This window comes from Neovison vison, chromosome X (assembly GCF_020171115.1).
Source record: "Neovison vison isolate M4711 chromosome X, ASM_NN_V1, whole genome shotgun sequence".
Classification (NCBI taxonomy): domain Eukaryota; kingdom Metazoa; phylum Chordata; class Mammalia; order Carnivora; family Mustelidae; genus Neogale; species Neogale vison.
This window is the reverse complement of record NC_058105.1, coordinates 101,593,701-101,737,879: the sequence shown is the minus strand read 5'-3', so window position 1 is coordinate 101,737,879 and position 144,179 is coordinate 101,593,701. Positions and strand designations below refer to the sequence as shown.

General features: G+C 36.7%; 4 pseudogenes; 3 read left to right on the top strand and 1 right to left on the bottom strand.

Annotated features, from left to right (window-relative positions):
• Positions 1-12,715: 12,715 nt before the first annotated feature.
• Positions 12,716-13,266, top strand: LOC122896410 (annotated as a pseudogene).
• An 18,067-nt stretch (positions 13,267-31,333) lies between these two features.
• On the bottom strand, positions 31,334-32,201 carry LOC122897150 (annotated as a pseudogene).
• Positions 32,202-53,251: 21,050 nt separating this feature from the next.
• Positions 53,252-54,145, top strand: LOC122896680 (annotated as a pseudogene).
• A 66-nt stretch (positions 54,146-54,211) lies between these two features.
• On the top strand, positions 54,212-143,839 carry LOC122896679 (annotated as a pseudogene).
• The last annotated feature ends 340 nt before the right edge of the window (positions 143,840-144,179 follow it).

Genomic DNA, 144,179 nt, shown 5'->3' with positions numbered 1-144,179 from the left:
TTCACTAATATAGATTATAATACATAAGTAATAAGCAGATGAAGTTCTATTTTATAAGGTGGTTCAAGACAAGTACCCATGCAATTCTCTGGTATATAGTTAGAAGACCTCACAAGTGACTAAAATCTTGGCCATTCTTTTGTGTTGTTAAAGTAATTAAACTGTCTGAGGACATGTAAGTGTTACTACATTATGTCTACTGATTTAATCAAAAGAAGGCTGACCGCACATTCCTATTGATGGAACTTTGATGGGAGCATTCAAAGAACTACCATAAAACTAAGCTTATTTTCTAATAGCTAGCAAAAAATTTTTCAGAATAACTTCATATTATGGATAAGAAAAATGCAGAATAATCAATAAACTCAGTTCTCTACTGGTTTAATCTTACTCCATAGCTTCAAAACATTTGTATTTTTTAAATAATCAAAAACTCATAGAAAACACACCCATATAATCAGCTAAAATACATATTCCTGGTAATTCTACTTTACCTGATGAATGTCCAGCTTGGGAAGGGTGGAAAAAAATTCCATATTATTACTATTTATAAATTATATCACTCTAACCCAAATTATGAAATATAGGCTATTAATTGTTAATAAAGAGATATGTTAATCATATCTCTTTAGAATAACAAATGCTCATACCAAATCCATATTAAGGCCCAAATTTTAGCTAATATTAACATTAGCTATTAAATCATAATATGTACATATGAATATATGCATTCAATATATACATGCACACCATGATTTTCTAAGATGTTGTTGAACCTATCACAAATTATGAAATGAATTGCTATTTAGTAAAAATAGTCCTTTTATTATATTATTACCTGTTTTCTCTTGTTCATTTGACCTAACAACACTCCTTTGCAAGAAGATGGTTTTAGAGATGCTCTACATCATTCAGCTATTAAACAGTTTTATAAAACCATATGTCCTACAGAGATTTACTCCAATGAACTGGCTTAATTTAGAATGTAATCTAACCAAATATATTTAACAGGATGGCTAGGAGAATCACCACCATGGTTTATAAAACTGTCTCTGGGAGAAAAGAAAGTGGACTTCTGGTTCTGCATAGAATCTTAGTATTTCTATCTCCATTTCCCCTCCTACATTTGTTAACAACTGAATAAACTGAATGTTTTTTTCATCTTGTACCTGTGATCTCTGATGACAAAACGTTAACTGAAATACTCTGATGTGATCAATGTGTTCACCAATCTGTAATAATGTAAGAATGATTTTCGTATTTTGAGGAATTCTGTACCTTGATTCATTTATAAATCTTTTTTCCCTAAAAATTAGGGACTGTAATGTGAAAAAGAAAAAGAATTAAGGGAGAGGGGCCACATGGGAAAACTGCATTTCTCTGCAGCATAATCGAAGAATACATTTGATTAAAAACCAAAGTAATGTTTTAGGAGGGAATAAAAGCACTGATAATTGACAGAGACATGGTAAAATAGGGAAGGAAGCATTGTAAATATATTATTTGGACATGGAACTGATATTTCCAGTTACCATTAATGGTTTTAGTCTTTTACAGTTTGCTAGGATCTAAGGAATGTATGAATAGCAGCAGGTAAAAGAAAATAATATTCCCTGCCACCAAAAGCTGCTCTCAGCCCAACTTTCCCCTTCTACTCCAGGCCAGGGACTTTACCACACACGCAGTCAAATGTTACCGCTCAGGAATTCTTCTCAATAGATTTCTCTCCCTCTCAATTGCAACAGCCTCTATCCTTTCAAGAGGGCAGACTTTGGCCTCACCTTCCTTCCCAAATCCACAAGTTCCTCCACAGCCCATCTTTTTTTTTTTTTTTAATTTATTTTTTATTTATTTTCAGCATAACAGTATTCATTATTTTTGCACCACACCCAGTGCTTCTCGGAGCAGAGTTGAAGGACGGGTGCGGCCGGGCCTATGCTTCCGACTTCAGGGAGGATCCGGCGCCCAAGGTTGGGGCTGACCTCAGTGGGGGCACGCAGGTTTCTCTCGCTCTGAGGTTGTCCGAAGTGCCAAAAGGCACCGTTTGCGCCAGTACCCCAACCTCCCACCCCCCGCCACTTCAAAACCCTCACACAGCCCATCTTTAATTCATGTCCTGAAAAGGAATGCTAGGTTTTTTCTTTGCACTCAATCTCTCTTCCAACACACACACACACACACACACACACACACACACACACAGTATAAATTCATGTCCCTGCCAATAATTTCGAAGAATCAGCATTTTTCTGGCAGGAGAAAATCAAGGGGTAACATTACTAATGGGCAACTGAGTATTAAGGCAAAAGTATTTGGCAGATTATTAATGAGCCTTTCCTCATGAGTTGTTTGTCATGTAAGAAATCATAACTTAAGAGCACCATCTACATAAGCAAAAGTGAAATGTTAAATAATCTTTCTTACTTAAAGAATATATCCTAATCCATTGACTCATAGTGAAATAAATGAGGTTTAGAATCATTTTGGCAGAAAGCTACTAAGAATCAGATATTTCCTAGAAATTTGAAATCCCCTAAATAGGCTGACACGACCTTAAATATTCAGAGATGTTTTCGGAATATGGCAACGTCTTCAGAAAATAAGTCAAAAGGACATGGTTTATTTTCCTGTATAAGCAAGAACTGAAGAATTAAAAGCTCAAAGGGAAGATAATAAATGTGAATCATACACAGGAAGCACTTTACAAAAAACTTCTGCTTTTCTAAGTTATGATTTTCACTGAGTTTTTATATTTGCTTGTTGAAGTAATGACATTTTTATAAAAGAGGAAAACATCAAATAAGCCATTCAGAATGTGGAAGAAAAATTTAGAAAATTTAAAAATGAGAGTAAATTAGTTATTCATGTCAAATTATGAAGAATAGTGATCACATTAAATATAGCATTATCCTATCATCACTCTGAGTTAATACTACCATAAGGTATGGAATCAGGAAAATTTAAAAGGATTATGTTTTTCCTTAACTAGTCTGGAAAAACATAGACCTGTGTTTAGTAAAGCAAAATATCTATAGCTTTAACTAAGACATTCTGGATCTTTAGGTTGGGAAAACTAAGGAAATCTCATCTAAAACGGAGTTGGAAAGCCCTGAAGGGGGGAGCTCTCATACAACACCACTCACTGTGGATTGCAGACTCCAACTGGAAGAATCTGAGCTCACATTCCTCAGCAGAAAAAAACAGTCTACTACCCCAGCAGGAGGAAGGAAAATGTTCTTCTTGCCCATCAACAGCAACAGCCAATGAGAAACTCCCACACTCAACCAATTAGAAGTCTGAATTCTCACGTTCCTCTAATGTACTTTTGTTCTACATCGCCCCTCCCAATTTCCTTCTTTTATCAATAAAAGCAAGCCCCCCTCTTTTGCTCTCCAGAATCGCCTATGGTTTGTCATAGTTTGTCTGTCTTGAATTTCAATTCCCCTGCTATTCCCATATAAATTCACTGTGCTGGTAAAATAACTGCCCATTTCATTTTAAGGTTGACAAAGTTAACTAACATAATTTCAGTGTATTTTCCCTAAACATAATTGCTATGTAGGAAAAGGTATGAGAACTTCTTTAACAATTTCTATATCTGTGAAAACAGAAGTAAAGATTTGAAACAAAATATTTTTGAATACATGTGAATATTTCAAACTAAATAAATACGTATTCTATTAATTATCAACTCACTAGCTACTAATTTTATATTGGCCATATTTGCATTTTATTGGTGAACAAAGTGAACTGAAACAGACTCTTATGAAATTAAAGTCAATGTCTGTTGTAATCATTCAGTACTTTTCACAAACCTGGACATTTATTAAATCCTAAATATTTACTGATTAGATACATGGTGTATTCATGCCATCTAACTCAGTGTTCTCTAGCTGTATTTGTGAATTCCATGGATCTGTTCTTGTGTTTACAACTAAATCAAAAATTAGTAGAACCATTTTCAGGACCATCTTGATTTCCTCATAGCTCAATATGGCCACACAAACTTGATGGTTCACATTTGCCTGTGTGCTCTGAATCATGTTGAATGTGACTGCTGTATGACTGGCATATCTTAGTGTAAAAATGACAACTGTCCCCTGTCCACCCTTATGGTCATGTTGACTTGTTCTACCAGCTGCAAGGGCTAAAACTTCCTTTAAAAGTGATGACCAGGAAATGCACAATAGTTTAATAGAATGGAACTTTAGCACTGTCAGTTGAAGTTGAGGCTTTTAATACTTTAAGAAATAAGCCACATCAGAATAAAGTATCACCTTATTTTATATGAGTTAATAAAAGAATAACGTGGATGGAAAATATTTAAATGATGACCTCTCCACGAACTGAAAGCAAATGTCAATCATTTCAGTAAAGAAGAGCGGCCAAGTCTACGGCCATACCACCCTAAACGCGCCCGATCTCGTCTAATCTCGGAAGCTAAGCAGGGTCGGGCCTGGTTAGTACTTGGATGGGAGAAGAGTGGCCAAGAACTGCAATGATGAATGTATGTCGGGGCATAGAGGCACGGCACACTCATAAGAAAACTTGCATCTTGGAAACTAAATTTAGTCTCAGTGAAAACTGATTGTACTTAAGACAAAAAGCATAATGTGATACATAATTGGAATTTCTTAATTTTAATTTTATTAGTTTATACTATAACAAATATAAGTAAACAGTATAAAAATATTAAATATACATATTCATTTGTATATATTTACAGTTATAAAAACATACCTTTAAGCATAGAAATTTTTATACCTAGTTTTGTGTTTATGCATACCTTTGCTGTGCAGAAGCTTTTGATCTTGATGAAGTCCCAAAAGTTCATCTTCGCTTTTGTTTCCTTTGCCTTTGGAGACATACCTTGAAAGAAATTGCTGTGGCTGATATCAAAGAGGTTACTGCCTATGTTCTCCTCTAGGATTCTGATGGATTCCTGTCTCACGTTGAAGTCTTTTATCCATTTCGAGTTTATCTTTGTGCATGGTGTGAGAGAATGATCCAGTTTCATTCTTCTACACATAGCTGTCCAATTTTCCCAGCACCATTTTTGAAGAGACTGTCTTTTTCCACTGGATATTTTTTCCTGCTTTGTCAAAGATTATTTGACCATAGACTTGAGGGTCCATATCTGGGCTCTCTACTCTGTTCCACTGCTGTATGTGTCTGTTTTGTGCCAGTACCATGCTGTCTTGGTGGCCACAGCTTTGTAGTAAAGCTTGAAATCAGGCAATGTGATGCCCTCCACCAGTTTTCTTTTTTTTTTTTTTTCAACATTTCCTTAGCAATTCGGGGTCTCTTCTGGTTCCATACAAATTTTAGGACTGTTTGTTCCAGCTCTTTGAAAAATGCTGGTGGAATTTTGATCAGGATGGCACTGAAAGTATAGATTGCTCTAGGTAGTATAGACATTTTAACAATGTTTATTCTTCTGATCCATGAGCATGGAATGGTCTTCCATCTTTCTGTGTCTTCTTCAATTTCTATCATGAGTGTTCTGTACTTCTTCAAGTGTAGATCATTTATCGCTTTGGTTAGGTTTTTTCCCAGGTACCTTACAGTTCTTGGTGCTATAGTAAATGCAATCAATTCTCTCATTTCCCTTTCAATTTTTTCATTGTTAGCTATAAGAAAGCAACTGATGGGGGGAGGAGTCAAGATGGCGGAGAAGTAGCAGGCTGAGACTACTTCAGGCAGCAGCAGATCAGCTAGATAGCTTATCTAAAGATTGCAAACACCCACAAATCCAACAGGAGATAGAAGAGAAGAAGAACAGCAATTCTAGAAACAGAAAATCAACCACTTTCTGAAAAGTAGGACTGGTGGAGAAGTGAATCCAAAACCACGGGAAGATAGACTACGGGGGGAGAAGCCGGCTCCCGGCAAGCAGTGGAGCAACGGAGCACAAAATCAGGACTTTTAAAAGTCTGTTCTGCTGGGGGACATCGCTCCAGAGGCTAAACCGGGGTGAAGCTCACGTGGGGTCAGCGTGGCCTCAGGTCCTGCAGGGTCACAGAAGGATGGAGGGTGTCTGAGTGTCTCAGAGCTTGCGGGTATTGGAAGGGGAAGCTGGCTACAGAGACAGAGCCGAGGAGTGAGCTCTCAGCTCAGGGTTACCTTGAACTGGTCGCAGGCTCGGTGAGCTCGGAGCATGGCAGGAGGCCAGGGAGACGGGAATAATTGGGCGCTATTCTCTAAGGGCACACTGAGGAGTGGGGCCCCGAGCTCTCGGCTCCTCTGGGCCAGAGACCAAGAGGCCGCCATTTTCATTCCCAGCCTCTGGAACTCTACAGAAAGGCTCAGGGAACAAATGCTCCCGAAAGCAAACCCGAGCTGATTACTCAGCCCGGCCCCTGGTAAGGGCGGTGCAATTCTACCTGGGGCAAAGACACTTGAGAATCACTACAACAGGCCCCTCCCCCAGAAGATCAACAAGAAATCCAGCCAGGACCAGGTTCACCTACAAGGAATACAGGTTCAATACCAAGGAGAGTGGCGGAGAAAGCAAAGCACAGAACTCATGGCTTTCTCCCCATGATTCTTTAGTCTTGCAGTTAATTTAATTTTTTTTCTTTTTCAATTTTTTTTTCTTCTTCTGCTAAATTTTTTTAACTTTTTCTTTTCTTTACCCTTTTACCCTTTTCTTTTTTAACGTTTTTAACTAGTTTATCTAATATATATATATTTTTTTTTCTTTTTTACACTATTTCTTTATTTGTTTTCTTTTTTTTCTCTTTTTTTTTCCTGAACCTCATTTTACCCCCTTTCTCCCCCCCACTATTTAGGATCTCTTCTGATTTGGTTAAAGCGTATTTTCCTGGGGTCTTTGCCACCCTTTTAGTATTTTACTTGCTCCTTCATATACTCTTATCTGGACAAAATGACAAGGTGGAAAAATTCACCACAAAAAAAGGAACAAGAGGCAGTACTGAAGGCTAGGGACCTAATCAACACAGACATTGGTAATATGTCAGATCTAGAGTTCAGAATGATGATTCTCAAGGTTCTACCCGGGCTCGAAAAAGGCATGGAAGATACTTGAGAAACCCTCTCGGGAGATATAAAAGCCCTTTCTGGAGAAATAAAAGAACTAAAATATAACCAAGTTGAAATCAAAAAAGCTATTACTGAGGTGCTATCAAAAATGGAGGCTCTCACTGCAAGGATAAATGAGGCAGAAGAAAGAATTAGCGATATAGAAGACCAAATGACAGAGAATAAAGAAGCTGAGCAAAAGAGGGACAAACAGCTACTGGACCACGAGGGCAGAATTCGAGAGATAAGTGACACCATAAGACGAAACAACATTAGAATAATTGGGATTCCAGAAGAAGAAGAAAGAGAGAGGGGAGCAGAAGGTATATTGGAGAGAATTATTGGAGAGAATTTCCCTAATATGGCAAAGGGAACAAGCATCAAAATCTAGGAGGCGCAGAGAACCCCCCTCAAAATCAGCAAGAATAGGTCCACACCCCATCACCTAATAGTAAAATTTACGAGTCTTAGTAACAAAGAGAAAATCCTGAAAGCAGCCCAGAAAAAGAAGTCTGTAACACACAATGGTAAAAATATTAGATTGGCAGCAGACTTATCCACAGAGACCTGGCAGGCCAGAAAGAGCTGGCACGATATATTCAGAGCACTAAATGAGAAAAACATGCAGCCAAGAATACTATATCCAGCTAGGCTATCATTGAAAATAGAAGGAGAGATTAAAAGCTTCCAGGACAAACAAAAACTGAAAGAATTTGCAAATACCAAACCAGCTCTACAGGAAATATTGAAAGGGGTCCTCTAAGCAAACAGAGAGCCTAAAAGTAGCAGATCAAAAAGGAACAGAGACAACATACAGTAACAGTCACCTTACAGGCAATACAATGGCACTAAATTTATATCTCTCAATAGTTACCCTGAATGTTAATGGGCTAAATGCCCCAATCAAAAGACACAGGGTATCAGAAAGGATAAAAAAACAAAACCCATCTATATGTTGCCTACAAGAAAATCATTTTAGACCCGAAGACATCTCCAGACTTAAAGTGAGGTGGTGGAAAACAATTTACCATGCTAATGGACATCAGAAGAAAGCAGGAGTGGCAATCCTTATAGCAGATCAATTAGATTTTAAGCCAAACACTATAAGACATGAGGAAGGACATTATATCATACTCAAAGGATCTGTCCAACAAGATCTAACAATTTTGGGGACGCCTGGGTGGCTCAGTTGGTTGGACGACTGCCTTCGGCTCAGGGCGTGATCCTGGAGTCCCGGGATCGAGTCCCGCATCGGGCTCCCAGCTCCATGGGGAGTCTGCTTCGCTCTCTGACCTTCTCCTCGCTCGTGCTCTCTCTCACTGTCTCTCTCTCTCAAATAAATAAATAAAATCTTTAAAAAAAAAAAAAAAAAGATCTAACAATTTTGAATATCTATGCCCCTAACTTGGGAGCAGCCAACTATATAAACCAATTAATAACAAAATCAAAGAAACACATCAACAATAATACAATAATAGTAGGGGACATTAACACTACCCTCACTGAAATGGACAGATCATCCAAGCAAAAGATCAACCAGGAAATAAACGCCTTAAATGACACACTAAACCAGGTGGACATCACAGATATATTCAGAACATTTCATCCCAAAGCAACAGAATACACATTCTTCTCTGGTGCACATGGAACATTAAGATTTTTTGTCCTTTGTGAGTGATTTTTTTTTTTAAAGATTTTATTTTATTTATTTGAGAGAGAGAGACAGTGAGAGAGAGAATGAGTGAGGAGAAGGTCAGAGAGCGAAGCAGACTCCCCATGGAGCTGGGAGCCTGATGTGGGACTCGATCCCGGGACTCCAGGATCACGCCCTGAGCCAGAGGCAGTCGTCCAACCAACTGCGCCACCCAGGCATCCCCTTTGTGAGTGATTTTAACCAGACTCCAAGTTAATGCTGGTCCCCAATCACAGGACACTTTCATATTGGGGTATTACTTTCCAATGGGTTGCTTCTGGTGGCTCCCTCCCCTTTCTGTTTATCCTCCAATATCAGTCCCATCATTCCCAGTACACGTACACTTAACCTGTCCACTGTTGCCTTCTGCCCCCGCAGAGATCCAGAATTATATAATCCTACATCTCAGGCTGGTTTTATGGGTGTTCAGAGGGTTCTGGTAGATAATTAGCTCACTTTAGGGGACCAGTTGAAACAGGGTCTCCTACTTCTCTACCATCTTGCCCTTCCTCCCCCTGCATGTATTAATTTCTAAAGAAGGGATTATGTGGAACATTGAATAGGACATCACTGCAAAAAATGCAAATATGAATTTATAGAACAAGTTTTATGTTAGTATCTATAAAAATACCCAGCATATAATAGGTACTCAATAGAAATGTACTGAAGGAATAAATAAGAGTTAATTACTGACACTGTGTCAGAACTTATTGTCTAACTATTAGTTCTGTAACATTTTAAAATGATGAATATTAGTGAAAAGTCAAAGAGTTTTCACATTTATGGCAGTCTAAGTTTAGTTTGTTGACTCTGCACTTATTACGAATAATGCTATGATGGTTAATTTTACATGTCAACTTGACTAGGCCAGGGGTACCTAGATATTTCGTCAATTATTATTCTGTGTATGCCTGTGAGGGTGTCTTTCCATGAAATTAATATTTTAAGTAGTGGAGTGAGTAAAGCAGACTGCCCTTCCTAATATAGGTAAGCCTCTTGCAATCGGTTGAAGGCCTGAAGAAAACAGAAGGCTGACTACCACTAAGTAAGAGAGAACCCTCCCTGCTTGACTGGCTTTGACCTGGGACACTGACTGTTTTCCTACCTTTGACTTGAACTTTCTGGGTTTCCAGCCTGCTGGTCTTTGAGCTATACCATCACCTCTCCTAGGTCTCAAATTTGCCAAATGCAGATTTGAGGACTTGTCAGCCTCCATAATCATGTGAACAAATGCCTTTTTATATACATATACACACATTTATATGTATACACACATTTTTGTATATATGTGTATATATGTATATATACCTACTGGTTCTGTTTCTCTGTAGAACACTAATACGATACAAACAATGACCACAAACATTTCAAGGAAGCCTTTATCTTATAGTCCTATACTGATGTTTTTAAGACCCATCATCTGCTTTGAAGTTTCCTCATTCTATCTTTATACTTAGTTTTATATTCCTCATTTTAGAAAACTGAATGTAATGCTTTTGTTTCTATTTATATATATTTCCCTTGTGGAAATTTGAAGTTCCAGTCCATGCTTCTTTATTGATTTCACTTAGAAAAGTTGGTTTTTAAGTCTTGGGTTTTTCTTATTTATTATATATATTTTACCATTACCATCTCCCCTAGGAACTAATGATGAGGAATGAAATATTTGAGAAACACCATTATCACCCTTTAGTAACCATTCAATAGTATTATTATTTTTAAGTATTTGAGGAATAATTATAGTGATAGATTATTAAATAATCTTGAGACATAATGAGAAAATGTTCTACAAAATCCAGATCTCTTTTGCTTAAATGGATTCTTATAAAGACTACAATGGAATGTCCCAAGGAAATTTTGAAAGTCTACAATTATCTTAAGACTGAACACTGGTGTTAAGCAAATAAGGAACAAAATTTTCTCATTGAGAAATTTATCATGTGGTACTTTTCCATCTGTAGTATGTGATTTTATCATTAAAATCAACTTCTCAAAATAGATGTCTATTTATTTACATAATCAACAATTAAGTGCCTCTAAAACTGCCTAGGTAAGTTTACATCATGACATTCGATATTTGATCCTTTGCTTTCATCATGAACAGTGATTATAAAATAGTGTAAAATTGCAAAGAGAAATAGAGACCAAAACAACAACAACAACAAAACCAAAGGTGCATTCATTAGAGCCATGGGATTAAATCTTTCAATAAAAACAGGTATTTTGGGACGCCTGGGTGGCTCAGTTGGTTAAGCAGCTGCCTTTGGCTCAGGTCATGATCCCAGCGTCCTGGGATCGAGTCCCACGTCGGGCTCCTTGCTCAGCGGGGAGCCTGCTTCTCCCTCTGCCTCTGCCTGCCATTCTGTCTGCCTGTGCTCTCTCTCTCTCTCGCTGACAAATAAATAAAATCTTTTAAAAAAAAAAAACAGGTATTTTATTCTAACTCTATCTGAGAACATAGACCACATTTGATTCTTCTGTGTATCTCCAGAATCAAACACAGTGTCTGACACATATTTGGAGTATCTAAATGGTTGTTGCATTAATGCACAAATAAATGAATTATAAATACCTAGGTTGGTTTTATGTCTTCTATTATAATATCCTTGAATTCTGAGGATATATTGATTTTTAAATTTCCATATACATATCTTGTATGTGTGCACTTAAAACAATAAGTATGGGGAGGATGGCAGTTTTATGTTCGTGTAGTTTGATCTGGTTCTCCATTAAAATGCAAACATCATGGAACAGAGATTTGTCTCTTTGTTAATAGTATATGCCCAAATTACAGACTATCTCCTTGGCCATATTAGGTAATCAATAAATATTTGTTGAATGAATGAATGAATAAATAAAAGGCAATTTGAGATCAGTGGTATTCCCTGTCACATGGTTCATTTCACAGAATATAATTTAAGGAGTTAAAAAATAAAAACACAGTCTTGCTGAGCAATAGTGAAAGTACAGATGAGGCTGGAGGAAGGAATACATGCACATGGTTAGCAGTGCTTTCTGTAGGAATGCACCTAAAAACTTTTGTTTTCTGAGAGAGAAAAGAGAAATCTGCACTTCCCCAAGAGAAAGGGAATCAGTGAGCCAGGTGAGAGGCGGTGAGCAAATCTAGGGTGTCAGTGAAGAGATCACTGATGCTGTCCATTTTGGGGTCCAGACAGGGCAGAAGGAATGTGTTCCTAGGACTGCGTTGAAATAGTAAGAGATGAGAGGGAAGAGAGGGAGTGAGGAAGAAATGAAAAAAGTGTGCAAGATTGAGAGGTGGAAACATTTGCTGAGACTTTGGAGGTGCTGCTCTGCTGTTGGAAAAGACTGAACCTGATCGTGAATAGGAGAGAAGTAGAGGTCTGTGAAACAATAAGGTCTGGGAACTGAGTGAGGAGGCTATCAGAAGTGTCATTAATATGAATGTTGAGTCACTGAGGACAGCTGCCATCCAAATAAAGCTTTGGGATACTAAATATTCCAAGATACCACAAAAGCATTGTATTTGGTGAACAATCCCATCATGACAGTATTCAAGGAGATTGCTCAAGAAACCATGCATGTGACTAACTCAAAACAGTTGCACTTATATTCATGACTAACAGTTAAAAATATTTAGGCTACATGCTCAGCAGTCACACTGTGTCACCCGGTTCCTCTGAACCCGGAACAGCGCTCTCATTCCGCTCCGCCTCCAACCACGCCCCCAGCCACACCCCCTAGTCCCTCCAGATCCTAGGACCCCCTTCGCTAACCCAATGACCTGCTAACCGATCCTCACCGCCCCCCAACTCCCGTGTAACGGACCCACCTTCTGGTTACAGCCCAGAACTCGTGAACCACCAGCTCAGCAGCCTGCCCACAGCCCGTCTCCCTGGTCACCCCCCCCCCCAAAAGCCACCGAGGACCTGCCACCACCGCCTTCGGCCCCGCAGCCCTCACTTCCGCACCACCTTCGCCTTGGTGCGGGTGATACCAACCATGGCCACCGCACAGCTCTCCCAAGTGCACCAGAACTACCACCCCGACTGCGAGGCCGCCATCAACAGCCAGATCATCCGGAGCTCTACACCTCCTACGTGTACCTGTCTATGGCCTTCTACTTCGACCGCGACAATGTGGACTTGAAGCACTTTGCCCGCTTCTTCCTGCACCAGTCCCGCAAGGAGGCCGAGCACGCCGAGAAGCTGATGGAGCTGCAGAACCAGCGCGGGGGCCACATTCGCCTCCGCGACATCAAGAAGCCGGACCGCGACGACTGGGAGGGCGGCCTGAAGGCCATGGAGTGTGCCCTGCACCTGGAGAAAAGCCTGAACCAGAGCCTGCTAGACCTGCACCAGCTGGCCGCCGACAAGAACGACGCCCAGCTGTGCGACTTCCTGGAGAGCCACTACCTGCACGAGCAAGTCGAAGCCATCAAAGAGCTGGGGGGCTACGTCACCAGCCTGCGCAAGATGCGGGCTCCAGAAGATGGCCTGGCAGAGTACCTGTTTGACAAGCTCATCCTGGGCCACAGCAACAAAAAGAACTGAGTTGGGACTATTTTCCCCATAGCTCCAGGGCACATGGTGACTTTGCCTATCACCATGCTGAGCATGCATATTGCAGTATTGCTTCTGCAAAAGGTTCCAGTTTTTTCCTTCCAGTCTTGCCTTTCATCCAATAAGGTTATTTGGTTCCTAAATAAATAAAGGTCTCTGGCTGATTCATGCGTGCAAATGTCCCACCTTTTAAGTTTTTTTTTTTTTTTTAAGATTTTATTTATTTATTTATTTGACAGAGATAGATCACAAGTAGGCAGAGAGGCAGGCAGAGAGAGAGAGGAGGAAGCAGGCTCCCCGCTGAGCAGAGAGCCGGATGCGGGACTCCATCCCAGGACCCTGAGATCATGACCTGAGCCGAAGGCAGAGGCTTAACCCACTGAGCCACCCAGGCACCCTCACCTTTTAAGTTTTAAAATAGGTAACCAGTAGTCCCTCTACCCACACATGCCCCATCCACATGCAGCTAAGACTCTCTGAAAAGGAAGAGAGAAGATATTCTATGGAACCCTGAAAAATACAATATCAATCTTCCCCTTATAAACAATGTGGGTATATGAGGATGGGGGTAGAGTGGGGTGAGGTGGGGCCCTGGTTAAGTGCATGTGAATAGTGAAAGTATAGAACATGGCCTGAAGATCAAGACTGCAGTTGTGTCTCTGGAAGAAGGAAAGGGAAAGGCATTGGGCAGGGATTAAATTAAATGGGATCCTGGCTTTATCTGAAATGCTTATGTTCATTAAATTCTTCAAATACTAATGGTTAAGTCTGCATAGCAAGATGAAGATCTTGGAAGTCAGAATGTTAGAGTATCTCTCACAACTTTATGCTGGGCAACAGTGATAATAGGAAACAAGTCTTAGGCCAGCTTCCACACACACACTGGCAGGAACTTACTGTGGTTACCAATGCCTGGCATACATGTTGCAGTTACAATTTAACCACTTATGTGTGTTTTCTTTAATATGTATCCTATGTATATCTGTATATGTATATGCTCCAACCAACAGCAAGAGTTCACTGTGAATCTCTAGACAAGATCCTGTATGTTTGCTTAGGAAAACACTCTTTGTTAAAAAGCTCTGCATTATTAGAAATGATATAGCTACTTTCTAGAACTTTCCTGAACCTGGTTATATTTCTGCCTTTGGGTTTCATGAATCCAACTGTGATTAGCTTTTGTTACTTGCTACCAAGAAAATCTAAGCTAATATGTCTTTTTATTATCGTTACACCTCTACCAGGCCCCACTGTAATTATTTGCAGTAAATAGCTCCTCTTGAGTGCTAAGTGGCATTTTTTCCTTATCCTAGGACAGAGTTCACTGAAAAGAATAAAATATTTTAAGTTACATGGATGGAAATACAGAGCAGCTCAAGACTGCTAACACAGGCATCCCTTTCAACTTAAAGTATTTCCTTTATAATTTATAGGTTTTAATTTCTTAGACCAGCATTTCCAAGACCATGTTCAGTATCAGTTGGTGCCACAAAATATTAGCAGGTATTCAGTGAAAAATGAATTCAAGGATATTTATAAACACATATATATATATATGCATGAATATACACAATATTTGTATTCATTGAATTAGCAGGATTTTTTATTTTTCAGTTTTTGTTTACTCTAGGAATTTTAAGTCTTTAATGTAAAAAATATATATACAGTGAATTTATAACTAGGGGATATAATATTGTTTCCCAAATATTCCCCCATAGGATCCTTTTTCTACCAAATCTCACAGAACAGTATTCCAAAGAAAATAGCTTTGGAAACAACGTTAAAAGATCTCATTGTCTGTTGTTTGAGAAGCATGTATCTGCCAGCTAAACCCCAATCACTTTCACTAAAATGCCATTATGAAAAACTGGAATATTTGCTGTCAAGTTTCCAGCATAATAAGTTTTAAGGCAGAAGTATAACACAGAGCCCTCACCAAGAGGGTGGATAGATATTACACATACACCTTCCATTTGTTTCCCTGTTGGATAACTCCCAACACTGCATTTTCCATCATATTCTAATTTCCGTTTCTAAAAGAATGGCTTTTGGAAATGATAACTGATATTTCTCCAATATTTAAATCTAAGTTGAGAGAAGGTCCAAAGCTGCTAAGTAAATTATATTCTTCACCTCTTTCTACCTATGTATTCCTCTCACCAGTAGCAGAATTCTTCATTCTGATTTTCCAGTATAGACTGCCAAATTTTGGTCAATAAGATACCTTTCAGTGAAAAGCAGCTGGTGCCTAAATTTTCTGGAAATAACTTGTCTGTTCCTCTACCAAAGCATGCTAAAATTCCTCAAAATTCAGACATGAGATCATGACCCGAGCCCAAGGCAGAGGCTTTAACCCACTGAGCCGCCCAGGTGCCCCCTAGTGTGCAGCATCTTACACCACCACCTTTTTCCTCCAATAGAGATCATCAACATCCCATTGCAGTGTTCCTCTCTAGGTTCAATGGGAGGACATATCAAGTTTCTCTCCAGCCCTAAAGTACATAATGTAATTCTATAAATTGAAACTCCATTATTCCCCAAACAAAAGTGGGCATGAGGCAAGATCTAAATGTGAACTCTTGCAGATTTTTTTCCCAATTTATTTATTTTCAGAAAAACAGTACTCATTATTTTTTCACCACACCCAGTGCTCCATGCAAGCTGTGCCCTCTGTAATACCCACCACCTGGTACCCCAACCTCCCACCCCCCCGCCACTTCAAACCCCTCAGACTGTTTTTCAGAGTCCATAGTCTCTCATGGTTCACCTCCCCAGATTTTTTTTTCTTTTTTTTTTTAAAGATTTTATTTTATTTATTTGAGAGAGAGAGACAGTGAGAGAGAGAATGAGCAAGGAGAAGGTCAGAGAGCGAAGCAGACTCCCCATGGAGCTGGGAGCCCGATGTGGGACTCGATCCCGGGACTCCAGGATCACGCCCTGAGCCGGAGGCAGTCGTCCAACCAACTGCGCCACCCAAGCGTCCCGTCACCTCCCCAGATTTTTTAAGTTAAATTTGTTCTCACTAGTTTTAGGTATCAAGTCTCATGACACTGCCAATGAATTTGATTAAGTACCTATTTTATTCTCAGGCAGATTCAACATAATACAAAACTATTATCTTCTATATATGGAAAATATCCTATCATTTTAATAAATGATTATATTATGCTAGAAAATAACAAGGTGATTAAAGTAAGCTTCTCAACAAGAACAGTATCTCAGTCTGGCCCATCTTATTAACCACGACTTTCATTTGTCTACTGTTTGGCTACATAATTTAACTCAACAAGCATTTATTCTTAATAAATGAGTTCATGCAAGGGAATCAAAGCTAAACAAGACATGAACGTGGCCTAGTTAAACAAGATGTATTAGCATTTTGCCAATTTTCTAAGAGTAAAATACAAGTCCAATAGGAGATTATTTTAATAATTAAATCAGGAGTATAGGCAAACAGTGTTTTCATTTATCACTCTCCACTTCACAAAGAGGTATGCTACACAATCATTCAACAAAATTTCACAAATAGCAATGTAGCATTTTTCAAAAAATGTATGAAGAAAAATATAAGCCAGCTATTCTTCTGCTCAGAACAGTGGACTAAACAAATCTTAAAACATCATCATAATGACAATCATCTAGGTAAATTATGCTGTCAAAATAACATGTTAAGAAATTTCCTCTTTCTGATAATGAGGGATGTTACCTGAGGGGGACAGAAACTTTGATGAAGAGAAGAAGAGCAATAATGTAACATGAATAACAGATTCAATTTTAGCAAATAAGGTTACTTGTTTGTTTACATATTTTAGCTATTGTTGCCTGGAGAGAGAGGAGGCACATGAAGGTATATTTTACTAGTGTGGATTAATCACAGAGAAGTCTTCTTCTTTTTTTTTTTTTTTAAAGATTTTATTTATTTATTTGACAGAGAGAAATCACAAGTAGATGGAGAGGCAGGCAGAGAGAGAGAGAGAGAGAGAGGGAAGCAGGCTCCCTGCTGACCAGAGAGCCTGATGCGGGGCTCCATCCCAGGACCCTGAGATCATGACCTGGGTCAAAGGCAGAGGCTTAACCCACTGAGCCACCCAGGCGCCCCCACAGAAAAGTCTTCTCATGGACTGCTTCAAAAACATCTTCAAAGTTAAAGAAAAAACTCATTTTCACTGTAGATTTGAATGTGTGAGAAATCTATAGGTAAAGATAACCTGAACAATTTAGGGCAGCCTTAATGTTAGGTCTTAACATAAGAAAAAACACACATACTTGTATTTTTTTTACAACATCATTACTTGCATCCATTAATAAACACTGCTTATACTTATTGAGTTTGCCATTTATTAGGCATCAAGTTATGATATTTACATGAATTACCTCATTTCTGCTTCATGACCACTCAAGACACAGTGCTATTGTTATCCCCATTATATAGATGATCACAGTGAATTCAGAGATACATTAATTCTCTGAGCTCTCACAATAAATGGCTGAACTTGAATTTGAACATATATAGCCTAACTTGAAGACCTAGGCACTTAACCATTAGTCTATTATGGTAATAACTAAATGAGAATCTTACAAGTCCTAAGAGTTATGATAATGTGACAAAGTTTGCTGTAAGAAATTAGTAGGGAAGAGATCCTACAAGCCTGATTATACAGAAGTCACAACCCAGCAGGACACACCTATAACAGATTAATCAGTTAAGTACCAATAATACAAACTGACACAGCCTCTGGTCTCAAAAGTCAAGGAGACTTCTGCAATTTTTCAAAGGATAGTAAATTTGTACACAGAGCCTTCCATTTTGTATTAATATAACTGCACAAATCCAAAAAAGTGAACCCTGGCTGTGACTGGGCAGAAGTCAGTTGCTGGGATTCTCTAAAGAAATTCTTGGAGATAGGACATAAAAATAGAAAAATTAAATGCAGAGGCACCTGGGTGGCTCAGTGGGTTAAAGCCTCTGCCTTTGGCTCAGGTCATGGTCCCAGAGTTGTGGGATCGAGCCCCACATCGGGCTCTTTGCTCAGCAGGGAGCCTGCTTCCCTCTCTCTCTCTCTGCCTATTTGTGATCTCTGTCAAGTGAATAAATAAAATCTTTAAAGAAAAAAAAAAAGAAAAATTAAATGCAAATAGGAAGAGATTATTTGAAATGGCTATTAGAGTGAGCATATTTAATCAATCAATATAATACTTAGTAAGAAATAAAAATTACATGAATGAGCATTGATTTTCCAATCCAACATTATTTAAAATTTATTTTTGAGAGAGAGTGAGCATATGCAAGGGGGTGGATGGGAAGGGTAGGGGGAGAGGGACAGAGACACAAGCAGACTCCAAGTGCCAAGCATGGAGCCTAACATGGAGTTTGATCTCACAACATTGAGATCACAACCTGAGCAAAACTAAGAGTTAGTTGCTTAACCGACTATGCCACCCAGGTGTCCCCCCAATCCAACATTCTCTGATAAACTAACAGAGTATAATTACTCTACTGCTACCAATCTGAATCTCACATTTTGAAAAAAGATTTTCAATCCCTTTGCTCTAGAGGCCTCTAACAGAGTACTAAAAATGGCACCTCTTTTTGCTATATTCCTCCAAAGTTTGCTCTTCTGGTTCTAAATATCATAGAGTGGAAAAGCAGGTCCCAAGAGTCATTATTAACCAAGAAGGAGAGAATGAATTTATGATAGGATACATTCACATACTTAAAGTAATTTCTCTAAGAATGCACCTAAAACTTTTCTTTTCTACCAGAGAAAACAAGTCTGTACTTTAAAGAAGGGAACTGGCAAGCCAGGCAAAGGGGGTGAAAAAATTTAGGATTTCACTAAAGAGATCACTGAAACTGTTTCAGGTTCAGACAAGGCAGAAAGAGTGTGTTTTTAGGACTGTGCTGAAAGATGTGAGACTATAGAGGATAAAGGGAGTGAAGAACAAGAAAGATGGAAAGGCTATGGACTCTGAAAAACAATCTGGGGGTTTGAAGTGGCGGGGGGGTGGGAGGTTGGGGTACCAGGTGGTGGGTATTATAGAGGGCACGGCTTGCATGGAGCACTGGGTGTGGTGAAAAAATAATGAATACTGTTTTTCTGAAAATAAATAAATTGAAGAGAAAAAAAAAAGAAAGATGGAAAGGTAAAAAAAGATTGACTGAAAATTTAGAGGAGGTACTCTGCTGTCAGAAAAGTGTGAACCTGATTGTGAATAGAAGGGAGAAAAGTGGAGGTTATTGGAGTTAATAAGGTCTAGGAACTGAGCAAAAAGGCTATCAAAAGTGTCACTAGCATCAACATGGGTTCTTTTCTGTACATCTAGGTGATCTGCTTTGTGTTCCGAATTTCATGTCTGCCAAGGATACCAAGACCTAAAATAATGAAAAAAAAAATTACCTACATTCCCATAGCACTTTATAATGTGATACCATGGTGGTCACTTTTTCTAATTTCACCTTACATGGAGCCCTTTGTTATTATAATTGCAAAATTAATTTAGATATTTTGCCATCTATGTCAAAACTACTTTTTTTTTTTGGCTGCTTCTCAGCTGTGTTCAGGAAGCCACTTTCTTCAGACCTAGGATTAGGGATAGTGTACGTGCCTGGTATTTTGCCATTCAGAGACTTCTTCAGAGGGTTAGGGTTAAGATTAAATTTAGATTTAGAGTTAGGGGTTGAGGCTAGGTTTAATTATTAGGTTATGTGCCTGGTATTTTGCAGTTCAGAGACCTCTTCAAAGGTAAAACCCTAGACTTCTGCTCATGTGAGGATAGACATGTATTACCAAAACATCTTAAGAATGTGAAAAGTGAGGAAGTCAAGGTGTTAGATAGTAAGGTGTTAAGATATTTTTAGAACTGGAAAATTTGACTGTGAGCATATATCTTAGGTTTGAGCAAAGCCAGTTTAAAGTGTGTTAAAAAAAAAAAATAAAACAAACAAAAAACATGACTCAGCTGATTTGGGACCTGAGAGAAAAAGAATAAAGGAAGTATATACAATGAATTATGAGTTATTTAAAGAAGGCAAGAGGTTCGGGAATCGGTCCTAACTTGCCTTCAAAAGATTCCATGAAGGGGCGCCTGGGTGGCTCAGTGGGTTAAGCCGCTGCCTTCGGCTCAGGTCATGATCTCAGGGTCCTGGGATCGAGTTCCGCATCGGGCTCTCTGCTCAGCAGGGAGCCTGCTTCCTCCTCTCTCTCTCTCTGCCTGCCTCTCTGCCTACTTGTGATCTCTTTCTGTCAAATAAATAAATAAAATCTTAAAAAAAAAAAAAGATTCCATGAAGTCATCTGGAAAACAAATGTATACTTTTGCCTTGGGTGGTTAAGTCCATCAAGGTATAGAACAGTAGGTGCCAGCATGGGAAATAATCAAGCTGCCAGGCCAAGCAGCAGCAATTCCATGGCTCTGAGTGGTGGAAAGAAAGTGATGTATATTTGTGCAAACATTATTCCAGCACCAAATTCTCAATGCTTGTTGTGTCAGCATTTCTTTCCCAGGTATACAAAATTCCCAAATGTTACTGATATACTTTTCTTTTTTAAAGGGAACTAAAATTCTGTATTGGTTGAAGTAAAAAAAAAAAAATCCACACATGCTTATCAAACTGAGTAAGTTGGTTTGTATATTAAAGTTACAAAATGTGCAAATTTATGTCATCGCTCTTACTTTGTGACAATTACGCTTATCTCATTTTTGTTGGAAGAGGCTAATATATTTAATATAAAATATAAATTAAAATCTGAAGTTCACAGTGGGAACTGAAATTATTATTACAGTTTGAAGAATGGGGTGATATTTGTGAAATTATAGCTATTTATCACTGGACTTCATGTTCAAAGATGTCTCTTCTGATGGTGATTATAATCTTTGCGTCTGGGTGTGATTGAGAAGCAAATATGTGATCAGAATTTTAAGGCCGTAATTTAACTTTTTAACTAACAACATTTTTAAAGTTTTGTTCAATTAGCAAGTGTGTATTATTACAAAAATTTCCTTAAATAGAGAACTACTTAATTAAATATTTCTAAGAGATCTCATTTCTTTTCTTTATTGTTCAGGAAGCAACTAAATGCTCAGAGAATTCTCATATCTAGACAGTGAATAAATCAGAAGTAAAAGTAAAATCTCCCTTCCCCCAGTCAAGTAAGTTTTTCACTACAAAGTTGACAAATGTTTTTCTTAAAGCAGCAAACTGTCAGGCTGATCAAATCACTAGTGTATTATGAATCTGGAGCATCATTTCTGAAAGGTGTTTCAATGTAACCTTTTGCACCTTCTTGTATCTCTTCTCTTTATAACTCCTCTAATTTAGTTTGTTGAGCTGTAGCTCTTTCTAGCCATGTTTTCCTTCTATCACATATTTGTTGCTAATAGTGAAAATGGCTCACCACTTCAGTCTAAACCAAAGTGAATGATGTGTCTATTGCCTTAAGTATCAGTTCTAAAGTGAAAACTTACTCTAATCGCTCTGGTTTATTATGATCAGAAGACTTGGAAAATGTCTCACGTGATCTTCTGCCTATCGTCACTAATGCCAACATACAGGACCTGTCTCAATTTTAAAAAAGATTTGAAGCCTTGCTGGAGAGAGGTCATGATACTCAGTTGATCTGGTTGCTGCTGTAGTTCTTTATGTTTCATTTCTAGTAACTTGATTCCTCCCAGGGCTCAAGTCCTCACCCAATGATTCTGTCTCCTGTTTGAACTCTGCAATTTGTCCTGACCTTGATAAGCAAGGCAGCACCGCAAGGGATTCTTCAGGATTGAGATTCTGATTTTCTCATCCCCCCATCCTTGCCACTTAAGACCTGATTCTGAACCTCAAACTCCATGCCTTAGGGTTAACCTGTTTCCTCACATCTGTTGACAAGTAACTGACCTGTCTCCTTACCACATCTTAATATATTCCTTACTTGTAGATTCCTGGCTTTTTGTCTTGTACACCAGCTATTACTCTAGCTTCTCAGACTGACTGGTTACTTGTCAGTTTCTCTCAAGATAACTGACTTTTCCTGTTTGTCTGGACTTTCTCAACTCACTAGCAACTTCTCTGGTGAGTACGTCTAGTTCCAGGTACAAACTCTCTAGGACTGGCCCCCTGTCTTGCAATCAAACCTTCTGGGGAAAGACAGTTATCACAACGTTTAATATTAGAGGCACCTGGATGGCGCAGAAATTAAACATCGGCCTTCAGCTCAGGTCCTGATCCCAGGGTTCTGGGATGGAGCCCTGTCATCAGGCTCCCGGCTCAGCAGGGAGCTTATCCCTTTCCCTCTGCCATTCTCCCTGCTTGTGCTCTCTGGCTCTTCTTTCTCTCTCAGATAAATAAATAAAATATTAAAAAAAAAACATTTAATATTATATACCAGATATTTGATCAGAACTTTCTGCAAATCTTTTCTTCTCTCCGAAAATTACAGAGTCACATCTCCAAAATCCAGTAGACATAAGAGCTACAAAAATTTAGATTAAATATGCACATTCTTTAAAACTCTCTTCATTTTACCACATGTAAAATATATCTATCAGAAAAAGTACAGTAACATTTCTGTTTAATCTATTAAAACATGTTACCTATTTAAATGAGTCATTATAAGCTTGTCATGTAAAAGGTAGCAATTTAAACACCACAAAAGAAAACTAGTACCTCCATTAACATGACATTCAAATTAGTACATGAACTACAGAAACCATCAGAATTAGAAAGGAAAAGTAGGACTTTGTACTTGCTTCTTTCAACATCAATAGATTTTAAAATTAAGGGTTAAGTTGAATTTGATTCACATTTTCAACTTGTGCTTAAACATATTACTGTCCAGAAAAATGAAGCTTTTTTCACACTAATTCCCTTAATCTATGTCATCTTCACTTACAGTCTAACCTGATGAAGACACATTACTTGCTTAAATACACCTCACATTATCCTCTCAAAATTTATCCATTAGCATCATTTGACATAAGATATGGGAGGTAAATGCATAGTAATATAGTTCAGAAGCACATCCCTCTTTCTGAAACAGTGAGTTTTAGGATGACACAAGGAAAACAGTAAGATAAAATATAAATCTGTAACAAAAGTCCCTCAATTTCTAAAAATACATTAAAAATCAATGATAAATCTTTTTGAGAGGCCATATATCATGGATTTTAAGAATCTGAGCAAGACACCAATGAATAAAAATCCTGACTCTATATTTGCTATATAACTTTTTTTTTAAAAGATTTTATTTATTTACTTGACAGAGAGAGATCACAAGTAGCAGAGAGGCAGGCAGAGAGAGAGAGATGAGGAAGCAGGCTCCCTGCTGAGCAGAGAGCCCGACGCGGGACTCGATCCCAGGACCCTGAGATCACGACCCGAGCCGAAGGCAGAGGCCCAACCCACTGAGCCACCCAGGCGCCCTGCTATATAACTTTTGACAAGTCTTTCCTCCATTTTACAATTTGTCTACATAACCATACTTCTAAAAAAAATTGAATGAGCTAATTTATATAAACTGCTTAGCAATGTGCCTAGCAGGTAGAAAATGTTTAATAAATAGTAGCTAGTATTATCATCTTATTATCATTAATCATTGCATTCTTTTAGTTCTTGGCCTTTGTTTTCACTTAACTTACATTATAATATTCTGAAATGCCTCTGATGACACTTACGACATTTTATCACAGACTCTGTGTGGGTATTTTTAATATTTAATCAGACTGTGGTATTTTGCTTTTGCAAAAGAGTATGTTGATATATGTAGAAAAGACAAATGAGTACATTAAAAAAGTGAATTTTAAGTAGTTTATTTCTTGACAATACATTCAGAGCACAGGAAAATCTATTCTTTTGTATGTGCTCTTTTGAAACCTCTTGCCCAGAGAGGCTGTAGGACCATTCATCATTTCCTACTGTTTCTACATCCATCACACCTTTTCCCTTTGGTCTCCATACAACCTTCTTAGATTTTCTGATTGCTGTAGCAAGCAGAACTAATCGTGAATAAATTCAGATTTTGGCCAAGGAGAAGCACAGTGGTCAGAAATGACCTGAGATCTCTACAGTCCATGGCCCTCACGGTATTATCTATCATGAGAAAGAGTTTATTAGATCTCAGCTGTGCTTAAGACTAGGCTAACATTATAGAAAGCAAGTTAAATAGGCATAATCTGCTAGCTCTGTCAGACATCTTTAGGTGTTGATTATTTAGCATTTGTCAAATGTCCCCTTGCTGTCTCTGTCAAAACAAATCAAGGGTTCTGCTTTGAAAAACCTTGTGTTTTAAAACGGCCAAAAGAAAATAGCTTGAGTAGCTATATACAGAAGATGCTGTACAAGAACTTATGCATTTTTTTGGTAAGTAAAGTAAAATAAATGAATATGGTCTTTATCTTTCTCTGTTGTGGCATTGTAGTATTGGTATTTTTTTTAAGATTTTATTTATTTATTTGATATAGAGAGATCACAAGTAGACGGAGAGGCAGGCAGAGAGAGAGAGAGGGAAGCAGGCTCCCTGCCGGGCAGAAAGCCCAATGCGGGACTCGATCCCAGGACCCTGAGATCATGACCTGAGCCGAAGGCAGTGGCTTAACCCACTGAGCCACCCAGGCGCCCGTAGTATTGGTATTTCTGAGTTAAAATGTTGACAGTAGAGAGAAATTCAAGATAATGTGGTGGTAGGAACTAATGCAAGCGCATCCCCATCCCTCCCTTTATTATAGACGTCCTCTTTTCAGTTCTCATTTTCTCTGTACGTCTGAAAATTTGCATTAAACATATTTAGTGTTCCCATAATTGTGCTCTCTTTGGGGTGGAGTTCCAAAATAGGGTTAAGTCCCAACTTGCAAAAGCCTAAGAATTCCTCACCTTTGGGGAGAGTTGACAGATATACTTGAAATAACTAGCAAACAATCCTAATAAAAATATTAATTTCAACACATTATCACATAGACAATAATGGCAGAATGGGACTAGAAAAGAAATCACAGAAAACAGAACAGCTTAAAAAATTATGGATTCAATTAAATTGTAAGTGAAGTTTTAGTGTCAAATTTAGAATATTGTATAGGGTTATTTTCTTTATATTTATCCTTAACTTTTTCTTTAAGCTGAATAGTCATGAGAGAATACTCAAGATTTGCAAATGCTATTTAAACACAAAGACATAAGATCAATTCCTTCATAAAGAAGAAGGAAAGAGAAAGAGAGAACTTTTGCATAGATTGATGCACTCTTGTTTTGGGTGACAAAATTATAAAGGTAGTGACTGACTGAAGATCTGTGGAAAACCCCAGCTTTTAAGTATTGGACAAAGGAAGAAAATCCAGAAAATAAGCCAGAGACAGAGTGGTCATAATGATTAGAGAAGAGCCAGGAGTAGGGAGTCCCAGGATATTAATTTTCTCTAGTTTTCAAAATACTTCTGTTTTGAAACACTTAATATAAGATCTGTCCTCTTAGCAAAATTTTACGCATACAAGTGCTGCATCACAAATTACCACAAGTTTAGCAGCTTAAGCCATTATCTATTTATCCTATCACAGTTATCTTGGTTTGGGCACAACTTCTCAACAGAAGAACTGATTATTCAGCTTAAAATCAAAGCATCAGCCAAGTTGGTCTATTATCTGGAGACTCCAGAGAAGAATCTATGATTAAACCCATTGAAGTTGTTGGAAGAATTCAACCACAGCTACAGGACTGTAGGACTGAGGTCCACATTTTCTTGCTGGCTGTTGGTCAGGGGCCTCTCTCAGCAAGTAAAGGCTGCCCACATTCGTTCGCACCACTACCCTACTCTCCACTCCATCTTTAAACCAGCATTGGTGAGTGAATTCCTTCTGGCACTTGGAATCTCTCTGATTTCCCTTTCTGTAACCAAGCTGGAGAAAACCCTGCTTTCAAAGGACTCACTTGATTGGGTCAGGCCAGGTGGATAATCTCCTTATTTTAAGGGCAACTGACTTGGAACTAGGATTATATCTGCAAGATCCCTTCACGATAGTTCCCAGATGAGTGTTTGAATAATCAAAGAGCAGGAATCTTGGGGTGGAGACATCTTTAGAGTTTTGCCTACCACATCCAAACGCCCAAGAAAAAAGACTCTAAGAAATGAATAAATCAAGTATAAAGAATTATGGCAGCCTAAGGGAGGTCAAGAACTAAGTAAAAGACACTGTATTATCAATCTGGTAGGGCGTGGTGACTAATTTGGCAGTGATGGAATTAAAAAGCGTATGGGAAGAGTGATGGAACTGCAAGGAAATGAAGAATGAATGGGTAACTGGAAAGCACAGATACTAAATACAGCAGAGTTTAAAAAAAAAAATCAATCCCTAGATATACGAAGAGTAATGCTGAAGAATCCCAAATATGAATAGAAAAACTTACAAAGCACTTAGAAAAACAAATAAAAACTCAATAGCAAGCATGGAAGCCAAAAGATGGTAGAATACTATTTTCTAATTGTTCAGAAAAATTATTGTTAACCTAATAGTGTGTGCCGAGCAAAGCTGTCTTTCAACAAGGAGAGAAAAATGGGAAAAAAAACTTTACGATATTTAAAAATGGAGAGATTTTACCACAAGTTAAGTCTACACTGAAGAGACTTCTAAACAATCTACTTACTGATGAAAATGCTTTGCAGTGAGGAAAAAAGAAAAAAGTAAGCATCTCTAACAAGTATTTTCTGTGTAAAATAAGAATAACAGCAATAGCAACAATAAGTTCAATCTATGGAGCTCAAAAGAGGGTAAATAAAACATACTTAATACGTGTAAAAATTGGGATGATAAAAGTTGAAGAGTTCTAGGATCTTCGTATTGGTCAGTAGGTGTTTGAATTATCCACTTTAAATTGTGTTAAATATTCAGAATGGGGGCACCTGGGTGGCTCAGTGGGTTAAGCCTCTGCCTTCGGCTCAGGTCATGATCTCAGGGTCCTGGGATCGAGTCCCGCATCGGGCTCTCTGCTCAGCGGGGAGCCTGCTTCCTCCTCTCTCTCTCTGCCTGCCTCTCTGCCTACTTGTGATCTCTTTCTGTCAAATAAATAAATAAAATCTTTTAAAAAATATTCAGAATGAAATATCAATTATAAATAAAGTGTTATATATATTCAAAACCATTAGACGGAAAAAGGATATGTGAAAGCAAACAAAAATAGCTCAAATAATCTCCAAATTAAAAAAAAAAGTAGCTCAGAGAATATAAAACAAACTTAAAAGGAAAAGGAAATGTATAGAAACTAATCAGGCATTCAGTATTTATTTTATGTGTTTTCATATATAAAGTTTATATGGCTAGAAGTCCAGACACCAGACATTTCTAGAGTAGTTTTTTTGGAGGAAAACCCATAAAAATAAAAACAATAACTGGTGTGTACATCCTACATTACCCTTTCAATTCTAGGGGAATGAAGAGAATTTCAAGGCAGGTTTCAGACTGGAAAAAAGTCCTCACATATGAGCTGTGGCGCTTTTAAGTATCATGAATCCATGGAAAGCATTAAGTCTCTCCATGGTTAGATCAGGAGCCAGACTAGCAATTTGACAAGGCAGAACCTTGGCTTTAACCCTGACCTGCAATCTCAGCATTTGTAGTATAGGTAGCATTACCTGCCCCTTCGGGTTCAAGCCATGTGACAGCAGCCATTTGATTTGTCAACATAGCAGCAAGATTTGACATGCTCTCTTCCTATAACCTGGGGCTGGGGCCCAAACCTTCATCTATACCAGGAGTAGTTTTCTTAGTCACCAGACCATAACTCATCTCCACAGAGCTTTATAGGAACTTATGAACTCAACTCTTTCTGGAAACCAACGTGCAGTCGACCAATCTGGGATAACTAACCCTTACTTCTCAGAAATATATGAAATAAACTTATTAATTAAGACATTATTTTCAGGTTATATAAAAATACCAATTTGGGGGGCACCTGGGTGGCTCAGTGGGTTAAGCCTCTGCCTTCGGCTCGAGTCATGATCTCAGGGTCCTGGGATCGAGCCCCACATCGGGCTCTCTGCTCGGCAGAGAGCCTGCTTCCCCCCCCACCCCCACCCCCGCCTACTTGTGATCTCTTTCTCTCTGTCAAATAAATAAATAAATAAATTTAAAAAAAAATACCAATTTTGGCTATATGGTCTTTATAATACATACACCCAAAACCCAAGGTCAAGTAAAAATTGAAATTAAAATAATTTATAAATATACACCAAGAAAATGCTAATGAAATTACAGTTAAGTCTATTATTCTAAGATCAGAAAAAAAATAGACCTAAGCAGGATGGATTTAGTATACATTAAATACACATAGTATATTTATATAGAGAAAAGTGTCAGTTCTCTAAGAATATATAAAAATGCTAATTCCTGTATGGGGTAAAATACTCTTATAACATATAAAAAACACTCTTATAATATGTGAAGCTAAACTGGCCAGAACTACAAGTTGAAATAGACAAATCCAACAACATAGAAGATTTCGACATAACTCAATTTCTTACAAGCCAAGCAGACAAAAGAGCTAAGATACAGAAAATTTGAACCAAATGTCTACACAATTTACTTAATTGTCATATGCAGAACTCTGGAGCAACATGTGGAGAGTACTTAAGTACATACTGAACATTTAGAAAATGACCACCTAATTCATAAAGCAAGTCTCAAAAACTGTCAAAGAAGTGGTATTATACAGACTACTTTTATTTTTTTTTTTAAGTAGGCTCCATACCCAGCAAGAGTTCAATGCAAAACTTAAACTAACAACCATGAGATAAAGAGTTGGATACTTAACTGACTGAGTCACCCTGGAGCCCCTAAACAGACTACTTTTAAACAACTCACTCATCTAAAAAAAAAATCATAAGAGAGATTTTTAAAAATATTTATAATTAACCAATAATAAAATGCTATCTATCAAAAGATGCATTACAGACCACAAAAACTTATTAAAATATATCAGGTATCTAAATACTAAAATAGAATCGTACTAGTGAATTATATAGGTGACTTCCTTTATTATTTAGGAAAGGTAAAAAATGCCTTGTTGTGATTCAAAATCTAAAATAAAAAAGGAAAATCCTGAACATTTAGATACTAAAAATGTGCATGGTATGAATAAAGAAGAGAAAGGAAGGGAGGGAGGGAGGGTAGGAGAGAGAAGGATAAATGATATAGTACTTGCATCCTAAATCACACACCCCATGGGCAAACAATGCTACTGAATTAAAAAAAATCTAAGAAATAAGCAGATAAAGTCCAAAAGCTTTAGGAAAAATAAATAGGTAAATGACATAGAACAGTTCACAGGGGCACCTGGGTGGCTCAGTCATTTAAACATCTACCTTCAGTTCAGGTCACGATCCCAGCATTCTGGGATGGAGCCCCACATAGGGCTCCCTGCTCCATGAAGCCGGATCCTCCCTATCCCACTCCACCTACTTGTATTCCCTCCCTCTCTATCTCACTCGCTCTGTGTCAAATAAATAAAAACAAAATTTAAAAAAAAAACAGTTCACAGAAGAAGAACCAGCAATGGCCCTTAAGCACATATATAATAAAAGAAATACACACTGAAACTACAGTGAGGCATCCTATCACACTTTGAAAAAATATTCTGTTGTTAAGGCTGTGAGAAAACAACCACTTCCCTTTTTTTTAAGGGTTTTTTTTTGGGGGGGGGGGTTGGGTTCTTTTTGAGAGAGAGAAAGTGAACAGGAGTGGTGTGGAGGGGCTGAGGGATATTAGACTCCCTGCTGAGTAAGGAGCCTGATTTGGGTGGGACTCCATGCCACTACCCTGGGATCATGACCTGAACCAAATGCAGAGACTTAACTAACTGAGCCACCCAGGAACCCAACAATCACTTTCATATACTGCTAGTAGAAATTCAAAACCATACCACCTCTAAGATTTTATATTAGCAAATTATTAATTAGCAAAAATAAACAGGCATGTATCCTTTGACCCAGAAATTTCACTTTTAGGAATCTGCTCTTAAGATATACACACAGAGGGGCGCGCCTGGGTGGCTCAGTGGGTTAAAGCCTCTGCCTTCGGCTCAGGTCGTGATCCCAGAGTCCTAGGATCGAGCCCCACATCGGGAGCCTGCTTCCTCCTCTCTCTCTGATGCCTCTCTGCCTACTTGTGATCTCTGTCAAATAAATAAATAAAATCTTAAAAAAAAAAAAAGATACTCACAGAAATATTAAGTGACTAATGCACAAGCTCCTTATTTTCCTACTATTTGTAAAAGCACAAGAGTTGTAGGAATGAATGAAAAAACGTTACACCTCTTTGGGTACTTTTTGGGTAACAAAGGTGTAAGAATTCATACACACGCTCATACACATATACACATATATGCTAATATTTTCAAAAAGAAATAGTGAGGGGATAAACCAAGTATTAATTAGAAGAAATAGTAAACTTTAGATAGGAAGAGGACAAAAGAGAGGTGCTGGAAAGAACAAGAATGAAAGCTAGATATTTTCTAATGTGCCTTGTTTATAGTTTTTTAACTTAGAACCTGTTAATGTTCTATGTATTTGGAAGGTAACATTAAATTTTAAAAAGAGAGACAATCCCTAAAATAAAAACCAAACTGAAACTCACTAATGTTATTTTATATAAAATTAGTAGCATAATGGCATGGATATTTATCTCAATTAATTTAAAAATAGAATTTTGACTGAATATACTCCTAAGTGGAACCAAAAATAAAGATCACTAGATCTTCAATTGCAGCTCCTGGGCTTGTTATAAGGTTTAATGTTAGTATAGTTTTAAAACTATTATGAGTGTATACACATACTCCACTACACACAAAATAGATTACAGCATATATGTTATTATACTAGTATCACTAGGAACTACAATTTTCAGTATAAAAGACAAGATCAAGATATAAATCAAATTAAATAAAATCGTATAACTTCAATTTAAATTTCCAGTTTTATGAATTTGTAGTTTATTTACTTACTTTTTTTGGAACTTATTTTCTGCCAATTTTATATTCCATCTTCTATTTAGGAGCCCATGAAAGAATAGCCTAAGACCACTCAGGGGATGTTCATTCCGTGGCACGAGCAGTGGAGGCTGCAGACCAGTCTTCAGTGGGGATGGTGGGCTGCATGCTCCAGTCCTCAGGAGGGAACCAGTGGCAGGCACAAAGGGCACCTGCGTGCCTTCAGAAACGGCTGCAACTTGAAGTTTAGGTACAGTAATTCAGGTGCTAGCGAGGTCTTTTCACCCTGAAATTCCTTCTGATTCACAGATTTTTAGGAGCGGCACTCTCTTCAATCTCCTCAGGATCTCTGCGGAAGTAGAGATCCAAGAGAGATCCAATAGGACCGAGGGCGTGTGCTCCCGGAAAATGGTGCCGCACATGCGCAGAATCTCCGCGCACAGAATTCGCCGCACCTGACCCACTGAGTAGGAGTTTATTGTTGTGTGAGGGCACCACATCCACATAGCACAGAGGAGAATCTGTGTTAACAGACTAATGGTTGGCAAGTTAACTTAAGACGCCACGGTAAGAAGCTTGTGCTCAGCTCTGGGATATAGTAACTTCTGGAAGTCGCAGCTTCCAGAAAGAGGCCTGGACCTGATTAGTGAAGTTTCCAGGAGTAATGTGGCCAACAATAGAAGTGGCCCCACCGGCAACTACAACTTAAAGCACAGCCCGCTGGCCAGTATTCTTGAAGGATATGATACCGAGCATCAGCTGGATTTTCAGTGGCAACAGCGGAAGAAACTGCCGAAAGAAGGTTCTCCCTGGTTCTCTTCAGATCTGTGAAGTAGATGCCATCACTTTTCCTTTTGTACATGGCCTGTTTCATTTGGATGTCAAGCTTGGTGACACCTAAGTGGGTTCCTGCTGCAAGGAATTTAAGGACATTCTCCTTCTTAATTTTCAGGATGTCACGGGGTCCGGACATAGCAACATTTACCTTTCTCACAGGCACCTAGGACAATGTTGTATGGACTCCTCTCTGAGCAACAGGAAAAGGTAGAATTTACTTTTTTTTTCCTAAGATAAATTAAATGCATATCTCTTAGGCCCCTACTAAAATGCTCAAAAACGGTGATAGCTCAGTAGAAAATGCAAACGTACCACCGAGATATAATTTCCAAATATTATTTTCCACTGAAAGGAAGTACCAGGGCTCCTTGAAGATATATCTGATTCTAAGCTGTGATCAAAAATATCTAAGTTGAGCCTAGTCATCTTGTCATTTCTGAAATCCTATACCTAAACTCTATCACAGACTACAAAAGGACACAGGAGGCAAGATGAAGAGACCACCATTAGCTGAAGATAGGACAATTTGAGGTTCAAAAAGAATAAATACTGAGATGTAGGGCCAATTTAATGTTAAAACCTGTTTAACTATTAGGGCCTGCCTAGCCAGAGCAACTCCATATTAAAAAATATGCCTAAGTAGCCGTATTGTTGTTTACATCCACGGACTTCATTCCAGGAATAGACGCCCCGTAGTTCCTGGTATGGTTCCAGGCATCGATTCTGGGAGTAAAGGCCTTAACAATAGAAGCCACGTACCTTGGGTCTGCGGTTATGCCGTATAAAACCAGCCTGTGAGATGGGGAAGGGGTCTCTCTCTTCGGAGGCCGCCCTGGCTGGTCGGTCTGACTTCTAATGCTTGGCATAGAATAAGGCTTTGCATAACTTTCACTTTGTCTCAGTCTCATTCCTTTGATAACGGACCCCAACATTCTGTTGTAACAAATCTATTAAAATTGATAATTACACTTAATAACAATTATACTTAATCCATCATTGTTCATCTCTGGAGATTTCACTTAGGCAAGAGCTCATTATTCCGGAAATTCAAACATAAGATAAAACAACCAATGAGACTTACATACACTACTTAAGAAATATTCTTGCCAAAATAAAATGAAATAAGATGAAATAAAATAAATTGAATCAATTGGACATCTAGATCTAACAGTTACATGAAATTTGACAAAAAAAATAAAATACATGAGCATTTTAAAAACACAAGACAGAATAGTATATGAAAGTACAATAAACCAAAGAATATAGAAATTAGGAAATAATAAATATCAGAAATTTATGAAGTTAAAAAAGAAATCTGAAATTCAAAGCAAATACACAATGGAGAAAATCAACAAGATAAAAGTTGATTATTTTTAAAACATAAATAAAAACACTGGTAAAATTAAGAACAGCATCACATATAAATAATATGAGGGATGCAAAAGGCAAAAAAAAATGTAAGTGCAGATAAAACAGATTACGGGAAGAAAAAGCAATAAAGAATTTTATGACAATGAGCTTGAAAATGTAGAAAAACTAGTCAATTTCCTGGAAAACAATGTTATAAAAATTGACTCAAAAACATTCTTATCACAAATAAATTGAATCAATTTTTTAAAAAAGATTTTATTTATTTGACTGAGAGAGACAGCCAGAGAAGGAACGTGAACAGGGGGAGTGGGAGAGAGAAAAGTAGGGTGAGTGGGAGAAGGAAAAACAGGATTCCCCGCTGATGGGGGAGCCCAGTGTGGGGCTTGATACCAGGACCCTGGGAGCATGACCTGAACCAACCTGCAACGAAGGCAAAGGCTTAATAACTGAGCCACCCAGATTCCCCTGAATCAGTATTTTTCAATGTAGAATAACAAATACAAGGCCTAAGTTGTTTTTGCCAGATTCTACCAAATTGCAAAGAAAAGATAAATCTAATCTTATAAACACATTTTCAAAGAATACAGAAAAAAAGGATTACTCCCTAATTCATTTTTTTAAAAGATTTTATTTATTTATTGGACAGATCACAAGTAGGCAGAGAGGCAGGCACAGAGAAGGGAAAAGCAGGATCCCTACTGAGCAGAGTCCAAGGCGGGGCTTGATCCTAGGACTCCTTAAATCATGACCCAAGCTAAAGGCAGAGGCTTAACTCACTGAGCCACCCAGGGACCCCTCTCTAATTCATTAATGATGAGACTAACGTCAAAAACAAAACCTGAGGGCCTGGTAGATTGAGAAAGAGAAAGGGAAACTGGAAACCAAAGCACTCATTAACAAAAATGCAAAGATCCTAAACACAGTATTAACAAATTAAACCAAGCACTGTAAAATATATATATATATTCTCACTCAAGAATTAATTAGTTGATATCCAGAACGTACAACTTTGACAGCTTTTCTTGACACTTGGATTGTTTCCAATCTAAATACCAGGACGACCATAGCTGTAAACATCCCAAATCTGCTTACTGAGGCAGAATTTCTGTTTTGTTAGAATACCTTTGTAAAAGTGAAAACACTCTATCCAAAGAGTATACAAATTTAAATATTTGAATGAAGGTTGCCAAAATTTCATTCAGAAATTGTATAGTAATATACACCATAAACAGTTGTGTATAAGAGTGATTTCCTACCATTTCCTCCCCAAATGCCTATCCTCTTCTTTACTAATAGAAAGCACATTTCATTCCAGATGTGTTCAACCCAAAACTACATTTCCCAGTGACATTGCACCCGAGAGTGATCAACGAGTTGAAGCATAAATGAGGTAAGTCTTCTGGATTTTCTACATTCTTCCTCCTCCTTTTCCTGCTTGGAATAAGGATGTAAAATAGGGCTATAGAAGGAATCTTAGAGCTAAAGGAGAACATGAGAATCAAAATTACTTGCTGAGGATGATGATAACCTTGGAAGTACCAGTTAAGGCCTGGATTGCTACACATGTATGTTATTTTAGATGAGAAAGAAATAAACCTCTATCTTATTAAAGCCCTTTATTATATATGTTCTCTTAGGTATCCTTTTTAAAAATTTTGTTTACAAAAATATTTATTCTTAGTTTAACTTTAACTTCTTTCAGTTCATCTTTACCAGGCTTGTATATTGGTGAGCTCTTTTCTCTGTCTTATCCAGTTCCAAAGTTTTTAATAAATCCCACATGTAATGACTCACAGACTTATATTTCTGTATAAGAACTCTTTTCAGAAATCCAGACCCAACTGCTTTCTTGAAATCTGAGATTTTCATTTAAACATCTCAAAGGATACTCACACTTAGAATTTCCTGACCCTGTGCACGTAACCTTCTCCCCAACACTAAGCCCTCCGCTTCTAACATGTTTTATCTTCATGAAGAGATATTAATGTGCCATTAATTGCACACATCAAAAACCTAGTTTTCTGTCTGGTATATCTTTAAGACGTATACTTTCTCTGTATTAATCACCACCACTGTAATTCATCATCTCTGAAGGTGCACAAATAAAATGGTGTCAGAGATGTTATCCCTATACCTAAATTGTCCCCTTTTAATCTATTCCTAAATACTTCAACCAGTGCAAACTTTTAAAAATGTAAATTTGAACATGTACCTATACACAAACAACACACACACACACTGTAAATCAGTCAGTGGTTTCCCATGGTTTTCAGATAAAGATCAAAATTGTTAATATGGCCTATAAGGCCGTGCGTGTTCTGGTCCCTACTACTTCCCATGCATCATGTGGCACTATGATCCTCTTTTCTCCTCTATAGCCATAGTGGCTTCTTTCAGTTCCATAGCCATGTAATGGTTAGTTTCTTCCCAGGATCTTTGAAAATACTTGCCCTTCATCCCAATGACTGATTACTACCACTCATTTTTTACTTCTCAACACAATGAAAACTTTGTCTGGGATCTTTTTTGATTCCATCTCTGGGTCGTAGCTCCTGGTTTTCTCTCTAGCAATGTGTAATTACAAGTATCACCTTCTAGTACTGTGTGAAATTTTTATCCTTAGTGTCTAATGTAGTATCTATTGTAACAATGGTACACACATAGCTGTCATTAAGTATTTGATGACTAAATTAATAACCTATATTTGTGCTGGCTAGAATATATCTTCACGTGTTTCTTATAAGAGAACATGAGTGGTTCACTTTCTCTGTTCTATGCACATAACATGACTGACAAACCACCTAGCATATTAAGTATTTTTTACTTTCTTTCTCAAAATACTGTGGATTTTACTCTATTGTCTTCTGCATTTATTATTGCAGAAGTTTCAAAAGTCATTTTTTTAATTCCTAGGAGTAAGACTGATTTTCTGCCTCCTTGATTTTAGTATATGTGCTGCCGAAGCGAGCACTGCCTCCTTGATTTTAGAATTACTAATTTTTCTTGAAAACTTTTATAAATTCACTAGGATAAGAATTTTAATACTTTTATACTTTTAACTTTTATAAATTCACTAGGAAAAGTATTTTTCTTGGTAAGCACTTTGTCTTTGAAGTCAAACTTTTCTTCAGTTGTGTATTGTTTTCTTAAATTATATCTCATATTGATTTTCTTTCATTACCCTTTGGTTTTGATTTCCTCCCTGGGAAGATAAATTTTCTCATTCTACCTTCCCCATGTCTTATCCTGTAGTTTGTCATCGTCTTCCTCTTTTTTGTTATTCTGTGTTCAGGGAAAGTGTCCTAGGTTTGTCCTCCGGAGGGTGGATCAGTTTTTCCAAAACGATCACTATACTTCATTGTTTTCAAGACTGAATTTTAGTCTGCAGTATTAAATCTTTGCCAGGTTGCCTAGTCTCACTGAACTCTTTTTAATTCCTTTCTTCCTGACTTTGAAATCAACTCAATTTCGATCATGTTTTCACATAGCTTTCAACAGTCTTACTGAGAACATAATACAGTATCAGTTTCTTAAAACTAATTTCCACTCATGTGGTACATCTTTCTCCTAAAGATTGAGTTTTTGGTTTGTTTTGTGATTATTGTTGTTTTTGTGACTTGTGACATCTATGAAATAGAAGATATAAAACTTTATCTGTTGTTATATCAGTTTCAGGTCTAAATCAGTAAATTCTCCTTTCTTATAATAGCTATGAGATTACTATTAAAATTATTTTCTTAATTTATAAAACAAAGAGATAGATAACTGATTAGCCCATCCAGCAGCTGGTGTAAAATAGTTTTTATTGTTGGCTATTTTTTAATTGTAAGTTTTGTTTTTGTAATGTAATGCTGTTTGTAATGTTTAAGTTTTCTGGTCTAAGGAAGGATATCTTGGTTTCACTGCCTGGTATGCCCATGAGGTAGATAACTGTTTCTGGATACTCTTAGAAATCCTTTTCTTCTTTGATTAGCAGGTACAGTAAATAACTATATTCTCCAAAGGGCACCTTCCTATACTTCTTTCAACTCAGAATGGGATTGATTGTAAAAGGAGAGGCACGAATAAGGCAGATTTGGAAGAACAGATGATGCCATTCTTTCTTTTTGAGGGAAAGAGTGAGTCAGTTTAACAGATAGATGAATGGAAGTTTTTTATGGTCCCTCCTTATCTCTGTTGTCTACTACCTTCTGCTTCATGACCTCACTTATGCTTTAGTAAATAAAAATACTTCTTTGAGCCTTGTGATTAAAGATTCTTAGTTTTCAATGCTGTTAAAAGTTTGAAACGTTTTGGAATATTTAATGTGTATTCCAGTGGTTGGAGAGCAAAGTAGTGGTCATTATCAGCCATTATAATTTGAAAATCCCCACTTAATATCTACAGCATTCTTATGGAGAACATGATTACAGATTCTAAAGACTACTGACAAAGACTCTGGTATGTAAAAAAATGTCATGTTTAGACCACCTATCAGTATTTGAATTTTTGTCATTTTTTGTACTTTCAACTAAATTTTAAACTCTAATAATATCTTTATGTTTATATTTACTGTTCAAAATAGCAATTAGAATGTTAGCATGTACTATAGGTGAAAAAATATATATTCATAGGCAATATCAGATCTTTTGTTTCATTTAATCAACTGTACACTGATTAGTTAACATTTGTGGGAAAGTGAGTATGTTTGATTCAGTGTAAATTAATGGTGAGGTAATACAGCCTAATAACTTATTTTTGTGCAGGTAATTTTTTATTTGAATTCACTATATTGAAGGCAAAACCTCCCAGAAATTAGAATGTGATTTTTATATATATTTAGTAATTTTTCTATACTAACAAACTACCTTTGATTATATTTTTCTCAATAGAAAATGTTGCAGTTCTCTTACCAATGTTGTTACAGCACATATCCTAAAACAAAACTCCCATTACTTTAATAATTAACTAATTACTATGTACCAGACACATTTGTTAACTGATATGTTATAGCAGGAAAATGGAATACAGACAAATATCTTTGACATCACAAAGTTTATAATTTAGTAAGGAAAAGAGAAAATTGGGGTGCCTGGGTGGCTCAGTGGGTTAAGCCTCTGCTTTCAGCTCAGGTCATGATCTCAGGGTCCTGGGATGGATCCTAGCATCAGGCTCTCTGCTCAGCAGGAAGCCGGCTTCCCTCTCTTTCTCTCTGTCTGCCTCTACCTACTTGTGATCTCTCTGTCTCTGTAAATAAAGTAAATAAAATCTTTAAATTTTTAAAAAAGAGAGAGAGAGAAAATTAACAAATAAAAAGTATGATACATGTTGTATGTTGGTAATTGTTGGTCAGTTTAAGGACTATAGGCTGGGGTGGGGGGAGTGTGAGTTTTCAAATTAAGATACCAGAGAATTTTATTCTCACCCAGATGAAGTGACAAAATACTTTCTCACCTCCAAATAATTTTGCCTGTAGACAACCATTCACTATATAGAAGGCAAAGCCTCCCAGAAATTAGAATGTAATTTATATATGTATTAGTTATATAACCATTAGTTCACCCTTACATTATTTCACGTACCTTAGCAAATGGTTGATGAAGATCCCAGAGTTCTACTTTATGGAATACAATATACATACTTTCCATAGTAAAGTTTTAAGTACATGTGTATTTAGCGATTCACCTTGGTCAGAGGAAAATTTCAGTATTGTTTCTGTGGAGGTAAAAAAAAAAATTCTGATTTTTGTGCAACACCATTTCTCAGTGGCCTGTAGGGTTTGAGTCAGCTACTAAATATACATTGAAATAACTAAACAAATTGTTGCATTGGCTTCATTAGTATTCACAATATGACCTTTGGAAAATATCTACCAAACACAATTTTGGTTTTGGCAGATTTACTATTATTCTGTCATTTCTGAAAGTAATTGGAAAATAGGATCAGTCATTTCTAGAAACAATTTCTGGTTCCTGACATTAAGACCATTTAATCTATATTCAGAATGCCTGTCATCCTCTTTGTTATTATAGGATACACATCTAATTAATTTAAAGTCTGCATCAGAAAATTTAAATATAACCCAAGGTAAAAGGAGACTAAATTTTGGCCTTATTTTCTTCTTTATGATATTGAAGCCTTATGAGAATACCCATATGAATTCTTATATTTATATTCAAATGCAAGTTTCTGTAATCATGAATACATTATATGGATCAAATTATGACTTTTAAAAAGTTAAAAATGACTTATAGAAATAAAAAATAAACATTTTATTCAACTCATTAACTAATGAAGAAAACCACTAAGATAGTAAAACTGGCTCCAAGAGCATTTCATGAGAAGTTTATATAGTCTAATAAGAAAACCATCTAAAATTTGTCAAAGTAAGGCTACTAAGTCATTATTGTCCTATGAGACAGTCAAACCATAAGCATTAGGATTATCTTTTCTATCAGAGAGAAACTTAACATTTTAGCGAGTAACTTTATAGTGTCTAGGCTCTAATCAAATAGTAAATAGTAAACTCAAACACAGATACATTCCTCTAGAAAACTGTATAATTCTAGGTTGAATTTATTGAACAGTGTTAGAATCACATTGAAAAGACATGCTACCCACCTTTACTGCTTTTTTTTCAAGTATTAATAATTTTCTTAACAATCTCCCTGTCTTAGTTTGAGCCAGTATAACAAATAAAAGACTGGATAGCTTAAACATTTATTTCTCACAGTTTTTTTTTTAAAGATTTTATTTTATTTATTTGAGAGAGAGAGACAGTGAGAGAGAGAATGAGCGAGGAGAAGGTCAGAGAGCGAAGCAGACTCCCCATGGAGCTGGGAGCCTGATGTGGGACTCGATCCCGGGACTCCAGGATCATGCCCTGAGCCGGAGGCAGTCGTCCAACCAACTGCGCCACCCAGGCGTCCCTATTTCTCACAGTTTTGAAGGTTTGGGGCGCCTGGGTGGCTCAGTTGGTTGGACGACTGCCTTCGGCTCGGGTCATGATCCTGGAGTCCCGGGATCGAGTCCCATATCAGGCTCCCAGCTCCATGAGGAGTCTGCCTCTCCCTCTGACTTTCTCCTCGCTCATGTTCTCATTGTCTCTCTCTTAAATAAATAAATAAAATCTTTAAAAAAAAAAGACCAACATCAAGGTATCAGCATGATTAGGTTCTCATGAGGATCCTTTTGTAGTTTGCAATTGGCCATCTTCTTGCTGTGTCTTCATGTGGCAGGAAGAGAGAGATTATCTCCCTCATGTTTCTTCTTATAAAGGCTCTAATTCCATTAATGAAAGCTCCACCTTCACCTTTTGCATTACAAAAGTCTCATCTCCAAACCCACTGGAATTAGGGTTTCAACATATGAATTTTGGGAGTACACATTCAGTCCAAAGCATTCCCTGTTTTGGCCATAAATAGTCTCCAAATATTGATCAGAAAAAAAAGTTGGTCTCATTATAGTTTAGACTGTTTATTTTCACAAATGCAATGAGATGTTAAATAACTCCATAAGATTTCTTGATCATGTAGTATTTAACAGATACTGAAGTAAAACTATTACCTTTTGTTTGTAAATTTTTTTTAAGAATCCAAGATTGAACCCTTTAAAGGTTTCTGTAAAATCTAGGCTAGGAAGTCAAGACCAAGAAAATCTCCCCTAGATTTTACTGTTGAATCTGTAAAGTAAGTAAATTCCTCTTTCCTCAAAGTCCCCGAAATATTCTCTGATTCTTGGCCTGCCAGGAAGTGACTATATCACTTGTAAGTTGAAGCTGTATAAGCTAGGTACCAGGCCAGTTTCCTATGAAGGTTTTGTAGGCATGAGTGCCTTGTTCTTTAATGGTGAGCTTGCTGTACCTGATTAAAAGTGATTCATTCCCAAATATAACACAGCAGTTGGTTTTTGGTTACACGATCAACTTTTCCAATCTGAGGTAAAATGGAGACAGATTCTTATGATGATAACTATTACCACAAAAATAAGAAAACTAAAAATATTTGTTTCTGAATTATGAGACTTCACTGAGAATAAGATTTCATTATTAAAATGCTTCATTTCAAGGGTTGGGAACAAGATGGCAGAGCAATAGGAGACCTATTTCAGCTAAATAGTTATCAAACTGTTCTGTACACCTACAAACTCAACAGAAGATCAAAGAAAAGAATAGTAGCAATTTTATGAACAGAAAGCTACTACTTCCTGGAAGGTAAGACACGTGGAGAAGTGAATCAGAGGTGATATCTGGGAAGATAAACCACACGGGAAGGGATCCACTGTCAGATGGCTACCGGCAAGTGATAGAGCAACGGAGCACAAAGTCAGAACACTTAGAAATCTACTCTACTGCAGGATGTCACTCCAGTGGTTAAGCAGGGTTGGAGGTTGGGGGGGTAGAACCCTTGCTGGGACAGTGTGGCCTCAGGACCCTCATGGTCACAGAAAGACTGGGGGTGCCTGAGTGTGCCACAGCTCCAAGTATCAGAGTGGGGAAGCTGGCTGCAAAGACAGAGATGAGGAGTGGAATCTCAGCTCAGGTCTGCCTTAAAACATGATCTGCAGCATAGCTCGGCCACTACTCTTCGAGCAGGAACCTAACAAGCAGCAGATCTGGGAGACTTCCCTTCTTTTCCCAGGAGGAGCAGCATGGGAGTGCAATGCAGGAATCTGCTGGATTTGGAGACTCCAAACAGGGTCTTGTGCCAGAGATAGAAATGCTTGGTCATAGGCCAGATGAGCACAGAGTGCAGCCGGGACCAGGAAGACAAAAGTGATTGACTGTTTTTCTCTGAGGGCTCACTGAGTGGGATCCTGAGTTCTTGGCTCCTCTGGGGCCAGAGATTGGTAGGCTGCCATTTTCATTCTTGTCCTTCAAAGCTGTACTGAAAATATTCAGGGAACAAAAGCTACTCAGAGCAAACCCAAGCAGATTACTTAGCCTGTCCCCTGGCAAGGTTGGTATAATTCTGCCTCAGGCAAAGGCATTTGAGAATCATTGCAACAGACCCTTCCCCCAGCAGATCAATAAGAACACCCAGCCAAGACCGAGTTTACCACTCAATGAGAACTGCAACACTCTAACAATAGAAGAATGCAGCACATAGAATTCTTGTTTTTTTCCCCCATGATTCTTTATTCTTTCAAAGTTAATTTTTAAAAAAATTTTAGAAGACTCATTTTATAACCAAAGATACCTCCAGATTGAAAGTAGGGGGCTGAAAAACTATTCACCGTGCTAATGGACATCAAAAGAATGTGGCAATCCTTACATCAGACAAATTAGATTTTAAGCCAAAGACTATAATAAGAGATGAGGAAGGATACTATATCATACTTAAAGGGTCTGTCCGACAAGAAAATCTAACAATTTTAAATATCTATGCCCCTAACATGGGAGCAACCAATTATATAAACCAGTTAATACCCTTTTATAAAAAGGGTATTGTAGCAACAACGATATAATAATAGTAGGGGACTTTATTACCCCCCCCAGAAATGGACAGATCATCTAAGCAAAATATCAACAAGGAAATAAAGACTTTAAATGACACACTGGACCAGATGGACATCACAGAGACCAGATGGACATCACAGATATATTCAGAACATTCCATCCCAAAGCAACAGAATACACATTCTTCTCTAGTGCACATGGAACATCCTCCAGAATAGATCACATCCTGCATCACAAATCAGGTCTCAACTGGTACTAAAAGACTGGGATCATTCCCTGCATATTCTCAGATCATAATGCTTTGAAACTAGAACTTAGCCACAAGAGGAAGTTAGAAAGAACTCAAATACATGGAGGCTAAAGATTATCCTACTAAAGAATGAACGGGCCAAAAGTTTAAAATAGAGCTACCCTATGACCCAGCAATCACACTACTGGGTATTTACCCTAAGGATACAAATATAGTGATCCAATGGGGTACCTGCACCCCAATGTTTATAACAGCAATGTCCACAATAGCCAAACTGGAAAGAGCCTAAAACTCCTTCAACAGATGAATGGATAAAGAAGATGTAGTGTGTGTATGTATGTGTATATATGTGTGTGTGTACACACACATATATACACAATGGAATATTACGTAGCCATCAAAAAATGAAATCTTGCCATTTGCAATGACATGGAACTAGAGGGTATTATGTTAAGCAAAATAAGTCAATCTGAGAAAGACAATTATATGTTCTCACTGATATGAGGAATTTTTGAAACAAGACAGAGGACCATAGGTGAAGGGAGGGAGAAATGAAACAAGAGGAAACCAGAGAGTGAGAAAAACCATAAGAGACTCTGAATCTCAGGAAACAAACTGGGCAAAAACCAAAATTGCTTCATTTATTTTTATAAAAAGGTAAAAAAATTGAGGGTAAGAGATCTTATATGTTAAAAAATGCTTCATCTCTTTTTATAAAAAGGTAAAAAAAATTCTAAATTGAGGATAAGAGATCTAGAAGGGAAAAAAAGTGATTCCTTGTATATTCATCAGTAAATAGAGAATTAAAACAACATCAACAATATTCCAGACAAATAACCACTAATCAGATTTTCCCATCAGTTTATTCAGTCCTGTGTAATTAATTCTTGTTCTCTTGGACCTTGGATCAGTAGTCTTCCTCCATGAAGTCATCTTCTTGTGAAATAGTCTTAAGCCTAATTCAGTCCTCTAGCAAAGCTATCCTCTTGGAAAGACTTCTAAGTGATATAAGCTTGACAATCTTTAATTAAGAGTCTTTTCTTTCCTATATCAATAGTTAAGGTATTTGGTAGAGTCCTTGGGTCACAGAGACTAACCTTCTTTGTAGAATACAAGAGTTCTAACCTGTGCGTCTTAAAATAAAATTCAGAGGAAAGTAAAGTTCACCTATAGATGAGAATAAATGGCTGTTGTTAATTTAATTTTACGGTAATCAAGAGTATCAAAATGGAAGTGAGCTATTAGAGTGTACAACCCAATACTACTTCATGAGATCCCAATCCATTGTCATTTGAAGATAGTAACTAAATATTTTTAAAAATGAGCACATTGACAAATACCCAGGGCCTTGCTGTAAAATGTAAAATCTCTTAAATTTTATATATAAATCATTTTTTAAAAGATTTTATTTATTTGACAGAAAGAGATCACAAGTGGACAGAGAGGCAGGCAGAGAGAGAGAGAGAGAGGGAAGCAGGCTCCCTGCTGAGCAGAGAGCCCGATGCGGGACTCGATCCCAGGACCCTGAGATCATGACCTGAGCCGAAGGCAGCGGCTTAACCCACTGAGCCACCCAGGCACCCTATGTAAATCATTTTATGTGGAGAAGTAACTTAGGTAAGGATGAGCTTCTTTATTTTTTTGATTATTCTTTTTATTCATCTTATAATAGTATTAATAAACGTGGAACAGACCAAATAGCCTTAATTTTTATAGTATTTTTTTCTTGTTGTTAATAAGCAGAAAGAAGAAATATTTGTGATTTTTTTTAGGGCCTACTGGGAAATCTCAAAGATATTTTTTGGTGTAAAGATATCTTAATTTTTTTAAATTAAGGGTCTGATCTTGGGAAGACAAAATCAAAACAGTTATCAAAGGGGATGTAGATGCTTGATTAAGATAGGATGATTGGTACCTGATTTACAATATTTGCTTATTTATTTGATCTAAATGGCAATATAATGTCTTAAAATAAACCAGAAAAAGTTGACAATGGTTGTAAGAATTTTAGCTCTTTAAAAATGAGCACTTTTTGTTCTTTTAGCTTTTAATTTAATCTATAAAACCATGGCATATAGGCCTAGTCATAAGTTCATGGGTACAGTTCATAAACTAAGAATAGTTTTTTGTATTTTCAAATGTTTGAAAAAATTTAAAATAGGGAAAACATTCTGTGAGATATGAAAATTCCATGCTTATAATATTATTGAATACAACTATACTTGATTCTTTATACCATCAGGGAGGAAAATTTTTTCTCTACCTTTTAAGATTCTCTTGGCTGTTGTAAGAATTAAGTTGACATAAAATAGATTGAAAGAATAAAATCTAATTTAATTCTGTACATATGAGAGCTACAGAAGAATATAAGGCCCATGGACTATTGGGCAATTGAGACTTATGCATCATCCAGAGCCAAGAAGAAGGGGATAGGGGTCTGGGGATTCAAAGTTAAGTAAGAGAATTCAAAGGAAAATGAAAAGGAGTAAATGTTTAGTAATTTAAAAAAAATGTTTGCTGGCTATGCCAAAACAATGGGACACAGAGAGGAATTTTATCAAGCATCCTTTGCTATGTTTCTCTGTCTACCACACCTAATTCATATTATAGCATCATTATCTATAGTGGTAGCTCTCTCCTGGAGGAAGTCTTCTATTCTTTTAGGCAGTTAGTGGAGAGGCAAAAAAGAAAAACTTATTGAGCCTTCTGTTTCTTCAAAATAACCTAAGGGGCACCTTGGAGACTCAGTTGGTTAAGCGTCTGATTCTTGATTTCAGTTTTGAGATTGAGCACATCAGGCTCTGTGCTGGGCATGGAGCCTGCTTAAGAGTCTCTCTCTACCTCTCTATAAATAAATAAATAAATAATCAATCAATCAATCTAAAATAATCAATATGCCAAAGAGATACATTTTAGGGTGGCACATTTCTCCCTTCCACATATTGTCAATGGCTGCTTTTCCACTACAGTGGCAGAGTAGTTGTGACAGATCTTATAGTCCTTATAGACCTCAAAGCCTCAAATATATAACAGATGGCCCTTTACAGAAAAAATAATTGCTGACTATTATTCTAGAACTTGATAGTCAACACAAAGCACTGAAAAAATTTTTTTTACAGATTTCATTTATTTATTTAACAGAGAGGGAGAAAGAGAGCACAAGCATGAGAACAGCAGGCAGAGCAGGCAGAGGGAGAAGCAGGCTCCCTGCCAAGCGAGGAGCCTGAAGTGGGACATGATCTCAGGACCCTAGGATCATGACCTGAGCTGAAGGCATATCTGCTTAACCAACTGAGCTACCCAGATGTACCAAGCACTGAATTCTGCTCTCTGAGCAGATTACAGAGTCAACTTTTTACTCCTCCTTGTTAAGGCTTAAAATTTTAAGATCAATTGTCATTTTAACAAAAAGAAAACCCACTAAAAGATTCACAGCTCCATTTTTATAAATTATCTTGTGAATCAGCTCATCAACATTGAGCAAAATTTGTCAAAATGTTAATACATTTCAACTCTTCTTTTCAGTCCCATTATTTGTAGTTATACAAACCAAGACTAAATTTCCTTACTGCAAAGATTCCACAGCTTCCTCTATGGATCCAGGATTTATCTTTTGAAACAGACACCTTATTTTACAAACTTCTTTTTTCTTTTCTTCTTTTTTTTTTGATAAAATACATTCCAAAAAAAAATACATTCCATTACCTTGCAGACACGCCTATGCTTTTCTGCTATTATTACTGTAATAGAGTCTCGGTTACCCACAGTAACTTTTAACCAAATTAACTTCTTTTTCACAAAGTAAACATCTATCATACAAAATAATTAACAGATGGACAAAACTCATGAATCCATATAAAAATCTTGGAAAACCATGTATAGTCATCCATACTACTTTGTACGTAATCACTACTGAATGAGAATTTTTTCAGAATTAGTGCACCTGGGTGGCTCAGTGGGATAAGCCTCTGCCTTCAGCTCAGGTCATGACCTCAGGGTCCTGGGATCAAGTGTCACATCAGGCTTTCTGCTCAGCAGGGAGCCTGCTTCCTCCTCTCTCTCTCTCTCTCTCTCTCTCTCTGCCTGCTTCTCTGCCTACTTGTGACCTCTCTCTGTCAAATAAATAAAAAAATCTTAAAAAAGAATTTTTTAAGAATTATCAATATAGGGGTGCCTGGGTGGCTCAGTGGATTAAGCCACTGCCTTCAGCTCGGGTCATGATCCCGAGGTCCTGGGATCAAGCCCCGCATCGGGCTCTCTGCTCTGTGGGAAGCCTGCTTCCTCCTCTCTCTCTGCCTGCCTCTCGCCAACTTATGATCTCTGTCTGTCAAATAAATAAATAAAATAAATCTTTAAAAAAAAAAAGAATTATCAATATAGTTTTAAATTTTTCACAATTATAATCAGTATATAGAAATAAATTTGCTACCTGATCAATAAGCCAATATAAAAAGTTTGTGAATTTCAGGATTATTAGTCTCTTCAAGAAAAAATAAACAATATAATAAAAAATAAAATACATTGCATTATATTTAACACATACAAATTTGAGAAAAGTCATAAAATTGTTTTGAAACCAGTCTAATTTGTACGAAGATTCATTTTGAAAACGTGAACATAAACATGTTCACAGTTTCTGTAAGAAAAATGTTTTTCTCTTAAGAGACTAGCATAAGTTTCAGCTTCTTTATTTCCTGTAAACATTTAGAAATGTTAGATATAGAAACACATTCATAAATCCCTATAAACCCATTAAAATAAAGCTCCATTAATTTTGGAGACTCTGTGACCTAATTCATTAATTCCCTCAGGAGATAGAAAAATATTTCAGATTACAAGAGGCTCTTCTCAGTTAGACACCCCACAGTAAGAGAGCTTATAGCTTCATTTCTCTACTTCAGCCAGAAGTCAAAAATAAATGTAGACACATAAAAATGTACCTTTTCAGGTATCAAAAGACTGTTTTTGGAGCTATGCTAAGTTGCAACAGGGTGACATTTTTGATGGTGTGACTAAGAATGCAATTGTCAAACTTTCTTTAAAACTTTCATAGCAGATGAAAAAGAGATACCCACCACTGGGTCCTGCAGGACAGGGGACTGAGAAGTCAAAACCTTGGTTGCATTCTAAGAAGAATAAGATATAATATACTTTGGGAAACCCCCTTATATTGGACTGAAAGAAAGCAAAATATACAACCCTAAAATATGTCTCTTTAGCATATTAATTGTTTTAAGCTAGTTATTTTTAAGAAACAGTAGACACAGGTGAAGCTCTGAAAACTGAGTAGACCTTAATCTTTTGTAAGAAATAGTTACATTTATAAGGGAAATCTCCACTTGTAAAGGTCACTCTTTGTCTGTATCAGGAAGAGAAGGTTGACTCTGAACCTCTAGAAACTGATTGATACGGAAGGCAGTGACTTAAATCTGCATAACAACCTTATTACTGTTTACTGTCCTTTTTCTGGTAGCCTCTCATAACTGACTCCTCACCTACAACATCTTTTGTCTTTAGCTGGAGATGAGATTTAAGATGTTGGCTTGGTTGGGGGTGCATGGGTGGCTCAGTTTGTTAAAGATCTACCTTCAGCTTAGGCCATGATTCCAGGGTCCTGGGACCAAGCCCCACATTGGGCTCCCTGCTCAACAGGGAAACTGCTTCTCCCTCTGCTTGTGTTCTCATTATCTCTCTCTCTCTCTCTCTCAAACAAATAAAGTCTTTTAAGAAAATGATGGTGGCTTGGGCCATGAGGAGGAAAAACTCAGTTTTTCTGGGTCTTCGCTATGTATACGTGAGGTATACATGTTATTTAACTTCTGTTTGTTTTTCTCCGTTATTTTATTTTTTTTTATAGGAGGGTTTCAGCCAAGAACCTAGAAGGGTAGAGTTAAAATTGTTTTTCCTTCCCCACAGGAAGTTGAAATTTCACTCAAAGGCAGTAGCTATAATCTTTCCCAGTGGTTTCCATTTTCATTCATTAGTGCTTCCCTGGTTGCTTCGAAATGTTACTTCTACCTTCCTTCTGGTATGCTAGTTCTTAAAAACAAAAGTCATAGTAAGTGTATCTGAGTTGGAGAATCACAGTGGACCTCTCTACAGGAAAATATTGCAGAGTGGAAAGAGAAGATAGTGCTCACACATACTTATTTAAATTCAATAATGAGGATTCTGAAAAGGAAATGACTCTTGATCACTCCCAGAGTGATTCAGAATCAAGACTTTAATACCATGTGCAGCCTTTATTGTGATATTAAAAAACAGGTGCTACTAGATTTTTTCTCAAGAATTACTGACTTCAAGAATGGCAGAGGGGCACCTGGGTGTCTCAATCAGTTAAGCCTTGGACTCTTGGTTTCAGCTCAGGTTGTGATCTCAAAGTTGTGAGTTTGAGCCCCACTCCAGGTTCCATGCTCATGGAGCCTGCTGTAGATTCTCTCTATCCCTCTCCTCCTCCCCAACACTGCTTGCGCACATGCTCTCTTTCAAAAAAAATGGGGACGCCTGGGTGGCTCAGTTGGTTAAGCAGCTGCCTTCGGCTCAGGTCATGATCCCAGCGTCCTGGGATCGAGTCCCACATTGGGCTCCTTGCTCCGCAGGGAGCCTGCTTCTCCCTCTGCCTTCCACTCTGTCTGCCTGTGCTCGCTCTCGCTTGCTGTCTCTCTGACAAATAAATAAATAAAATCTTTAAAAAAAAATGGAGGAACATGCAGTTTATTAAGTTTACCTTTAGATTTATTGTATGAGTCTCCTATAAAGCTATTGTTTAAAGGTAAGAAACTAAGGAATCTTTTGTTTAGGTTTCATACCTTGTTTGTCTTAGGAAATTACTTAGCTTCTAACCAGTTTCATAATATTTATTGTTAATAAATCATTTATTATAAATTTAAAGATTATGAGGCAATATTTCATGTGTACTCTGATCAAAATATTCATGGTTGGTCTGAAAATAGAATTGAACTTCAGTTTGACTACTATTAACTCTGCACAGAGCAATTGTTATATAAGTGAACCATTTTTTTTCTTAAGCAAAATATAGATAAGATATGTGCATATTCTACAGGTAGTATCCACAAGTTGACTGAATGTTATTTATCTCTTTTTTCAGTAGTAAATAACTAAATGTACCAAGACAATAATGAAATAGATGGTAAAGCATATCGAACAGAGCCACTGAAATGCTGTTTTCAGTAATACATAATATTTTATGTATTACTTTGGTTGATTCCTTCTGATTTAGATTATGTAGTTTTTTGTTTTTTTTTTAAGATTTTTATTTTTTTGTTTGACAGAGTGAGAAAGCATAAGCAGGGGGAGGAGCAGAGGGAGAGTGAAAAGTAGGGATCTCAATGCAGGGCTCCATCTTAGGACCCTGGCATCATGACCTGAGCCAAGATCAGATGCTTAACTGAGTAAGCCACCCAGGCCTCCCTAGCTTATGTAGTTTTATTACTATATTTTAACCATCATATCTGGCAATGTGTCAGAAACATCATAGATTACATTATTTTAAGCTCCCCTTGGCAGGGGCACATGAGTCACATGAAATATGTTTTGGCTAAGAAAATAAAATGTTGAATAAATGCTTTTGTTTTTCTTAAAAAAATTAAATAATGATATTTATGTTCCTACTTTTGGGGCAATTAGGCCAATGAAAATTAGGAATTAAATGTAAATGGAATAAGCTAATGAAGAACAACTTTTATGGCTATATAAGGTGGCCAAGAAAAAAATCAAACAAAATTTATGTGAAACGTGTATGAGGAATATTGTGAAAATTTATTGTAAGATCTAAACAAATAGAGGTAATGGATAGGCGGATTCAGTGTCAAATACTCAATTGTCCGAAATGCCATTCAAACAAATATCTCAGTTGCCTTTCATGGATCCTGAGATCTTGAGCTTATGGTAACTGAAAATAATCTGTATAGGAAATGGCAAAAGATATAGCCAAGCCATTCTTAAAAGAGAAAACAAAAGCTGGAGGAGGCACATACTTTGCTAGAAAATGAGATAATACCAATCAGTAGTCATTGTAAAGTGCTATACTAACATAGAAGCCAACAAGTGGAGATTGATGCAACCATTTAATAATGTTGGATTTTATAAATTTGGGAGGGTGGTGTCATAGATACTTATTTTATTATATGTTTTATAATAAAGTGTACATTACATATATTCTTTTTTATGGCATATTGTCTATCTGTGTGCACATTACTTCAAATCTTAGCTGGGCAGAAATTCCAGAGCAGCCTAGCAGGATGGATATGGCTTAGGGTCTTTCTTTCTTTTTTTTTTAAAGATTTTATTTATTTATTTGATGAACAGAGATCACAAGCAGTCAGAGAGGCAGACAAAGAGAGAGAGAGAGGAGGAATCAGGCTCCCCGCTGATCAGAGAGCCTGATGCAGGGCTCAATCCCAGGACCCTGAGATCATGACCTGAGCCGAAGGCAGAGGCTTAACCCGCTGAGCCACCCAGGCGCCCCTGGCTTAGGGTCTTTCATGATGTTCAGATGCTAGCTAGGGCTGCCAACATCTTAAGAATTGACTAAAGCTAGAGAATCTGCTTCTCTGGTGCCTCATTCACATGCCTATGCTGGCTTTTGGAAGGAGGACTCAGTTCTTCCCTACTTTGCCTATCCATTGGCGGCTTCAGTATTTTACCATGTGTCAGCTAGCTTCTCACAGAAGAAGTGATCCAAGAAAAAATAAGGTGGAGGGACACCTGGGTGGCTCAGTTGGTTAAGCAGCTGCCTTCGGCTCAGGTCATGATCCCAGCGTCCTGGGATCGAGTCCCACATCGGGCTCCTTGCTTGGCAGGGAGCCTGCTTCTCCCTCTGTCTTGGCCTGCCATTCTGTCTGCCTGTGCTCGCTCTTGCTCCCTCTCTCTCTCTGACAAATAAATAAAAAATAAAAAATAAAAAATAAGGTGGAAACTGTAACGCCTAATATGACCTAGCTTTGAAAGTCACACACCATCAGACACCTATTCAGTATGGGAGGAAACCACACAAGGGCATAAATATCTAAAATGTGGAGTATTGGGAGCCATCTTGGGTGTTGGTTATTACAGTATATTTCATATATTACATTTTAAAAATAAAGAAAGAAAAATATCTTTTCTGAGTAACATATGAAAGACCAACTAATCTCCCCAATTATGCTTTGAACACCCTGATAGAATGCAACTTGTATAATTATTTATAAAGCCATAACCTCACCTACAAGAAAAAATTTCACAGGGCTGTGTAATATTTAATACTCACTGACTGACTTTTATAAGATTAATTTACCTAAAAGTATTGGGTACCTTGATAAAATAGGAAAAGCCTGATGTCTTTACATGGCCATATGCCAGCATAATATGACAGACCATTTTCATTTCCAGTATTTTGTTTGAGGTATGAACATATTTTTTTCTCCATAAAAATCAATGATTTTTGAAGAGTATTTTGGTCATTCCATATACATCCATACATTATAGTCCATATGAGAAAATGATAGTATGACATTAAGTAAATTATCTTTATATCTAGACTCTAACAAATTTAACTTGAAAGAAATATCGCAATTAAAAATGTTTATTTATTGTGTATCAAGAGGATATGTTTAACTTCTTTCTATATTTCAAAAACAGTAAAATTGTTATTTTTCTTTTGAAATATGGATGTAAGTATTGAGTTAGCAAAGTTAATGGAAATTTGCATGCCCATATATATCCTGTTAATCAGATAAGCTATAGTAAAACTATGAAATTCATTATTGTACTTGGAGCCAAAGTGTTTTTGTTTTCTCCTATGTTATAATAGATGAAATTTCTATGTTATTATAGGAGAGTTTTCATCTTTTACTTAGAAAATTACAACACTAGTACATAAGTCAAGTCTTAACACACACTTAACATCTGCTTATTGAAAGCATTGTCATAAAGTCAAATAGACAGTCAATTAACTTACTGAATTAAAATTTGGTATGAGGTTCACCCTTGTTGTGTAGTAGCAGTAGAAGCTTCCCTCTTCCATTCTCAGAACCATCAGCTCTCTCTCATGCTGAGTTGCTACAAAGCCCCTGATGGTAAGCTCATAAGAGCTTGAAACTACAACCAACCCTCTGACTCTCATCAGGGAATGAAATTAGTTGAACCAGATCACCCAGGAAAGCTCTGCATTGGTGGCCTGAATACAAAAACAAATAAGGAAGCCCTTGAAGTCATATTTGGCAAATATGGACAAATAGTAGAAGTTCTATTGATGAAAGATCATGAAACTAACAAATCAAGAGGATTTGCTTTTGTCATGTTTGAAAGCCCAGCTGAAGCTAAAGGATACAGCCAAAGATGTGAACAGAAAGTCCTTAGATGGAAAAGCCATTAAGGTAGAACAAGCCACTGAGCCATCATTTGGAAGTGGTAGATATGGACCACCTTCACCTCTAAGAAGCAGAAGCCCTCCAAAAGGTCTTAGAGGTGGAAGAAGATGAAGTGGAGGAACAAGGGGACCTCCCTCATGCAAAGGGCCCATGGATCATGGTGTCTATTCTGTGATTTTTAATATAAATTCTTCCAAGGGACCACTTCCAATAAAAAGGGGACCACTACCCCAAAGTGGCTGTCCTCCTCCTAAAAGATATGCCCCTTCAGGACAAGTTCATAGCAGCAATGGAATGGAAGGTAAAGCTCCTGTACAACATGGAAGAGATAGTTAGGGAGGCAAAACTTGAAAGAAACCCCTGCCCCCTCATAGGGATGTTTATTTTTCCCCAAAAGATGATGGGTATTCTACTAAAGATAGTTATTCAAGGAGAGATTTCCCAAGTTCTTGTGATATCAGAGATTAAGTACAACCACCAAGAAGATTATACTTACTGTGATTATGGTCATTCCAGTTCACATGATGATTACCCATCAAGAGGCTGTAGTATTAGAGATGACTATGGTCCTGATCTTAACTATTTAGATCATACAAGCGGAAGTTCCTATGGAGATTGATATGAGAGTTATGGTAACTCACTTAGTGCTCTAACTACATGAGGACCCCTGCCATCTTGTAGGGGAAACAGTCACTGTGATGATTACAGCAGCTCATATGATGGGTATGGTGGAAGTCAAGACAGTTACTCAGGCAGTGGAAGTGATCTCTACTCAAGTGGTTGTGATCTGGCTGGCAGACAAGAAAGAGGCCTTCCCCCTTCTGTGGAAAAGAAGGTATCCTCCTCCATGTGATTCCTACACCACTTCAGGTCACAGAGCACCCAGAGGTGGAAGCTATGGAGGAAGCTGATCTGACAGAGGAGAGGCAGAAGCAGATATAAAAACAAACAAAACTTTGGACCAAAATCCCCATTCAAGGAAACAAACCAAAAAATTAAACATTTTCTGTCAGACCCAAGGACTACTACAAGGAAAAATTGTGTCACCTTTTAAAAATTTCCTGTTAAGTTTCCCCACCATAATTTTTATGTTCTTGAGAGGGGAAAAGAGTAAAACCTGTTTAACCCTACTTGACTTTATGACTTTGCTTTCGACAACCAAATGTTAAATGTGTTAAGACTTGACTTGTGTACTAGTGTTTTAATTTTCCAAATAAAAGTGTCCCAAAGGCCACTTTCTATATCTGATTTTTCCCAGTAAATGATGCAAACAATTTTGAGACCTTCCACAAACATCTAGCTATCTAAAATGGAGAGGCAAATCCTTCTGTCTATACCCACAAGCTAGCTATTAGAGGGTGGTAGGAGTAGGATTTCAGAGGGTCTTCAAACTGATATCTCAGTGTTCTTAGTATAAAAAACCTGAGAGTAGATGCTTACATAAGGAGAGTGCTATTTGGCCCAGTAAATTCAATAAAGCAAATGAATAATGATGGCCGTATTTTGCCTTTCTGACATTTCCTAGGAATCTACAGGAACCTTCCCTTTCCCTTCCCTCAATAAAACCATTTAAATGTGTGTTAAGAAACTCTAGAATACTAAATAAAAAGTTCGGTCAAAACCAAAATATTAAAAATTTGGTATTATTTCACTCTTCTTAAATTTATTAAGACTTGTTTGTGACTTACCATATGATCTATTCTTGAGAATATTCATGTGCACTTGAGATGTGTATTCTGTGCTGTTGTATGGAATGTTCTATATTATATCTGTTAGTTTTATTTAGTTAAAAGTATAGTTCAAGTCCAAAGTCTCCTTATTGATTTTCTGTCTGGATGATCTATCCATTGCTGAAAGTAGGGTATTGAAATCCCCTACTAGTATTACATGTTGTCTATTTCTTTCTTCATATCTGCTAATATTTGCTTAATACATTTTGGTGCTCCTGTGTTGGGAGCATTTAAATTTATAGTTGTTTTATCCTCTTGGTGAATTGACCTCTTTATCATTATATAATGACCTTTGTTTCTTGTTATTCTTTTTAGCTTAAAGTCTATTTTGACTGATGTAAGTATAATTTACCCTGCTCTCTTTGGTTTCTGTTTTCTTGTAATATCTTTTCCCATCCCTTTTCTTTAAACCTATGTGTGTCCTTAAAGTTAAAGTGAGTTTCTGGTAGTAGACAATTTTATTATAATGTGTCTTAAAGAGGATCTCCTCAGATTTTTTTGTTGACTATGAGCTTCATGAACTTAGATATCCAAATCTCTCCCCACATTTTGCAAGTTCTTAGCTGTTATTCATTTAAAAAATCTTTCTGCCTTCTTTCTTCTCTTCTCCTTCTGGAACTCTAATAATTTGCAAATTGGTACTTTTGATGATATCACACAGATCTTTTTTCTTTGTTCTCCTCTGAATGGATAATTTCAAAATTCCTTGTAACTCACAGATTCTTTCTTCTGCTTTATTCGTCCTGATCTTCATGGTCTGTGTTGCATTTTTCATTTATTTCATTGTATTCTTCAGCTCCAGAATCTCTGTGTGGTTCTTTTATATATGGTTTTTATCTCTTAGCTTAACTTCTCTTTTTGTGTATTGTTTTCCTGGTTTCCTGTATTGTCTTTCTGTGTTTTCTTGTAGCTCATTGAGTTTTCTCAAAACAGCTATTTTTGATACCAAATGTGTGTTTTCAGCTCCCCCTTCCCAGCTTCCCAGTTTCCTGTGGGCGGGTACAAAGGACCCTTTAAGTGTTTCTAGAGTTTGGAGAGAGGAATGTAGACATAAAGCCTGTCCTGTATGAATTCCAGGCTGGAGAGAGCAGGTTCAATGGACTCCTGGGCTCACCTCCAGTCAGCACTGGCCAAGCCTGGGGCCTGGGGACCTGGGGGCTGGTGATTGGGGGGATGGTGCTACATTCTTATCCACTGTTTGTTTTACTTCCCCCAAAATGGATCTTTTTTTTCCTAAGAGTCTTAGAGAATGGAGAATTGTTCCTGCAAATATGTATTTTTAAAGGTAAAAAAACAAAGACAGCTATTTTGGATTCCTTGTCAAGTAAATTACAGTTCTTCACGTCTTTGGGTTTAATTACTAGAATTTATTGTGATCTTAGGTGGTGTCATATTACCTTGATTTCTCATGAAGTTTGTGTTACTCTTTCCATTTGAAGTAGCCATCACTTCCTCAAGTCTTTACTATCTGCTTTTGGGAGAGAGAGAACTTCTGTCAGCCCTTCTAGAGATTCTGAGGCTATCTCAAACTTTTTTTTTTCTTTTTTAAGATTTTATTTATTTAATTGACAGAGAGAGATCACAAGTAGGCAGAGAGGCAGAGAGAGAGAGAGTGAGAGAGAAGCAGGCTCCCTGCTGAGCAGAGATCCTGATGCAGGGCTCAATTCCAGAACCCCGGAATTGTGATCTGAGCCCAAAGCAGAGGATTTAACCCACTGTGCCACCCAGGCACCAATATCTCAAACTTTCTATGGGCACACCTGTCCCATGCTTTTTGCTCCCTCTCATGGCAGAATTCTTAAGCTTGTATGCTTTCTCAGTATCCTGCTAGGCACCAGGACAAGTGCTGACAACCTCTCTAGTTTTCTCAAAGGTGGAGCTAAAGCTCACAACTATGTTCTCTCTCTGGCCTGCAGATTTGGGCCAGCTTTCAGTTTTTCCATCTGCCAAAGCTTGTTCTCAGCACCACCATCAGGAACTTGCACAGAGAGCCAGTCACAGGGTGGAGTGGTGTGTGCATGAGGTACACTGCACACTGGGCTTCCCTGTGGGCCAGCTGGGATGGGGGAGATCCATAAGTGAGGCATTCCTACCTGTCCATGGATGGGCTCCTTGATGAAATCTGTGAAGCACTTAGGAGGATCTGTGTATCTTGAATGCTTTCTGAGAGTCCTATTTGCAGCTCTCACAGCTTCTTTTCATCCTCTAGTCATGTGGCTCACAATTTAGTACTTTGGATGGGGTGAGAGAGAAATGAACTCCTTTGGCAGTTCCTGTACCAGGGGGAAAGCCAGGTGCTCATGTACACACTCTCCTTTTCCTCTGCAAGAGAAATGATGGGCTAGGAGACCTTTCTTGGCCATAGCTGTGTTGCCTTGGGGTAGGGATGATGCAAAGTGAAGCCATTTCTCTTACCCATTCTGTTATGTCCAAATATATGTTTTTGTTCCAGCAATGTGCTGGGACTTCTCTTCTGGAGACCTGAATTTCTGCAAATGTTCTCTTGTCCATAGGCAACTGTCTAAGAGTGTTTCCCAGGGGTGCCTATACTCTGACTGAGAGGGGCTGAAGGTTCCACAGCTGTGACTGAGATCTGTCTGCCTATTACCCAACACAGCTAGGCAAGCCTCCTCCCAGGTTCCTTGGTATATTGTCTGGAATCCCACAGCTCCCACAAAGGCACTTTGAATGGATGCTGAAGTTTTATTTTGGGGGAGGATGTCCTTATTTTACAAAGAATGTCAGAGACTCCAATTATACTGACACTTTCTCTTGTTTTCTCTGGAGACCTGCAAAACTGTCATTGCCCTGGTTTAACATAACCTGCTTTTTAGAACTCTGCTTGGCACATGGGAGACACTCAAATGTTGCTAAAGATGAATCTAAATTTCAGAAGGTAGCAGAAGTTTTCAATTTACAAAATCAAATGCCAATGTGCACATATATATTTTGCAATATATGAATGTGTAAGTTAATCTAAGTGTAGAAGTAAACCAAAATTGGCATAGAGTTGAAGAGATGTTTGTTTCTTCTTCTCTATTTTGTCCTTTTTTTCCTGAAATAATGTAAATTTCAAATATCTTTTCAATTTCAAAAATCATTGTTCTTTATAAATTAAGTATTTGGGCTTTGCTTGGTATATATTTCTTTAAATAATGAAAACGTTACTTCTTTTTATAGCCACTGCTTCAAATAAGATAAATTTCTTAGTACCATTATGTTTGAGTAAATGAAACTATAATCCTTTCATATATCTTATGTAAATAAAAGATTTTAAAATGATTTATACTGAAAATTTGAGAATGTGAATTGTATATTTTTAATCTGTGTATGCTCTTGACATAGTGCTGCTTATATAGAATATGCATAGTAAATTTCATAGAGAGAAAAAAATAGAAGAAAGGCAGGACACATTAAAATGATGGAAGAAAAAGGGACACCTTGGTGGCTCAGTTTGTTAATCCACTGCCTTCGGCTCAGGTCATGATCCCAGGGTCCTGGGCTATAGAGAGGCTAGCTGCATTGTCCTTAGTCAGAAGGGGCTGAAAGCATGAGAACTCCCAGGAGCTCTCAGAAAAGGTGTCTAAATATCAAGGTGATGTCATTCAATAGCACAGCAGGAAGTGCCTGGGTCAAAGAGTTCCAATGGATAGCAGCAACTTGGATCTTTTTTTTTTTTTTTAATTTTATTTATTTGAGAGAGAGAGACAGTGAGAGAGAACATGAGCGATGAGAAGGTCAGAGGGAGAAGCAGACTCCCCATGGAGCTGGGAGCCTGATGTAGGACTCGATCCCGAGACTCCAGGATCATGACCTGAGCCGAAGGCAGTCGTCCAACCAACTGAGCCACCCAGGCGCCCCCAACTTGGATCTTTTAACAAGGCTTCCCTTACCTATGGCTGGCATATGTTGGGTGTGGTTTTGTGAAATATGCAAACCAAGCATGCTCTAAAAAGTTGAAAATCTGCTTGTTTGAATTGTAATATGTAAAAGAAATGTTTAAAAATTAAAAAAAAAAAGAAAATATATATATATATTAGACTGGTGAATAGAACAGAGCCACCCACTTAATTTTGGGAGTATTTTGGTCTCTTAGAAGAAACTACCTCCCAAATTTTAAAGAAAGAAAAACATACACACACACACACATAAGTGTAAACATGATGAAGGGATGGAATATGACTATAAAGATGAAAACTTAAAAAAAAAAATTCTAAAAAAGGAGTTGATAAGTTGGTTGGGAAAAGGAAGAAAAAGAAGAAGAAAGTGGAGAGAATTTGCTCAGGCTGGAGACTAGAACAAAGCCCTGTGCTAGATTTAGGGTATATTTTGATATATTTTGATGAAGAAGTTGTATCCCAAATTTTTTAGAAGAAAAAACCCTATGTGTATACAAAAAAATAAAGTTAGATCCAGTGAAGGATAAAATATGACTATAATAATGAATGTTCAAAAAGATTTTTTTATGAAAGGTATTGTTAAGATAAACTAGTTAAAAAGCATTAAAAGAGGAAAGAATAAAAGTTTAAAAAAATTAGAATAAGGGGCGCCTGGGTGGCTCAGTGGGTCAAAGCCTCTGCTTTCAGCTCAGGTCATGATCCCAGGGTCCTGGGATCGAGCCCCGCATCAGTCTCTCTGCTCAGCGGGGAGCCTGCTTTCCTTCCTTTCTCTCTGCCTCTCTGCCTACTTGTGATCTCTGTCTGTCAAATAAATAAATAAAATCTTTAAAAAAAAAGCTTCTTAGTTTAAAAAAATAGAATAAGAAAAAAAATTTTTTTTAAATTAATTAACTTTGCAAGACTAATGAATCATGGGGAGAAAACCATGAATTCCATGCTTTGCTTTCTCCCCTGGAATCCCGCTGTTCTCCTTGATAAGTGAGCTTGATCTTGGCTGGATTTCTTGCTGATCTTCTGGGGGAGGGGCCTGTTGCCGTGATTCTCAAGTGTCTTTGCCTGAGGTGGAATTGCATCACCCTTGCCAGGGGCCGGGCTAAATAATCTGCTTGGGTTTGCTTTCGGGAACTTTTGTTCCCTGAACACTTTCTGTATAGTTCCAGAGGATGGGAATGAAAATGGTGGTCTCCCAATCTCTGGCCCAGAGGAGCCTAGAACTTGGGAGCCCCACTCCTCAATGTGCACTCAGAGAAGAGCGCTCAATCACTCCCATCTCCCAGGCCTCCAGCTGCACTCCGAGATCACCCAGCCGGTGACCAAGCGTCTCTGTCTCTGGCATGCAGCCCCGCCCGGTGTCTCCAAACCCAGCAGATCCCTACTGCTCTTCCGGGGGGGGGGGTCTCCCCAGGTCTGCCACTTGTGGGGTCCCTGCTCACAGAGCAGTGGCCTGATTATGCCATGGATCTCAGTTTAAGGTAATCCCGAGATGGGAGCTCACTCCTTGGCTCTGTCTCTGTAACCAGCTTCCCTGCTCTAATACCTGCGAGCTCTGGGACACTCAGACACCCCTGATCCTTCTGTGGCCCCCCGGGACCTGAGACCATGCTGTCCCTTTGTGTGGGCTTCACCCCAACTTAGCCTCTGGAGCCATGTGCCCCAGTGGAGCAGATTTTTAAAAGTCCTGATTTTGTGCTCCGTTGCTCCGCCGCTTGTGGGGAGCGGGCCCCTCCCCACGGGGTCTATCTTCCCGTCACTTCTCCGCCAGTCCTACCTTTCAGAAAGTGGTCGATTTTCTGTTTCTAGAATTGCTGCTCTTCTTCTCTTTGATCTCCTGTTGGATTTGTAGGTGTTCAGAATGGTTTGATAAACTAGCTGATCTCCTGCTACCTGATGTCATCTCAGCCTGTTACTCCTCTGCCAACTTGACTCCTTCCCCTGGATTGTAATATGTAAATGTATTAAATTAACATGTTGTATTCCTCAAACATAGACGGTGTTACATGTCAATTATATCCTAATGAAAAAAATAATAACTGGAATGTGGAAATATTTGAGGTGGGCTTCAGGGCTCTTTAAACTAATGGATCTAAACCTGCAGTGAAGAAATAAACAACATACAGAAGCCATTTTGGCTCATTTATATAACATGGGTGTTCTCCATTACATTAGAAAAGCCATGCCACGGGAGGTGCTAGCTACAAATGATCAGTTGGTAACCCATATCTGAAAGGCCTTTTTCATCTAGTAAAGTTATATTAAACTGACTTGAGTTTTTTCAAGTTCATCATGTTTTATAAACTAGTTCATTTACTCCATGAAGTGAGAAAAATTGCAATACACCCACAATGGTCAAATGATGAAACAGTATTTTTATTTTTTTAATCTTTTTATTTTTTTAAAATATTTTATTTATTTATTTGACAGACAGAGATCTCAAGTAGGCAGAGAGGCAGGGTGAAAGAGAGGAGGGGAACCAGGGTCCCTGCTGAGCAGAGAGCCTGATGTGGGACTCGATCCCAGGACCCTGGGATCATGACCTGAGCCAAAGGTGGAGGCTTTAACCCACTGAGCCACCCAGGTGCCCCGAAGCAGAAATTTTTAAATAAAAATTTCACTTGTGGGTTTTTTGGTTTGTTTTTTGTTTTTAACAGAGTGGGAGAAAGGAAGGAAAGAAGGAATATTATCCTTAGGAACTTAGAAATATTCCTACTATCAAGATTTGCTTACAAATAGAACCAGGAGATATACTTTTAAATGGAACTAAAAACTTGGCTACATTAGAAATAGGTATCACAAAAGACTTAATTCAGTCAGAATAAGGAAGTACTAAGCCAATTTATTTAAATTAGAAGCACAGATGTGTGTGGGTGGAGGATAAAGTCAAAAGATCTCAAGAGAGAGAAAAATGTCCCATCAAATATTTACTCTAAGCTGGAATGATATAGAACTTGTATTATACTAATAGGAACACAGTTTAATGGACTCATTTCTCAGTGGGTTGTATATACAGGCCAATTGGAACACTAACAGGAGTGGCTAGTGAAAAACCTTACAGAGTAGTATAACAAAAATCAATAAATGAGAAATACTATAAATAAATATGTCAAAATGTCTCTTCTTTATATAGAATTCAGTGACTGTACTAAGGCCTTAAATTAGAATTTAAAAATAAGCCAGTTTATGAAAGTGCAGGCAATGTGGGTTTTTAATAACTGTTCTTCAGTGCACTCAGATGTGCCCTTAGTGGGCAATAAATAGTTAATTCTAATTTCAAAAATGAGTCTGTCATTATCAGAGTATAATTTAAGTGCACAGAAACAATCTAGGTCTATAAATATAGTAGGTTTGAAGAGTTCTAACTTATTCAAAATAACTGTGTGAGGGGAAATTACTACCAAGACCTTTCAAGCTGGATTTTTAAAAGTGGATATTTTTGTAGTCTTCAGATGAGGATTACTTTATATTGGAGATAATATCTGGGAGAATTTCTGAGGAAGATGAAGTGATAAGATATATATCCACTCATTTTGTGTGGTTGCCTGCAGTCAAATATGAGTGAGCTCACTTCTAAAGTGATTGGATTTCTTGTAGGTAATATGTCTTCAAGCAGCATTTCCAGTGCTCACTCTCCTGCTCATAGACTAAACGTAGCATCAACCATTTGATTTCATTGAGATCCAATTTTGTTTTAATTGAAATATATTATATAAAAAGTTAATAATCCATTGAAGTTGCAATTTACAAAATGGTACTCTTGTGACTTGAAGAGCTTACATAGCTTCCTTAAGTATCTAATATACCACAAGGGAGTAGTTATGCCCCTGATGAAACAAATTGAAGATGTGGGTAAAATTCTATATATTGTTTGCTTGTGTAGTCTAATCAGTTTCATAAAAGTTTCTTTAATAAAGAAATGAATCAAAATCTAAGACTTTTTTAAGAGATATTTTTACTGATTTTTAAAATGGGAAGGAAATAGACATTAAATTTCTCTCTTTATATGTAAATATACATACATATTATATATTATAATAAGAAAAATATTTTATCTTTGTTCCTGTTTCCTGGCACAGAGCTCCTAAAACCACTGGAATTTCCTATGATAAAGGTGATAGGAATATCTTTTGTTCTAATGAGGCAAGTCATGATGGGCCAATAAATAGTTATAGGTTGGGGACTGATTCCAGAATGCATCAAGCCTTGATAAGAACCTTGGAAATTTCACCCTTACGCACAGCCTCAGGAGAGTGGAGAGGCGCTGGAGATTGAGTTAATTGCCACTGGCCAAAATTATGCCTATGCCTTGAATTCTCCTTAACAACCCCTAAATGAAGGAGTTTGGGAAGTTTTTGGATTGGAGAACACATCCATGTGCTGAGAGAATGGCATATCCCAACTTCACAAGACAGAAGCTCCTGCACTCAGGATACTTCCAGGCCTTGCCCTATGTACCTCTTATCTGGCTGTTCATTTGTATCTTTCATAACAAAAATAATAGTAAGTACAACTTTTGAGTTATGTGATTCATTCAAGCAAATTATCAAACTTGAAGTAGGTGATGAGAACCTCAAACTTAGTAGCCAAGTCTGACAGAAATGAGGATAACCTCAGGACCTGATACTTGTGACTGGCATCTGAAGTGGAGGTAGTCTTGTGGGACTGAGCTCTCATACCTGTGAAGTCTGATACTAACATCAGATAGTATCAGAATTGAATTGAATTGTAGTATATTTAGTTGCCCTATGTCTATATTGACAAATATATTAAAATACTTTAATGCATGTAGACCTGAGACTTGAGACCAAAAAGCTGGGATTTGAGATTTAATGGTCATAAAATTTGTGCTAAAATAATCAAATTGTTCTGTACTCCAACACAGTTGATTTAGATATCTTGTCTTGGTATTAAATAGAATCAGCATATTAGCATTAGAAGAAACTTAGAAGGGCATGCAAAACAATTCAATTGTTTCACAGATGAAGGTACTGAAATCAAAAAGGTTAAGTGACTTGTTCAACTTCATAAAGCTAGAATCATCAAAACTGGAACTAGAACTGGATTAACTCAATCTACAGTTATTTTTCACCATTCTATTTTGCTTTCCCTTAAGATGTATATTTTAGAGTAGTAAGATTTCATTACCTAATAACCATTTAAAAACAAATATTCAAATTAGTGCACAAAATCAACTAAAAAGTCTTTCGGTAAAAATGACAGACCAAGTATGCACTCTTTTCTCCTTTTCCTTCTAAAACTGCATTAAACAACAGTAAATCAAGAAAGGAATAAGAAAATTATATTTTAGAGAAAGTGGAAACAAAGGGATTTCTACAAGTCTACTGCAGGATAGAATGCTATGGGCTAGTGAAGAAAAGTGGAGGAAGCAAAAATCTAGAATATTCATGGAAGGTAATATAGCCAAAGAGATTAATCTTCCAATCAGAACCTGAAATAATTAACTCAAAAAATGAAAGTTTTACCTATATTTGATAAAATACCAATATTTGAAATGCCATAAATATTAATTACCAGAAAGATGAAAAAAATTCAAAGTCTTCTCTTATCTTTTAATGCCTCCCACATGGAGTATGGAAAAATAAGTTAGGCAGATGTACAGAGGCAAAAACTCTTGAGTGTCAAAATTAGTTAATTAAAATTGATACAAAGCATTGAGTACCTCAGAAAAGGGGTGATTACTCTACCAGTCTGTTCAATTACTTCAGGAAGACATAGAGTAAACATGGAAAGAATTAACTAAGAATACATTACTGAATTCTTTACACTGAGATAGTAATTTCTTTGCAATTAGGTAGATATGACTAATTCATGAAGATGATTTTTGTCATTAAGTGGTTCTATAAAGGTTTAATTACTTTTCATTTAATTTATAATTACCTAAAACCAGCATTATTTCCTGTCTCTATGTTAAACAATACTGGGACCAGGCATATGTTCTTTCCCTATATTAAATTATACCAACAGCAAGAAAAAAATGCCTTAACTTTTACACCAAGAAGTACAACTCCCCAAAGGTAAAAGTATAAGCCAATTAATAAGCTTTTTTATGAAAACTAACATCCAGACTATTTCAAGCCCTGGCTTCACTGTGCCTATCAATTAATTGAAGGCTATTATGTTATAAACTTTGTCCATTCCTGGGCAATTTCCTACATTGCAAGACCCACCTTAAAATCATCTATCCGAGGCCCCAAAACCCTATAAAGATGTTTCCCTAATTTCCTCACTTTGAGATGCTGCTAATCGCCTGTTAAGGTATCCTCTCTAATTACAGTGTATCCAGTAAACTTAGACTTGCTTGATCAACAGTTATTTCTGGTGGTGTTTTGGGAGTTGATCCTTGACAAAATGCTCAACCAAAATCTTTTGACATGTTATCAGTCACTGAATAAATGTCTCTTTTGTGCTTGGGATATGCTAGGGATGCTGGTGGGATTTGAGAGACTTGACATAAATATGAGCTCTCAGTCTAGCATGAGCTACATCCTAGAATTAATCATTTCCAGACAGGGAGATCTTATTAATCAAGTATTATCCTGACTTTTTTTTTCTTGTGCTGGACCTGACTCTGGCTTACAGGTATAATTTAAAACTTAAAGATAATTGATATCAGAGGAAGTTTGGGAGATGGGCTCAGCTTAGTTTATTAGTTTATAATCAAATCCATTTGTTTCTCCCCAAATCCTAACATATGATACTAATTCAGAAGAGTAGGGCATATATTTTAGACATTTTTGTAGTCAGGAGATATAGTTTTGCTGATTCATCCAGTTCAGTCTGGTATGCAATGCTGAGGTGATTGACTAAATTTCAAGAATTAGCCTGAGGCTGTAGAACAGAACATACTCCATTGGTTCATAACAGATAATTCAGTCTCATTACTATTAAGTTCCAACCAACTGGTCAAATCTCCCTAAGGTAAGTTCATATTTCTGGCCTATCTGAGCCCATGAATTTTCACTGTACTTCCAGAAATAGTTTGTAAAACAGAGCTGAGATGATTGGCATTTTTTAAAAAAAAAGAAAGAAAGAAAAAGAAAAGAAAAACCCCACTCCTCTTCCCTGCACCAGTGCTAGTTTGTCTGGTGCTAAAATGGAAGCCAGACCTCAGTTTTTAGTTTAAAATTATTCCTGTGGCTCATTCTAACCAGAATAAGTATAGTAAATAGCAGCTTGAAAAGTACAGCTAAGTGTTGCTCCAATTGCTGTGGTAGTTTTCTAAAGAAATCGATTCTTGTTTTAAACCATTGAAGGCCCAGGGCACCTGGGTGGCTCAGTCAATTGAACATCTACCTTTGGCTTAGATCATGATCCCAGGGTCCTGGGATTAAGCCCAGCATTGGGCTCCCTGCTCAGCAGGGAGCCCACTTCTCCCACTCCCCCTGCTTGTGCTCTCTTTCTCTTTCTGTCAAATAAGTAAATAAATAAAATCTTAAAAAAAAAAAAAGAAAAACATTGAAGGCCATTGAGACAAAACAGTTTTTATCCCTCTCCTTGACAAAAAGAATATCTGGCTTGGAATGTATGATAATTGTTGGGGTAGGAAGGGAGGTTACTTGAATAAATCTTTGAAAACTTTCATGTCATTCTCAGAAGACTATGAAAATCTACTATAGGAGTTAAATGTTTCATTAAATTGTAACTTCAGGTGTCTTACATCTTGTTAATTATATTCATATTCATTACAGAAATCCTTGTTGTTGAACCCCAAGATACTTTATTCCTTTACTTTTAATTACAGTACTGGGTATCTGGGTGGCTCAGTTGGTTAAGCATCCAACTCTTGATTTCAGCTCAGGTCATGATCTCAGGGTCATGAGATAGAGACGTATGTTTGGCTCCACACTCAGCACAAAGTCTGCTTGATATTCTTTCTCCCTCTGCTCCTTATCCTGCTCTCACTCTCTCTATATCTCCCTCTGAAAGAAAGAAAGAAAGAGAGAGAGAGAGAGAAAGACTAAAAAAATTACAACACTTATGTCCATTATTTCAGTTGGAGTAAAATGTTTCTCTGCACTAAATTTGGTCTTCACTGTATCTGTCCTTATGTTTACCAGCCTTTTGTATAGGGAACATGTCCCCCTCCCACAGAAGAAAAATAGGACTTATGCATGGATTAAGCAATGAGATTTTATAATACTGCTAAAAAATGTACTATATTTATAAAGAAAGAAATTTGGAGTTCTCAAACACAAATTCTGTGTGTAGGCATATGAATGAAGGTGGTTGCAGGGGAGGCTGGGAGGCAAAGGAGGAAAAGAGAAAGGAAAAATAAAGGAGGAAAGAGAAATACAGACAATCCCCACCTTAAAATGATTCAATTTAAGATTTTTCAAGCAATGATAAAATGATATGTATTACCTCAGAGTTTGAATTTTAATCCTTTCCTGGGGCTAGAGTATTGTACAATACTCCCCCATTGTGCTGGGCAGAGGTAGTGAGCCCCAGCTCCCAGTCAGCCGTGTGATCACAAGGGTAAACAACTGATACACTTAGCAACCATTCTGCTTTTCCCTTTCAGTACAGTGATCAATCAATTACATGAGTCATTCAACACTTTATTATAAATTAGACTTTCTGTTATGATTTTGCTCAGTTGTAGGCTAATGCAAGTGTTCTGAACAGGTTTAAGGTAGGCTGAGCTAAGCTACAATATTTGGTGGGTTAGTGTATTAGATGCATTTTTGACTTAGGTTATTTTCAATTTAGAATGGGTTAATCAGGATGTAACACCATCATAAGTCAAGGAAGATATGTATTGAAAAGGGTGGACAGGCTTAGAAAGTTTTTATAATTTGCCTAAGTCTTTCAGCTTGTCAGTGGTAGAGTCAAATCTGAGTTCAAGGCTGCAAAATCACTAACTCATATTGCTTCTGGAATTTCTATCACTGGTATCATTTCCACAGCAAATTATTCCTTCTGTTGCTCTCTCTCCCTGAAGTTATAATTTTCCTTAGGTTTCTGCATTTTTCTGCATTCTGAAAAATGATTATTATAATCAAATATTTATCTACATGTTAGATAAGTAGACTTTGGTTGTTTTACATGAGCTCCATGTCCTTAAACTTTGAATGTCTTTTTAACAGATCCCTAAAATCTCATACTTCTGAGTTGTTTTTGTTATTCAGATTCTTTGATATTAACATGCCATATTTTATAAGGTTTCCAATCACTCATTACACAGAGTTAAAATCATTGATAATCTACTAAATGCTTATTGAAATCCAATTAGTAATTTAAATAATGCTTCACCAGTTTGCAGAGATTAATTTTCTCATCCATTATGACGTTAAAATGTGTTTTACATTATAATTAACATTGATAAAGTAAGAAGTGAGCTTTTTCATCTCTTATGAGGAAAATGACATGAATTTTAATATCAGTGAAATGCAAATATTAATATCTTAAGTCTGGTCATGATGTTTATTAAATGTACGCAACACTAAATTTATTGTATGTATTCAATTTTGTTGGTAGTTCCCTGGCAGATTTTAGATATAGTACATTATTTTAAACGTGGTCATCTGTTCTTAGAAGATATATATGTTCATTTATTTACTTGTTCATTAATTCAATACCTATTTAGTGTACTTGTTTATGCTGTATCTCTTTTTGGTACTGAGTTTACAGTGATAAATCAAACAGAACAGGATCATGCCCTTTTGGTGCTAAATAAATAAACAAGTAGGTAAGTATCTTTTGGGAAGTCCCATAAGGAAAAACAAAGAAGTACATGGGACTTTGGGTGCTATTCAATATCTTTAACAATTCATTGACAAATCAGATTAGACAAATGAACAACAGACTTTGTTTTGGAGCAGCATCTTTGAGGTGACCTTCTGGGCAGTTTCTTGATTGTGGAAAGGTTTGAGGGGTCCTAGGAGTGAAGTTTGGAAGTCCGGGCAGCTGAGGTCCACTCAGAGGGGCTTAGAATAGAGTCTCTTTAGTAATCTAAATAAGATTTCCTTAAAACTCCAATATAACATACTGTATGGTATCCAAAATTTTAATCCCATAAAATATGGGGTCACTCTATTGTGAGTGTAAGAGTACGTTTTTCAAACAGCCTATACTGTCAAAAGCACAAAAGCAAAGAGAATGAAGCTTATGCTTTACATAACTGACTGTACACTGAAGTCAGAAACTCCCCAAAAATACAGTAGCTATCACTTCCTAATCCTCTCACACCTTCCCATTCCCAATATAAGAACTTTTCCCAGTTACATTAAAGAACAGGTTATAGGGGCACACGGATGTCTCAGTCGTTAAGTGTCTGCCTTCAGTCTCAAGTCATGATCCCAGAGTACTGGGATTGAGCCCTGCATCAGGCTCCCTGCTCAGCAGGAAGCTGGCTTCTCCCTCTTCTACTCCCCCTGCTTGTGTTTCCTCTCACTGTCTCTCTCTGTCAAATAAATGAATGAAATCTCAAAAAAAAAAAAAAAAGAGCATGTTAGACAAAAGACAGAGATCAGGGACAGCAATCACTAATGCTATATCCAGTACACATTATCATTGAGTTTTACCCTATTTCGATATTTTAACATCTGAAATATACTTTAAACATATGGCATACATTCATGTTGAACCAAAGATTGCCTTCTTATGACCACTTTTTGTTTATAACATTGTTATTGTGTGCAACAGGTTGTAAAGACAGTTATAATGTATTTTCTTAGTCTTCCTTTGTCCAGGTTAACTGCTGCCTGTTCTTTCAACAAATTTGCTACCTGGTTTTCTCCTATGTCAGCTGTCTGTTCTTTCTAACATTCTCCTTAGTATTAATAATGTCAAGTATTTATATAAAGCTGTCAATCCAGATATTACTCTAAAAAGTTTATGTATATTATTTAATCTCACATAATCCTATGAATAATGTTATATTGTTAACCCCACTGAGCAGGGAGCCCAAGAGGCATAGAGAGGTTAAGTAAATTGCTCAAGTCAACACAATTAGTGCAGTCAGAACTAGAAAACAAACCCACACAGACAAGCTTCATAGTCTGTGCTTTGAAAAAATGTCCAGAATCACTTTCCAAGATATAAAATCTTTATTATTGTTAAGTTATATTGTCATGGCAGCCTAACTAGAGAATGATCTGGTATGTAAGCATTGTGCTAGCACAAGTCTGCTCTTGTTTTTGTTCACCTGCTCTTGAGAAATAGGTCTCAAAAATGTGTGGCTCTCAGAAGGAACAGAAAACTTAATCATTATTACCAACCACCTTGATCAGTGGTTCTCAAATTTAAGTATACATCAGAATCACCTGAAGAACTTGTAACATAGATTCCTGGTCTCCATTCCTGAGAGTTTCTCCTTCAGTAGGTCTGGAGTGGGGCCAAAAGTTATTGCATTTCTAAAAAGTTGCCAGGTGCTGATGTTGCTGCCCAGGAATCACACTTTTAGAATTACTGCCCTAGAAGATTTGGGATTACAGTGCTTATATGTGTGCTTCAAATAATTGCAGGCCTGCATACGCCTAGACAATATGAGTGGGCAGTTCTGATGCACTTCACTGATGAAGAATTGCACATTATAAAAAAATTGTGGAAGAACAGAAAGCTGTTCTATAACTTGTATGGTTCATGGGATCTTTGCATGGGGTAAAAATGGATGACATATTCAAAGAGCAGTGACTCTAATGTGACTCATGGCAAGTAGGACTTGAGAGAGAAAGTGGAGTTACTTCTCTGGACTATACTATGAAGAAGGCACACACTGCTGTGGTAGTCATATTAATAATACATATTAAAGTTGTTTTTAGTTCAAGTAGTGTCCATGAATCTAGCTTTTCATGGTTGGCCTTGGTCATAGTGACCTTAGTTAGTGAACATACACGAAGTATCCATGAGTGAGACAGATCTGGGCATGAGGAGACCAAATAAATGTATTACATCAATGTAACACACTATGCAATAAACATTAATCAGCCTTATTTATAAAATATCCTTCACCATATCACTGCCACAGAATTTTGACTGGTTGCTTCACTCCACCTAGTCCTTAGCTTCCTACTATTTACTGAGAAGACATACAAATACACATGCACATATTTGCCTTACTAGCAAGTAAAGCAGTAAATCTATTTTGTTTTCTTGGGTGATGCTAACATCAGAGCCATTACCATGATGTTTTCCTAATAGGGGATAATTGATTTTAAGGGAACTCTGGGATAGGCAATTCAGAATATAATTTTTTAATGACACATATTATATGCATGCTAAAATACATACCATATTGCTTCCCTTCCTAAATTATTTGACAGATAGTTAATATTGATTCCCCCAACTTGACCTCTTCCTATAGTTCAAAATAATTCCATGATTCACATTTCCTGAATTATCTCTCTTTTCATAACCTCTTTTTTTCTGAATAGCTTTTCTTTGTGATCTTCTATTGAGTGTTTTTGAGAAAAGCCCATCATTGTCACATTCTTTTATATATTTCCCCAAGAAAAGGTTGTAACAGTGACCACTAAGTTACCATCATCAGAATGTCTGCATCTTTCTAAAGAGGCAGAGAATTTGTTGATTGCTTGCTCTCAAGTTCAATGCTAGAAAAGAAATTTGAGCTTGACTGGGGCAGAAACAATCTTCTCTCTCATTCCTTCATTACTGCTAGCAGATCTACTTCTGTTATTAGCAAGTAATATTTAAAGGTATGTCAGCAGTGTAGCTGTGAAGATTTTGCCAAAAAAACCATGTGGTTTCTAAGTAATATTTTAAAAAAATATTTTAAAAGATAAATGCAACAAAGATATAGAAAGTAGAAAATGTGAATGCCTATCAAGTATAACATGACCAGTTTCCAGAGGCTCCATTATCTATCTCATACTTCATTGTTTTTTTTTAAAGTTTGATCGTGTATTTCTAGAAAATATACTTTTCTTTACCTATTCTTGAAATCCTTATAAACACAAAAATATAACTCATATCCTTTTATATTTGGTTTCTTTCTCTTAATATAAGGCTTGTTGAATACAGCTGTAAATTATTTGATTTTATCATTGATACTGTTCTCTCATATGGAATATACTACAACTTACCACTTTAGTTTTAGTGTACATTTACATTACTTTCACTTCAGACTATTAAACAAACTCTGAAATAAATATTGTACAGAAATCCTCATGCTTATGCACATGCTTTTCTAAAGTGTTTGACGTAATTGCAAAACCATCAGCTACATGCATCTTCAAAATTACTATTTGATGACAAACTATGTTCTAAAATGGTTTATGATTTAAATTCCACACAGCAGTTTATAAGTTTATAAGCAGTTTGTAAGAGTTTCCATTGTTCTATACCATTCTCATCACTTGGGTATGTCATAGTTTTTAATTGTTTCAACAAACTGTGCAATATGGAAGTACGTTGTAAGTTTACCTTTTCTCCAGCAACTCTTTTATTGATCCCTGTTCAATGTCTTTCCCATCTTTTCTTCTATCAAGATATCTGTTTTTTCTAATTAATTTGTTAGAGTTCTTTAAGTCACTTGCCAGTTGTATATATGATAAGTCTATTTTCCTACTCTGTAGGATATCTTTTTGCTCTTTGTCTTTTAATAAACAAAAGTTCTTAATTTTAACATTTTCAAATTTATCAGTCCTGTTTCTGAATCATTGGTGCAAATGTGTCTTACTTAAGAATTCTGAAGGATATCCTACTGTATTATCTTTTAAAACCTTTATTATTTTAGACTTTACATTTTAGAGCATATATCTATGTGGAATTGATTTTTGTGTACTATGCGAATTAAAGATCCAATTTACTTTTATTTAATAAGGATAAACAGTTTTCCCCAAACCAAATATTAAAATGACCATTTTTTGCCATTTTTATGCAAGAACTATATCTATCATGAATCAAGTGGCCATTTGACATACAACAGTCATTTTGGGTCTTTTTAGTCCATTCCCTTGCTCTGTTAATATATCATTGTGTCCAAATGACTTAATAACTTTACTTTCAAAATCACTTATCTGTATGTATCCCCTTTTTTCCCAGGTACATTACAGAAACAGCTTATAAAATTCCATAAAAATTCTGTAGGGATTTTGACTGGAATTACATTGAGTTTATAAATAAATTTGGGAACAATTGCTATCTTTATATTATTGAACTTACCAATCCATAAACATGGTATATACCTCTCATAAATCATAAATAGATTTATGTCTATTCCCTTAATGAATTTTGAAATTATATGGTTTTACAAGTAGACATATTGGATACCTTTTGTTTAGATATATTCCTAGGTGATTGCAATTCTATATTTAAATGAAAGTTTTATTTAATTTTGTCCAAATTTTTGGCATAAAATTTTTCACATATTTTCTTATTTTTTTAACAACTAGAGGCTTTGTAGAGATGCATTCTTTTTCATTTCTGTAGTTAATTATTTGTGTTGTCTTACATATGGAATTTCTTAGTCCTCACCAAATTTTTCAAATTGTTAGTCATTTCAAAGTGTCAACTTTTGGCTTGTTCATGATCTCTAATATATGTTTATTTTATATTTATTAATATATGATTTTATCATTGCCATTTACATTCTTCTGAATCATTTAGGCTTATTTTGCTAATTTTTGCCCCATAGTATTGATGTGGTTATTTAGTTTATTAGTTTTTAACCTTCCTTTTTTCATATATGCATTTAAATTTCTAAATTTCCATCAAACTACAGCTTTAACAATATTCCAAAGATTTTGATATGTAGTATATTTTTTCGCACTTTGATATTATTATATTCTTTTCCAACTTTAATTACTGTTAAAAATCAGCTATAAGTGCAACTGCTGTTCATTTGAAGACCATCTTTTATTCTACATTGTTTTACTATATTATATTTGCCTCTTTAATTCTGAAGTTTCACTGTGATGTTACTTTTTGTGGGGTTTTAAAAAATTCATTTCTCTGCTTTGAGATTCATTGGATTTATTGAATTTGTGGATTATGATTTTTCATGAATTCTGCACAATTATTAGACATACTCCCATGAAATAATGCTTTGGTCACATTATTTCTCTCCTAAACCTTTGGGACCCACTAAAATCCAGAACTTGATATACATATACTTTTGAAGAGAAGAAGAGGAGGAGGAAGAGAGAGAGAGGAAAGGAAAGAAACAAACTGGCACGTATTGCATGGAGCACTGGGTGTGGTGCATAAACAGTGAATTCTGGAACACTGAAAAGAAATTTAAAAAATAAATAAAAATTTAAAAAGAGGAAACTGGCAAACTAAGTAAAAACAAAATAAAACAAAAAACTCATGGGAATTTCCTTTTTCCAGCTTGTAGCTAGACCAGTAATTTAATATTCTTCATGATAATGGATGGGAAAAGAGATGCAGGCACATCTAAAATCAGAAGAGGGAAAGAATTTATAAGTCCTTACCTATCTTTAGCTCACTGAATTAGCAAATATTGACACTTCAGCTGAAACATGCTAAATAATGGATAAGCAGAGCACTTCTGAGAATATAACATCCCCATATTTGCTTTTCTGAAGCTCAGTGTAGATGTGCATTTTCAGAACTCTCTCATAAGCATTTTTTCAGCACAGTAAAATCTTGCTATAAAGCACTTTATTAAAATATCAATTTTACCTTTTCAGAAAGACTATGGCCTACATTCTTAGCAGTAGTGAGCTCTGACTATAATAGACAAAGCCTGTAAGTAGGAATGTCTGTCCTTATTTTCCAATATCTAAATTAGGTCAAAGTTTTATAGAACAGTTATTGTTTAGTGAGTGCTGCTAACTCTTAGTGGGTAATTTTACCCTTGCTCCCCATAAAGGAAATGTCATTTTGAAGAGAACATTACTGAATATTTATAATAACTGACTATAAAATCCTATATTAAGAAATGTTGTTTGGTTCCTGTTTAAAAATGAACATTTATTGCTTACAAATGCTCAAAAATGAACATTTATATGCTTACAATATGATCTTAATAAGAATCACTTATAAATAGATTGAACATATGAAAGAACTTAATAGAAAATTTTAGAATTACAAATGTTAGTTTATTAAAATTTTGAATAAACAAAAGTTTGCAATAAAAGAAAATTGTGTAGTTCTCCTAATCAAAAAATGGATGTACCTTTCAAAAAGAAGGGAAGAAATAAAAACATTTTAAAGCGGGGCATTAATAAAACATTAAAAATAAAACTCAATATCAATAATTATGTTTTTCAACATTATTAATAAAAAATAATAAATGAATGAGAATAACATTCTTGTGAGTAGTTGGAAAAAGTCCTGCATTATGACTTTATAAAATGAAAATTGGCCAAGTTCATATCCATAGTGTATGCCAGTATTTTTTAATTGATTTTAATATGATATGTATTTATCCTAATAGTCTCCTCCTTCCCTCCTTTCACCTTACCAATGAATTTGAAAACAAAATTTTCAATGTAAATGAGCATATATTTCAAATTTGATATTGGTCGTGTTTTCAGGTTAAACTCTAATAGTAATAAAAATGTGAGATCAACTTATGAAAATATAGTTAGTTAAATATGTAGAAAAATTCAAGTGACTCTGTACACAAGTCCAAATGGAACACATGATTTAATTTTCTAAGTACAAAAGTTTGGGACCTATAGTATATTTGCAATAAAAGTGGAAATGATCCCTACATCATCCACTCAAAGGACATCATATCAAAATGGATATATACATTACTATAATTGGAATGTGAAGTAGATTTTTCTGTTTCTCATCATGATTGTGTATGGACAGAGAGATTGGAGAAAAAAATGCTATTTTGAGGAAAAATAAATATGCTACATGTCACGAAAACATCCAACTGCCTGAATGTCTTGTGATTTTCTGACATTTTTCCATTTGTCACTATTTATAGTCATTTTCCATAGTCACTCTTTACCTGTTGTAACTTTTTGGGGCTTCACACTTAGATATGGCATAAAGAAAATCTTCACTTTTAAATTCTTTGGAGATAATGAATGAATTTAATCAAAAAATTTTTGAGAAACAAAAAAGCTGTACAAACCATTTTAAAGAGAAATGAAGAGAGGGTAAGAAACATAGATTCATTTATGAAGCAGCATCTGGATAAAAGTCATTATGAGAAATTCTGTAGGTTTTTAAAAATTCATTTAAGAACTACCATCTCAGAAAGCTAGGGAATCCTCTCTGTTTTCTATGAATTATTAATAAAGTCTAGGCCAGTATACACATGTCTTTTTGGACCAATAGTAGAATACAGTCAATCAATTACTTACATATTGTTTTTTTTTTTTTTAAAGATTTTATTTATTTATTTGACAGAGAGAGATCACAAGTAGGCAGAGAGGCAGGCAGAGAGAGAGAGGAGGAAGCAGGCTCCCTGCTGAGCAGAGAGCCCCATGTGGGACTCGATCCCAGGACCCCGAGATCACGACCCAAGCTGAAGGCAGCGGCTTAACCCACCGAGCCACCCAGGCTTGAAAACTAACTATTGGTTAGAGCAGTTTATCTCATGCTTGATTTTCCAAGAGTTGTGTATGAATAGGCACAGCTAAAGAATAACTTAAAAGTGTTGCGTTCTGGGACGCCTGGGTGGCTCAGTTGGTTGGACGACTGCCTTCGGCTCAGGGCGTGATCCTGGAGTCCCGGGATCGAGTCCCACATCGAGCTCCCAGCTCCATGGGGAGTCTGCTTCACTCTCTGACCTTCTCCTCGCTCATGCTCTCTCTCACTGTCTCTCTCTCTCAAATAAATAAATAAAATCTTTAAAAAAAAAAAAAAGTGTTGCGTTCTGATGTTGGAATTTATTTTGATTGCATTCTGTTTGATTTTAATAGCCTACAGCTGTGTGAGTATAAGGGCCGACTGCTCCTTTACCCCAAAAAACAAACTCTACATGGCAGAAGATAATTTCCTGTAGTCTCACTTGGAACCACCAAGTAAGAAGATAAAATCATAGTATTTAGCCCTGACTTCCCTCCACTCTCTGTTTTATAGGAACAATAAATTCACCAGAGGAATAGCGTGAAAAAAAATCATGTAAATCTCAAAAGGTAGATTACTGAGGTTTCCATGGCAACTATTTCTTTAAAAAGCATTGCAATACAATTGAACCTAAAAGAAAATACTTGAGATCCTAAAGCCCATTGATTGCTTTGGGGCTATTATACTTTAGCTACCTCTTCTGGGCAATTTCTTAAGATTGTGAAGTCCCACCTGAGAGTAGCAACCCTAGATGTACATTTAGGCTAAGCATCCAACAGTTTAAATAGTATCTGTGTTATATGGGGAAAAGATTGGAAGATGAAATCAAAGTTTTAAAAAACTGGTTTAAACTTTGATATAAACCTACATTAACTGTTCTTTTTGGCTCATTTTCTCCAGCTTCTGTTGACTGTTGAAAAAATTTTTCTTGATACTAAACATCTTCCTTTTTTCTGCTTTGCCTTCCTTGTCATGTTGTGGCCATCATTTCTATAAAATTAAAGTCCAAGATTATAAAGTAATTAGTAGGTTAGCCAAAAATGACCCTTGAGCTAGATGCATTTTACTCCACAATTCAGCCAATGAGAAAAACATCACCACCTTGAGCTCTTGCTTTCCTCCAATGGACTTTCCTTCAAAGCAGCACTTCCCAACTTTCTCCTTTTCTCTATAAACTGATGTTCCTCTCCTTTGATCTCTGGACTTGGCAGAGGTTTTTTCTTTTTTTTTTAATTTTTTAAAATTATTTATTTATTTTAATTTATTTTTTATTTTCAGCATAACAGTATTCATTATTTTTTCCCCACACCCAGTGCTCCATGCAATCTGTGCCCTCTATAATACCCACCACCGGGTACCCCAACCTCCCACCCCCCCGCTGCTTCAAACCCCTCAGATTGTTTTTCAGAGTCCATAGTCTCTCATGGTTCACCTCCCCTTCCAATTTCCCCCAACTCCCTTCTCCTCTCTAACTCCCCATTGTCCTCCATGCTATTTGTTATGCTCCACAAATAAGTGAAACCATTTGATAATTGATTCTCTCTGCTTGACTTATTTCACTCAGCATAATCTCTTCCAGTCCTGCCCATGTTGCTACAAAAGTTGGGTATTCATTCTTTCTGATGGAGGCATAATACTCCATAGTGTACATATACATGGGGGTATAGCTCAGTGGTAGAGCATTTGACTGCATAGTGTACATATACACATTACATATACACATTTTCCTTATCCATTCGTCCGTTGAAGGGCATCTTGGTTCCTTCCACAGTTTGGCGACCGTGGCCATTGCTGCTATAAACATTGGGGTACAGATGGCCCTTCTTTTCATGACATCTGTATCTTTGAGGTAAATACCCAGGAGTGCAATTGCATAGTCATAGGGAAGTTCTATTTTTAATTTCTTGAGGAATCTCCACACTGTTCTCCAACGTGGCTGCACCAACTTGCATTCCCACCAACAGTGTTGTTTCCTGTCTTGTTGTTTCCCCTCCAACACATGTTGTTTCCTGTCTTGTTAATTTTGGCCATTCTAACTGGTATACAGTGATATCTCAATGTGGTTTTAATTTGAATCTCCCTGATGGCTAGTGATGATGAACATTTTTTCATGTATCTGATAGCCATTTGTATGTCTTCATTGTAGAAATGTCTGTTTATATCTTCTGCCCATTTTTTGATATGATTGTCTGTTTTGTGTGTGTTGAGTTTGAGGAGTTCATTATAGATCCTGGATATCAACCTTTTGTCTGTACTGTCATTTGCAAATATCTTCTCCCATTCTGTGGGTTGCCTCTTTGTTTTTTTGACTGTTTCCTTTGCTGTGCAGAAGCTTTTGATTTTGATGAAGTCCCAAAAGTTTATTTTCGCTTTTGTTTCCTTTGCCTTTGGAGACATATCTTGAAAGAAGTTGCTGTGGCTGATATTGAAGAGATTACTGCCTATGTTCTCCTCTAGGATTCTGATGGATTCCTGTGTCACGTTGAGGTCTTTTATCTATTTTGAGTTTACCTTTGTGTATGGTGTAAGAAAATGGTCGAGTTTCGTTCTTCTACATATAGCTGTCCAGTTTTCCCAGCACCATTTATTGAAGAGACTGTCTTTTTTCCACCGTATATTTTTTTTCCTGTTTTGTCGAAGATTAATTGACCATAGGGTTGAGAGTCCATATCTGGGCTCTCTACTCTGTTCCACTGGTCTATGTGTCTGTTTTTATGCCAGTACCGTGCTGTCTTGGTGATCACAGCTTTGTAATAAAGCTTGAAATCAGGTAACATGATTCCGCCAGCTTTATTTTTGTTTTCAACATTTCCTTAGCGATTCGGGGTCTCTTCTGATTCCGTACAGATTTTAGGATTATTTGCTCCAACTCTTTGAAGAATGCCGGTGGAATTTTGATTGGAATGGCATTAAAAGTATAGATTGCTCTAGGCAGTATAGACATTTTAACAATGTTTATTCTTCTGATCCAAGAGCATGGAATGGTCTTCCATCTTTTTGTGTCTTCTTCAATTTCTTTCATGAGTGTTCTGTAGTTCCTCGAGTACAGATCCTTTACCTCTTTGGTTAGGTTTATTCCCAGGTATTTTATGGTTCTTGGTGCTATAATAAATGGAATCGATTCTCTAATTTCCCTTTCTGTATTTTCATTGTTAGTGTATAAGAAAGCCACTGATTTCTGTACATTGACTTTGTATCTTGCCATGTTGCTGAATTGCTGTATGAGTTCTAGTAGTTTGGGGGTGGAGTCTTTTGGGTTTTCCATATAAAGAATCATGTCATCTGCGAAGAGAGAGAGAGTTTCACTTCTTCATTGCCAATTTGGATACCTTTTACTTCCCTTTGTTGTCTGATTGCTGTTGTTAGGACTTCTAATACTATGTTGAACAAGAGTGGTGAGAGTGGGCCTCCTTGTCTTGTTCCTGATCTCAACGGGAAGGCTGCAAGCTTTTTCCCATTGAGGATGATATTTGCTGTGGGTCTTTCATAGATAGATTTTATGAAGTTCAGGAATGTTCCCTCTATCCTTATACTTTGAAGTTTTTTAATCAGGAACAGTTGCTGGATTTTGTCAAATGCTTTTTCTGCATCAATTGAGAGGACCATGTGGTTTTTCTCTTATATTAATTTGTTCTATCACATTGATTGATTTGTGAATGTTGAACCATCCTTGTAGCTCAGGGATGAATTATTTATTTTTTAAATTTTATTATTATTATTTTTTAATTTATTTGACATACAGATCACAAGTAGGCAGAGAGGCAGGCAGAGAGAGAGAGGAGGAGGAGGCAGGCTCACTGCCGAGCAGAGAGCCCAATGTGAGGCTCGATCTCAGGACCCTGGGATCATGACCTGAGCCGAAGGCAGAGGCTTTAACCACCGAGCCACCCAGGCGCCCCTGCCAGAGGTTTTTAATAGCTTATATCCCAAATTACAATTCTGCTGCTATTCCCAAATAATTCCATTTTGCTGGTAAAATAACTGACTCTTTGACTTTTGAAATTGATATTCACAAAATTCCAGCAGGCTTTAATATAGGAACTGGCAAGCTGATTCTAAAGTTTATGTGGAAAAGCAAAAGATCTAGAGTAGCCAAAAAAATTGAAAAAGAATAAAACACTATTCAATTTCAAAACTTATGTAAAGCCATAGTCATCAAGGCAGTGTGGTATTGTTTCACAGATAAACATATAGTTCAATGAAAAAGAGTTAACAGTCTAGAACTAAAGCTTTACATTTATGGTCAATTGATTTTCAAAAAAGGTGACAATGAAAGCAATGCAGAAAGGATAGTCTTTTTTAGGAGATGATGCTGACCTGAAACTAATAAAATGTAATGTCAGTTATACTTTTATTTTGGTACTCGAGTATACTTGACATACAAAGTGACATTATTTTTATGTATACAACATAGTGATTCAACAACTCTGTATGTTGTGCTCTGCTCATCACAAGTGTACCTATTATCTGTTATTATGCAAGACTATTATAATAACATTGACCATATTCCCTGTGCTGTACTTTTTATTCCCATGATTTCTTCATTCTATGACTGGAAGCCTGTATCTGCCATTCTCCTTTACCTATTTCACCCATTTCCTTCCCTTGTGACAGCCATCAGTTTGTTCTCTGTAGGTCTGACTCTGATTTTTGTTTATTTGCTTATTTGTTTTATTTTTTAGATTTCACATATAAATGAAATCATAGGGTATTTGTCTTTCTCTAACTTATTTTACTTAGCATAATATCTTCTAATTTCTTCCATGTGGTCACAAATGGCATGATCTCATTCTGTTTTATGGCTGAGTAATATTCCATTGTGTATATATATACAACATCTCTTTATCCATTCATCTGGCCATGGACATTTGGGCTGCTCCCATATTTTGACTATTATAAATAATTCTGCAGAGGATGTAAGAGTGCATATATCTTTTTGAATTGGTGACTTTAGTTTTTGGATGATAAATACACAGTAGTGGAATTTTACTTTAAATTTTTAAAAAGAGAAAAAAAAAATGATGTTGAGACAATGGGATATCCACAAGTGAAAAAAGAAAAAAAAAAGAAGTTAGGCTCTTATCTCACACCATGCACAAAAATTAACTCAAAGTGGGTCATAGATTTAAATGTATGTGATAGAACTCAATTTTTTAGTGTTTATTTTTTTATTGTGGTGAAAAAAACCTACATAACATGAGATCTACCATCTTAAATATTTATCTGTACAGTAACATATTGTTAACTGTAAGTTCAGTGTTGTACAATAGACCTCTGGAACCTTTTCATGTTATATAACTGAAATTTTATACCCATTGAACAGCAACTCTCATTTCCTTTCCCCTTAGTCCCTGGCAACCACCATTCTATTTTCTGCTCCTATGAGTTTGGCTACTTAAATACCTTGTATGAGTGGAATCATGTAGCATTTGTGCTTCTGTAACTGATTTATTACACTTAATTTACTATATGTTTAAATACTGATGCAAATGTCCTAAAAAGACAATCTTTTCCCCTCCCTCTAATACTCTCTATAGAAACTTTTTTTTTTTTTAAGTAGGTTCCATGCTTGATGTGGAGCCCAGTGCAGGACTCAAACTCATAGCCATGAGTTCAAGACCTTAGCTGAGATCAAGAGTCTGATGCTTGGGCGCCTGAGTGGCTCAGTTGGTTGAGCATCTGCCTTTGGCTCTGGTCATGGTCCCGGGGTCCTAGAATCAAGACCTACATTGGGCTCCCTGCTCAGCGGAGAGCCTACTTCTCCCACCCCACATACCTCCTGCTTGTGTGCTCGCTCTCTCTCTGTCAAAAATCTTTGAAAAAAAAAAAAAGTCTGGGGGCACCTGGATGGCTCAGTGGGTTCAGCCTCTGCCTTTGGCTCAGGTCGTGGTCTCAGAGTCCTGGGATTTAGCCCCGCATCAGGCTCTCTGCTCAGCAGAGAGCTAGCTTCCTCCTCTCTCTTTGCCTGCTGCTTTGCCTACTTGTGATCTGTTTCTCTGTGCCAAATAAATAAATAAAATATTTTTAAAAATACTTTATTAAAAAAAGAAAGTCTGATACCTACCTGACTGAGCAACCCAAGAACCCCTCTATAGAAATCTTTTAGACCTATTGTCTCCTTATAGTGAAAGACACATAATCTTAAATTTAACAATTATTCCAACCTACTTTTTAGCTCCTCCTCCTCCATTAAATTCAAGTAAATTAAAATAAAGGTTGTATTAATTAGAAATGTTTTCCTGATTAGCAACATTTTTTCTGGGGCAGCTGGATGGCTCAGTCAGTTAAGCGTCTGTCATTGGCTCAGGTTATGATCTCAGGGTCCTTGGACGGAGCCCCGCATGAGGCTCTCTACTGAGCAGGGAGCCTGCTTCTCCCTCTCCCTCTGCCTGTCACTCTCCCTACTTGTGTGCTCTCTCTTGTTCTGTCAAATATATTTTTAAAAAATCTTTGAAAAATCTTTTTTAAAAAATAAAGTTTCTTTGTTTTCTTACCCAGAAGTCTGGATATAAGGAGTTATAGGAGTTGCTAGCAAACCAACCGTATAACCACAGAAAATGGCTTTTTCATCCTTCCAGTCTACCACCTTCACCATATGCAGATTTGCCACTTTACAATCACATATGGCTGCTACAACTGTTGGCATCATATTCTCATAACAGCATCGCAAACATAAAGTAATAGAGAAGTGTTATAGGACTTCTCTCTGAGAAAACAAAATTTTACCCAGCAGACAAAAATATTTCAGAAGGCTCATAGAAATATTGTCTTGGATTTCATGATCCAAACGATTATTCTAGTAAAGGGATAGTAAAAAATTAGTATCTAGCATTCTTTGAATCTAGGTGCAAAAAAGTGCCAGGTTTTTAAAAAATATATATTATTTAAATTCATTTAATTGACATATATTATTATATGTCTATATATTATGACTATATTATTAATTCAGAGGTAGAATTCAGTTATTCATCTGTTGCATACAACACCCAGTGCCCATTACATCAAATGCCGTTCTTAATGCCCAGCACCCGGTTACCTTATCCCCCCCACCTACCTCCCCTCCAGTTAAGAGTCTCTTACAGTTTGCCTCACTCTCTGTTTTCCTCTTATTTTATTTTTCCTTCTTTTCCCTTATGTTCATCTGTTTTGTTTCTTAAATTACACATATGAGTGAAATCATATAGTATTTGTTTTTTTCTCTGGCTGACTTATTTTATTTAGCATAATGCCCTCTAGTTCCAGCCACATTGTTGCAAATGGCAAGATTTCATTTTTTTGATGGCTGAGTAATATTCCAGTGTGTGTGTGTGTGTGTATGTGTGTGTGTGTGTGTGTGTGTGTGTGTGTGTACCATATAGTTATCCATTTATCTGTCAGTGGACATCTGGGCTCTTTCTGTAGTTTGGCTATTGTGGACATTGCTGCTATAAACACTGGAGTGCATGTGCCCCTTCAAATCACTATGTTTGTATCCTTTGGATGAATACCTAGTAGTGTAATTACTGGGTCATAGGGTAGCTCTATTTTTAAAATTTTTGAGCAACCCCCATACTCTTTTCCAGAGTGACTACACCAGTTTGCGTTCCTATCAACAGTGTAAGACTGTTCCTCTTTCTCCGCATTCTCACAGACATCTGTTGTTTCCTGAGTTGTTAATTTTAGACACTCTGGTGGGTGTGAAGTTGTAGCTCAATGTGGTTTTGATTTGTATTTTCCTGATGGTGAGTGATGTTGAGCATTTTTCATGTGTCTGTTGACCATGTGTATACTTTGTTTAGAGAAATGTTTGTTCTTGTCTTCTTCCCATTACTTGAACAGACTTTTTGTTTTTTGGATGTTGAGTTTGATAAGTTCTTTATAGATTTTTGGATGCTCACCCTTTATCTGATAAGACATTTGGTACTATCTTCTCCCATTCTGTGTGCTGCTTTTTAGTTTTGTTTCCTTTGCTGTGCAAAAGCTTTTTATCTTGATGAAGCCCAAATAGTTTATTTTTGCCTTTGTTTCCCTTGCCTTGGAGATGTGTCTAGGAAGAAATTGCTGCAGCCGAGATCAAAGAGGTTGCCTGGCTGCTTTCTCCTCTAGGATTTTGATGGATTTTTGTCTTGTATTGAGATCTTTCATCCATTTTGAATTTGCTTTTGTATATGCTTTTGTATATGGTGTAGTTTCATTCTTCTGCATGTGGCTGCCCAATTTTCCCAACACCATTTGTTGAAGAGACTGTCTTTTTTTCCTTTGGATATTCTTTCCTTTTCTGAAGATTCATTGACCATGTTTTTGAGGGTCCATTTCTATGTTCTTTATTCTGTTCCACTGATCTGTGTGTCTGTTTTTAATGCCAGTACCATACTGTCTTGATGATTACAATTTTGAAATATACCTTGGATTCCTGAATTGTGATGCCTCCTGCTTTGCTTTTCTTTTTCAATGTTTCTTTGGCTATTCAGGGTCTTTTGTGGTTCCATATAAATTTTAGGATTGTTTGTTCCAGCTCTGTGAAAAATGTTGATGGTATTTTGATAGAGATTGCATTGATTTGTAGATTTCTTTAGGTGGTATATGTATTTTAACAATATTTGTTCTTTCAATCCATGAGCATGAAATGTTTTTCCATTTCTTTGCACCTTCCTCAATTTCTTTCATAAGTGATCTATAGTTTTCAGAGTACAGATCCTTTACCTCTTTCTTAAATTTATTCCTAGATATCGTATGGTTTTGATGCAATTGTAAATGGGATCAATTCCTTGATATCACTTTCTTTTGCCTCATTGTTAGTGTATAGAGATGCACCTGGCTTCTGTGGGTTGATTTTATATCCTGTGACTTTGCTGAATTCCTGTACCAGTTCTAGCAATTTTTTGGTGGAGTCTTTTGATTTTCTACATTCAGTATCATGTCATCTGTGAAAAGCAAAAGTTTGACTTCTTTGCTGATTTGGATGCCTTTTATTTCTTTTTATTTTCTGATTGCTGAGGCGAGGACTTCCGGTATTATGTTGAACAACAGTGGTGAAAGTGGATATCCCTGACCTGAGGGGGAAAGCTCTGCTTTTCCCTGCTGTGGATGAAATTAGCTGTGGTTTTTTTGTATGTAGCTTTTATGAAACTGAGGTATGTTCCTTCTGTCACTGCTTTCTTGAGGGTTTTTATCAGGAAGGTATGCTGTATTTTGTCAAATGCTTTTTTGCATCTATTGAGAGGATCAAATCGTTCTTGTCCTTAAAGTTTTATTAATGTGGTGGATCACATGGATTGATTTGCAGATGTTGACTCACCCTTGCAGCCCAGGAATAAATCCTACTTTGTCATGGGAAATAATCCTTTCAATGTACTGTTGGAACCTATTAGCTAGTATCTTGATGAAAATTTTTGGTTCCATGTTCATCAGGGATATTGGTCTCTAATTCTCCTTTTTGGTGGGGTCTTTGTCAGTTTTGGAATAAAGGAAAAAAAATGCCAGGGTTTTATCAAGAAGGAATAAGAGGTGAAAAGATGTTAGGCAGTTAAGAATGTCTTCCAGAAATGCTTTTAACTAAAAACAGCATTTTTAAAAAGATTTTTTTATTTTATTATTTATTTGTCCCAGAGAGAGAGAGAACACAAACTAGGGGAGTGGCAGGCAGTGAGAGAAGCAGGCTCCCCAGTGAGCAAGGAGCCCAATGGGGGACTTGATTCCAGGACCCTGGAGTCATGACCAAACTGAAAGAAGACACTTAACCCACTGAACCACTGAGTCATCCCTAAAAACAACATTATTAAATTATCCAATATTTCTAAAGTTATGAATCTAAATTTTTACCAAAAATCACATAGAAATACAAGCAATGATATTTACCAAATGCTGGTAACACTTATTTCTGAATCATTGAATCTGAGATTACATTTCTGTTTTCATTTTTGTCTAATATTTGAATCATTATTGAACATGTGTCAATTTTATAATATATTATGTACGATGTGTCAATTTTATATTACAAATAATTATTTACAAACATTTATATTTATATTAATTAACCATTTATAATTAATTATTTAAAACTTAAAATTTTTAAATTTAATTAATTCTAATTTTTAAATTTTAAATTTAAAAATTTAATTAATTATAATGACTTATAAATATAATATAAATATTTATATTATAAAACATGTGTCAATTTTATAATATTAGTAAACCAATTATTCTTTAAAAATGCTTCCTGTGAAAATTCCCGTGAAAACCAAGATGTTTTCAATAGCAATATTGTTATTGGGGATTCTACTGAATCAAAACTTGTGTTTGTAATTTTCTCAAAACCTTTTTTTTTAAATTTTTTAAGCTATGAATTTCCACTATTTGGTAGTGTACTAGACACATTCTAATGAATTCAACTTGTGAACCCATACCTCTTAAAGAGAGAGTTTCGATTTGGTATTAAACAATAGATTAGGGGCTCCTGGGTGACTCAGTCCTTCAGCATCTGCTGGTCATGATCCCAGGGTCCTGGGATGGAACCCCTCATTGGACTTCCTGCTCTGCCACCCTCTCCCACTCCCCTTGCTTGTGCTCCCTCTCTGGCTATCTATCTCTCTGTCAAAAAAATAAATACAATCTTAAAAAATGAATAAATAAATAAACAAACAATATATTAATCTATTAAACTATTATTGTTAATCTATTTAAAACTACTAGTGTTTAATTATTATTGTTTAAATCTATTATTGTTTAATCTGGAGAATCTTACCTGTGCTCGTGAGAGTACTTAGTACTAAGACTCTATTTTTACCTCTTTGGTAATGATGTATACCAGTTTACCATTTCACACATCCAGAAAAGAAGAAATCAAGAGACTTCCTCAAAATAATAATGTTTATTTACACTGGAGTTCAGACCTCTATATATCCAAGGTCTATGTTGCCCTCTAAAAGTACATGATTCTGGAGATGACGTTTCTTTGTTTCCACAACTCTTAATGACTTCTCTCTTTTCTCCTAAAAAGGGAATAGTGGGTGCAAGGGGAAAGGAAATTAAAAATGAAGGAAAAATTGATGGTTCTCACAAATGCGAATACCTATTATTACATATGTAGAATTTTCATTTCAATTTTATGTTTTTTAAATATTGAAAAAAAGCTATTTGAACTGTTTGGAAACTATTTGAATTTGAAAAAGATACTTGAGGTTCTTTCAACTTGAGCTTCAAGGTCACTGGATTAAGCTCTATTCTTTATTGTTGCTACTAAAGTAAGTATGACTATGCTATCATTACAGCCATATATGTTTGTCAGCTCATTAGTATCACTCATTTTTTGCTTTCTCTTTATTCCTTCATATACATTTTTTTTTCTCAAAATACTTTCTTCAAGTGTGAAAGGCAAACCTTGGTATCTAAGTGGAAAACCAGTTTATAAAATTCTGTTCTCTGTACTTAAATGACACATAAGTCATTCCCTGTTTTCCTGGAGACATATACTGCTTCCAGTTAAATTAACATTTTCTCAGGAAGATCTTATCTTAACTAAAACTATGTTAATTTTTCCCTTCTTAAACTATTCATATTTAAATTCTCATTTCCAGGACTTCAGTTTATTGAAAAACTTGATTTGGATTCAAAAGTGACTCCAAATATATTTCAAAATTAAGGTTTTGAGGGGCGCCTGGGTGGCTCAGTGGGTTAAGCCGCTGCCTTCGGCTCAGGTCATGATCTCAGGATCCTGGGATCGAGTCCCGCATCGGGCTCTCTGCTCAGCAGGGAGCCTGCTTCCTCCTCTCTCTCTCTCTCTCTGCCTGCCTCTCTGCCTACTTGTGATCTCTCTCTGTCAAATAAATAAATAAAATCTTAAAAAAAAAAAAATTAAGGTTTTGAAATCTGTAAGTTTTGAAAGAAAAAAAACACTAAATAAAATATCTTGTTTTTGTTAACAAAATTCTCAAGTTATTTTTATGCTTTAAATGAATCTAGCTACATTAGTTATCTATTATTATATAATAAATTACTCCAGCTAATTTAGTACATAAATTTAGCAGCTAAAACTTGAACAGCTAAAAACAACAAACTTTATAATCTCAGAGTCTCTGTGGGGCAAGAATGCAGAAAGAGTTTCACTAGTTGCCTCTGGCTTAAGTATTCTTAAGAGGCTACAGTTAAGCTTTTGGCTGGGGCTACTCATCTGCAGTGTTAAGTGGTGTGAAGGTTGGGATGGATATCCAAACCCCCTCGTGTGGATATTGGTAGGCCTTAGTCCCCTTCCAGGTAGGTCTCCCCGTGGGCTTCTTTACAACATGATGGCTGGCTTCCTCAAGGGTAAGCAATATGAAAGAAAGTGAGATACAACACCAAGACAAAAGCTGTCATTTTTTTTATAACCTAATACCAGAAATCACACTTTATCACTTCTTCCACACTCTGTTTATTACAAGTGAGTCAGTAAGTTAGCAAGTCTCAAGGAGAGAGGATTACACCAGAGAGTGAATACCAGGAGGCAGGAATCTTGGGGAACCAATTTAGAGGCTGCTCACCACACTAGGATACTAATGCTTTCTGCTCCAGATTCACAAAATTTGCTAATAAACTAGGAATAATATATTTTTCTGCATAGAAGACTCTGAATTTGCATTTTTGGGAAATCATGTACATAATTTGATATCACTGAGCTATAACTAAGAAAAGCATGAAGACTGGAATTTTAGGAAGAGATATTTAGGAAAGAATTTTAGAGATAGAGACAATAAAGGCAGAGATACAAAAAGACAGATATATATATATATGTATATACATATATATATATATATGTAATTTTATTTATTTATTTGACAGAGACACAGTGAGAGAGGGAACACAAGCAGGGGGAGTGGGAGAGAGAAAAGCAGGCCTCCCACAGAGCAGGGAGCCCGATACGGGGCTCCATCCCGGGACCCTGGGATCATGACCCGAGCCGAAGGCAGACACCCAACGACTGAGCCATCCAGGAGCCCCTATTTGTATATATTTATCAGCACAGATATATAGATATCAATATAGATAATATATTTCTGTATCATTAAGGTATGGCAGGAAACAGATTGTATACTCAAAAGCATTTAACTGGAAAATAGATTTTAAGAGTTTATTTATGGAGATATGTACAGTTAAGTAACCTAACAAGGCACTAGTGACAACAGAAAGCCATTATGGCTCCTGGGCCAGAAGAGACAAGAGGAGGATAAAGTGTTATCTTGGTGAAATCTGGAGCCTTGGAAGAGGGGGTGCTATTTATGAGCATATAAAATACATAGAGATTCTATTTAAATGCAGATTCTGATTCAGCAAGCTTAGAGTAAGCCAGAGATTATGTGTTTTCTAACAAGTTCTCAGCTAATGCTGATGCTGATGGTCTACTGAAAATAACAAGAGCCTAGCTACTCAATCATCATAGAACCACAAGGAGGCAGGGAAGAAATGGGAAGAATAAGCACACCAGTCTCTCATTCTCTACTCTGGCCACATTCTAGAAGTTACTCCTGTTTTTTAAATGCAACCAAAGCCAAGGGCAAAGAAGGCTGGGTGATATAGTCTGTGAGGAGAATCTCTCTGGGACCCAGATCAGAGTAGAGAGCCACAGAATATATAGGGCCTTGTATAGTTTCTTCACACATGTGCACATCAGTCCTCAGCTAAATAGTTGAGAAGGCCACTCTCTGGATCTCCAGGCTTCTCTCTGTTCAACTCTCCTCTCAGGTAATCTGTCCTATGAACTCCAGCTTCTTTGGTTTCCCAAAATTCTTATCTGTCTCTTCATCTCAGGGAGTCTTCTGGGCTCTACCTAGGTTCCCCTCTCTACACTATATTTTTGTTATTTCCAGGCTTTTTGGTTATTGCCAAGATTTTCCATTTTTAGGTACCTCCAATACACTGGATATTCCTAATATAACTGCCTGTTTTAATATTTTTTCAGACAGGAGGATAAGTCTAATCTTTGTTACTCCATCTTGATTGAAAGTAAGTCTCTCACATGAATTACTGCTAATGATTTATTGTTTAATGAGGGACACTCTTGGTTATAGAATCACATATTTAGTGTACACATTGAATCTATTAATATCTTTTTTATGATTTTATTTATTTATCTATCAGAGAGAGAGAGAGAGCACACAAGTGGTGGGGGGCAGGCAGCAGCAGAGGAGAAGCAGACTCCCTGCTGAGCAAGGAGCCTAATGTGGGACTCGATTCCAGGACCCCAAGATCACGACCTCAGTTGAAGGCAGCTGCTTAACCAACTGAGCCACCCAGGTGTCCCTGAATCTAATAATATTTTTAAGGAAGATAAGGGGAGGAGGTTGGATAAAGGGTTGTCTTTTGAAATTTAAAAGGCAAGATTATATTAGTATTTCATAATTTAAAGCTTTATAATTTAAAGTCAGCAGTGTTAAAAGTGTGTTAAACAACAAAATTCAACTGAGTAAATTTGAAGATCTAATAGGCTTTATTGAATGATTCATGAATTGGGCAACATCACCTCTAACAAATAGAAAAGAATGCAGTTGAGTTGCAGGAAAGGTAAGAGTTTTAAAGGCAGAGAAGGGAATGGAAAAAAGGAAATTATTAGCAAAGAATGCATTATTTTAGGCAAGGTCATTTTCCTTAGGGGAATGGAATGAGTCTATCAATAAATTTCCTAGTGCTGACCAGGAAATTCTTGGTTGACAGGTTAACGGTTACATGCTTAGGGGACTTGAAACTGTAGTTAGGTTAGGTATTAAATTGTGATTTACTGACATGGGTCTCTTAACATAAGTGACTCCATTTTTGGCCTGTGGTTTTCTTTTGAACAAGTATATCAATAATTAACTCCCACGTTCTTACATATTCATTCCAATCTCACTTCCTGAATAGTTTTGCAAATTATTTAATACTTTTGTAAGGATATTTGATGACACATCTTGGTCCAAGTTAAGAATTCAAGATGTCTTTTAGGTATAAATAAAGTAAGTCAAGAAAATGTAATTTACAGGTAGGTGAAGAAAAAGAAAGACCAAAAACAAGAAAAATTCATGTAGTATGACATCTCTTATACAAATGTAACATTATATAGTGGTCAGAATAGTGGTTATCTTATGTAAAGTATAGATAGGGAAAGGAAGCAATATTCTGGGGTGCTGAAAAGATACTTTTGAATGAGGTGGTGAGTTCATGTGCATGAAAACTCACACAACATAAAAATTCCCCAATCTGGTGTGCCTGGGTGGCTCAGTGGGTTAGAGCCTCTGCCTTCAGCTCCATTCATGATCCCAGGGTCCTGGGATGGAGCCTGCATCGGGCTCTCTGCTCAGCAGGGAGCCTGCTTCCCCCTCTCTCTCTGCCTGCCTCTCTGCCTATGTGTGATCTCTGTCTGTCAAATAAATCTTAAAAAAAAATCCCCCAACCTATATGCTGAGATTTGTGGCCTTTGTTATATAGAAATTACATCTCAAAAAAGTAATTAAAAATCATTGACTCTTGCATATTTGCCACAGATCAAACTGAAATCTACCTCTGAGCTTCCCAATAGCCAAAAAACAGACAAAAAAAAGAACATCTATGTAATTTCACAAATCACAGTATAGAAAAGATAAAAAGAAACATACCATAATTAACTATAACCTATTTGCTCAGAATATTTAGAAGTCTATACAGAATTGCATAGAAATATCTGCTTTTATTATCTGTTCAGGGGGGTGGAGGGAAAAGGATAGAGGTACTGGGTATAGATTGAATTATAGAAATAATTTATAAAATTAATTAACCAAACTCACTTAACATTATTTCTTGTGCCTTTTTTTTCTTACGCCTTTCTTAAGCACATTCTAAAGCCATGTCCTAATTATGTTACAGGAAATAAAGGTCATAGTTGTCCCAGGAACAAACAGGAAATGATTCATCCAGCTATTGTGGAATGTACTGAACATTCCACAAAAATTCCTTTCCCCTTTCTGAGACAAATACCTTGGATCATATGAGTCTCATGAACAGATGTGTAAGGCTTCCTGCAATTTCCTGTGATATTGTATATTGTGTCACACATTCATGAAAATTCCCTTATCATTTGTAACCTAATAAGGTAGAGAAAATATTGTTAAATAATCAGAAATGTGTTGGCCTCTGTTAACAGTGGCCGCTTTATCCACTCACACAGGCGGGAGGAATGGCTTGAAAGTTGGAAAGCATAATAAAAGTAGGCTGGCCTGGAGGATTTATAGAGCTATAAAAAACCATGACCTCTTGGAATAAATATGAAAATCTGCATGTGCTTGTCAACATTAAAGGCACAATTCTCAAAGAAATATTAACCAAACACCAAGGGAAAATGATGTCAAAACTGTTTCTTAGTAACTCATTTTCTCCTCAGAGTTGAGATGATAAAATAAGTTTTAAACTAAGCCATTTAACTAGTTTTAGACATTAAGAGCAACAAGGGTCTGGTTTCCCATTACCAAATATTGTGGGATGGGTAGCAAGAAATAGGTGAAAACCAGAAGGAAATAATTTCTTCTAGCACTTTCCTTTTCCTTAAGATAATTTTGCTGTTCCATAACCTCTGGAAATGAAGTTTCATTAATTTGTAATAAATTCATAAGGCAGGAGACCTTTCTACTATGTTCCTAAAATAATAAACAATAATAATTATTTTAAAATAATAAAGTAATTTTTTACAAAAATAAAACATAATTTTCATAATAATTAAAAGCAAATGGATTCAGCTTTCAGTTTTGCAGTTAGCAAAAAGCCACTGCTGTTAATATAATAACATTTACTGTCAGTGTGAATTTTTACCTTTTCCTTCCAAAGAGTATTTTAACAAAGCTACTCAAAATAATTGCGATCTTTGGGATGTTTTACCTAAGAGCAAAATTTATGACAAGCAGAGATGCAGCCATATAATAATAAAAGACATTGTAGTACATTATTTTAGGCTAAATTGCTAAATTCTTCCTGTGGAATTACAAACTCTACCTCAAGAAGTGAATTATCCTTTTGTTCTACTGGCATTTAGTATCATACCCTGACAAGGCTGAATTAGTCTGTGGTTTGCTATGTAACATAACCTCAATCTCTGCAAAAATTACAACTTAAGTAATATCCTTAGATTTGTGGGCCCAATTTCAACATAAATTAGAAGAGTAGTTGGGAATCATTTCTTCTTAAGTTCTTCCCGTTTAATGAAATATATTTTATACCATCAATTATAGCTAGAAGATACCTTTTTCAGAATTGAATAGATCTTAACAAGCTCTTTTATTTGACCTCCCCTTATATTTCATTTTTAGTTTTGAGAGAGGTTAGATGCCTCTTTTCTTTTGAAGATAGTCTAATATATTTGTAAGTTATAATATGTAAGCTTGGCTCTTTTTTTCCTTTAAAAGAGAATGATAAATGGTCATGAATGTATGTGGGTTTATTCATTCTTTGGAAATAATTTTCATTGTGTTTTTCACATATAATCCCAATTAACTCTAATTGGAGTTTTGCACATGTATCAGAAAGGGAATTTTCCCTTCTAAAGGTAGGAACCAGAGTATTTTAAACAGCTAAACAGATGGCCACTGCTTAACCATGCTTTTGTAAGATAAGCGCTGCTGACCAAAAGTGCATAAACAGAAACTACATTCCTAATAAATGATGTTGTTGCTCTGATATCCCCACTTTCTTCTTAAGAGAACTATCTGGATAATCCTGGGCAATTTAGAGAATATAATATTTTAGGACTGTGTAGACAAGTGATTCAATTAGAAGCAAATGAAGGGTACCTGCTCTGAGTACAGCAGATCGGTTGTCTCTGTGTCACAAGTCAGAGAGTATTTTGGGGGCACAGTCTTGATTGGAAAATATGTTTACCTCATCACTTGCCTTTTAGTTTTTATTGGAAGTGTTTGCTACTTACATCATCACTAGTCTACTATCCAATTTTCCTTTGTCCAATTTCTACTGTTATATACACCTCTTAAATTATCTCAAAAATATAATTTTTATATTTTCACTAAGCTGCTTAGAAGACTTCTTGCTCTCTTACCACTCATTGTTAGAAATTTAAGTCCTGTCAAGTAACAAAATAAACAACTTAGTAACAAGTTTGGTGCCCCTTATTTAAGGGGAAAAACCCATAATTTGATGAAATACAGTGCCTCGCTAGCAGTGAAGTACTGTTTCTGAGGGATTTGCGGCAAGACTGAGTTTTATAGAGCATTAAAGAGATAATACAGAAAAAGGGCACAATTGGCCAGGAGATCAGGGATTTTCTTATAAGGCTACCAGGTCGTATTTTCTAGGAGAAGGTAAGCTAACTAAAGCTGAGTTGTAGGATTGTGATTGGTATAGGTTTGGATTCCTCCACAGGTGTTTTTTTAAGTGCAGGCTGATTTAGGTTTAGATTTGTGATTATAGGCCAGGCCAATAGGGGTACCTCCATCTTGTGGGTCCTGATATACAAATTAATTTTATCAGTCTAAAGTCCTGAAACTGTATTTCAAGTCCCCTAGCAGCCTAATTTCCAGCCTTTATCTCTCACTACTTACCTGCAATGTAAACCCTTAGCTGCATCTATCCCAATGTACTCCTCATAATTTTTCTATTCCCTTTTAAGAGTTATTAACTTTAAAACATCTAACATTTGAATTCTTTTTCTTTTTTGGTCTCTCCACGCTTTAATGTTTTTGTAACACTTCTGAAAACATATATGCTAAATATTTATTTAGTATCTAGTCTCATACTATGTATAACAGATTAATATTACACTGCAGTTGCCAATCATGTATCAGATTTCTTACTTTTATGTTACCTTGATCTGTTAAATTCTTTTTTATTGTCATTTCATGTCCTCATTTTTTTCCACATAGAGAATAAATCACTAGATTCCTTGAGAGTAAGCAATAGAATTTTGTGGTATTCAAACCATTTAACTAAAATGCAATGAAAAAGAAACATACAATTCATGTTCTATGAATTTTATATTCCAGTGGGAGAATGGATAAAAGTATACAATTAACTCCATGATTGTTATTTAATTGCAATTGTAAATGGATGTTCTGGGGCATAAAAGTACATTATGAGTATTCTTTTAATCAGTGTATTTTTATTTTAAGTGAGGAAAAACAATTTTGTCTTTACTGTTCTAGGTTTTTGACTGAGACCCCCATAATAAAAGACATATTAACTAAGAACAACAAACAGAAATTTAATAATATGTATACCTTCCATATAGATGGGAGAGACCCAGGAAAACTGAGTAACTCTCCAAAATGACCCAAGTCACCACCTTAAATACCATCTCCAGCTAAAGACAAAAGATTTTTGGGGATGGGGGAGCCAATTTATGGGTGGCTACAGGAAAAGCACAGTAAACAAAGTTATGGTTGTTTTACAGATTTATGTTGTTGTCTTCTCCATTGATAAGAATTTCTAGAGATTTAGAGTCATCCTTCTCTTCTTGGTACAGAGAAGGAGACACCCATCAAATGGAGATTTCCTCTATAAATGTAAGTATCTCCTATAAACAAGTAACTTCTACTTGGTTTTCCAAAGCTTCTCCCATGTCGGCTGTTTCTTAAAAAAGCAAACAAACAAAAAAACAGTTCAAGATAATCTGTGTCTCAAAGAGACATATTTTGCAGTGCCAAATTCTGTTCCCCTTTATTATTAAATTACTACTATGTACCAGTCACTATACTAAATGCTGGAGACACGACCCCAAAAAATTTACCTTTCTGTACCCAGCATTCTATTAAGGAAGGCTCATAATAATTAATTAACAAATTTATTTGTTAAATAAATAACCCTTTTATAATGTGACAGATGACATGAAGGAAATTTAACACAGAAGGATTAGAAGTGGGAAAGGAGAAAGATTGGGATCTTTCTGATAAGGTATTCAACAAAGGCCTTTCTAAGAAGATGGCATTTGAGCAGAGACCCAAGTAATGATAAGGACTCAGATTGGGGAAGAGCATTCCAGAATGAGCAAACAGCAAAAATCTATACAGGAACAAGTAGATCTTTATGCATGTTAGGCAGGCAGTAAGCATTCATTATTATACAGATGTACACTTCTTTAAGACGATGAATCTGTAAAATATTCTCAGGCAGTAAGTGAAAATATTCACGAGTTCCTTAGAAACAGAGTTCTGCAACTAACTGAAGGATGCTTGAAGAAAGCCCTGAAATATTTAATTCCCAGTGAATCTAAAATGTTAGATCAATTTCAACAGCATGGATGTATAATCCAAGTTTTATTTCATTCGTTTATCTAACTCTGGAAACAACAAATGAAGGAAACTTAGCCAAGGAAAATAACCCCTTACTTAGCCTTGTTCTGTGTCTTACTAATGGTATGACTTTAAACCAGTCATTTCCTCTTTTGGATTCTTCATTTCCTAGTGTGTGAGAAAATGAATATTAATTCCTATTTTACTTAGCTTACTGGGTGGCTTTGAAGATTAAATGCAATAATAAATGTGCAATACATTTCTTGAACAAAAAGCAATATCAGAAAAAGAGCTTTATTTGAAACAAAATGGCATTTCATAGAATCTGCAAGTAGTTGTTAACTGATTTATCATAGCCTCAAATTCAGGAACCAAATAGGTGAGCCCTGCCACACTGCCATAGCCAACTGTTCCATTCTGGGGAATCCTGAGGGGGCTGGAAAAGTCGAAATCATAGCTCCTGGCTGGGTTTGCCAATACTGTTGTGAAACAAACTCAGATAAACTCATACCAGGAGAAGCCAATAACTCAAGATGAGTTTGGAAAAGAAAAAGGGTGAAATTTATTTTAGGTGCCAGCAGCAAGAGGAGTTGGCAGGCTCAAGCTTTACTACCTGACCTCTCTGTCAGCAAGATGGACACCTAGAGTTTTAAAGGGAGAGTTTCAGGGGGTACAAGCAAGACAGAAGGTAAAGAGTGCATGATTGTAGTTAAGGAGCAGTATGTGTTCAGCACAGGCATGTTCATCATGGGCAGGGAAAGGGATGTGTGGAGAGTGGTCTTCTAGGCCTTGTTGCTGTCAAGGCTTTTCTGGCCTGGTGGTTGGAATGTTCTGGTCATTGCAAAACATCTTCCTCAGTGCCTCAAGGAAGTACAATTAGAAATAAGCACAATGGTTTTCAATTAGAGCATGAGTTGAGTGGTCTTGTCTATTTCTGGGTCTATAGTTGAGCAAGAGACTTACTGACATAATTAGATGAACAGAAATAATATTTATTGAGCAACTACTAAGCAACAGGAATGTTCTTTGCACCATATATACAACACATGAAAAGGGCAAAATTCTTGCCCTTATGGGGCTTACCTTCTAGCAGAAAAGCCAAACAAGAAAAAAGGTTTAAAAAAAATTGTAATAAAAGAGTGACAAGTGTTATAGAGAAAAAGCAGAGTAAGAGGATAAAATATACTTAACCAGGAGTGAGTTATTCAGTTTTAGATAGGTTGGCCTGGGAAGAGTACACAGAGGTAATATGAGGAAGGGATCTTTGTGGATAGCTGGAGGATGCATAGGCAAGGCAGAGGAGACATTAAAAGGCCAAAACCTTGGTGTAAGAATTTGCCTGTCACACGTAAAAACATTGCTGAGGTCAGTAGGACTATATTGGAATGAATTCTGAGGACAGTAGCAGGAGATAAGATCAAAAGGAATTACAGGCCAGAAATTAGAGGATGTTATTAGCCTTTTACTGATTAAAATGCAAGCCCATTGAAGGGTTTGAGAGGATGAGTTGAAATAATCTGACTTAATTTTTATTTATTTATTTACTTATTTATTTAAGATTTTATTTATATTCAAGATAGTTAACATATAGTATATTATTAGTTTCATGGTTAGAATTTAGTGATTCAGCATTTGCATTAAACACCAGTGGCCATTATATCAAGTGCCTTCTTTAATGCCCATTACCCAATTATCCCATCCTGCCACTTACCTCCCTGGACTTAATTTTAGAGGAATCACTCAATTTATATATTATTGTTATTTTATTCTATATATTATTGCCATCATTCCAAATCCTTTGTGAAATAGAACAGAATACACAAAAATAGAATATACTAATAGTTAACATAAGTAGAATATTTAGTTGGGTCTTATGGATGGAGTACATGTCTACATTTTTAAAAAATCTTACTCAGAAACTCATGGAGTAGATTTTAGATGTTACCCCCATTTTATAGTTGGAGAAACAGAGATCCATAACTGGCCTTAAATCATATATCTGTTAAACTGCAGAGCCAGAATTTGAACCAAGATCTGACTGCATAGCTGATCCATAGACCACTAAAAAAATTGTAGTCTAATATGAAAAAACAGATACAATGTATAAATTATCTTTTTGTATTTTTAATATTGTTTATTGAAAGTCTATACAAACCTCCAGTTTTCCAAGGCATGTATTTTCATTAGTATTTATACTCCTCACCAATTTAGGGAAGGAAAGGCAATTTTCCTTCTACTCTTTTAGTTTCTTACAGAGATTCCTTCCCAAAATCCTGTAATAAAAGACAAATGAACAGAAGAAAAGCAAACAGAAGTTTAATAACATGTATACCTCCTGTAAACATGGGAGAGACCCAGGAAAACTGACTAACTCCCCTTAAATACTATCTCCAACTAAAGACAAAAGAACATGTTGGGGGGGTGGCCTGCCAGTTATGGGAGGTTACCATGAAAAGCCTCATTAATAATGATATAGTTATGAAGATTTATGTTTTGCCTTTTTTACTAATCGAATTTCAAGAGATTTAGAGTCATCCTCCTATTTCTGCAACAGAGAGGAAGACACCCTTACAAACAGATTTCCCTTAAAAATAAAGTGTCTCTTACAAAGGGTAACTTCTCTGTTTTCAGAGCTTCTCCTTTGCCTGACATTTCTTAAAAATAACCAGCTCCACTGGTGCCTGTGTGGTGCAGTCAGTTATGCTTCTGACTCTTCGTTTCGGCTCAGGTCATGATCTCAGGATCCTGAGATCAAGCCCACTGTGGGGTTCTGTCTCAGCATACAGTCTGCTTGGGACTCTCTCTTCCTCTCTTTCTGCACCTTCTTTGCCCAAATAAATTAATAAATATTAAAAAAAAAACAGCTCAAGATAATCCTTGTACCAAAATGGCATATTTTAGGATGTCAAATTCTGTTCTCCTTCACTAACAATCTAATATTTTCTCTAAAGATGAAAAAGATATTTTTAGATGAAAACCTAAGGAGTATGGTGATAGTCACTTATTTTTATTCTCAAATCCTAGTCATTCTTCAAATCCATTGTGAGCCCAAATTCCCCCTGGAGACTTTTCCATAAATGTCAGACTTTAATGATCTTTCTCTTTTATAAACTATTAAACTTACCATACAGATTTTTGCTTAACAGTTCTCTAATAGAACTATTTCCATTTAGTGTATTTTCCCAAATAAGAACCAACTTTCCTAAAAGTAAAAACCATATCTTCTGTTTATTTTGCACTGTATACAACATTTAAAGAAATTTGGGGTCCAATAAACATCTTTTGGTAAGACTGCTTGATAATAAGAAATTATTCAGATGACTTGTAAAAACTGGTGATTCTTGAGGACACAATTCAATAAAGCACCTAAGCATTGCAGTACAATTTCATATAACACTTTGCCAAGAATTCCAAGAACAATTTTGGTGATATTTTAACTTTTGTTAAAAATGCTGTTTGAATTACAAAGCTTTCTCAATGTGTAAAGAATATTTTAGGGCTTTCCAATGTAAATTAGAAATTCATGAACTTCTGATGTTCATGATTTAGATTTTACCATTCTACTTGCAAAGGGAACTAATTTTCACAATAGCAGGGAAGTCTATCTTTGCTAGAACCAAATGAAAAAATATTGATTTGAAGACCCTTAAAGAAAATTTTCAAAGCAGTGTGTGAACAGTATTGGAAACTTGTCAGAGCCATTTTTCAAGTTTATACTAAAAAACAAACACCATTTCCTACACCACAGTGAGGAGCTGAATAAAAGTTTTATGTGTTGTACATCATTTTTATTTTGGATTAAGCTAAGTGCATAAAAGTAGTGTAAAATATCAAACCTCGTTTTTAATTCTATTCTTTCAACTGTAAATACAAAGGAATGAGTTGAGACAAAAACTCCCAAGATTAATAACCATTATTTTGATGGCTTTATTATGTCTGAAGTATAGGTGTCAAGGAGCATATGATATTTCACAGTTAAGTCTTTATGCAGGTTTTACTTAACCAAGCAATGAGAAATGACAGGCCTCACTGGACTTGAAATTCAAATTATCTTTTTAAAATTCTCAGTGTCTTCTTCCAGCTATTATGTGCAGAAAATTATATTGAAGTGGTTGGCAAGTGACTGACATATCAGTTATCCCAAATAAAATAAATGCTTAAATCATATATTTAATACTAACGTCTTAGATAAATAATGATTATGAGTTCCTAATTTTAATTTGTCAAATTAGACATTTTAATCTGAAAATAATTGAAACATATTAAAAGGGGAGTTGTATTTCTAAAAAAATTACCAAAAATACCCCATAACTGATTAGCTATTTCAAATAAGTTGAGCAATGATTTTTAGCACCACAGAACAGAATTAGATGTTAAAAATTCATACATTCTAACTTTGAAATTAAAAATTTCTGATCTTTCCTAATTGGTTTATAATGGCTGATGCACATCTAACTATCTATAAGTTGTTTAACTGAACATCTTCAAAGTTGGGGTTTTTTACTATGTAAAAAACGTTTGTTTTTCCTTGTTTGCTGGGGAAGAAGTTTCAGCACACAACAGTGCCTTTGGTTACACTAAAAATATACATAGTCTTAGTCATTCACTAAATGGAAGCCAACTGATTACATATGAATTTATCTTGCCAAGATGCAGAGTTAATCATTTAGTTTTTGAGATGAATGAGGATACTAAGCATTCTGTAGCTGATTGGTATGTCAAGGTTTCTGTAAATGTATGCTGCAATCATCCATTCTTTTTAATATTTCAGAAGAAGGGAACACAATAACAGTTTGACTCTACATCAGAAAAGTCACAGAACCTATGCAAATCTGGTGTATGACAGAATAACAGAAACAACAAGTGCAACCATAATACCAACACCAGTGACAGTTAATACTTACTGAGCACTTAGTATATACCAGGCAGGCACTCTGATTTGAATTTTCCATGCATTAACTCATAGACTTTTCGCAACACCCTACAGGGTGGGCACTATGTTTATTTTCACTATGTTTATTTTATATGACTTGCTTGAAGGCATATAAATAAGCAGCTGAGTGTGTATTAAAACCCAAATTCTAAATCCTAAATTCCTAATGGCTATGATTAATAATCAGAACACTGCAGAGTCTCTGAAACACAGTAGGGACTTAAAAATATTAAGTGAGAGTGGTTAAATGCTACTTTTATGAATTAGTACATTAAAAAAGGGTAGCTTCCTATTACCTGCAGGCAGGCTGGGAACTTTAAATCATTCCTATCATTTTTTTTTATGGTTTAAGGATTCTCTTGTTATTATTTTTAAATTTGAGGCTGATGGGAGAAAATGGAGAAAGGATAAAATGCATTCTGGAAATGGGTTCTTTTGTTTAAAAATATTTTAAACCCTGTCTTAAATCCTGTATTAGATGCTAATGATATAACCTGTGTAATTCAGGAAGGGTCCTTCCCTTCTCAGAGTTTACAGTGGAGCTCTTCTCCCACAATAAAATAGCCTACCAAATCTTTTCCAGAGAAACTGTTATCAAAGTACAATCTGTTTCTTTTGCTTAAAATCCCCCTCATTTCTTTTCATCCTAGTGGATGCCTATTCGTTTGTTCACCCTGCAAGAATTTGTTTAAATATTAATTTCTCTAATGAGACTTGCTAATGATAACCACTCCCTTCTTAGTAATATCATTTTATTTTAGTTTTTATTAATTATTTTTATTAACATATAATGTATTATTTGCCCCAAGGGTACATGTCTGTGAATTGTCAAGCTTACACACTTCACAGCACTCACCATATCACATATCCTCCCCAGTGTCCATAACCCAACCCCCTCTCCACACCCCCTTTCCCCCAGCAGCCCTCAGTATGTTTTGTGAGATTAAGAGAATCTTATGATATGTCTCCCTCCTTATCCCATCTTGTTTAGGTTTTTTCCTTCCCTAACACCCCAAACACCCCACTCTGCCACTCAAATTCCCCATATCAGGGAGATCATATGATAATTGTCTGTCTCTGATTGACTTATTTTGCTCAGCATAATACCCTCTAGTTCTATCCTCATCATTGCAAATAGGAAGATTTCATTTCTTTTTATGGCTGTATAGTATTCCATTGTATATATTTACCACAACTTTTTTATCCATTCATCTGTTGATGGACATCTAGGTTCTTTCCATAGTTTGGCTATTGTGGACATTGCTGCTATAAACAGTCAGGTGCATGTGCCCCTTCAGATCACTACATTTGTATCTCTAGGTAAATACCCAGTAGTGCAATTGCTGGGTCATAGGGTAGCTCTATTTTCAACTTTTTGAGGAATCTCCATGCTGTTTTCCAGAGTGGCTGCACCAGCTTGCATTCCCACCAATGGTGTAGGAGAGTTCCCCTTTCTCCACATCCTCTCCAACATCTGTCATTTCCTGACTTGTTAATTTTAGCCATTCTGACTGGTGTGAGGTGGTATCTCACTGTAGTTTTGATTTGTAGGTCCCTGAAGCTGAGTGATGTTGAACACTTTTTCATGTGTCTGTGGCCATCTGGATGTCTTCTTTGCAGACATATCTGTTCATGTCCTCTGCCCCTTTCTTGATTATATTATTTGTTCTTTGGGTGTTGAGTTTGATAAATTCTTTCTAGATTTTGGATACTAGACCATCATCTGATATGTCATTTCTGAATATCTTCTCCCATTCTGTCAGTTGTCTTTTGGTTTTGTCTACTGTTTCCTTTGCTCTGCAAAAGCTTTTGACCTTGATGAAGTCCCAATAGTTCATTTTTGCCCTTGCTCCCCTTGCCTTTGGTGATGTTTCTAGGAAGAAGTTGCTGCACAGAGGTTGAAGAGGTTGCTGCCTGTGTTCTCCTCAAGGATTTTGATGGATTCCTGTCTCACACTGAGGTCTTTCATCCATTTTGAGTCTATTTTTGTGCGTGGTGTAAGGAAATGGTCCAGTGTCATTCTTCTGCATGTGGCTGTCTGATTTTCCCAACACCATTTGTTGAAGAGACTGTCTGTTTTTCCACTGGACATTCTTTCCTGCTTTGTCAAAGATTAGTTGACCATAGAGTTAAGGGTCTGTCTTCGGGCTTTCTATTCTGTTCCACTGATCTATGTGTCTGTTTTTGTGCCAGTACCATACTGTCTTGATATGATGCCCCCAACCTTGGCTTTCTTTTTCAACATTCCTCTGGCTTTTTGAGGTCTTTTCTGGTTCTGTATAAATTTTAGGATTATTTGTTCCATTTCTTTGAAAACAATTTGATGGTGTTTTGATAGGGATTGCATTAAATGTGTAAATTGCTTTAGGTAGCATAGACATTTTCACAATATTTGTTCTTCCAATCCATGAACATGGAATGCTTTTCCATTTCTTTGTGTCTTCCTCAATTTCTTTCATGAATACTTTATAGTTTTCTGAGTACAGATTCTTTGCCTCTTTGGTTAAGTTTATTCCCAAGTATCTTGTGGTTTTGGGTGCAGTTTTAAATGGGATTGACTCCTTAATTTCTCTGTCTTCTGTCTTGCTGTTGGTGTATAGAAATGCAATTGATTTCTGTGCATTGGTTTTATATCCTGATACTTCATTGAATTCCTGTATGCATTCTAGCAGTTTTGGAGGGGAATCTTTTGGGCTTTCCACATCAAGTATCATATCATCTGCAAAGAGTGACAGTTTCACTTCTTTTTTGCCAACTCAGATGCCTTTTATTTCTTTTTGCCTTTGTCTGATTGCTGAGGCTAGGACTTCTAGTACTATGTTGAATAGCAGAGGTGATAGTGGACATCCCCGCTATGTTCCTGACCTAAGGGGAGAAGCTCTCAGGTTTTCCCCATTGAGAATGATATTCGCTGTGGGTTTTTCATAAATGGCTTTGATAATATTGAGGTATGTACCTCTATCCCTACACTTTGAAGAGTTTTGATCAAGAAAAGATGCTGTACTTTGTCAAATGCTTTTTCAACATCTATTGAGAGTAACATATGGTTTTTATTCTTCCTTTTATTAATGTATAGTGTCACACTGATTGATTTGTGGATGTTGAACCAAACCTGCAGCCCAGGAATAAATCCCACTTGGTTGTGGTGAATAATTCTTTTAATGAACTGTTGGATCCTATTGGCTAGTATTTTGGTGAGAATTTTCACATCTGTGTTCATCAAGGATATTGGTCTGTAATTGTCTTTTTTGATGGGGTCTTTGTCTGGTTTGGGGATCAAGGTAATGCTGGCCTCATAAAATGAGTTTGGAAGTGTTTGTTTTTTCTTTTTTTTTTTTTTTTCCCGGAACAGTTTCAGGAGAATAGGAATTAATTCTTTAAATGTTTGGTAGAATTCCCCTGGGAAGCCATCTGGCCCTAAGCTCTTGTTTGTTGGGAGATTTTTGATGTCTCCTTACTGGTTATGTGTGTGTTCAGGTTTTCTATTTTTTCCTGGTTCAGTTTTGGTAGTTTATATTTCTCTAGGAATGCATCCATTCTTCCAGATTGTCAAATTTCCTTGTGTATGGTTGTTTATAATATGTTCTTTTAATTGCATTTCTTTGGTGTTGGTTGTGATCATCTCTCCTCTTTAATTCATGGTTTTATTTATTTGGGTCCTTTCTCTTTTCTTTTTGATAAGTCTGGCCAGGGGTTTATCATCTTATTAATTCTTTCAAAGAACAAACTCCTAGTTTCATTGATCTGTTCTGTTCTTTTGGTTTCTACTTCATTGATTTCTGCTCTGATCTTTATTATTTCTTTTCTCCTGCTGGGTTTATGCTTTCTTTGCTGTTCCTTCTCCAGCTCCTTTAGGTGTAGGATTAGGTTGTGCACTAGAGACCCTTCTTGTTTCTTGAGAAAGGCTTGTATCACTACATATTTTCTTCTCAGGACTGCCTTTGCTGTGTCCCACAGATTTTGAATAGTTGTGTTTTCACTTTCATTTGTTTCCATGATTTTTTTCAATTCTTCTTTAATTTCCTTGTTGAACGCATTCCTTCTTCAGTAGGATGCTCTTTAGGCTCCATGTATTTGGGTTCTTTCCCGATTTCCTCTTGTGATTGAGTTCTAGCTTCAGAGTAGTGTGGTCTAAAAATAGGCAGGGAGTGATCCCAATCTTTTGGTACCAGTTGAGACCTGATTTGTGCCCCAGAATGTGATCTATTCTGGAGGATGTTCCATGTGCCCTAGAGAAGATTCTGTATTCTGCTGCTTTGGGATGGAATGTTCTGAATATATCTGTGATGTCCATCTGCTCCAGTGTGTCATTTAAGGCCCTTATTTCCTTATTGATCTTTTGCTTGGATGATCTGTCCATTTCAGTGAGGGGGTTGTTAAAGTCTCCTACTCTTACTGTATTATTGTTGATGTGTTTCTTTGATTTTATTATTAATTGGTTTATACAGTTGGCTGTTCCCCTGTGAGGGGCATAGATATTTCAAATTGTTAGATCTTCTTGTTGGACAGACCCTTTAAGTATGATATAGTGTCCTTCCTCATCTCTTATTATAGTCTTTGACTTAAAATCCAATGTATCTGATACAAGGATTGCCACCCCAGCTTTTTTTTTGATGTCCATTAGCATGGTAAATTGTTTTCCACCCCATCGCTTTAAATCTGGAGGTGTCTTTGGGTCTAAAATGAGTTTCTTGTAGACAGCATATTGATGGGTTTTGTTTTTTTTTATCCATTCTGAAACCCTGTGTCTTTTGTATAAGTACTGCACACTAACTGATTGCACTACTGGAGCATATCTTGTGCCTTTTTATTGGGACATTTAGCCCATTTACATTCTGGGTAACTATTGAAAGATATGAATTTAGTGTCATTGTATTGTCTGTCAGGTGCCTGTTACTATATATGTTTTCTGTTCCTTTCTGATCTGCTACTTTTAGGCTCTCTCTTTGCTTACAGGACCCTTTCAATATTTCCTGCAGGGCTGGTCTGGTATTTGCAAATTCTTTTAATTTTTGTTTGTCCTGGAAGCTTTTTATCTCTCCTTCTATTTTTAGTGATAACCTAGCTGGATGTAGTATTCTTGGGTGCTTATTTTTCTCATTTAGTGCTCTGAATATATCATGCCAGTTCTTTCTGGCCTGCCAGGTTTCTGTGGATAAGTCTGCTCCCAATCTAATATTTCTACCATTGTATGTTACAGACTTCTTGTCCCAGGCTGCTTTCAGGATTTTCTCTTTATCACTAAGACTTGTGTGTTTTACTATTAGATGACAGGCTGTGGACCCATTTTTATTGATTTTGAGGGGGGGTTCTCTGTGCCTCCTGGATTTTGATGCTTGTTCCCTTTGCCATATTAGGGAAATTCTCTACTATAATTCACTCTAATATACCTTCTGCCCCCTCTCTCTTTCTTATTCTTCTGGAAATCCAATTATTCGAATATTGCTTCATCTTATGGTATCACTCTCGAATTCTCCCCTCGTGGTCCAGTAGTTGTTTGTATCACTTTTGCTCAACTTCTTTATTCTCCATCATTTGGTCTTCTATATCACTCTGCCTCATTTATCGTAGCAATAAAAGCCCCATTTTTTACTACACCTCATTAATAGCTTTTTTTTTATTTCAACTTCATTAGATTTTAGTTCCTTTATTTCTCCAGAAATGTTTTTTTATTTTTCCAGACAGCATTTCTCTAATATCTTTCATGCCTTTTTCAAGCCCAGCTATCACCTTGAGAACCATCATTCTGAGCTCTAGATCTGACATACTACTAATGTCCATATTGATTAGGTCCCTAGCCTTCAGTACTGCCTCTTGTTCTCTCTTTTGTGGTGAGTTTTTCCGCCTTGTCATTTTATCCAGATAAGAATATATGAATGAGAGAATGAAATACTGAAAGGGTGGCAAAGACCCCAGAAAAATGTATGCTAACCAAATCAGAAGAGATCCAAAACTGGGGGGAGAAGAAAGTGGAAAAAAAGAAATTTATATATATATAAAAAGTTCTTTTATATATATATATATATATATATTTCTTTTTTATATATAAAATATATATATGTCTATATATAGATATATATAATATATATAATATATATGTCTATATGTCATATATATGTCTATATATATAATATATAAAATATATATATAATTCTTTTATATATATGTGTGTGTGTGTGCGCACGTGCACGTATGCATGTTGTGTGTTTATATAAATATATATATTAGATTGGTGAGTAGAACAGAGTCACCCACTCACCTACTTGATTTTGGGTGTATTTTGGTCTCTTAGAAGAAACTATCTCCCAAAATTTTAAAGAAAGAGAAACATATATATACAAAAATAAGGGTAAACATGATGTAGGGATGGACTATGACTGTCAAGATGAAAATTTTAAAAAAATTCCTAAAAAGAAATTGATTCAATAAGTTGGTTGGAAAAAGAAAGAAAAAGGAGAGAATATGCTTAGGCTGGAGACTAGAACAAAGCCATGTCCTGGAATGGGGTATATTTTGATCTATTAGAAGGAATTTTATCCTAAAACTTTTTAGGGAAAAAACCCTATATGTATACAACAAATAAGGTTAAATACAATGAAGGGATAAAATATGACTATAACAATGAAGGTTTAAAAAGTTTTTTTAAGAAAGGTATTGTTAAGATATACTAGTTAAAAACATGTTAAAAGAGGAAAGAGGAAAAGTTTTTAAAAAAAACAGGATAAGAAAAAAATAAAATTAAAAAAAATTAACTTTGCAAGACTGAAGGATCATGGGGGAAAAAGCCATGAATTCTATGAGTTGCTTTCCCCTAGCTCTGGAATTCTGCTGTTCTCCTTGATGAGTAAGGTTGGTCTTGGCTGGATGTTCTTGCTGATCTTCTGAGGGAGGGGCCTGTTGCTGTGATTCTGAGATGTCTTTAACCGAGATGGAATTGCCTTACCCTGGCCAAGGACTGGGCCAAATAATCTGCTCTGGTTTGCTCTCGAAGCTTTTGTTCCCTGAGCGCTTTCCGTACCACTTTAGAGGACAGGAATGAAAATGACAGCCTCCCATTCTCCAGCTAGAGGAACTGAGAGCTCAGGGCCCCACTCCTCAGTGCACCCTCAGAGATAAGCAGTCAATTACTCCTGTCTCCCTGGTCTCTGGCCACACTCTGAGCTTACCTGGCCTATGACCTAGTGTTTCTATCTCTGGCACAAGGCCCCACCTGGAGTCTCCAAACCCAGCAGCTTCCTGCTGTGCTGGTCCTCTCAGAACAGGAAGGTGAGTCTCTCCAGGTCTGCCTCTTGTGGGGTCCGTGCTCAAAGAACAATGGTCTGACTGTGCCGTGGATCATGGTTTAAGGTAACCCCGAGCTGAAAGCTCACTCCTTGGCTCTGTCTCTGCTCCCTGCTTTCCGGCTCCAATACCTGGGAGCTCTGCCACACTCACACACCCACAAACTTTTTGTGATCCTACAGGACCTGAAACCACACTGTCCCCAGGAGGGCTCCACCTCTGCTTAGCCTCTGGAGTGATGTCCTCAGTGGAGCAGAATTCTAAAAGTTCTGATTTTGTGCTCCACTGCTCTGCCGCTTGATGAGAGCTGGACCCTCCCCCTCCAAGGTCTATCTTCCCATGGCTTCAGATTCACTTCTCTGCACATCCTACCTTTCAGAAACTGGTTAATTTTCTATTCCTAGAATTGCTGCTCTTCTTTTCTTCAATCTCCTGTTGGGTGTGTAGGTGTTCAGAATTGTTTGAGAACTATCTAGCTAAACTCCTGGGATCTGATGTCATTTCAGTCTGCTGCTCTTCCACCATCTTACCTCTCACCAGTAGTATCATTTTATAATATATGTTTCCTGTGTTATAGCATAAAATATTGTGATCATTCAATTACACATTTGAAGGCAAGAGTTATTGTTATTACTTCACATCATGGCTTAGACTTAGCGGGTGCTTTTCTTAGGTTTAGAAAAAGACTCTAGGACAAGGAATCCTGATGCAAGTGATTTATTAAGGTAGTGTGTCTGACTCAGAGGAAACTGGTAGGGGAGTGGGGCAAGCAGGACAGGCAAAGGGAGGAAGTCAAGCAAGGATGTGATTTCAGGGAAATTCCTGTGGAAAGTAAAATATCACCTGATCCCATAGTGTAACTCTGGAGTGAAAGTTAATTCTCATGGTTATCTTGATCCAAGAAAAGGAATTGTCCTGCCAGTCAAATAGACTATACATCCTCAGGTACTTCCAGCTCTGTGTGTGAACTAAAACAAAGAGGCACCAGTAGCCCAAGGGCAATCCTGTGGAAATGACCCAGATTTCCTGGCTGTTGGAAGCAAAAGCACATCAAAGTGTACAAAGGTACACATGTATCTAGTAAAATGGAATCAGATGAATTTGGACACAGCAATGATATTATCAGGTGTGGTACCTAATTTTTGTTTCATGAATTAAAGAATGAATGATCTGTTCTTAACTCAGGCCAAGACAGTACACTTGGAATAGGTTGCATCAAGAACCTATGGGCAAAGGAGCAGGTACAGAAGAAAGAATAATACTTGGTATAAGCATTTCCTCATCTGAAGGGCGGGGAGTCACAATCTGGGTCCATGGCCAAGTATTCTCAGATTCTTTTTATCCAAAAGAAGTGAAAAGAACTTTGAACATAACATGAATTTAGAGTCATTTATTTTTTCTCTGTTTTCTATTTTGTTGTATAGTTCTCAGGTTTATGTTAGCTGTAGAACTCCCCATTCAAGAAGTTGTATACCCAAATTGTGACTCTCACAACAGGTTTTATTCTCCAGGGGCTAGGCATAACAATGGGAACAGTATGCATAAAATGTTATACTCACAAACTTCTTATACCTCTCAATTCCTTCCTACCATAAAGCAAACTCCAAATATTATACCTCTCCCCATACTTAGCAAACCTGCGTAATAGTAATTTATCAACTAAGATTTTAATTGTGGGTAAATAGCAATAGTTTAGAATATGACAGGTGTGTGCCTCAATTTTTCTTCTGCCATGCATTGCAAGGAACATCTTATGGAATCATTTCACCTAAGCTTCAGTTTCTTCATGTATAAAATAAAAATCATCATAATATCTAACTGGCAACATTATAAGAGCATTCAATGAGATAATCTGTATAAACTCCTACCTTCAGTGTTTAACAGAAAATAGCCCATATTATGCTAAGCAAAATAAGTCAATCAGAGAAAGACAATTATATGATCTCACTGATATGAGGAATTTAAGAAACAAGACAGAGGGTCATAGGGGAAGGGAGGGGAAAATGAAACAAGATGAAACCAGGGAGGGAGACAAACCATAAGAGACTCTTAATCTCAGGAAACATACTTAGGATTGCTGGAGGGGAGAGGGGTGGGAGGGATGGAATATCTGGGTGATGGGCATTGGGGAGGGTATGTGCTATGGTGAGTGCTGTGACTTGTATAATACTGATGACTCACAGACCTGTACCCCTGAAACAAATAATATATTTTATGTTAATAAAAAAGAAAGAAAGAAAATAGCCCATAGATGGCAGCACATTACCAGCACTCAAGCCTCTCTCCCTCTTTTTAAACAGGAGGAACTTTATCCTTCAAGCCATAGTAATCTAGGCATAAAGGTCTACATATTTTGGCACAAAACAGGGTACAGATCAGATTTCCGAGTTCATCTAGTGTGAAAATTCAGAACCTCCAGGAAGTAGGTGCAAAGATGGAGTTAAGTGTAAGAGATTTATTGGGACATGACAAAGACTCTTGACTAAACTTTAGATAGTCTCGTCTGAATCAACTTTTCATCTATACCTCATCCTTGGGCCTTAACTTTTGCCTGCCCATCCCAGCTTTAGTAAGAATCCTGCTAAGACAGTTGAGTGAGAATCCCCACCTCCCCACCTTGATCTGATCACCCTCACCTGCCTTCAGCAAGAATCCCATTAAGTCAATTTAGCAAGAAACCTCCTAGCCATGATGTCTCATCTTAGTAATTTTCTAACCACTAACTTCCCTCATTCTGTTCATTGGCTCTAATTCACAGCTATCTTTGCTATATTAAAAGTTGAGCCTGAGCTCTCTCCCCTGTTGTGATAGGGTTGACATCTATCACAAAGATCCTGAATAAAGTCTTCCTTACCATTGTAACAAGTGTCAGACTAATATTTGTTACACAGGCAAAACCTATATAAGATAAGGGCTAGGAGAGCACGAATAGGCAGGGAAAGCCTTCAGATCATGATACAGGCCTGACACCTGTGAAGGGAAGGGGGAAGCTAGGAGGAGGAGATTGGAAAAGCCTCAGACCACAGTGCAGCTCTGAGAAAACCCCAGCATTCCAACAGGGAGCCCCAGAATGAAGATTATCCATAAAGAAGACATTGCATTGGGCAGAAATGGCCAGACCCAAATACCTTTGTCATGCTCAGTCATTGGCAGGTGGTGGGCTTCTTGGGGAGAGTATATCTTAGGTTTAAATGCCTTCAACAGTCTGGAATCCTGAATGCCCTGCAACTGGAGGTTGTGTTTATTGTAGTCCTCACAGCTGCCACACCTAGCCAGGTACTCAGGTGACAGTGTAATATAATTGCAAGCAAAGCATTTTGGGCCTGTCCCTTATTAGCTGTGTGACCACAAGAAAGCAACTGAAACTCTCTGAGCTTAGAAAAAATATATGTCAGTGGCTGTTCCAGGATAGTCATGAGAGCTCTCACCACCACAGTCCACTACAAGTCATGGATTCTAACAATGGGGTTACTACCAAGGATTTCTTTCCTCCTGTCTCCATTTCCAAGGTCTGACTTTTTTAGGTGCTTATAAAATTTTGATATACCCTTTATGAAAGCAATTGCTTTTTTGTTATTGTTTTTCTTTTTCTATATACTCATATTTAGTTTTTGCTAATACTATTGGCTAATAACTTGCATCAGTCAAGATGGTTTTGATTATGTTGCAGTGACAAACACTGAATATTTCAGTGGTTCCATCATTTCACATGCCCAGCCGGGGTTAGATGCAGCTCTGCTCAACATTGATGGAGCAGTCTTAACCTGGAATAGTGTTGGTCATTGTCACAGAGGGAAGAACATATGGTGAACCACATATTCAGTCTTAAAATTTGTGCTAAAAAGTGACACACCGCATTTGGCCAAACCAAATCATATGACTAACCTATGTCAGCAGAGCAGAATGCATCATCCTCTTATAGGATTATTCAATAATCAAATCTACTACATAGCCCCATTTTCACACCTTTAACCTAATATCTGAATGTCATTTTTTCCTTACAACATATATTCTGGTAGTAGTACTTTGGTTTATACAGTCAACAGAAACTAAGAAATTAACTGCATGTGTCTTTGTTAAGAACTCTTTCTGAAGCTCCTTACTTGAGCTCTGTCATTTGTTTGCCTTCTTATCACTGCAGCACCTTAGCAAATATATTCTAAGGATATTGTGGGTTTTGTATGAAATGCATTAATCATTCATGCCATTTTGATTGGCTTCTCTTCTTTTTGCAGTATATAGCAGCCAAACAAGGTCACTTCTATAAGATTTATTACAAAGTATCTTACTGACAATTGATTTTTCTCCTTCTAAAACCTTACTGTGATACATTAGCCTATGAGTTTTTACTGGTCTTCTTTTTAGGAGGATAAAAAATAGGACTCTATCCACCCTAATTCTGTGACAGTCAGCCATAGTAAAAGGAAAAACAGAGGGGATGAATTTTTTATGTTCTAATATCTCCCTAGGCATAAATGTGAGATAAGTTGATAAGGCCAATAGATTCAGAATATCGACTGGTCCCAGCAATCATTGCCATAGGTACTGGTTCTGTTTTAGTTAGAAGTGTACTAAAATTTTAAATCTACATTAATATGAGGTTGTATCTCTTCTTAGATGGGCCTCTCCCCAGTTTTCATGAGAATGAGTTTGTAATTCCATGGTAATATTGAGCATAGAATGCTAATATATTGAAGTAGTTTTTAAAATTCCAAAGATTAATTGATACCTTATAATGTAGTTTTTTCCATTAATGTGTTTTTGGGGAAAAAGCATATAAATAAAAAATATGTTATACAGATCAAATATTTAACTTTTTAAGAAGATATTGAAAGACTTATATTGCAACTTCCTGTTTTTAATACTACCTGTCACCTCCTCATATTTTTAATTGGAGAAACTGGCTTTCCAATTCTGAATTTTACTTTGTCTTCTGTTTAACAACTGTCACTGCAGTTCTCAAACTGTGTATGAAGGTACCCTAGGACACTAAGAGATATTTTAAATTTTCAAAAGAAGTCCAGTTACATTTATCATAACATTTATCAGATATGATCTGCACTACTAGGCCAAAGTAGTTCACAGTTCTACCATTAGATCATATGAAATTCCCTTTGATTAGATTGTATCTTTGTGAGGCTGGATTTTGGCAGTTGCCATGATAAGAAGCAAGCACCGTACAGGCTGCCTGGGTGGCTCAGTGGGTTAGGGCTCTGCCTTCAGCTCTGGTCATGATCTCAGGGTCCTGAGATTGAGTCCAGCATCGGGGCTCTCTGCTAGACAGGGAGCCTGCTTCCTCCTGCCTCTCTCTCTCTCTCTCTCTCTGCTTGCCTCTCTGCCTACTTGTGATCTCTCTGTCAAATAAATAAAATCTTTAAAAAAAAAAAAAAAAAGAAGCAAGCACAGTACACAAGTCAATATAGAACAAGAAATGTGGGTGATGGTATCCAAAGTGATTCCAAGATTTGAGATGTGCTGTGTCCAACAGGCAAATACAAATTGTGGTTATTTAAGAATGAAATAAAAGTTATATTTTTTCTTTCAATTTATATGTATTATTTTTTTCCAAATGGTTACTAAATCATTAGTACAAAAATGTTTGTTTGGATCTAACAATCCAATAAACAGAACTCTAGCATAATTATTTTGGCCAAGGATCCCACATGAAAATATTATTAAACACTAAGAGCATCTTGATGTGAGAAAGTTCATATATATATATATATATATTATTTCCAGTGTAATATTTGAATAAGACAAGGGATGTTATAGTGGAAAATTATTTTCAACTTACTCAAAATTATAGATAATGTGGATTTATAAATGTATAATAAGATAGTATTATGCTGGATACCTTACATTCTTCATGAATTTAGAAAGGAAAACTTTTGTTACACCTTAATCCCATCTAATACTATAGCTATACATGTTGATAAACAAAAATATTTATATGCATTCATGAATTCTGACTTATTAATGCTTATTTGATCAATTGTTTAAATATGTTATTTTGAGCAATGTGGTAGACATTGATGATTAATTTCCCTGGAATCTACCTACTTACCATCACACACACACACACACACACACACACACACACGTGTATACATACACAGGAGGCAATCTTGTCATTTGAGCAAGGCTGGCCATCCCCACCCCACCCTACCTATCCCCCTGGTTCCAGTTCTGGGTCTACCCAAACCAATCAACATAACCCTTTCCCATTTGGACAATTATTGGTTAAGGATGAGCATGTGGTATGACCTAGTTGGTCTAAGTAAAGTGTTAACCAGGACTCTATTTTATGATTGGAAGAAGAGAATTTTACACATGCTCACTGAATAGGAACTAGGAAGTCTGTGGCATGGCTTGTGTTGGAAACCATCTTGAAAGAGCTAGGGGAACTAACCTCAGGAATAGGCCAACCCCATGAAAAAAAAGAGTAGAGAGAAATTTGCTTTTGATGACATTTTTACTTTGCTGAATTAATTCTAACTTGAAGCCATCCACACCAACCTACAGTATAAACACCTTTAGAAGTTTCAGAAAATTAAGCCAATACATGTCATCTTTGTCAAAGATTTTTTTGTTACTTGCAACCAAAAATATTCTGATACAGATGTCTTACTCTTTTTGTAACTGCAAATAAGAAAATCTTTTTAAAAAGATGGCTAAAACTCAAATCAAGATTTTTTCTTTGTGGGAAAACAATTGGTTGTCATTCAAATAATAACAGAAAGTGAAGGGTACCTGGGTGGCTTAGTCTGTGGAGTGGCAGACTCTTGGTTTTGGCTCAGGTCGTGATCTCATGGGTCATGAGATCAAAACCCTCATGAGGCGCCACAATTAGCAGAGGTGTAGTGGGGTGGTTGGCTTGAGATTCTTTCCCTCTGCCTCACCTCCATCTCATGCATGTGTGCCTGCTCTCTTTCTCTCTCTAAAATAAATAAATATATATTTTTTAAAGGAGAGTAAGATTGATTCCATATTTCCATGAAAATATTGTCGTACTTATTTAGTGTCCTGTAACTATATGTATGTTTGTTTGTGTATGTGAACGTATCTATAAATACATAGATTCATTGGAAAAACAAAAAAGAAACTAACACTTATTGAGTTTATATCATATACCAAACAAGATATCATATTTTAAATATGTTTTAGCATAGTATTGTTCATAGTATTGTTCTACTAAATACCCTCAGACTGTGCAAATGATGAGTAGAGAAAAACAGGTTTTAAAAAATATATATATTTATTTTAGAGAGAGCAAGAGCATGGAGGTGAGGGGGAAAGACAGAGTCCCAAGCAGACTCTATGCTGAGCATGGAGTCTGATGTGGGGCTTGATCTCATAACCCTGAGATCAGGACCTGAATTAAAACCAAGAGTTGGATGCTTAACCAACTGCACCTCCCAGATACCTCAAGAAAAATAGTTTTAAATAATTAATTAAATATTCTTGATTTAAAATTTGTCTATCATACGAATATGCTAGAAAAAAAGTTATGATTATTTAAATCAGTGATTTTCAACCATGGCTGCTCATGTCCATGCCTACCTCTAAATATATGGATTTATTTTTCTGTACCAAGGCCCAGACATTCCTAACAACTCTCCAAGTGTTACCAAATGTGGAGTTAGGATTGAGTAACTCTATTTTATCTGATGTAACTCAGAGAGTCTTACTTTGGTTCCACTACCTATGTTTTCTTTAACCTTCTCTGCCAGCTTTCTGACCTAGAAATAGTAAGCCAGAATGAATGGAAAGTCAGACTGGAAAGTCAGACTGCAGCTACGTGCTGGACTTTGTCAAGAACTGATGCAAGGTGTGACCAGCTGGCTTAGTCGGTAGAGCTCGGGGTTGTGAGTTCAAGACCCACGTTGGGCATAGAGTTACTAAAAAAAAAAAAAAAAAAAAATTGATACTAAGATATTAACCCTATTTTTTTCTTTCTACATCTTCTTGCAATAATTCACCAGCTGTCAAGCAGCTCTTGTGGATTTTCTGGCTCTTAAGGGTCAGTACTTAACAAAAACACCAGATTACTTCCTTACCTGGGTTGAAGGACCTCGCTAAGAAATCTGGGAGGTGTAAGAACGGACTTGGGCATAGACCTTTTAGTAATTTTCCTTGCTATGTCCATGAAGTAGCAGTGATTGGATGATTGCTTTTTCCCGTATTTCCTCCCAGGCTCTTAAAATGCTAAGCATTACTAATCAAAAGCAGGTAAATGAGTTTCAGTGAAACTGCCGGTGTTTATTCTCAAACACATTAACCACAGAAGGTCTGCTGCAAATGTAACATCTGTGTTTCACTAAAAGAGAAGGTAGGAGAACCATGACTTTATAGCTCAATTCATTGCCATGTTTTGTTTTGTTTTTTTGTCTTAATAATGCTTTCTTACCAGTTTTCCCAAATCGCAGGAATCTCTAGAAATGAAATAAATTTCAGTCATAAGTATTATATCTCATTGCAACAGGAGAAACAAAAAGTCTTCAAAAATGATTGGATTCCTAATTTTGTAAGATTCAATAGAGATTTTCTGGATAACGTGGAAACAGGATATACTCTCATTTTCTTGTGATCTGAAGCATACACAATAGTACCAGCTGCTTCCGTTTTCTTACACTGAACAATTATCTTCACATATTGTCAATAGAGAACAGCACTCTTGGGCATATTAAACTCATTTGTAAATTGTTGAAGGTAAAGATCACAGTTGAATGTACATTTCCCGGAATGCATTGTCATTAGGAGTTGGACTTATTAAGTCACTTCCTGTCACATCAATGAGATTCCTGGGTCTTGTATATGAGTATTGTGAAAATATAACATAACAAAATACTGAGCCATATTCTTCCTGTCTCTTTCAGTAATTCGCAGAACAAGCCCTTTAGCCAGCATTGTGAAATGTAAATAAAGTGTAGAATTTTATAGATACAATATCTAGAATATTGGCTACATTTATTTAGTTCTTGATGAAATCATTAAAATCCAGCTAAACTCTACTTTATGTGACATAAAGTGCTGCTAGAACCAATTTAGAACTTTTCCCTACTATTTTGTGGCATTAATGCAGCCACCTGATATAAGCAGTGATGGGGGAAAAAAAGCTTTCTCTCATTTTCTATACCTTCTGAAAGATGTTCTGATTTGAAGAAAAAAGCGTGTCTTAGAGAATGAGCTGCAGACAATAGAATCTACACTTGAGAGACACAGTTAAAATGGCATCTGCAGCCAGCAAACTTGTTCTTCCCACCTGATAGTCAGAATTCAACTCTTTTCAGCAGCATTCAGTTTTAATGCATTTGCAGCAATGCAAACAACAATAAACAAATGGAAAAGAAAAGGAAACATATCGCTTAGAACCAGACGTCTGATTCAATTATCATGTAATCAGAGGAATCAAAAGCCAGTTTCACTCAATAAAGAAAAAGTGGATATGGAACTTTTATAGCCTATGGTTCTTTCACTGGAGAAGGAAAAAGGTTGTTAATGTGATTATATGTTTGAAGTTTTACTACTGTCTTTAACAGAGGCTTGCAATATTTTCAGTGCCAAGAGAAAATACTAAAGAAAAAAGACTCATTTTCATCTTTAATAAGCAAAATCAGTAGCACTTTAATATAGCAATAAACTGAAGATGATTGTGAGTTATACTTTCTGTCAAGGATTTAAAAGGCCCTCTAAATTGGCCTCTGGGTATTTGTGTTGTAATAGGTTACAGGAGAAACATGTAACACATGCAAAGTTCAAAGGATTTTTGAATATGCAAATGCATTGCTGATACTATTGAGAATCCAATTAAGAAGATTTACATATTATGTTCTTAAGTTGGTACCAAAAGTATCATGAAAATTTTGAGTCAGGTATATCAACTTCCTTCATTTTTTTTTTTGAGCTTTTATGCTTGAGTTTATTCTTCATTTAACTTTCAAAACACAACTATAGTTGAATATAAAAAAAAAAACAGTAGTAAGCAGTGAGCTATGATTATAGTCCTTTACTTATTCACTACCCCAAAAAAGATGTCATATTATGCATTGTCCTCTTTAAGAGGTCTGACACTGAACAACCCCCTAGGATGATGTTCATCATCTTCTTATGTTTCCCCAGTGTAATGGCGCCATCTTTTCTGATTTGGATCAGAGTCTACCAGTTCTACTAGGTCCATTTCATCAGTCTCTTCTATTTCTTTCCTTACAGTTAGGAGTTTTTCCAGCAAAAAGAGTTTATCAAGAGAGAGAAAGCCATTCTCAGGAAAGTTTACCTTAAATTTGATGATTAGGTGACCATTCTCATATGGTCTATCACAAATTGGCATACCTTCATTTAGCACACACTTGATATCTCCATGCTTTGACCTAGACACGAGGTGATGATGATGGTTCTTTTGTTACAGGACTCCAGAGTCTGGGCCATGTTCATACTACCTCTCTTGGTTCCTTCAGTCCTGTCAACTTCCTTCTTTTTATAAAGAAACTCAACTGAGAGAGATCAAATGACCTTCACAAAATGTACAGCAGTGAAGTCTCTCAGTTGAGTGTTATGTTAGCCACTACAGCACACCTCACATGGAGGAATCTGAAATGCCACACACTAGTGCCATATACAAAACAAAATACAGTGCCTTGAGACACAAACACAGCCTTATCATAAATATTAAGATTTCTCTCATTAGACAAACATATTAAATGCAGGAAAGCATAAAAGTGAAAATAAAAACCACCCAGTCACTAGTGTGATTATTTTGTTTCCTTGCAGATTTTTTCCCTTGATTACTCCTCCTCTTCACCTTTTTAAACAAGCCTTATTGAAGTATAATTTAGACACAATAGAATACATCATTTTTCTGTAAACAGTGCAATGCATTTGTCCATTATATACATGCATGTAACCACCAGCCACTCCAGATAGAGTATTTCCATTACATCTGTCTAGTTCCTTTATGCACATTACAGTCAATCTCCACAATTACTCCTGCCTCAGGCAATGCTCATTTACTTTCTATCTCCATAAACCACCTCCTATTCTCAGATTTCATATAATGGACTTATACAGTGTGTACACTTTTATGTCTGACTTCTTTTACTCAGCAGAATACTTTTTAGATTCATCCACATTGTTGAATATATTGGCAGTTTGTTCTTTTTATCACTGAGTAGTATTCCTTTGTATGGTTATACCACACTCTTTATGCATTCACTATTGACCATTTCAGTTATATCCAGTTAAAGGGTTATTATAAGATATTATGAACTTTCCTATCCATGCATCTTTTTATATGAATTCTTCCTTACCTGGGGTTTGTCTGGTATTCCTCATGATCACATTCCAGTTTGCGACCTTCACAGGGTGTCATATCCTATCCATGTGCCCTACATTGGTAATGTTAATTTTGATCACTCTGCAAAAGGTTTATCAATTTTTTCAGTGTGTAATTAGTATTTTTCTCACATTTAAATTCATAAACAATCTGTGAGTAAGCACTTGAAAGCTGTGAAGTTATCCCGTTCCTCATTAAGACTTCACCCTGGATTTAGTATCTATTGATGATTCTTAAATGACCCCATTCTTATCATTATGGTTACAAAATAATGATTTTCCAACTCCAGTAATTCCCTTCCCATTTACCAGTCAATCCACAGAATTCTATAAGGGACACCTGGATGGTTCAGTTGGTTTAGCGTCCTCCTTCAGCTCAGATCATGATCCCAGGGTCCTGGGATCAAGCCCCATGTCTGGCTCCTTATTCAGTGAGGAGCCTGGTTCTCTGTTTGCCTGCCGTTCCCCCTGCTTGTGCTCTCTCTCTCTCTGTCTCTGTGGCAAATATATAAATAAAATCTTAGAAAAAAAAAGAATTCTAATATAAGCAAGACCTCTCCTGCCCAACCTCACACCCATTAATTTATTTATCTATTTATTATGATTGTGAATCCTTGAATTTATATTTTATCAGTGGTTCATTATGGGTCTTAATTATTTTGTTGCTCAAATTGTCCTAGATTTGACCAGTAGGAGCCCTGTCAAGTTATTCCTATGCTCTTATGAACTGACTTACCAACTTTTTCTTTACTCTTTGTTACTTTCAGATGGAACAAATTGCTCTAAGCTTATCTTGTATCTGTCTGCCTCATTCCTGGACTCAACCATTCATTTCTCCAAGGAGTCCTGACTCCTTCGTGAGAAATGGTATTGGAGATCTAGATCTGGGTGTCATATGTGCTTATTGCCCTGAAGTAACTTTGCTCTGTGGCCCTCTTACTGGATAGAGCGAGGAAAATATGCCTGTGTATACACAGGTATCTAAATATACAACCAAACATGCATACATACACATGGATTAGTGCACATACACACATATGTGCATTTTACAAATCATGGATTCTCAGTGACACTTCCAAATCTAATCCATCTCCACAGGGATTTCTGTTGCCTTTTCCACATTTTATGCCTTTTTTCCCTCACATTCTATACTTTAATGTCCCTTCTTCCACAGTGAGAACACTGCCTCTCAACATCATCAGTTTTGCTCATATGCTACTTTTAAGAGTTGCTTCCTCCAAACCAGTAAAATAAAGAAATCTTTTAGAAAGAAATCACAGGGTGCCTGGTGACTCAGGTGCTTAAGCGTTTGCCTTCAGCTAAGGTTATGATCATGGGGTCCTGGGATCAAGCCCTGCTCATTGTGGAGTCTACTTCTCCTTCAACCCCTATTCCTTCCCCCGACCCTCTGTTCGTGCTCTCTCTCTCTCTCTCAAATAAATAAATAAATAAGTACATACATACATACATACATACATAAAAAGAAAAAAAATCTTTAAAAGAAATAAAATCTTAAAAGAATTTTTTTAAAATCAGAATTTGGGCACCTGGGTGGCTCAGTTGGTTGAACGACTGCCTTCGTTCGGCTCAGGTCATGATCCTGGAGTCCCAGGCTCAAGTTCCCCATCGGGCTCCCACCTCCATGGGGAGTCTGCTTCTCCCTCTGACCTTCTCTCCTCTCATGCTCTCTTGCACTCTCTCTCCCTCAAATAAATAAATAAAAATCTTCAAAAAAAATAAAAATTTTTTACAAATCTCCTGTCCTCCCCACAACCTTGCCCAAGACTAAGAATATATAATCAAATGCCTCATTCCTAAATTAATTGTATTAGTCCTTTCTGCCTTTCTCCCCAATGTAGATATGAAAATCATTTGAAATAAAATAAAGTTCATTTATTTCCATTTGCTTTCAGTTTTAGATTTTTTCCTTCCTCATTCTGATTTAACTTCATTTTTTGAATATGTAAAATATTAGCATATGTTCAAAAGTCAAAAATATTCAAAAAGATGCATTCAGAGAAGTGTCATTCATTCCCTTCTGTATTTTTCCCACCCTATTCCTCCATATGTGTAATGATTCATTGTTTTCTGTGTTTCTTTTTGTAAAGATAAGCAGACATATGCACGTTTTCTTATCTCCATCTTTCTATACACACAAATGGTAGCATAAGTTTATGCCCTTTTGCACTTTGCCTTTTTTACTTAATATCATCTCCCTGGAAATCATTCTTTATCAGTTCACAGAGATCTTCCTCATTATGTTTCACAACTGTATAATCCTCATGCATACGTATCATAGTTTATTCAACCTATCTCTAAGCTCAGGCATCTAGGCAGTTTCCAATATTTTGCAATTATATGTAATCCCAATAAATAGCCTTGATCATATGTATTTTCACATTGTTTGAGTCATATGTTTAGGGTAAATTCTGGAACTGGGACTGCTAAATTGAAGGATAAATGCCTTGTGGTTTTGTTCGATATTACCAAATTCTCCTCGATTTCTCAAAGCTGGTGGCTTTGCCACCAGCAATCTATGACAGTACCTGTTTCCCCCAGCCTCTACATGAAATTTATATAAAAATTAACATGACACAGGGCACCTGGGTGGCTCAGTCCATTAAGTGTCTGTCTTTAGCTCAGGTCATGATCCCAGGGTCCTGGGATCGAGCCCCACCTCAGGCTCCCTGCTCAGCAGGAAGTCTGCTTCTCCCTCTCCCTCTGCAGCAGCCCCTGCTTTTGCACACTCTCTCTCTGTCAAAAAGAAATAAATAAAATCTTTTAAAAAAGATTAAAATATGACACCAAAAATCAAAGCACAAGCAACAAAAGAAAAAAAAAAGATATTCTTTTCTAATTAAAAAATATCACACTGTATCACAGGTACTTTCACACACCACTAGAGCCCTTTGTGAATGTGATTCTATACAGTTGCATGATAAGGCATTGAACAACTATACCATAACTTGGTTATGGATATTTAGATTTTTTTCAAAATACTAATATTTTATATTAAGTGACAATGGACATTTTTAGTGTATAATCATTTGCCCATATGTAGAAGGATTATGTCACTAGAACAGATTTCCAATTTTCCCTCAATATCCTCATTTTACATATGAAGGGCATTGAAGCTTGGAGAGAGAGCAAAAACTTTGCCCATATGTTTGAGAAGTTCATGCCTTCTATGAGACTACTTTAGCAGAAGTATTTTGCTAAAACCAAATCATTTACACTAATCTGTGGACAATAATATCTTTGTCCGGTATCATCATTAATGCAGGGAATAGAGGAAAACTTTAAAAAGTACCAACTGAAGCAATCCCCTTGACCTCCACGAATAATTCAAAATGACTTTTTTTTCATCTGATGTGCAGGGTTTAGTGAGCGTTAGGGTTTTAATAAAGAGCTTCAGAATGATTGCCAAGTACTTCAAGTGCTCTCGGAGTGCACTTGGTGTTTGCAAGGATTTTCATTTCATAGATTACTTTGTGCAGTAATTTGAGAAACTAAGTGCTTTCCTTTAAGCATCCAAAGTTATGATACAATCTGCATTGAAAATGTGTTGCCTTGTATTGCCTTCCTATCTTAGCATTGGTCACTCTTCTGAGAAGCAAGTTGAGTTTTTAATAGAATTTGCCTTTTCCTTAGGAACCGTGGTAGAAGACCTGCTTCCATTAAAACTGCAACACAGCTGTTGGGATTGGAGGTTTTTTCTGTAGATGCAATCATTTTATAGGCTACAAAATACTGGTATTTACACTGACAATCTTGTATCAGTCCTATTCAGTGACATGACTGTCCTTCCCTTTGCTGACTGACATGTCAGGCCTCCAGCCTCCCATAGTGTCACACTCAGTAAGGGACCCCTCACTTAAAACCTGCTGGTGTTTCTGCCTCAAACCTTGCCTTGCTGCCTGGCTGCCACCTTTGCCTTGGATTTTGCTCGTCTTAAGCTCAGGTTTGTTTGACAAAGCACCTGCCGACTTCAGCTTTGGCTGTTTCAAGAATCTTACTCCAAATTGCATATTTCTTGGCATAGGGCACATCCATGTCATGTCTCTGGCCTGTTTGTATTGGGCCACATCTGAGGCTGGATCAGGCAATTTCCATCAATAACTCCCTGCCATGAGATGGAGGTGCTCACATGTCAAACTGCAGACTGCATCCTGCTGGCAAAAAGATTTATAACTTCTGGGTCCAGAACTTCAGAGTCACTGTTGCAATCAATATTATAGGTTCAAATGTTGACCAGAAGAGGTTTTTGTCAAGGTTTTATGCTCAGCCCAGTTTTTCCTGAAGTAAATGAGTTGGGTTAAGCTCTTTACACATTTTTTACACCAAAAGGCCAGTTAGTCTCTCACAAAGATAAAGAACATGTTCCCACTTCCCCAAACCCCTAACACTCTCCCTTTTCTTCCCTCTCTCTCACACAAGAACACTATAATTGCACTATAATTTAATTATATTCACAAAATTTGTTAACATGTCCTTCTCTCATTCTAAGCTGTGTACTCCTCATGGGTAAAAAATGAGTCATGCATATTTGTGCTCTGCCCCCTTAGGTCTAGCACATGACCTAGAATAAAGTGGTTTTTCCTGATTATTCTATTTAAGTGATTAAAACCATAAATACAAGTGTTGATTCCTTTGAAATATTTGTTATGAAAGTTAAGCAGGTGTTCAAGAATTATTTCCAAGCTCAAGCAGTTTTTCAAAGACTAAAGCAAAAGGAAGACAAATAACAAATTCTGGAGATCCTTTTAATAATACTTCAACCAAATAGCAAATAAGTACATTCCTTCCATTGATATTTATGAGCTAGAGAATGGTCCCAATTGGCCAGTTTCTTTCTTTTTTTTTAAGATTTTATTTATTTGACAGACAGAGATTACAAGCAGGCAGAGAGGCAGGCATAGAGAGAGGGAAGCAGGCTCCCTGCTGAGCAGAGAGCCAGATGTGGGGCTCGATCCCAGGACCCCGGAACCATGACCCCAGCCGAAAGCAGAGGCTTTAACCCACTGAGCCACCCAGGTGCCCCCCAATTGGCCAGTTTCATGCAGGTCTGAATATACACATTTGGGTTGAATTTGAGCAAGAGAAGATATCTGTGAAGATGGTCAATCATACTATGCGTGAGTGGATCTATAGTAAGGACGTTTAACTGTTTCAGCGTTCGAGAGATAAACTTAAGAATTATTCCTGTGAGAAATGGGTGAGGGCTTCAATTGGTGATAATGGAAGGTAATGCTGAGCAACTATGAGGTTTGAAATCATACATTTATTATAGAGTTATCAACCCGTGATTCTGGAAATTTTGATATATTTGAGCTTCAGGAATAGTTTGCAAAACTTGTGTTTTATGCCCTGTTTTCTCTTTCAGTATAAACCTTCAGTAGGGAATGAATAAGTCACAGGGATGGAAGGTACAGCATAGGACATATAGTCAGTGGTATTGTAATAACATTGTATGGTGACAGATGGTAGCTACACTTGTGGTGAGCATAGCATAATGTGTAGAGTTGTTGAATGATTATGTTGTACACCTGAAATTAATATAACATGGTGTGTCAAGTATACTTCAATTTAAAAAAGTGAAATAAGTTAACTAAAAAATATATATGCTTACAATATTATAAGCTAGTTAATAGTTGGGACCATGTCTTTGCCTCTTTAATAATAAGCACACTCTAATAGTTGGTATCCAAAAATATATTATTGATTGCTTCATACATGGATGGAAGAAATAAGAGTAAAAATAATAAATATTCTAGAATTCTCCATATAGCCATTATGGAGTAATAGGTGTCAGACTTACCCTCTTATCATGAAGTACTATAACATTTCACAAATTATTTGTGGTAATAATGTCTAGGTATTGAGCATAGATAGCTCAAACCTTTGATACTTAAGAGAAGGAAGCACATGAGGTGAGTCGCTTTTCAGTCTGGCTTTTTATCTGGGGCCACTTTTGAGGTGATAGAATAGGGAGTTGGAACCTAAGTAGACTAATGGGAAAAACAATATAAATGGTGATTGACCTTTCACCAAAAGTAGTTGATGCCATAACATTTTGGAACAACATCTTTAAAATGCTGGAGGAGGGGCACCTGACTTTCTCAGTAAGTAGAGCATGTGACTCTTGTTCTCAGGGTCATGAGTTTGAGCCCCACGTCAGCATAGAGTTTACTTTAAAAAAAGTAAATAAAAAAATAAAATGCTGGAAGAAGAAGAGAAGAAAGAAAACCTATAAATTCAGAATTCTATATCCATTGAAAATATCCTTCAAAAAAGAGGATGATAGAAGAAAACATAAGAAAAATATTTGTGACCCCGAGTTAGGCAAAGATTTCTCAGACATAACACCAAAGGCATAATACAAAACAGAGGAAACTGGTAAGTTGAACTTTATCAAAATAAGGAACGTTTGGGGGTTTTTTTGTTTGTTTTTTAGATTGAGAGCAGTAGTTTGTTACTATCACATGCACTCACAGGCAAGGGAAGAAGGATTTCATATACTATACAGAACCACAAAGAGGTTGCATTTGGAAATAGAGTAAGAAAACAGGCTGTGGGGAGACAGGCTTTGTAGTATCAAAAGGGTGGAGTGCACCTTGGTTGTCATTGGCTCCTTTGAATAATTCTGCCACTTGGCAGTGAACTAAGCCTTAAAGAATCCTGGTAAGTACTGGCAATGATGTGAAACACCTGGAAATACATCACTAGTGAATGCTAAATGGTACAGCCACTTTGGAAAATAGTTTAGTGGTTTCTTATACAGTTAAATGTACACGCCATGTATTTACACAAGCAAAATGAATGAAAATATATGTTCATACAAAAATCTGTTCACATGTGTATATAGTGGCTTTCTGCATGCATAGTCACCAAAATTTGAAACAACACAAATATTCTTCAAATGCAGAATGGATAAGCACATTGTGGTGTGTCCACATGATTAAATACTACTCAGCATAAAAAGAATGAATTATTGATATATGCAATGACTTGGTTATATCGCAAATGTATTTTGTTATGTGAAAGAAGCTAACATCAAATGGCTACCTAGAGCATGATTTCATTTATATGATTTTTTTGGAAAAGGTGAAACTATGGGGACAGAAAGTAGTTCAGTGGTTGCTTTTGACTGGTAGTAGGTGGATAAGTTAACTTTATTTTTTTTTATCATCAAGCATTTTTTTATTTTATTATTTTTATTAACATACAATGTATTATTTGTTTCAGGGGTACAGGTCTGTGATTCATCAGTCTTAAACAATTCACAGTGCTCACCATAGCATATACCCTCCTCATTGTGGATGGGTTGACTTTAAAGGGTCACATGGGAATACATTTTGGGTGATGACATTGTTCTATATCTTGATTAAGAAGACATTTGACTATGTGAGTTTGTCAAAGCTAGCAGAACTATACAAAAAAAAAAAAAAAGATCTGGAGTACCTGGGTGGCTCAGTTTGTTGGGCATCCAACTCTTGGTTTCAGCTCTGTAGTGATCTCAAGTTTGTGGGATTGGGCTCTGTGCTCAATGTGGAGTCTTCTTGGGATTCTCCCTCTCCCTCTGCCCTCCCCCTGGCTGTCTCTCCCTCTCTCTTTCAAAATAAATAAATAAAATCTTTTTAAAAAAAGATTAATTTTACCTTATGTAATTTTTACCATTAAAAATGAAAAATAGTAGGGTATAATGACCATTTTCAGATAAACAAAAGCTGAGGAAATTTGTTCCCACGAGACCTGACCTCTGTAGATGATAAAGAAAGTTCTTCAGGCTAAAGAGAAATGGCACTAGAAGAAAACTCAAATCTATAACCAAAAAAAAAAAGAAAGAAAGAAAAGTAGTAGAAATGGTAAATATGTGGGTGAATATAAAGGCTGTCTCTTCTTCTTTTAGCTTCTATATTTCTTTAAGAGAAAACTGATATTTGGGCATCTGGGTGACTCAGTGGGTTAAAACCTCTGCCTTCTGCTCAGGTCATGATCTCAGGGTCCTGGGATCGAGCCCCGCATTGGGCTCTCTGCTTGGCAGGGAGCCTGCTTCCCTTCCTCTTTCTCTGCCTACCTCTCTACCTACTTGTTATCTCTGTCAAATAAATAAATAAAATCTTTTTTTTAAAGAAAAAACTGATATTTAAAGCATAAATAATATATCTTGGTATTTTTAATATATGTAGAAGTTAAACGTATAATAAAATAGCACAAAGTATAGGAGGGAAAATAAAATCATACTCTTTTATTTATTTATTTTTGAAAGGAAAAATAGGGGGAGAGGGAGAGAGAGAATCTGAAGCAGGTCCCATGCCTCCAGCATGGAGCCCAACACAGGGCTCAATTTCACAACCCCAAAATCGGGGGTATAGCTCAGTGGTAGAGCATTTGACTGCACAACCCCAAAATCATGACTTGAGCCAAAATCAGAAGTTGGACACTCAACCAACTGAGCCACCCTGGCACCCTGTGAATCATAGTCTTTTAAATGTTTCAAGTTTTACATGAAGTAGTATGATAGTGATTCTAAGTAGACTGTGATAAATTAGGGATGCATATTATAATCCCAAGAGAAAGTGGTACAAGTAGGACAAATATAAGAATCAAAATCCAATAGAGGACATCAAATAAAAGACTACAAATATTCAAATAACACAAAAGAAACAATAAATGAGGACTGAAAAAAATGTAAGGGACAAATAGAAAAGAAATAGCTTAGAAGATAGATTTAAATGAAACAATGTAAAACCCTGCCAATTCATTAGGAAGACATCACAATCTTAAAAGTGAATGGATCAAATAAGAGAACTATAAAATAGATGAAATAAAAGCTGACAGAACTAAAATAAACACAAAAGGCCACATAGTAGGCTATTTCATTACCCTTCTCTCAGTAATTGATAAAATAAGTGGGCAAAAGATCATATAGGGCTGTAGACTATTTGAACAACACTATCAACTAACTCAACCTTATTGACATTTATATATCACCTCAACAATTACTGAACATTGTTTTCATGTGCACATAAAATTTCTATCAAGATAGACAATATATCGGGCAGTAAATATGTACCAATAAATCTGGAAAGACTAAACACTCACAGAGTATGTTCTTTGAAAACAACAGAAATAAATTAGAAATCAATAATAGTAGGATAATTAGAAGATTCTCCAAACTTTGGAAATTAATCAACACTTTGAAATAATCCATGGGTAAAAGAATATATCACAAAGAAAATTAGAAAACATATCCAACGAAGTTCAAATGAAAACAGCATGCCGAAGTTTGTGGGGTGATACTAAAGTGATATATAGAGGGAAATTTATACCTTCACATGTTTATTTTAAAAATAACATTTAAAATCAATGACTAAATTTCTATTTTAAAGGCCTTGGACTACCTAAGTTGAGGTCTCTCTATAATGCTGCAATTCTGAGGTATTGCCGTATTATAAATAGATATGCAAATACACCAGAGAATACAGAATAGATCTACCAGAAAAAGACTCACACTTAAACACTCAACTGATTTTCAAGGAAGAGTTCAATGTAATTCAAAGGAAAAAGGAAAATATCTTCCACCAGTTGGGTATAATAACCATATGGGAAAAAAACCTTGACTCCTTCCTTACATGATACACAAAAAATAATTTGAGGTAGATTAAGATCTAAATGTAACAGTTAAAACTGTAAAAGCTTTAAAAAATATTGCAGAATATCTTTGCAAATACAGAATCAGCAAAGATTTCTTAGAGCAGCCACACAAAAAACATTGAACTTAATGATAAACTGGACCTTGAAATAAAAAAGAATTCTGTTTTTCAATTTTTGTCTTTATTGTCTTTATTTAAAAAGAAATTCAAGCAACACAGAGGTTGAAAATATTAACAACACATATATCTAAGGACTTGTGTCCAGAATATATAAAAATCTCTCAAAAATGGCTAATAAAAAATGGACAAAATATTTAAATGCTACCTGAAAGAAGATATGTGAATAACATAGAAGTACATGAAAAGATTCTCAATGTTATTAGACATCATGAAAATGAAAATTAAAACCACAGTGGTACAACCACTTGGAAAACTGGTTGGCAATTTCTTAAACAATTAAATATACACCACCCTTATAATTCATTGATTCCACTTCTTGGTATTTTTTTTCCCACTCCTTGGTATTCACTTGAAGTTAAAAATATTGGTTACACAAAGCCTTATATGAGAATGTTTATAGGAGTCTTATTCACAATAACCAAAAACTGGAAATAACCCCAAAAGTCTATTAGTAAGATAGTAAAGTGATATGTTCATATAATGAAATAATATTTAGCAATAAAAAATAAGGCACATTTACAATAAAATGTCATTGAATTGTGTACTTGCATTAATGCTTATTTCATTATATATAAATTTAATTCAGCAATTTAAAAAATGTATACATTAATTCTTTGAGAAAAGATTTTTAAGCTGAATAATACAAGGGGACATTGGCTCTTCATGGAATTACTTTTCTGTTCCAGTTTGTTTGACCTACAAATATTTTATGATATATACCCATGGAACCTCAGTGAAAACAACCTTCTGTTCCCTGGCTCTATTCTTAAGAGTTATTCAAGGTCACCAAAGCACATTTATTGACTCTACAGTCAACATTAGCTTTTCTTTTCTTAAATCTTTTTATTTTTCTGGGACGCCCGGGTGTCTGAGTTGGTTAAGTGGCTGCCTTTGGCTCAGGTCATGATCCCAGCATCCTGGGATCAAGTCCCACATCGGGCTCCTTGCTCGGCGGGGAGCCTCTGCCTGCCACTCTGTCTGCCTGTGCTCGCTCGCTCTCTCTCTCTCTCTCTCTGACAAATTAAAAAAAAAAAATCTAAAATAAAAAAAAAATTTAACTTTTTATTTTTTTCTTTTAATTAAAAATTTTTTTTTTCAGTAGGTTGCATGCACAGCACAGAGCCCAACACAGGGCTTGAACTCATGACTCTGAGATAATATCAAGAGTTAGACACATTACCAACTGAGCCACCCAGGCACCCTGTCAACTTCTAACTCAAATCTACATAAACCATATAACTCCTGTTATTTTTGTGAATCTAAGTTATTGGCTTTGGCAAGGGCAGTGGGGGGATTAATTTATTTTGCTCAGGGATATTGGAGAATACACCAGGCAGATTATTGAATAATGCTCCCTAAAATACCCTTTAATCTGCAGTGCTGGATAAAAATTAGATAAAAATCACAAACTACATTAGTGGTCTGGATAAAATGAATTCAAACTTACTTTTAAATTAGTTGGAGTAGAATTATCCTATTTTCCTGCTTATCACTTCTCCTTTAGGAGGTGTGTTAATTTGCAAATGGAGCTGTTTTCTGGTGGAAATATCAACTATTTGCAACTATTTGCAGCACTTAGATGCAGCAGACCAGAGGACTCTTGACACAAACAATATGATTAGGCGTGATATTGTAATTCACCATAGCAGGTTGCTGAAAATTTAAAGAGGCTGCCCTTTTTTGGTCCTGATTAGAATCCCGTCATTCTTCTGTTCTAGCTAATCTCAAAAAGGAAAAGTATGGGGAAACTTAGATGTCTGCAGCTTTCAGAAATTCGTTCATCTGTTGCCAGGCTAAGTGAATTATTTATCAATGACTCAGCACATCTCTGGTGTTTGAAGACATACTGCACAAATTTAAAAACAGCTTTTATTTATTTCTGCAGCCAGGAAACACACCCAATTAAAATAAACAATTTGGAAAGATTTTTGTTCCTGAAAGTTATGAATAATTTCTTCAATATAAAAGTTCAGTGTCTGCATTTTGTGAGCCACTATGTACTTAGACTCCAATGCAATTTCAGTTCCCACCTTTTCACACATTAAATGGCATGAATAGCTGTTAAATGCCCATGTGTTATAAATAAAATCTCAGGAGATAGTAGAATAGAAAATACAGCAGAATGGAAAATAGCTGAAGCCACACTTAACTGCTTCCTAACAGAACCTCAGTTTTGTTTAGGTATGTACTTCATTTCCTGCTCCAGAGGGAGTTCCCATTTGCCAAAGGAATAAGAGCATAGAATTTCTTCTGGTTGTTCTTGCTCCACAAAGGTCATGTGACCTAAGTTAGATCAGAATAAATTTTATTCCATGTTTGGAAGAGAAGTTACTCTTATTCGTTTTACTAAACAAGAAAGTAAATACCCCCGTTGCTGTTGGCATTTTCTTGAAAAGAAGTTGTTAAGGAAAGCAAAGAAGAAATAGATATTTTACTGAATCGGTGAATCACTGATGTTTCTATACTTGACCCTGCACTACCTCTAGTCTTCCTGGTATGCAAGAAAATATATTTCCTTATTATTTAGGAGAGTTTAATTTAGTATTTCTTATCAAAAACTATTCTTCTAAACAACATGGAAGTATGTCATTATCTACTCTGGCCTTGATTCATAGTAAAATATTTTGTTGTTGGACTGAGTTTTAGGCTAAAATGATTCTTGTCTACATTGTTAGCAACAGAATATAAGTGAGTACATTTTAGTTCATATAATGTAATCCGATTCAGAAGGGGTTTACCAAACCATCTCAGGAATGTAAGAAGATAGCATTGTTGGTAGCTGAGAGACTGATTCCAAAATCCTCTAAAGTATGGAATACCTCAGAACTGAAAAAGCCTCAAGTATTAAATTGTCACACACACACACACAGAACATAGAGGCAAACAATTATCAACCGAAGGGAATTGGACTGAAGTATAGTAATTTTAGAATATTGAGATTCAAGGAGAAGTCATTTCTATTATATCTACTCTATGACTATTGAATGATTATATATGGCAATGGCCTTGTTGGAAGTTCTCTGCACTGTTAGGGAATTGTGATTCAGTTTCATTGCAGACAGAGCATGAGATCCTGATGAAAAACAGAATGGAGATTTTTCCCTTTTTTTTTTTAAGATTTTTATTTATTTATTTATTTATTTATTTATTTTTAAAGATTTTATTTATTTATTTGACAGAGATTACAAGTAGGCAGAGAGGCAGGCAGGCAGAGAGAGGAGGAAGCAGGCTCCCAGCTGAGCAGAGAGCCCGATGCGGAACTCGATCCCAGGACCCTGAGATCATGACCCGAGCCGAAGGCAGCGGCTTAACCCACTGAGCCACCCAGGCCAGACAGATCACAAGTAGGCAGAGAGGCAGGCAGAGAGAGAGAGAGAGAGAGAAAGAGAGAGAGAGGAGGAAGAAGCAGGCTCCCCACTGAGCAGAGAGCCGGATGTGAGGCTCAATTCCAGGACCTTGGGCGCATGACCTGAGCCGAAGGCAGAGGCTAAATTTAACCCACTGAGCCACCCAGGTGCCCCGAGATTATTTCTCTTAAATGTGATAAATAGGAAAAATATGACCTGTCCTTAAACTATCATCAATACAAAGATAATTTCACAATGTGAACTTAACGTTCACAAGTTAGGAAAATGATAATCATTGCTAAATCATTAAAGAGTGAGGCTACTGTGAGATGATCAGAAGAAAGGAAGATAGGAAAGAAACAGAATCCTAAAAAAAAAAAAAAAAAAAAAAAGCACAATCTTTGTCATCCATGTAGCAGAATATCAAGGGTACTATTGAAGCCATAAGAAGGATTTTAGTACAAGATGGTGACATAGGAGGCTCCTGAATCCACCTCCTCTAATGAACACATAGAATCTACAGCTACACACAGAGCAATTCTCTCTAAAAGAAATCCAGAAACTAGCTGAGCAACTCCAACACACTGGGTGAACAAGAAAATACCCACATCACAGAATCAGCTATTTTCTTCACTTCCTTTGTTGCTTCTATGTCCCTCTCACACCCGGATTCTTGAAATGCCTACCTACGGGGTCCTTTGCTCTCTTCTGCTTTCCAGTCCTTCTCTTTCCACTATTTTATATTGTTTTATTTGAACACTCCTCTAGCACAATAATCATCTATTCTTTCAGCATTTTTTTTTTTTGCCTTCACCCATTATCTTCTTTCCAATCCAGAAATAACCTACCATTTTCCTGCAGGCCAAGTCTATCTTGAGACTTGGTCTACGTAATGCTTTGAGATGAATAGAATGTAATACTACTAAGCCACTCAAAGCAACAAACCACTGACAAATGTTAACAACACGGATGAATCTCAAAAACATTATATTGAGCAAAAAGAGCCAAACCTAAACTGGCTGCGTCATCCCATTTATATTAAGTATTTGAAAAGGTCAATCTAAGTTATCGTGAAATCAAAACTATTCTTAACTGTCAGGTAGAGAATTGACCAGAACTGAGAATAAGGGAATCTTTTTTGGGTAAGGGAAACATTCTATAACTTGTTTGGGTAAAGGTTAGATGAGTATATGCATTATCAAAATTTATCATAGTACATATTTAAAATTTCTATAAATAATATATGTAAATTATATCTAAAAGTTTGGAAGAACGAGGACTCTAAGTTAAAAAAACTAACAAAATTTGGGGAGTCTGGCTGTCTCAGTCAGGAGAGCATGCAACTCTCTGTCAGGGTCGTGAGGTCACACGACCTGTGTGGGGCTACTTAAAAAACAGAGAGTCTTAAGAGCTCTGTCACACAACTGCAGAGTGTGGACCTTATTTGGATTCTGAATTAAACTACCAAAATGAAAAGAATAAAATTTGAAAAAAAACCTTAACAAAAGTTATTATAAATTAATGTTTAAGTAATTTTTTTAAATGGCTGCCAATATTTTCAACCTAGAAGTCTGTGTTTCTAGGGTGTCTGGGTGGCTCAGTTGGTTAAGGATCTACCTTTGGCTCAGGTCATGATCCCAGGGACCTGGGATGGAGTCCCCTGTCAGGCTCCCTGCTCAGCGGGAAGTCAGCTCCTCCCTCTTCCTCTGCTGCACCCCCTGCTTGTGCTCCTTCTCTCCCTATCACATAAATAAATAAAAATGGAATCTGTTTCTAACTTTTTATAGAAAATAGAAAGACCTGGAAACATTGAACCCACATTTTCAAATAAGCCTAGCAGCTGGGCTTAGGATCAAATAAATTCTTATAATCCCAGTGGCACAGAGACCCTGCCGTTCTCCAATGTGTCTTACATACAACCAATCTCATTCATTTATGTTATTTCGGCAGGCACATAGGTACTTGTGTTCATGACTCTGGTCATATCCATTTCATTCATTTAGCCTTTTTTTTTGTTTGGTCCTTTGGCCCAAATTCTAGTTCTTAGAACTGATGTGACCATTTTCATTGTATTTGGGCAAACTGGAGTGTCTTAAGATTACACATACATTTTTTTTTAAGATTTTATTTGTTAGTGAAAGAGCACAAGCAGGGGGAGCAGCAGGCAGAGGGAGAAACAGGCTCCCCGTTGAACAAGGATCTCAATGCAGGTCTCAATCCCAGGGCCCTGGGGTCATGACCCAAGCTGAAGGCACATGCTTAACCAACTGAGCCAACCATGCACCCCAGATTACACACACATTTCAACAGTATACTCGCAGTGTCACTGAAGTGACAGGCCCAAAATTTACCCGATACAATAGACAGGAACCTAAGCAGAGACAGGTCATTACCATTGAACCAGAAACCCTGGAATTAAGCACCTTTTATAAGGGTACGAAGATGCAATAAAATAATAAAAAATACAGACTGCTTACACATAATGAAGACACTACTTTGTGAATGATAAACCTTCCCCATATTTTTCCTGAGGTTCAATTTATCAAGATATCAAATCCTAAAATTTCTCTCATTGAAATCTGAGTGTATCTCATTCCACAGTGAGATTTTTTCCAAAGGTCTTGTAATTAAACACAGAACACTTAAGTGATTTTATTAATGAGATTTCCTGCTAGTTTAAATTTATTTCATCTTTAAGGCTGCCTGAACATTTTACAGGTCACAAAAATATTTTTAAGGATTTTTTAATGGAAAAGTAACTGAAATAGGTTGGATCAAAATAAGCTTCTCTTTCCATCAGAAACCAGGCATGAGGGGGCACCTGGGTGGCTCAGTGGTTAAGCCTCTACCTTCGGCTCAGGTATGGATCTCAGGGTCCTGGGATCGAGCCCCGCATCAGGCTGTCTGCTCAGCAGGGAGCCTGCTTCCACCTCTCTCTCTCTCTGCCTGCCTCTCTGCCTACTTGTGATTTCTCTCTGTGACAAATAAATAAAATCTTAAAAAAAAAAAAAGAAACCAGGCATGAAATATTTCCATTCAGATGGAGGATTTCTTTGGTTTATAGTCACCCGATGAGTGAGATATGAAAATCAGATTTCTAGCTTAGCTAGGGAATTTTATGTAGGAGACTATATTACTCTCATTTCTATTCAGTAACATGTACAGTGAAAACAGAAACACTGCAATTAAGTAATCATCCAGTTTCCTCATAAAAACACATTGTTTCAGATGATATCAAGAGGACATGATAAGCAATCTATAGGACTTAGAAATATAACATACCAGCAAAATGTTTTGAAACCCATTGTCAACAGTATTTATAAGGCATGGCAAAAGAGGGTGGGTGATAAGAAATGACATAATGGCTGGAAAGGTCTGTTAGCAAACACCTGTAGATTGCAATTTGAAATTAAATTTTCTTGTCATTAAAGAGAAATGAATTTTAAGTAAGCATGTCATTTGCTTCCCTGTAAACATTTGCACCGATTCACTTATCTGGGTTACTAGCCAACAGGGTCTCAGTTGCATTGTGCATTGTAGCATCTACAAGGCAGAAAATAATAATTTGCATTACTAAATTAGGGAGAAAATACAAATTAAATTAAGTTGAATTTCTGCTTCTCGCACCAGTAGTGAATGGGGAGAGTTCTGGTATGAAATAAGACATTTGGGTTTCGCCAAGTATTCTAAGCCCTGGGAGGTTAAGTGACTAACAATGATAAACTTTTCTTAGACACACTTGGAAGGTTCAGATAAATTTAAACTTTGAGTCATGCTGGGAAATGAAGGAGGGTAAGGAGGGAGAAGAGAGACCAGAGTGACATTGCAATCAGTCGTGCAATAGTGTTTACAAATGTTGGCCTGGATTTAGAGCTTTCAGGAACAGAGTTAAATTATACCAGGCCAGTGTCCTGAATGGCTTTGTGCAGTGAGGCACTTGTCAAGTTCCAGAATGCTGCTTCCAAAGCATTCATGCCCTTTCCCACCAAACTAGGACAGTGGTGTTTAGATATTAAGTTGGTGTCTTCATGGATATTAAACCTCCTAAAATAATATTTGATTTCTCTATATATGACATAGTCAAGGGAGTAAGAAATTTGAGATCTGAAATGTCCAGATTATTATCTGACCTTTCTGAATTTGATAGAATATAGTCAGATGCATTTTTAAAACTTTATCTCTAATGGAACGAAAGGTAGTGATTTGAAACCCCCAAATAATGAGCATATACTATACTTTGTGCTTTATATTAATTATCTGATATAATCCTCACCGTGTCTCTATGATATAAGGTTTATTCCTATTATAACTCTTATTCTACAAATGAATCTGAGAATTTAATTTGTTCACAGTCACTACGCTAGTGAGTGGATGATTTGGGATTTAAATTCTGATCTGTCGTACTTCAAAGTATTTTAAAACATATGTTGTGACACATTGCTGCTGGGATACTGATCAGCCATTTTTTTAAAAAAAATTAAAAATTATAGTAGAACAAGGCAGAGTAGAAAATATTAGGCAGCAATGCAGGTAAGCAACAGTTCATGAAACTTTTCTTTCAGATGTGTATATATGTATGCAGCATGTATATAATGATCTAAAATAAAAATGCATTTCTTGCTGTATCACAGTAAAAGAGAAATTTAAAAAACACTGCAGTCTACACTCTCAAATCAAAATAATCTATGGTAATTATAATATGCAAAAAAAGAATCCCCCTAAAATAAAGTGCCATAACTGAAAGATTTGATGGGTAAATTCCTCAGCTTTAGAGGCTGTGTGGGCTGTTTTACACTTTCTCCTTTACTAGATGTATCAGCCTCTATTTCTCAGATGACTCTGGATTCTGCAGCTCATAGCTTGACCAACTACTGCGTGGCACTTAAGTGTACACAAGATCTCATATGATGCCATTTAACACTGTGTGTTACAGCTTATTCAAATATTAGAGAATATAGAGCTTAAATAGCTTTCCTATAGTCACCCAACTAGTACAAGACAGAAATAAGAATCAATTATAGACACTGTGATGTGTCCCCTTCTCCTCATACTTCCTTTAGATGGCATATGGCAGGTGTTCCATGCACACACATTTTTCGGGCCCCCTGCAGAAAACAGGATGCTTAAGAAATGTGAGGCTTCTTTGCTCTTTCATAGTTTTGCTATTGTGGACATTGCTGCTATAAATATTTGGGTGCATGTGCCCCTTCGGATCACTACATTTGTATCTTTAGGGTAAATACCCAATAATGCGATTACTGGGTCATAGGGTAGCTCTATTTTCAGCTTTTTGAGGAACCTCCATGCTGTTTTCTAGAGTGGCTGCACCAGCTTGCATTCCCACCAACAGTGTAGGAGGGTTCCCCTTTATCCACATCCTCACCAACATCTGTCATTTCCTGACTTGTTAATTTTAGTCATTCTGACTGGTGTGAGGTGATATCTCATCGTGGTTTTGATTTGTATTTCCCTAATGCCGAGTGACGTTGAGCACTTTTTCATGTGTTTATTGGCCATTTGGATGTCTTCTTTGCAGAAATGTTTGTTCATGTCTTCTGGCCATTTCTTAATTATATTATTTGTTCTTTGGGTGTTGAGTTTAATAGGTTCTTTATAGATTTTGGATACTAGTCCTTTATCTGTTAGGTCATTTGTGAATATCTTGTCCCATTCTATCAGTTGTCCTTTGGTTGGTTTTGTTGTTGAGAAGATATTCACAAATGACAGTACAGACAAAAGGTTGATATCCAGGATCTACAAAGAACTTCTTTTTTTTTTTTTAAGATTTATTTATTTATTTATTTGACAGACAGAAGTCACAAGTAGGCAGAGAGGCAGATAGAGAGAGGAGGAAGCAGGCTCCCTACTGAGCAGAAAGCCCGATGCGGGCCTCGATCCTAGGACCCAGAGATCATGACCTGAGCCGAAGGCAGAGGCTTTAAACCACTGAGCCACCCAGGTGCCCTACAAAGAACTTCTTAAACTCAACACACACAAAACAGATAATCACGTCAAAAAATGGGCAGAAGACATGAACAGACACTTCTCCAATGAAGACATACAAATGGCTATCAGACACATGAAAAAATGTTCATCATCACTAGCCATCAGGGAGATTCAAATTAAAACCACATTGAGATACCATCTTACACCAGATAGAATGGCCAGAATTAGCAAGACAGGAAACAACGTGTGTTGGAGAGGGTGTGGAGAAAGGGGAACCCTCTTACACTATTGGTGGGAATGTAAGTTGGTGCAGCCACTTTGGAGAACTGTGTGGAGATTCCTTAAGAAATTAAGAATAGAGCTTCCCTCTGACTCTGCAACTGCACTACTGGGTATTTACCGCGAAGATACAGATGTAGTGAAGAGAAGGGCCATCTGTACCCCAATGTTTATAGCAGCAATGGCCACGGTCACCAAACTGTGGAAAGAACCAAGATGCCCTTCAACGGACAAATGGATAAGGAAGATGTGGTCCATATACACTATGAAGTATTATGCCTCCATCAGAAAGGATGAATACCCAACTTTTGTAGCAACATGGACAGGACTGGAAGAGATTATGCTGAGTGAAATAAGTCAAGCAGAGAGAGTCAATTATCATATGGTTTCACTTATTTGTGGAACATAACAAATAACATGGAGGACATGGGGAGATGGAGAGGAGAAGGGAGTTGAGGGAAATTGGACGGGGAGATGAAGCATGAGAGACTATGGACTCTGAAAAACAATCTGAGGGTTTTGAAGGGGGCGGTGGGAGGTTGGGGGAGCCAGGTGGTGGGTATTATGGAAGGCACGTATTGCATGGAACACTGGGTATGATACATCAACAATGAATTCTGTTACACTGAAAAGAAATAAAAAAATTTAAAAAAGATACTGTGGCTATTTACACCAGTAATAAATATATGTCTGTCTTGATCTGACAACACCAACAAAATAAATCTGTGCAATCATTTAATTTAAAAAGCATTAAGTAACAGAATTCTGGGGTCTTGAAATTACCAGCTTTTCAGAGAATGAAGAATCCTTCCGAGATCCTGACCCTAGTGTGAGTAGAAAGGAAGGAGTGAAATTAGATTCGTTATAATAAATAACATACTAACTGACAGATAAGGAAACTTAATTCAGCAGCAATATATTATAATGAGGAGCTTATAGTAGCTTATTGCTCCTTGCAAATATTCTCTCCTTCTGAGCTATATGAAACATGATTTGTAAATGTAAGAATAATTTGATTTGGATGTTCATTTAATTGACTCATCCAAATCCATGTATAGGGACATCAGCTGTATTGTAACTCTATGTCTGTTTACTAATCTAAGGCAATTTGTTGAGTAGAGGACATGTGAAAGACAGTGCACAGAGCATCTCTAAAAACATCGTGATGCATAGTTTTTTGTTTGTTTGTTTTAAGATTTTTTTCATTTACTTGACAGAGAGAGAGAGAGTCCAAGCAGGGGGACCAGCAGGCAGAGGGAGAGGGAGAAGCAGACTCCCTGCTGAGTAGGGAGTCTACTGGGACAGGATCCCAGCACCCTGGGATCATAACCCGAGTGAAAGGCAGAGCTTAACCAACTGAGCCACCTAGGTGCCCCTGCGATGCATAGTTTAATGTTAAATATGTAATAGGCACATACGTAAAAATAATCCAAATGTGTATTTATTCAGAATGTATCTATTTAACTGGCTAAAATATAATTAGATATACCAACAAGAAATAAATGTGAAAAAATACCATAGCCAGCATGTTTAGGAACATACAAGTGAAATAAGCATGAAATAATATATTTAGCTGTAACTCATAAATTCTCAAATGCTTTTGAGATGTGTTTTCTGAGAGTACCAATATAGCATTTAGCTACTACCAACTTCATTTCTATTTCTGGGAGCTAGTAACCAGGAGATGGAATGCTACAGGGTTAGTGTTGGCAAAAGACCAGGTGTTTCAGATGCCTGTACTCACTGGCACGGCATGAGTTTTATGAGGATAAAGAGCTGGGTAATTAGCTTCTTCTCTGAGAAAACACCAAATAGCAGATGACGCCGGTGCTGCAGGAGGGCCTGGAGGGCCCTGGAGGCCCTGGGGCCCTGGAATGGGAGGCTGGAGGATTAGGCAGCACCAGCCCAGACCTGGTCCTGGCCATGGTCGGGGGTGGGGCTCTCAGAGGCAAGGCCAAGGACAAGGAGTGCATCGACAAGCTGGGCCACCTGATCAAGGGCATGACAATCAAGTCCCTGGGAGGAGATCTGTCTCTTCTCCCATCCCATCAAGGGCTCTGAGATCATTGGCTTTTTCCTGGACCATCCCTCAAGGATGAGGTTTTGAAGTTTATGCCTGTGCTAAAGCAAACCCGTGCTGGCCAGCAGACCATGTTCAAGGCATTTATTGTCATGGGCGATTACAATCAACACACTGGTCTGGATGTTAAGTGCTCTAAGGAGGTAGCCACTGCCATCTGTGGGGCCATCCTCCTGGCCAAACTTTCCGTTGTCCCTGTGGGGCAAAGCTACTGGAGGAGCAAGATCGGCAAGCCTGTACTGTCCCATGCAAGGCTGACTGGCCTCTGTGGCTCTGTGCTGGTGCGCCTCCTCCCTGCTCCCAGAGGCGCTGCCCAAGAAGCTGCTGATGACAGCCGTATTGACACGTGCTGCACCTCACCCCAGGGCTGCACTGCCACCCTAGGCAGCCTCACCAAGGCCACTTTTGATGTCATTTCCAAGACCTGTGGCTATCTCACCTATGAACTCTGGAAAGAGATTGTGTTCACCAAGTCACCCTATTAGGAATTCACTGACCATCTTGTAAAGACTCACACCAGAGTTTCTCTGCAGAGAACACAGGTTCCAGATGTGGCCACCACAGAGTTTTTTAATAAGAAAAATAAATTGAATTAGAGCCTGTTTAAAAAAAAAGAGAAAATTATGACTGTATTATATATAAAGTCATGTCATAGTTACAATCATTTATCTATCACCAAGAATCTCATAATGCTGCTATAATGTAAGAGAAGACAATTGAATTTAAAGTCAGAAGACTACATTGAAATAAAAGGCTAAAATTTATGAGTTGAGTAACCTTGAAAATTAATTAGGCTTTAGATTCTTCCACTGAAAATTGTAGATGGTAATTCTTTTTTACAGGAAGTTGTAATGGTAATTTGAGCTCGAATCATATAAAATTGCTGATATTTGATCATTTTTATCTATAAAAATAATCATTTCATTTGGATCAACCTAATAGTAAGAGTTATACATTTATTGAGTCTTGTCATATAAGTACTTTGTTATGTTCCACATGTTGTAGTAGATTACAATGATAGCATCAATGTTTTACCCCTCTCTGTATTTGTGCCCTTTGCAAAAACATATTTTCAGTGTCCTCCCATCACTAGTTGGCTGACCTACCCTGGGCTTAACAACTTGACTTATTTTTGTCAATGGAACATTAGCATGGGTGAGATCGTGCAGAGGTTTGAAGTGAACTTGAGCAATGGGGCTTGCCCTATTTTGCTACGGGAATCTGTCCAGGACAGATGCTAGAGAATAAGACACATCTAGACAGAGTTAAGGACATCCAGTCACTCCAGCCTAGGCCATTCTAGAATAACTGACATTCAGCCAACTCCTAGACCTGTTCAGGAAACCAGGTATGATTAGTATAGCCAACCTCCAACTATAAACTTTTAGTCGTATACCCTAGAGGATTTATATCAGTACTCATATTATTGTGGCAATAACTAACAAATATAAATGATTCTCTCATCTCATGCACAGAACAAATCTATAGGCTCTATTATCATCCTCTCTGGACAAAAGAAGACACTGTGACCCAGAGAAAAGTTCAATGAACTGTCCTGGGTCATATTAAGAGACAATAAATGACAGAGGAAAGGTTTGAAATTATGGAGCCGGGCTTCAGAGGCCATATCCTAACTAGTATACTGAATGGCTTTGTTCTTGTGAAGATGAAATGAGATTATTTTTTTGAAAGTGCTTTGTCAATGTTAAAGCACACTAAAAATATAAGTCATTATTATGAAGCTGCAACTCTTTTTCAAAGATGCTGTAAAATTCCAACTAAGTTTTTTCTTTGTCTCATAAAAAAAGAAACCCCAGGCAAGCACTAGATGATTTAAAATGCACTGTTCTTTGATATGCCAGTTACATAGGGAAAACTGATAAATGGTGAAATTTAGCATGCCACCTTCCTTCCGAATCGGTGATAGACCGCTGCTATTTGCTCGGCAACTACCAAGTAAACAGAAAAATAAAGCCATGGTTTTCTTGGCAAGTGTCATTAAAAATAGATTAAGTTTACAGTAAATGTAATCTGTAGCATAGATCATACAGACAAAAAAACCTGAAGGGGAAATGAAGGCATTAATAAGATATTTCTTAATTTTATGAAGCGTTACACACATCAGACCACTGAACCAAAATAACCTAGGGAAATAGCAATGAAACAGGCGTTTATTCCTCAGCTTCGAAGAGGCATGCAAATACAAATGGTGCAAAACAAGAAGCTGATTATGCCTAGAAATTGGAATAAACATAAAAAAGAAAAGTCTGGAGATGCTAATAGGCATTAAGTTTATGAGGTGTGACTTTATTTACATGGAATATTCTCTATGGGCATGAATTTTTTTAAAATTCCATTTGACTT